At 43.8% G+C, this 133,872-nt stretch overlaps 3 protein-coding genes across 8 annotated transcripts; 1 reads left to right on the top strand and 2 right to left on the bottom strand.

The window, feature by feature from the left end:
* Window positions 1–8,297: 8,297 nt before the first annotated feature.
* On the bottom strand, window positions 8,298–18,822 carry LOC134423472 (uncharacterized). Of its 4 annotated transcripts, none has more exons than XR_010029135.1 (7): window positions 18,619–18,822; window positions 13,098–13,248; window positions 12,541–12,634; window positions 11,440–11,558; window positions 10,746–10,888; window positions 10,029–10,149; window positions 8,298–8,684 (listed from the first exon to the last, which is right to left on the bottom strand). XR_010029135.1 is itself a non-coding variant. In XM_063166442.1 (7 exons), exons 1-7 carry the CDS (start codon window positions 18,642–18,644, stop codon window positions 8,659–8,661), a joined length of 729 nt encoding a protein of 242 aa, XP_063022512.1. In that variant the 5' UTR covers window positions 18,645–18,822; the 3' UTR covers window positions 8,298–8,658. The 4 variants fall into 4 exon arrangements, 2 of the variants coding, with proteins under 2 accessions (XP_063022512.1, XP_063022511.1); XR_010029134.1 differs by having other exon boundaries at window positions 10,001–10,149; XM_063166442.1 differs by having other exon boundaries at window positions 10,029–10,198.
* Window positions 18,823–34,793: 15,971 nt separating this feature from the next.
* Window positions 34,794–79,153, bottom strand: SERPINI1 (serpin family I member 1). The gene is made up of 9 exons (XM_063167367.1): window positions 79,058–79,153; window positions 55,214–55,481; window positions 53,827–54,057; window positions 51,252–51,446; window positions 50,280–50,484; window positions 43,303–43,400; window positions 37,883–37,969; window positions 36,639–36,728; window positions 34,794–35,511 (listed from the first exon to the last, which is right to left on the bottom strand). The coding sequence occupies exons 2-9, from the start codon at window positions 55,461–55,463 to the stop codon at window positions 35,435–35,437; spliced, it is 1,233 nt and encodes a 410-aa protein (XP_063023437.1). The 5' UTR covers window positions 55,464–55,481; window positions 79,058–79,153; the 3' UTR covers window positions 34,794–35,434.
* A 130-nt stretch (window positions 79,154–79,283) lies between these two features.
* PDCD10 (programmed cell death 10) lies at window positions 79,284–91,452 on the top strand. Of its 3 annotated transcripts, none has more exons than XM_063167369.1 (8): window positions 79,284–79,307; window positions 85,637–85,851; window positions 86,431–86,484; window positions 87,811–87,928; window positions 88,568–88,694; window positions 88,997–89,075; window positions 89,388–89,470; window positions 90,967–91,452. In XM_063167369.1, the coding sequence occupies exons 2-8, from the start codon at window positions 85,756–85,758 to the stop codon at window positions 91,046–91,048; spliced, it is 639 nt and encodes a 212-aa protein (XP_063023439.1). In that variant the 5' UTR covers window positions 79,284–79,307; window positions 85,637–85,755; the 3' UTR covers window positions 91,049–91,452. The 3 variants fall into 3 exon arrangements, with proteins under 3 accessions (XP_063023439.1, XP_063023438.1, XP_063023440.1); XM_063167368.1 differs by lacking the exon at window positions 79,284–79,307 and adding an exon at window positions 79,333–79,433; XM_063167370.1 differs by lacking the exon at window positions 79,284–79,307 and adding an exon at window positions 79,340–79,433 and having other exon boundaries at window positions 85,645–85,851.
* The last annotated feature ends 42,420 nt before the right edge of the window (window positions 91,453–133,872 follow it).

Here is a 133,872-nt window from a genome sequence, read left to right on the forward strand (position 1 = left end):
GTGAGGGGGTGAGAGCCTGGCACAGGGTGCCCAGAGCTGCTGTGGCTGCCCCTGGATCTCTGGAAATGTCCATGGCCAGGTTGGACAGGGCTTGGAGCAGCCTGGGATGGTGGAAGGTGTTAGAACTGGATTATTTTTAATGTCTCTTCTAACCCAAACCATTCTGTGATTCTACAGCTTGGGATAAGTGGGTTTGATTCCTCTGTTGCTAAATCCTGCACATGACATTTGCAATAATTTCCCCTTCTGTGCCTGAGTTTTCAGCCTGTGTAAACAGGGGGGACAGTCCTCTGTTATCAAATAAGGACCTGATCAATAAGAATGTATTAAAGATTCATCCACAGGTGTATTAAAGCATCCATGCCATGCTAATGCCTCCCATTTAAATACTATAAAAAGCTCAGTGGGCTCTTGACTGAGCCATTAAGTGAACGATGGGCAAATTGGAAATGTCCAAGAAAAAAAAGGAGCAGAATTACACTGTGCTATGAAACACCAGGCAGCTCCCATAAAAATCAATGGCACTGCATGGCAGTAAATTGCAGGGGAGATGAGCTTTATTTCATGGCTCATAAGTGAGCATGAATCTCTAACAACCTGTCAGCCCTGACAGCTGGGCCTCTGCAAGGAGCTGCATTGTTGGGAGCTGCTGCTGTGGGCAGCATCCTTCCCAAAGAGGGAGCATCACCCAGGAGAAGGGGTGTCCCCACAAGGGTTCAGGGCACGCTGGGGTGGCAGAAAGCTTCTCAAGCATCATCCCCCGGAGATCTGAGCTGTGCAAACACTGCTTTTGGATTGTTGGGCTTGTTTCTGTGTGTTCTGCTCTTTCTCAAATGCTGGGGTTGTTTCTGAGCGCTCTGTTCTACCTCCAGCTTCACGCAGACAAGATATTCCCTAATAATGTTATGGCTGCACCTTAGGGAGGGAAAGAAAAGAAAAGAAAAAGGGAAAAGAAAGAGAAAAGGGGAAAAAAAGGAAAAAAAGGAAAAAAAAAAAAAAAAAGGAAAGAAAGGGAAAGGAAAGGGAAAGGAAAAAAGGAAAGGAAAAAAGGAAAAAAAGGAAAAGGAAAAAAGGAATAGGAAAAAAGGAAAAGGAAAAAAGGAAAAGGAAAAAAGGAAAAGGAAAAAAGGAAAAGGAAAAAAAGGAAAAGGAAAAAAGGAAAAGGAAAAAAGGAAAAGGAAAAAAGGAAAAGGAAAAAAAGGAAAAGGAAAAAAAGGAAAAGGAAAAAAAGGAAAAGGAAAAAAAGGAAAAGGAAAAAAGGAAAAGGAAAAAAAGGAAAAGGAAAAAAGGAAAAGGAAAAAAGGAAAAGGAAAAAAAGGAAAAGGAAAAAAGGAAAAGGAAAAAAGGAAAAGGAAAAAAGGAAAAGGAAAAAAGGAAAGGAAAAAAGGAAAGGAAAAGGAAAAAAGGAAAGGAAAAAAGGAAAGGAAAAAAGGAAAGGAAAAAAGGAAAGGAAAAGGAAAAAAGGAAAGGAAAAGGAAAAAAGGAAAGGAAAAGGAAAAAGGAAAGGAAAAGGAAAAAGGAAAAAAGGAAAAAAAGAAAAGGAAAAAAGGAAAAGGAAAAGGAGAAAAGGAAAAAAGGAAAAGGAGAAAAGGAAAAGGAAAAATGGAAAAGGAAAAAAGGAAAAAAGGAAAAAAGGAAAAAAGGAAAAAAGGAAAAGGAAAAAAAGGAAAAGGAAAAAAGGAAAAGGAAAAAAGGAAAAGGAAAAAAGGAAAAGGAAAAAAGGAAAAGGAAAAAAGGAAAAGAAAGGGAAAGAAGCCAGCCTGAAAAATTGCACAAAAACCTGTGACAAGGCTACAGAAGGGAGCAGGAGAAGGATTCCCACCTGGAAAGGTTGTCCTGCTCCAGAGCAGAAAGCTGCAGGGTTTGCAGGCTGGATTTATGGCAGGGACATTGCCCACACCTGGCAGTCACCAAATCAGCTTGGAGCAGCTGTGGGGCCAAAACCCCTGGGGAGGAGCAGAGCCAGGGCTCAGAGGGGCTTTGGAGAGGTGTGGGTGAGCTGTGCCTGCAGGAGGGGATGGTCTGAGGCACTGCAGGTCACAGTGCAGGACATTGTACTCCCTGGCAGGACCCTGCCCCAGCCTGGAGTGCCACAGACACAGCAAATGCCAATAAATGCTCTCCTTTCTCCTCTGAACTGGCTCTGCACAGCGCCAGCTCCAGAGCAAACAACAGGAGCCAGCAGGGGACCTGCACAAAGCAGCACCTTGTGGCCTTACCTGCAGATAAAGGTCTGTGGGAACAACAGACAAAAATCAAATAAGTGACATGAATCCCTCAGGTTATGGGAAAAAAAAACCCCAGAGTTTTAACCATTGCCCCCTACTTCATCACACACCTTTTATCTAACAGTGAAAAGCAGGAACTGCCAAAATACTGAGGCTGAAAAATTTTATTTTCCCTCAAGGCAGATTCTTCACCTTCTCCTGTCCCCAGACACTGTCCTCGCCTTCAGATCAGGATCTGGATTGGGATCGGGTTCAGGGTTGGGATCAGGATCAGGGCTGGGATCGGGATAAGGATCAGGATCTGGATCAGAATCAAGATTGGGATCAGGATCTGGATCAGAATCAGGGTCGGGATCTGGATCAGGATTTGGATCCGGATCTGGATCAGATCCCCCTTCCAGCTGCCAATCTCCTCACACAACCCAGGCAGGCACTTCCAGCTCACCCTCATCTTTCAGCCATTTCCCTTTTCCACAGTGTTTTAGTCCCCCTGATGATTTCTTATTATCCTCCAAAAGGCCTTTGAATCTGTTTTCCCAACCCGCCCAGCACAATAAATTATCAGGAATTAAATTAGCTATCAAAGGGCTAATAGACTCGTTCCTTCAGGGGCTAAATTAGTTATAGCAAACTTTATCTGGAAAGGGGAAGGTTTAAAAAATGTATTCTTCCAACAGGTTTTAGTCCTTATTATACACTCTGAAGCTTATCTGCAGCAGCCACTCAAGGGACCACAAGAATCAGCTGCTCAGCACAGATGGCCTTGCACTAAAGGTCAAAGAAAAGAGCATGAAAAACGTGGAAATACTTTAAAACCATTCCTGCTGGCTGGAGTTACCTTTGTGGAGAGGTTTCACTGCCTTTGAAAAGCTTCCTCAGGGCTGCTCCTGCAATTTCATTGTGCAAGAATTTTGTTCTCGTTGTTTGGCTTTGCTTTGTGCTTTAAGCAGGATTTCTCTTATCTCTCAAGAAAGCAAAATATATTTGCTTAATTGTGAAAGGATTAGGGGCTGAGACACTGTGTGATGTTAAAGCAGCACAGACTCTCCATCATACAATAAAAACTTAGCAACAAAAGCCCTCAAGAACTGATTATGAGAGCAATTTTCCCCTGTATATAACAGCCTGATCCCCTCTGGCAGCTGAGGAGATGAAAAAGCTGTACAGGACATTGTTCCTGTAAAAATGGGGAAATGCTGGCTAAATGAATACCTGCTGAGTAAGTTCATGAAGTGGTACCTGAGCAAAGCAGAGTCTGCCATTCCTGGGACAGAGCAGCCCAAATGCTGCTCCCAGAGCCCAGCCCTGCACTGCACAGGCATTTCCAGCACACCCATGGGGATGGAGGGGATGTGGAGGCAGATCCTGGTGGAGCTGGCACTGCCCCAATGCCCCAGAACAGAGGCTGGACAGAGCTAAAGAATAAATTAGGGATTTATTCCAAGGATCTCCTCCATGGATCCACCTTGGGCAGCACCAGAGCCCAGCCAGGGCTGCACCCAAGATGAACCAAAATGGCCCCAAAATGCACGAGCGCTGCCGGGGTCTGTCCCTGGGATCAGCTCTGCTCCATTTGCACCTTGCAGTTCATTGTCCCATTGCAGCTTTAGCCCAGGCAGTCCCACCCTGCTTGTTTTTCTCTCTCCAGCCCACGGGGTTTGTGCTCCTGGGCTGAGATTTGGGTCATTTGTCCTTGGTGCCCAGCTGGAGCAGGAATTGTTTTGTCTCCCTGCTCTGTGCACACAGCTCACCATCCCACAAAAAGGAGCTCAGACCCACACACTAAAGCAGCACAGAATGTGAAACATAGCAAAGCCAAAAACTGAGGCACCAACCTTGAGCATTGCTGAGCTGCAGCAATGAAATCATTGCCCCACAATCAGTTTGTGGGGCAATCTGGGCACCTTTGGGTGCAGGATCTCCCCTTACCTGGGTGAGGCTGGTCCCGAAGGATCCATCCCAACCTGACCTGTCCAAGGTGGGCTCCATCCTGTCCATCCATGAAGCAGCACTGAGTTACCCCCACCTGACCACCACAGCAATTTCCAGCAATGAGAAACACCTGGGAGAGGAGCTGAACAACAAGGAGTGATGGCTGTGAGAGCCCAGGCAGCTCCTGGGGCTCCCTGCTAACACCTTCCCAAATCAGGCTCTGCAAATACCCACTGTGCTCCTGCTCAAGGTGAAATTATAGGTGGAAAACTTGAATTTCATAATTTTTATGAGGAAATGGTGAAACAGCTCCCAGAAGAAACAGCCTGGGAGGGATGTGTGGAGCGCTCTGAGTGTGCTCAGCCCCATAGAGAATTTTGGGAGTCTCTCTGCACAGAACCAGCCCATTGTGGCTCTGAAAGGGACCTTTAACATGAACGTCTAGGCAATTTGAAGGAGCTCCATAATGAGGGGATGTAATCCTTTTAGAAATCCTGTGAATTGGAATTCTTTGAGGCCCGCAGGAAGCGCTGGAGAATAATTTGCACAACCCAAAAAATTAGCACAAAGAGGAAAAAAGGCCCTTTAAAGCCAAGACCCAGAGGCAGCTCCCTCAGGTGGGCTCTTTCAGGCATGCTGGGTACAACTTTCAGCAAAAACTCAACAACCAAGAGACCCAGAATGGCTTAAGGAAGAAAGCGTGGCAAACTGCAGCTGGTTATTATTGTCCAAAAGTTCAGTGTTTCTCTGTGAAATCTGTGTTTCTTTTGGCTGTAGCTCATTCCAGTGAATAAAACTTTTTTCTTTTTTTCCTAATTCATTTGAACTTGTGGCAGCTGCACTTGAGCTGATTGGCCAGGGTTTTGTGGCTGCTCTGCTCCCTCCAGTGCTCATTGTTGGATGGTTCAGGTCATGTTATTTCACCCCAGCCAATATTAATGGCAGGGGCAGCTCCCAGGGCTCAGACAGACATCCATCCAACAGATGAGCCCCCAATTCTGTGAATGGCTCCTCTTCCAATCCATGGGGTTTGCTCAAACAGAGAAAAGGAGACTCCAGGGAACAGCTGGAATTGGTTCTGAGGCAGGTTCAGAACGAGCCTTGACCCAGCTGAGTTCCCTTCACCCCTGGGGCAAGAGCTGAAGATGTCTGGGCAGTGATTCCTCCTCTCTGGAATTGCAGCCTGGCCCTCCTGCAAGCAGCCCCGTGCAAATTAGAGGATGCGACTCTGAGTAAATGAGGGAAATAATTTGTTTAAAAGAAAGAGATGAATTACAACTGAATTAAAGCAACATAAGGAGGATGGAGGAGGAGGGCAGAACTCAGGAGGGTGTTTGGCTGATTTGTTTAATCCCACAGAACTTGCTCCACCACCCATTTCCTATTGTCCACACAGCTCCAGAGACCCCAAATGCTCTGGTGGCCCTGGCACGAGCTGGCAACGGGCAAGGAGACAAAAAGCTCAGCTTGGAGGAAATTCTGTCCCAGGATGTTACAGCAAGACTTTGGGAATGCTTTGCTAAATTTTCATGAAATGTCAGGTCCAAAGGAATCTTGTAACTAATTGGAAATTGATTTCATGACACTTTGATACTGAGCTCACCAATGGCAGCTGGTGTTTTACATTTCAGAATGGATGGAAGAAATTCTTCAGGGCTGACCCTGGCACAGAGTTCTCAGAGAAGCTGCCCCTGGATCCCTGGAAGTTCCCAAGGCCAGGCTGGACAGGGTTTGGAGTAACCCATGGCAAGGGGTTGATTGAAATGAGCTTTTCTGTCCCTTCCAACCTAAACCATTCCGTGCTTCTGTGATCTCCTTTTAAACCTCTTCACAGCAAAATGCCTCAAACATCACCAGCACATTCTTGCTCCTGGATGCACTTTAAATAAAATCAGAATTACCTCACATTTCCCTGGGATCCCAGAGCCAGAGCATTAAAATAATGAAATGAAAAATTATGAGAGCAGAACCAACTTCCTGTTTGGAGAGAATAAATCAGCGTGTGTGCCTGACCCAGCGCTCAGGTGCAAACAGCAGAGCCTCTGAGCCTTTCCCAGGAGAGAATCCTGATTACAGCTGCAAGAGGTGGGTGGGAGCTTTGCCAGGAGCTGGGAACTGAACCCTCTGCCCAGGGGAGTGGAGCAATTCCCCATCCCAACCCCACTTTGTGATGCTGAGTTCGGAGAGGAGAGCCTTGAGTGCTGCTGCTTTGAGTGCTCCTCAGGGGCTGGCTGGCACTTGGGGAAAAGCCTGCCTGTCTGTCTGTCTGTCCTGTCGCCAGCCACAGCCCCAGTGAGGTGGTCACTAAGGGTCAAGTGGCCACTTCTTCAGGCTCTGTTTTCCCTCTGCTCCTGGCTTGGCTAAGGAAGCCTCAATGAGGTGGTCAGTAGGGGTAAGGTGGTCACTAAGGGGTCAGATGGTCAGCGAGGTGGTCACTAGGGGTAAGGTGGTCACTAAGGACCAAGTGGTCAGTCAGGCAGGTCCTTCAAGACTCTCTTTTTCCTCTGCTCCAGCTCCCTGCCTCATTTCCAAAATCACCGTGTTTTCTCACACATATCTTCAGCTGAAAATAAACATATTCTATCCTTTGTGTTCAACCTTCCACTCCCAGACACGACAGGGGTTCTTTATAAGGATAATGAGTTATAGGGTTCTGGATTCATTTCTAGACCTGATGTAGACCACCATCCTCAGTCCACAGAAAGCTTTCATGTTGTCATGTTGTTCTTATCCCCTCCCCAGCAAGCATTGCTGCTCTCTGCACCCATTTGCCATGTGCACACACAATGATCTGTTCCCCTGCCCAAAGCCCTGGCTGTGTTGCTGTTTCTGTGCAGATCTCTCTGAACCTGTGAAAGCTCTCTGCTGTGTGTTGTTGACTTTCCCTCCCGATCCTGGGATGTGTTTATGGAGGGGTTTGCCCTGCCTGCTCTGCTCCCAGTGCTGGGGTGAATCCCACCGACTGATCCAGCCCTGTGAGCCCTGCTCTGCTTCCCCACATTTCAAGATTTCCTGAGGGTGACCACCACGCTGTGCTCCACAGCCTTTTCCTGCCCCAGCTGTAGAAAACCCTCTGAGCCAGACCCTGTAATACATTTAAAATCTGATTTCATTCGTACAATATTTTGGTCCCCTGTTTAGGCTGCTGAGCTGTGGGAGAGGCAAGGGCAGCCCTAAGGGACAGCCTGGAAACTCTGCAAGCTGCTGATTTCTCCTGCCTGGGTGCAGCACAGATGCTGCACAGAGCTGCTGTGACCTCTGTGCTCCAAGCCCTGGCACTGCAGAGCCCTGCAGGGCTGAGCTCTCATCCATCCCTGCACTGAACCCACCTGAGCTGCCCCTGCAGCCGCACACAGCACAGGATTTATTGGCTGCCTCTGGAATGAGGCAATTCCCTTAATTGGCTTCATCTCCAGGGCTCTGTGCCTCTCCCCCTGCACTGCTGGTGGCACAGCTATTTCTGTGCTGGGAGGGAAAAAAAACCCCAAAGATTGGACAGCAAATCAATCAAAGGAAGGACAGAGACCTCTCAGAGATAATTGCATCCAGAAACCCAAATCCCTGTCAGGGCTCTCCCTCCTGTGGTTTGCTTTCAGGAGCCTCTATTAAGCAACAGGGCATCCCCAAACAATGCCAGCAGAGACAAAAATCTCCTTTCCTTTTCATGATCTCCCTCCCCAGTGCTCTCTGGCCACAACAAACTCCAAAGAAAGATCTTTTCTAATTATTAGGGTCAAAATGGTTGGGGGGGCTGAGCTTTTCCCATGTACAAAGCTCATTAAAGAGCACTTGGACATTGGTGGGGCTTTTTATTAATTTATTTTCCTTTTCTATGGGTGTCCATCCCTGTGTCATTTCCCACAATGAGCTCGGGGTCTGAGCCTGGATATGTTCTAATTAAATGCAGTGGGAATCAATAATTGTGAGTTGTTGACACAGAGCTCCTAGATGAGAAAATCACACACTATTTTTAATAATAAATTAAAAATTTGCTATTAATAAATAATAATAATTAATTTTAATAATAAATTTAATCAACTCGTGATATCCAGTATAACATTATGTCTTATTTACATACCCATACTTACTTGGCACACACTATTTTTAATAATAAACTTAAAATTTGCTATTAATAAATAATAATCAATAATTTTAATAATAAATTAAATAAACTCCATTAATTAAACTCAAAATTAAATTTAATAAATATCCAGTATAACATTATGTCTTATTTACATATCCATACCCATACTTGGTATCACAAATGCACTCAAAAGTGTTTTATTTCTGTTTCAATATATCTTTGACCAGTAAAAAAAAAAAAAGAAAAATAGAGCTTCCATAAGCAGGATTTACAGTCTCTTTCAAGCAAGGTGGTTGTAGCACAGCTGAGATCCTACAAAAATATTGTTTTAGAGTATAGTACACATTCTGTAAAAAAACCTGACCTCAGGGGGTGAGCAGTCCTCTGGCAGTTTTGGGATGCCATCCAGTATTTTCAGGTTTGGCAAATTGGAGAACACACTTAGAGAGAGACAAAAGAAAAGAACAGAAATTGAGAAAAATAATCTTGGGAAATGTTGAGAACAAAAGAGACACCGATAAAAAAGAAACAGTGGATTCAAACATATCTAAAATGGATTTGGGTTGGAAATCTTGATTTGTCATTTGATGCAGAATTTATCTGATAAAGAGCTAATTCAAACTCCCAGATTTCACTTCATTGCACCACCTTTATATCCTCAGACCCAATAAAGCACTTCAAGAATCTGTCTTCCAACACTGACAATGAACACAATACCAGAGTTACACCAAATTGCACCAATATTTAATTGCCCTAAGAACAGGCAGATTGAGAGCAGAAACAGAATTAGGAATTGTTAAAAGGTGGTTTCTGCTTTTGTTCTCCTGGACTTGTAGATATGCAAATAATAAAAGGTGAAACCCATCATTTAAAATGTACTTTTCCCCCTTCCATGATGATATCTGCCTCCCTCCCTTTATCAGCACCACACTGCCAAAGGGATGCCCACAGGACTGCTGGAAACTCGGAAAGGTTTTCATTAAACATTTATTTTGAACTTCTCCTTCCTTTTTTCCCCCTCTCAGTAAGCAATGGGAGGAGGTATGTCCCATTTCAGACACACTCTGCAAGGTTTATCTTCAAAATATCAACACCTGGCTGTGTTTGTAGTGGGACAAAACATGCAACCATGCAGATTTTATAAGAGAGAAGCTTAGTATAGATTATATTCTCTTTAATTTCTTGGATTGTTATGCCTTGGATTGGAATTTCCATTGCCAGGGTCTGAGGCTGCTCTGTTAAATCTCCAGCCCATCCCAAAGGCTGCTCAAGGGACAGGGGGAATCCAGAAAAATCAAATGAAGGGAACTTGATTTTCTGCTGCTTTTGCTCCCATCTTTCAAGACATCCCCCTGATTCCAGCTCTGACATGTAATGCAATTTAGGCAGAAGCCACCGAGGATGCAAGGAGGCTGAAGAGAGTTTGAGTTATAGGTAGTTTCTATTAATAAAAGGGAATCTGATTTATCTGCCCTGCTCACTGTCTCTGAACTTGATCCATGGGCTTAGTTCAGTTCCAGAACTGCCAGTCATGCCATTAAAAAGCATCACAGGCAGTTTCTGAATATTTGGGGGCTTTTATCACATAATGGCTCACTAAGCCATGTTCCTGGAGCATTTCAGAGCATTAAAACCACAAGAAAAGGAAAACCTTCTTTAAAAAGTTTGTTTGGTTTGAGATCCCGTTCCTTTGAAACTCTGGCAAACATTATTTTGTGTTTATCACTTTTGCTAGCCACGAGAGGGTCAGACTTACAGCTGCCTGTATCTTTCCTGGAACTCACAGGGATTCCTCCTGAGGATGAGGGATTCCAGTGGGGTGTGCCTGAAGTCTGAAATCCCACTCAGGCTCGTGATGTTGTTTTCAGCAAGAGATAAGTGCTGAATCTGAGGGATCTTTGGCAGCTGTTTGAAGGATGTAAAGTGGTTTTTATTTACATTTAGCTCTCTGCATCTGTAAAGTACAAAGTGTATGGCATCACTATCACATCTGGGACAGAGCCCCTGCAACAGGGATGGGCTTTATACACTGGTTTATATTTTATTCCCTTATTTCTTTATATTGTACAACAGATGCATCATTATTTCTGTTCTCCACACTACAACTCTCCATACACCTAAATACACAACAGCAGAGTAGCAACAGATGGATTGTAAAATAAATTTACAGTTGTCACGGCCTCTCTGCTTGGGTTGTGCTCCCCCATCTCTTCACAGAGATTCCTTCTGTGTGCAACAACTTCCCCTTTTGGCACAGATCTCCCTGAAGCTGGCTGGACTCATTAATTATTCCCCAGGAATAAAAGGGTGTGATGTGATCTCCTCATTGGGTATTTTCAGCAATGAATTGATGGATTCTCACTCCAGCACCCCCCAAGAGCAGATTTGGCAGCTCTGAAGAGCCTGCTCCAGCTGTCACTTCAGGAAAATTTTGATTTCTGGGCTATTACATAAAAATAGAAACAGATTACATGAAAATAGAAGCAGGACATTTTGTCTACCTTGGCAACCTTATGGCACTGAGGTCTGTCAGGGAATTGTCCACCAACCAAAGCTTTTCCACCCGGATTAATCTGTGGAGGATTCTTTTGAGGTTTTCAATCTGGTAAAGATCACCCAGGTCCTGGAATGAAAGGTTCAGCTCCTGGGATGGGAAAAATAAGAGAAATCACTTTTTTTCCCCTTGCTTTGCAATATCTATATAATTAAATATAGAATTAGTCAGAGGCAGTGAAAATGAGAACACGTTTTATGCTGCTGCTTTTATAACAATTGGTGGTACCAAGTGCCAAATCCACCTCAGAATCAGAGGGATGGACTCCTAACTCTTTGAAAGGAAGAAAGAAACCATCTCTCAAGCATGAATTTGAGTGTCCATCTCCTCCTTCCTCCATGAGTGGGGTTACCAGTGTGTGGGAGGCAGCAGGACTGAGTGGTTGTGGCTTTTTGCTTTGGCCTCTAAACCCAGCTGGCACCAAAGGTCTGTGCAGCAGCCAGATTTAAATATTCATAGAGTCCTCACAGAATGGACTGAATTGGCAGGGAATTCAAAATTCATCCAATTCTACCCCCTGCCACCACCAGGGACACCTTCCTTATCACAGGTTTAAATTTATTAAATGCAGTGAGCAGCCAGCACGTGATTGTTTGGCTTCTTTACAGCTACAGTCCAAAGTGTTAATGAGGAAGTTTTACAGCACAGTTTTCCCAGTTCTCTTGCAGCCTCTTTTCCCATTTCTCTGTGTCAGTTACTTGTTTTCTTCTTTTCAGAGTATATTCTTCTTTCCTGAAAAACAGCTCTTCTTCTGAGGGCCCTGGTCAGAGAAAAAGATTTACAGTTGAGGATTGATACAGAACTGGCACTTAGTCACTTGCTGGAAGAATATATATTTATATTGCTGGGAAGATTCTGTAATGAAGAAATATATATAATATTATAGGTGTGTGACTTTCCAGGCTTCTGAGATTTAAATTAATGGGAAGATTTTTCTACCATTCCCAGGCCCATAATTCAGCCAGCAATCTGCAGTCTTTGTGCATGGTTGGTAAATGACAGATCTGCTACAGAACAGAATGAAAACCATTTCTGAAAGGTTGTTCTTAAGGACCTGAGCTCTAAAATTCTTCTTATTCCTTGCCATGCTGTGAGTTAGCCTTTGATTGTCCTGAGAAAGGAAAATGTTTCAGCTTCCAGAGCAGTGCCAAAAACCAACAGCTCCATTCCAAACCTCATTTGTATTGAGCCACACACACACTAAGACTTAAAGTCTTAATGAAAAGTTTAGAGCTGTGGGCATCTTCAAAATCCTGATTAAAGCAAGGACTGGCTGGAAATCTTCCACTGTTTACTCCCAAACATGCAAATACTGGATTTTAAAACCCATCTGTTCTTGAGAGTGTCTGTAGATTGTAATTGAGCCAATTTAGTCTTAAAATACAAGAAATGTGCCACTGTTTGCAGGGCTGGGCTTCCCTCTTGTTTGGCTGTTTGGCACATGGCTACTGCACTCTGAACAGTCAAATGTTAATCAGCTTCTGAGAGAAGTAATCAGCAGCACATTAATACTAAAATTTTTCAGTTTGCAGTTCAGGCAGTTGTTTTTCATTTTGGAAATCACAAAGGATAATTTCCTAATGATTAAAAAAATAAAGCGAGCATGGGCACTATGAGCTGAAATCCTGGAGTTTGCCATTCTTTTGAGAAGGGGCAGGATTTCAGCTCATCGTTTTTGAGGATGCACTCTTTGACTCGATGGAGTCAGGGCTGAGATGTCAAAGTGTCTTTTTGATCTTTACCTTCCCTCACTCGGGGGCAGAGGAGCTGATTCCCTCTCACACTGTGTTCCTCTATGTCACACCAGCCAAGATACTTGAAGGAGTCAGAGGGAAGCTTAAAAAAAGGGAAAAATAAAGATATAAAAATCAGTAAAAGCTCTTGAGGTTTTGGCACTGCATTTTCTCATATTTCTGGCCTTATTACAGCAGAAATGCCCCAGTCAGAGCCACATGCAGGAGCTGGTGAATGCTGTGGGAATTCACTGCTCAGTGGAGGTTGCCACAGCTCATCCTGGTTAACTCCAATAAATTGGCTCAAATATTGGAGGGAGCCTCCTCAGGGCTCATTATCCCCCTGCCCAGAGCTGCAGTTTGGTGCTCAAAGACTGAGGCAAATCCCCTGCCACTGCTCACCCCATAAAACAGAACCTTATTTACATTCCACCCCAGTTTTGGAGGATAGAAGGAGTTAAACAGAATCCTCTTCAAAGCTGAGGAGGACATTTCTGCCTTAGCTCCTCTTTTTCAATGTCTCTTTTCCAGAAACCTTCAATCAGACTGGGAAAACCAACACTTACTGGGAAAGGGAGCCTGGGGTCCCAGCTCTGCCCGAGGGTTCCTCTGTTTTGGGGTAAAACCAGTGGAATATTGTGGGCATCCCTCAGGATGGAGCAGTAGGAGGAGTAGAATTTCAAGAACTTCTGGTTGCTTGTAGTCAGACCTGAGGAACTAGAGAGGAGATGTTGAGCCAGCCTAGGTTCTGTCCAGGGAAACACAAATTTTGTTGGGTTTGTTTTATAATTACAGAAAATCATTACAGAAAATAAGCATAGCTCAGGGTAGGACTTGCCAGCAGGCAGCAGCCATATCCTGAGGGCAAACCATGGGCAGCCCCCTCACCTGAGCTGCATCTCCTTACACAGGTGTGTCCAAACACCAGAAAGAGGAATTTCCTGGCATTTTTTTAGAAATACTGAGTTTTGGAGAAAATGGAGTGCTGAAATTGTCCAACAGCACGATGTGGTTGTTCCCTTCTACCCAGGAGAACCCTGCTTTTATGGATCTGGGTTGGATGAAAAGATACCTCGTTTGTTGATTTTATTCCATTGTGCATGTGGTTTAACTCATTGTTTTACTAATATTAGTGTATTTATTTTAGTCTTTTGGATAAATTCTAGGATCTGGAGATCCTAAAACATCAGAGATCTGCAGAAAAGCTGAACTTTTCTCAATAGAGTCTTCAAATCATAGAATCATTATGGGAAAACCCTCCAAGGTTACCAAGTCCAACCTTCAGCTTGAAGCCATGTGTTCATGTACTCTCTTAGTCCCTTGCCTAAGAACACTTAAAAGTCACATTTTTACACCCCAAATGGGGCAATTTCTCCAATTGTTTTTCAGAGGGATTAAAGGATGTGCAGGCTGGCAGCTGCAATTTAGGAGTTTACCACGGAACAGTTGAAAGCAATGACTTAATTTAGTCAGGGTGTGCATCCAGCACACTGTAATTTGATGTTTATTCTACAGGCTTGGAGAGCTCTTGCCAGGGAGCCTCAGCATCATAAAGCCACTGGAGTCAGGAGCAGAAATTAATAAATAAAACAGAATAAACCAGAATAAAAAATGCAGGTTTGGGGAGGGAGGCAAGGAAGGTCTCATCGTGGGAGTAACAGGCTGAGCAGAGCATTTGTTGAAATGCACAATGACAGATTATTGGCAAACCCTGGTGATGAAAGGTGTCCTGGTGAGCTCAGCGCAGGAGCGGCCCTGGCAAACAGCTCTGCTCCCTTCTGCTTTATGTTGGGGTTTAATGGGGTCACAGCAGCCCCTGTGAGCTGTAGGTGACTCCCGGTGTCCCAGGGTGACGTTATGATGTTTGTATCCCCATCTGTGTGTTCTGTTCATGCTGGATATTGTGTTCTGCGCCTTCAAGACTGGCTCTGAAGGGTGAAAGTTTTGTTTGGGTTTTGCGATCAGCCGCTCCCCCACGGCTGGCGGGACACAGAGACAGGGCAGTACATGGCGCTGCTTTTGCTTTTTGCTTGGCTTTTCACTTTGCTCTTTCTCTTGCTTCTTCTCATTAGCTAGTTTAGTCCAAATTTCTTCCTGGATTGTTTCTCTTTTCCTTTTTTTGGACCTACTTGAACCTGCTCCAGACTGGGCCCTGGGAACACAGAGTTTGCATCGTGTGGCCCAGCGGGGCCTACTCTGGGCAGCGCTGCCACAGCGCCAGAGGGACTGAGAACAGAGTGACCACCCCCAAGAGAGACTTTCTGAGTTTCTCATCTTTTTCAGAGTGGTGTCACTCAGTATTGTTCATTTTGTGTGCTGGGGGGTGCAGTGCCTGTTAAATAAACAGGTTCTTTCCACTTCTCTCTGAAAAATCCTTCCCAACCCGGTTGGGCACAGGGGGTTTGCTTTCTGGAAGGGCCCCCTTTGGAGATTCTCTATCAAATTTGCCCTGAACTTGGACACCCTGGAAGCTGTGTGGGCTCAGCATTTCGGAAAATAACAGATATTTACTGAGGGACTTTTTGAGGTCACCTGGAAGCAAGCAGCCCCGTAAGGTGTGTGTGTGTTAGAGAGCAGCAGGAGTTCACTCACAGCAGCCCTGGGAAAAGAGGATTTACCTTGGGTAAATGGTAAAAAAAACCCCCAAAAAATAAAAAAAAAATGTGCTGGGAATTCTTGTTTAGTTCTATCTGTAAAAAAACCCTCTGAAAATAAAAAAAAAGTGCTGAGAATTCTTGTTTAGCTCTATCTTGCTGTTTGTTCTGCTTTTAGATCCTTTTATGTTAAATGAGATCAGAGCAAAGAAATTTGTAGAAATTATTTTGTGTTTAAGAAAAAGATCTATTATTTTGCTCAGTTTGGAAGTGATCTTTTAGGATGTATTCAAATGACTATTTATAACTGCAAGACTTTTCAAAACCTACCTTCCTCTCAGCTAGATACTACCTCCTCTGCTGAGACAGGAATATGCACTCCCAGCCCCTGGAAATGTGGGATAAAACATTTCAGCTGAACCATTTAACATGATATCTATTCTGATCTCCTGGCAGGAAACCCACTCAAAAAAACTCTGTACTGGTGATGGCAAGTAAAACATAAAGTTCCAGAAAAAAATAAAGATGTGATGGATACAACTTCCCCAGTCAGGTGGGTAGTGAGATTTCCATGGGAAGGAGTGACAGAAAGAAACATCTTTCATCTCAAAACTGCCTGGGTTTAATAAGCACCAGCTGGACCCCCAGATTATGTCACAGGAGATTTTTCTGGAGTGCCACACAGCTTTTCCCTCCCTTGCTTTGTTTACCTTCCTGTTTTGCTGCAGAATTGATGCAAAAGGAGTGGCAATGAAGGAGGCAGGATGCAATTCCAAGCAATTACAGATCTCACAATACATGAAAGGAACAAAATTTCCTGCCTTGATTGTGAGGCCCTTTGGCTGGATATGAATCTCCAATGACACCTCTGGGAGCAGCACACTAGATTATGTCAAGCATTAAGGGAAAAAAAATTAGATTCATGATGTCTGTCCAGGCTGAGTCATTTCCTCTCACTTCGCCTGCAGTGAGAAATTGGTGGTTATCATAAATCATGGGCCTAAATTCTTATGAGAGAAGAATTAATTTCACTAATGGAAAACCTCTGTGGCAATTGCATTCCTCCATTCTCCCTCTTTTTGGGGGCTGTGGGGGACTATTTATGATGTCCTTTAAGCAGAGGTGCTTGACTATATTTTAAGAATTCTGTCATAGAGGTTTGGAATGGAAACTTCAAAAGGTAATGGGGGAAAAAAAAATCTTGTGTGTGTGACCAGCTCCTAATTTCTGAGGTTGGCCCTCAGTCCAGTTCCTAACACGGCCATAGCTTTGCTGCTGACACCAAAACATTACAAAATTATTTTCCATCTCAGTAATAAACAAAACCCCACAAAACTGTACCAAACAATTCTTTGCAGGCACCTTGAAGTCTGCAGTGCTCCCTGTGAGCTGACAAGAGGGAGCACAGGCTGGGGGGTAACTGGAGGCACTTGTGGCCAATCCCTTGCATTTTACATTATTCTCCTCAGTGGAAGTCCCAGGGAGGAATTCAGTGCCTGAAGTGATTTGCAAACTGTCAGGAATGAGAACAGAACAGCTCTTGCCTTTTTCAGGAGGAGATATCAGGCTGTACCCTGGAAAATCCTGCACTGCTGAGCTCCCTGATCAAAGCCCAGCTCATCAGGATGTGGGGCTGGGAAATGTTCTGTCTCACTGACACCTTGGCCAGGTCTCCAGAGAACCCAGGGAGATGTTCTGCTCTCAGACACCTTGGCCAGGTCTGCAGAGAGCCCAGGGAAAGGTTCTGCTCTCTCAGACACCTTGGCCAGGTTTGCAGAGAGCCCAGGGTGCTCCAGGTTTCCTGAGTGCAGTGCAAGCCCCTCTGAGTGCAGCTGCCTTTCAGGGCAGGACACATTAAAAGCCACGAAAAGACTTTGAAGCCGAAGCTGAGCTGCTTCTGAAACTGCACCAGTGAAAGATACTGAGTGAGAAACAGAGTGAAAAGTCCCTCCTGTGTATGTTTTAGCTATTTGGCTGCTAAAAAAGGAGTGTCAGTCAAATCCTTTCTCCTCATGGAACAGCAGCCTCAACAAACAAACATCTGAGACTGCAGCTCAGGTTCAGCTCTGCTCCACAGAAAATGGGGAGCTCAGCTAAAGAGGAGTGGGGATATGAGCAAACTCTTGCATTTGGGTTTTGAAAGGCTTTTTGTCCCAGCCTTTTGAGCAGTTTTGGGGTCTGGTCTAGCTTCTCACAGCCTCATACCCAGCTGCTCTTAGGAATCAGCATTCTCCAGCAGGCTTAGCTTTCACTGCTTTCCCCTTAAATCTGAAATCCCTAGATAAAAGGTTTGGCAACCAGTAGTAGGGTTATTTATAACTCTTCACATATCAGGATTCCCGTGGTGCTTGCTACATCCCACCAAATCACAGCCCACATCTGATGGAAGGGGCCCTGCTCCTGTGGTTGAGCTCAGGGAGCTCTGGTCAGGTTCTTATTTAGCAGCAAAGTGCTCTCAGATCATTCAGTCCCGATGCTGTGGGAGTGAAAAATGTGCACCATTCTAAAGGAAGGAACCAAATCAAATGTGTTTCCAGATCATCTTGAAGGAATAGAAAAAAAAAAATTCCAAACTAGAGAAACTAAGAGCAATAAATCCTCCCAAAGCAAAGAGTTTGTACCACTGGGTGAGAGCTGCTGATTTTGTAGGCTCTAAGAGAGGTTCTGGACCTGCCCAAACCACCTGCACACATAAGTGAACACTCACAGGTTCCAAATACTCAAATATTTATGTTGTCCCAGTCAATGGCAAATGCCAAAGCCATAAATGAGCTGCAGGGATAACTTACCAGCACACCTTGTGAAAGTATTTAAGAGATGGCAAACTCAGAATTCAGGCTGTGCTTCATTTCAAATGCACACAATTTACTGCTCCAGAACAGCTCTGCTTGTATGCAAACATTTATTATGAGAACTCTCTGAACTTAGCAGAGTAGAAGATATGGACACAGTGTTTGCATGCTCTATTACCTTTCAATTATTTTTATAGGAGTTTTAGGAGACATCATGCAACATTTTGAAGCAGTTCTTCTGAGCGTAATTTAGTGACAAACACACCTGTAAGTTATGGCTACAAAGCATCCTTGCTGATAGCTGCAGCATCAATTATCTTGCTTTATGCTTCATAAAATTGCCCCCCCCAAGACATAATTAACTTAATTAGGTCCCATCACCATAATGATACACTCTTAGCATATTAACTAACATTTTCCTCTTGGATCCAGCTTGCACCAACACAAAGCCCACATCTCAATCCACACATTTTCACAGCAAACTCAACATTTTTGTTGGGACAGCTTTTTCCTTCCAGCAATCAGGCACTGACACCAAGAAAAACAGCTCTGTTTCAGCTCCTGTTTTCCCTGCACAGCAATCTCCCTCAGCAATACAGGCTGGTACATTTTAAAAAGACACTCAATCCTGTAACTCTATCTTTGTTGTCAAAGCATGTCAAGCAATGACTACAGGTTCGTGTCTCCTTGCACCCTCCTACCTTTCAGACATGTCTGGCTGCTGCATGAAATCCTCACATCTTGCACGGGGCTATTTGTCTACAGGCAGGGCTTATCTTCCCATCTCTGGCCCTGCTCAGGGAGGGAGCTCCAGGCTCTCTGGAGAGGGGGAACCTGCCGGGATCCCGATGGATGGATTCGCTGTCTCCAAGGAAACGCGGTCACCGCGCAGCGCTGCCGCCGCTGTCACCTTAGGAGCTATTGTTACCAACCTCTTAAGCACACCAAACAAATTCCTGGGCTGATCCAGCTGGTATCAGTGAGCTGGCTCTCCAGAAGGTGCCTAAAGATAGGTTGGTGATACCTGTAGCAGGATACGTGATCATCCAGCTGAATCTCTGGTCTGCGCGCGCCGGCCGCTTGACTTTCAATTCCTTTCACGGTTTTGCCCACTTGAAGTTGGTATTTTTGTTGCCTAAAAGATCTCCTGCTTCATTAGTGGCTTGTTAAATGCCTTATTAGTGTATCTGTCTGTTGGATGAAAAGAAAATACTTAAAGAGGCTCAGGTTTTATGTAATGTTCAGGAAGGTTTTTTATGGGCACCTGGTCGCTCTTTTGGGCGTTCTTGCCTCATTTGAATGTACTCAGCCATTTTAGGAACCTCTTCTAGGCTTCCTTCTTCAGGTTTGCAGCTGAGAATGAGAACAAGAGATTCTTCTCTTGGTGGGAACCAAGAGGCCGGGTTTGTGTCTGTTTTTATATTATATTTTTCTTAGAGCATTAAAGCTGTAGGTTCTGAGAATTGGCCCAGTGAATATGAGTTTGATTTTTGTTTGTTCACCCAGACAAGTGCAGCTGCTGGCAGAGCTCCAGGGTGGGATTGCAGCAGCCCAGTGTGGTTGTGGGCACTGGTTAGTCCCTGCTGAAGTTCACGGATGGCTTTTAAACTCCAACAGTGGTGGTGGGACCTGGGTTTTGGGGGAAGGTTACAATGGAGCTGTAAATTGTGCCCTATTGATCTGCAACTCCCGCACCGCAGGCACAGCCCCTTCCCCACTTCAGCTCCTGGGGCTCTGTGCTGAAAAAAGAGGGGGTAAATAGATTAAAATCAATGTGGGAAAAGTCCACAATCCTCTCTGCCCTGGGTTATTCAGTTGGAAATACCTTTTAGTCAAAACCTCTGTGGTTTAGACTTCTACCTCGCAGCTTCTTCACATACAAAACATTCCTTATCCTCCTTTTCCTTCACATTTTTCTCTTTTAGGTCACTACAAAGGCTGATCATTATAAGGTCGTTCTGCACAGAAATGTCTGTACTTTCCCCAATGGTTGCTGAAGGCTCCAAAACCTCTTAGAAATTCTGCTGGCAAATTTCACCGTGCCAGGAAAACAGAGGGGAATAATGGTAATTAGAGAATTTCAGCTCCATGCTCAGGCATTCCGTGGTTCCAAATGTTGAGCTGACAGATCATTATGTGAAATTTAACAAAGTAGTCATTCCACCCAGGTTTCATTAAAACTTTATGTGCTAAGAACTGAGTTTATTACTGGGTGGGCGAGGACAGGGTTTTAAGAGATTCATCAGGTCACTTGAGCGAATCATTTCTCTGTCTGCTAAGAATAAAGAAATTAATATCTAAATCAAACAAGATTGTAATTTGAGGCCTTTCTACTTACCATTTTTTCCTTTGTCTATAAAATGAAAGGTATTGGTCCCCATCACAGCCTAATGGGCTTCAGATCTTTTATGGCAAATGCATTCCTCATAAAGCCCATGAAAAATTATCTCTGTGCTATTCCAGAGGAACGACATATTTTACATGGTGTCAGCCTTTCCATTATAAACACTATTTTTCAGATCTTTACAACCTGCCCATAAAAATGTGCTTCTGACAAGAAATTCAGCAGTGTGTCCCCAGCTCTGCAAGAAAGAAATCTTTTTTCCAACTTTATCTAATTTTGACCAGAAATTTTGTCTTTGAATTGGGTAAACACAGGGTGGGTATGGTGTCTCTCTCAACCCTGTGTCTCTCACATCTTTTTTTTGTCCCACTGGGTTCTTCCCTGCTTGCACATGAAATTTGTAGGAACTGGGCAGAATCCAGCTCATCCTGAGGTCTGATTAATGACAGAAACAATCCCAATTATTCTCACTGCTGTAGGCCACCAGAGGCCCTGTTGTTCTGGGCACCACAGAAAGTCAGGAAAACAGAGTTTGCTCCAGAGGGTTTGTGCTCTAATTGAACAGAGCACACAGACAAAGAGTAGGAAGAAAGGAAATAATATTATCCCTCCTCCTTTTATACAGAAATAACTGAGATGCTCAGACCATGAAATCCTGGCACTGTGGGAGCAGAAATTCTGTTCCTGTGCCCAGGGTCAGCATTCACACAGGATTCCCAGCCACTGACTTTGTTCAGACCAGACTGGATGAACAGTCTGGCTTTAAAGTCTGCAATTACTGGCTGAGTTTCTGAGCTGACATTTCTGATCGTCGTTAAAGGATACTTGAAAGAAATTTCTCTATTATAACATTTTTTCTGGTTCAGGGATAAATCAGTTTAAATAAACCTAATTCAGGGATAAATCAAATTATTGACATAATTTTATGTTCTTTATGTAAAATCCTTTTTTTTTTTTTTTTGGTGTTAACTTGATACAAATTGTTGATATCAAACCATCAGGTCAATATCACCGGCACAATCAGACCTAAACACAAAACAACACTTCAGCACCAGCAGAAAGCCAACTTTTATTGGTTTTACCTGCTTTGAACATATCCAGGAATCCAGGGCGTTTGTGTGGGATGATTCAGTTAGAAAGAGAGAATTTCTTGGGGCATTTCAGAGGTGTGATGTGCATGGCCCTGAAGAGGACGAGGAGCTCACTTTTGGTGCTCAAGTGCTGCTCTGTGCCTCGACAGGCAAGCAGCGCACACTCGCTCCAACCAACAGGTTTGGGTTGTTTTGCTGAGTTACCCAGGCAACACTTTCCTTCCTGGGCTGCCCATTCAGGATTCCAGGAAAACATTTGATTCCCACTTGGAGAGCGTTCCCAGGGAAAAGCCAAGGAAACAGAATAAAGCCTTGGGCAGGAGGAGAGCGGAGTTAGTGCAACACTTCATCGGGGTCACCAGACAAAAAGGAATCAACAACTAGCTGCATAAATAATTGAAGGGAAAGCTGTACATGCCTGCTTTTCTGAGGTGTTACAAACCCATGGGTTCCAAGAGGCTTGGAGGGGCTGTAGCCAAGCAACAGGGACTGAAATTTGGTTCTCTCTCCTGGAAAAACAATGGGCTTGAAAGTGATAATGACAATGCCTGGCACTGAAGAGTGAGCTCTTCCTTGGTTTAACAGCATTTGGATGAAGCTGTAAGAAAAGATTACTGTGGAATGAAGAAAGCATTTTTTTTTTGTTTAGGAGTGGCCTATTCCAGTATCAAATCTGCCTTTTTCTAAACAAAATGAATGTCAACAATTTCTGGGTGAATCTGACATTGAGGAAAGCACAAATAAGTAACATCTCAAGGTTTTCTTTCTCAAAACTTTCTTTTCTAAAGAAATAATGGACATAAAACTCACTGCCTCTTCATTTGCCTTCAAATTTCACCAATTCGTATGAAAGAGAAAACATGATTGTATCCCAAGTGGAGCTGGTGGCACACAACACTCCTGGTTGATTATTCCTCCCATTATTTACCTCACTGAAATGAGATCTTTTTTCCCTTTGACCTTAAAGCATGGCTTTTGCATTGAATGTGAATGTGGAAAAACCCCCAAAGGGACCTGCTGGGAACCTGCCAGACCTCCCCAAAGGGAATGAACCTCACACAGGCCATGGTCTGGGGCTCACTGCCACCATTTTAGTGAGCTCCCTGTCACCTCCACTCCCCCAGCTGCCATTCCTGCCCAATCCTCAACATTTCAAACACCCCAAGCTGCCAGAACAAACAGATCAGGCACCTGGTGGAACCTCCATCCTGGGGTCAGCCCCATCTCCTCCACCCACGTCTTCATCACGGATCTCGTGTCTCATCTTCTCACGAGTTAATTGTTAATGGTTCCCCATGGGGTGCAAGATTCATTAGGTACTTCCTAATTTATCAAACATAAATCTCATCAGGTAATTTTAATCATATGAAAATCATTTTAAATTCATTTTGATAGGCAATTTCCTGCTGCAGCCTCCTTTTCCCCTGTGTGGTTCGGAGCAGCATCTCTGGTTATTCTCCTCTAACTTCCCCCATTGCAGGTGCCATTGCACTTCCATCATTTTCTTGTATTTATTTGAAAATCCTGCCAGCTGCTAAAGAGTTATGTTTCCTCTTTTTTTTTTTTTCTTTTTTTTTTTAATTGATTACCTGAAATATATTGAAAAAATTGGTTTATTTCATCCATCAAACCCCTGCTGCCTTCCTGAAAATCAGATCTTGCAAATGTGGGAATACCTGGGAGTCACCAGAGCATTTCTTTATTAAAGTGGCTTTGCCAGGTTGTCATAAAGAAGATATTTGAGACAAATAGAAAAAATCTCTTTAAGGATGGGATGGGAAAATAATTGCATTGCTGGGCGAAGGTGGACATAAAACTCACTGCCTCTTCATTTGCCTGTATGAAAGAGAAAACATGATTGTTTCCCAAGTGGAGTTGGTGGCACACAACACTCCTGGTTGATGATTTCTCCCATTATTTGCCTCACTGAAATGAGGTCTATTTTCCCTTTCACCTTAAAACAAAAAAGTGAAAAGTACCCAGCTCTGCAGGAGCTTAGAATGGAGGAGAAAGACAGGAAAACACAGAAAAACAATGCACTTGAACGACAAACATAACTCAGTTGTTTAAAATTCAGAGCTCCCTGTCCCCATTCCAATCAAAGAAGGAGCTGAGAACTCTGAACATGTATTTACAGACAGAACTTGCTCCTGACATCTCCCATTTTTTTATCCCTATTATTTCCCTATTGCCAAAAAAAATTAAGTTCAAATGAATGCCTGGCTATTCACTGTCTGCAAGGATAACAAAGATGTTCTCTGGCTGAAAGCAGCAAGCAGGGCCTCCTGTGATGGTGGGGAAGAGAGGAGAGGAGCATGATGAGAAGAATCAAGTGTTTTTATTAAAGGTGTTGTGTTCACGCGGCTTTTGTCGGGAAATCCAAATAATTTACTCCCACTTGCTTTCATTTGGAGCAGAAGGCAGCCTCGTGTTACATGAAAAAGGAATGAGCCTTGCTCCTCTGCAGTGCTTCCTTTCTGGGCAGGAGACAGCCCTGCTGTGGCTGTCCACAGCATTCCCTGTAAGTGCAGTCCCTGCATGTACAGCCAGGAGCTGGCACGGCCTGCCAGAAGGAATCAAATGCACTGGAGATGTGTTCCTGCTCAAAGTCAGGGGCTGTGTTTGCTGTGTCACATCCTTGTGCCCTGAGGGCTGCGTCACCTTTTTCTCGCAGCAGGGCTGGGGGAGCTGAGCCGTTCCTGGCTGGTTTTGCACCACTTCGTCCCACAGCTGTAATTATAGGAGTTATGGTAGGCTATAGATAAAAGTTAAGGTATAGATTGGTTCTACTGTATTAAAATGCTCAGCAAAGAAAAGTGTAAAATGCACTGTAACCAAAACCAAAGGGTCTCCAGGCCTGCAGCTGGAGCTGACAGCTGTGGGCACAGCTCTGTCACCCACAGCCCTGGGCTGCTGTAACACCTTGGGTACAATAAACTGCATTTTGTATACAATAAACTGCATTTTGTATGCAATAAACTGCATTTTGGAGAGCCCCTGGAGTCCCACATCCCTCATTATGGCTCTTACATCACAGAGTCACAGACAAACGAGATTGGAAGAGCCCTCCAAGATCATCAAGCAAGTGCCATGTCCAGTCTTTTTTTAAACACATCCAGAGATGGTGATGCCACCACTCCCTGGGAAGAGCATTCCAGTGCTTTATTATTCTTTCAGTGAAAAACATTTCAGTGGAATGACTTCAGCCAGTGCCTCACTCTGCTTTGGCTCTTTTCCGCCCAAAATCCCCTCTGCAGACAAAGCTCTGTTTGCCAGAGGTCATTCCCCACCTCACATTTTTCTTTAACAGAGATGAGCTGATAGGAGAAGCAGCTTTTCTTTAAGGGAAAATAAAAGGGATTAAACACCATGCACTTCACACCCATCCTGATATTTGGGCTTCAAAGGGGCTCCAAGCCCACTGCTGGCCTGGAGGGGCTGTGGAGGTGCTGTTAAACCACTTTGTGTGGCAATATTGCCCAGCCACAGCCTGCCAGCTCACTGAACCGGTCCCAGCCAGTGACCACACCATCTTCAGCTCCATGCTGAACTCCCAGTAGGGAAATCAGAATTCTCTTTTTGCCTCGCACTGGGGGAAGAAGAGAGCCCTGTCTTCATTTATGAACGACTGAGGGGCCAGGTGTTCTTTTCTTGATTAGGGCAGGTTAATGTTTCTGCTGATACCTGTTCTTCAAAGTCTCCTTTCAGCCCTCATATTTTGTTTTTGCAGTTGAGTTGTGAAGGATCAGCAGCCGAGCTTCAGTCGTGTTCCTCCTCATTTTTCATGCTGCCTTGGCTGTTTTGGAGAGCTGCTGAATAAAGAATGAAGCTGCAGGAGAGTGTTTGCTCCACAGCCAGCAAGGCATGAAGCCCTTTTTTCTCCAGCTGTGGAGCAGAGCCAGAGCATTGCCAACAGAGTCACTGGGGATGTGACTCAAAGGGTGACATTTCCTACTCTGCTCCGTGACACCAGATGATGAATGCTCGCAGCAAAACACGGGGCTGGTTTAAATAAACAAAATTAAATCTATTTCTGTGATTACAGGAATCGTGTTACATCTCTGAGGGAGCATCAGCTGCTGCTCCCAAGTGCTGCAGATTTGTCAGCTTGTTTAGAAATGCTCTGCTTGTTCACTGGGTTTTCCTGCTGCATAAATCCATTGGCATTTTGGCCCGAGCAGGCCGAGGCGGGGGGGATTTGGCCAGTGGGGGATTTGGCCAGCAGGTTCATGTTCTGCACATCAGCCTTAATCTTGTTTTACACTCAGCAATTTGCAGCCTCATATTGTTCCCATTTCCAGCATTAGAGAGACACCATGGGAGTGTATGGGAGCAGGGACCTCAGCCCAGAGCCAGAGCTGAGGAGATTCTCCCATTTCTGGATTCTCTCATTCCTGAATTCTCCCATTCCTGAATTCTCTCATTCCTGGGTTCTCCCATTCCTGGATTCTCCCATTTCTGGGTTCTCCCATTCCTGAATTCTCTCATTCCTGGCTTCTCCCACTCCTGAATTTTCCCATTCTTGGATTCTCCCATTCCCAAATTCTGCAATTTCAGGATTCTCTCATTCCTGGATTCTCCCACTCCTGGATTCTCCCATTCCTGAATTTTCCCATTCCTGAGTTCTCTCACTCTTGGGTTCTCACACTCCTGAATTTTCTCACTACTGGATTCTCCTATTTCTGGGTTCTCCCATTTCTGAATTTTCCCACTCCTGGGTTCTTCCATTCCTGAATTCTTCCATTCCTGGGTTCTCCCACTCCTGAATTTTCCCATTCTTGGATTCTCCCATTCTTGGATTCTTCCACTCCTGGGTTCTCCCATTTCTGGGTTCTTGCACTCCTGAATTCTTCCATTCCTGGGTTCTTCCATTCCTGAATTCTCCCATTCCTGTGTCCTCCACTCCTGCCACAGGGCATCAGTCACCCTCCCCATTCCATGCAGTTTTCTGGGCAATGTGTCCCTTGGGATGCATCCAAGGGGCAGAGAAGAGCCCAGTCCTGAGCCCTGGCCCTGCCCCAGCTGCACCTGGAGCCAATCCCCAATCCCCAAACCCCAAACCCCACATCCCCTTCCCCCTGAGGTCCCTGCCATGGGAAGGAAATGCAGGCAAACCTGGATTGAGCCCAATTCCAGCCAGGGACTGCAGGAGAGCACAAGGGGAACCGTGCTGACAGCCCAGGCTGAGCCAGCCCCTGCCTTGGGCTCCCAGCTGTGAAAAGAGCATTTCCATTCCCCACCGAAGCCGAATTTTAACAGCAAGGGGCTGGTTAAGCTCTGAGATTGAGACCAGCAATAAATTCTGATTTTATCTGCTCTGCCAGCTGTGCTGGGGAGGGATGAGCCCGAGCTGCTGTGTCTGGGCAGGTTCAGATAGTGTTACAGCACTGAATCACCATTGCCATGGCACACAAAGGCTCCAGGCTGTCACAGATACCCCCTGCTTCATCAGATGCTGTCTTCAGATGTCTGTGCTCAATGGGAGCACACTTGCAAAATTAATACTCCCCAAGCTCTAGTGGAAAAAAAAGAGCTTTGTACAGAAACCCTAAAAAATAAGGCAGCACTGAGGGAGACAGAAATGTAAAACAACCTTTCCACTTGAAAACCTTTCTCCATGGAGCCATCAGGACGCATTTCCTGGGAAAGCAGCGAAGGCTGTGCTCAGCCCTGCTCCTGAATGCTGCTCAGATTATCATGCCTGCCATGAGGGGTGGAAAGCAGGCTGCCAGCTGGGTAATGGCCCTTCTGAAAAATACCCTTCCAGCTTGCTTTTTGGGAAGCCACTTCTCATGGAACTATCAAAACATCATCTCTGTGCTCTTGTCACCCAGAGGAGGAAGCGTATTTTAAGCAAGTGTTATCAAGGCTAAGAGAGCCTGAATTAACTTGTGCTCCAGACACTTAGTGCACTGCCAATAAATCCACCAGGAAGTTGTTCTGTCTGGAAAATACAAATAAATTCCGAAGCAATTCCGTCAGGAGAGCCCTGCCAGGGGTTGTGGCTCCTCTTCAGTGGCTGGGGAGCTTTGCCAGTGCCCCAGTGTCAAACCCTGACATCCCTTTATTCCCCCTCTGGCTGCTCCCATTACCCTGCTGCATTCCAGAGGAATTTGCTGCCATCCCTTCCAAGAGGCCAAAATTCCTAATTTAAACTTGGGGCACTGAAGGAGAGGAACCCAGCCAAGGCAGTGACTGAGAAGGGAAGGGGAAAGAATAATTCTGTCTGAAGAGAGTGAATGAAATACGTTAAAACTTGATAAGAATTAAAGATATCAGGAAGATTGCCCTGAGACCTGTGAGGATCATGCTCTGGGCAATGCCAAATCTCTCTGGTCACCAGCAGGGTGGCACAAAATGTCTCTTTATTTGGATAAAATAACTCTTTTTCAAAGTCACGTTTTGAACCAAAACTGGAATCCTTGCAGCTGGTAACTGCTTGATAATTTTGCCTGAACAGAGTGAATGAAATACGTTAAAACTTGATAAGAATTAAAGATATCAGGAAGATTGCCCTGAGCCCTGTGAGGATTATGCTCTGGGCAATGCCAAACCTCACTGCTCACCAGCAGTGTGGCACAAAATTCTGTTTATTTGGGGCTTTTGTCACTGTATTTTGTAAATGCACGTTACCAAAGGCAACAGCCACAAAATCACACAGCTTAACACAGCAATAATCACATTTCTCATTTCTGGAGTTTATCACAGGACAGATAGTGGTCCCCAAATTCTTTGTCTGTGCTGGGGAATGCTGTCCTTGGTCAGGCTGGGATCAGCAGTGGGCAGTGCCAGTCTGTCAGTGCCAGGAGCAGGGCTGTGTGGAGCTCCAAACCAGGGATGTGTCCTTTTTAATAAAACCTTTTTATTCCCTTGCAGGCACCAAGGAAACCCCCCCCAGCCTCTAAAGCAAGAGGCACAGAGTGGCTTCATTATTTTGCATTATCTCATGGTTTCATGCAGTAATAGCTTGGGTTTTGCTTACTTTTAATAGCAAAATAATAACAGGATTTGTGGTTCCCATCATGCATCCACATTTAATGAGTGCACGTGTGCATAGACAAAATGCAATTTTCTAAATTCCACATCTTGCATGCGTACAGTCTTCATCCTGTTTTTTTTCTGTAGAAACCCTGTGATGAGAAGCTCATTTTATATTTTTAGGTAAGTGTCTTAAAGTAATTTTTGCAAATTGGGCAACTTGGGCAAAATTGGGCAAATTGAGAAAAATTTTTCTAGTCGCAAAAAATGCCAAGTGTGTCAATTCCCAGCCAGTTCTCTGAACTCAGTTTTCAGGGCATGGCCTGAGAGAAACCTGCACAGAGCTGCCTGAAGGGATGGCAATATTTCATGATGGGGCACAAAGGGGTTTGGAACAGGTTGCAGATGAAATTGTGGCTTTTTCTGGTGATGCTCTTTGCTCTGACACGACAAGATTGTCTGCCCAGTTGAAGCATTTAAGGTTATGGAGGGAGAAATTCACTAATTCCTGCCCAGAGCTCACTGCATCTCTCCCTCAGGATGTGTGGGATGTGCTCACCAGGGCTGGAGACATCTCTGCCTTTCTGTAAGGCTGACACAAGGCTGCTCTGCTCAGGTCCCAAATTCTCTGTCCCACGTGTGTTCAGATTGAAAAGCTCAGTAATTCAGAGTTCAGATCTTCAGAACAATTTTATCTATGAGTATATGCACATTAAATGTGGAATGACACTGGAAAATAAATGAATTTAATCACTCCAGCCAGCCTGCTCACCTTGCTGCCCATGGAACTGCAGCAGTGAGACTGGATCTGAAATACTGGGATGGTTCAAAAATGATTTCTGATCAAAAAATCTGCAGTGAGTTTATAAACTGGAGCACACTGTCTCTGATTTTCCTTTTGTGCAGACCAAGGAGAAAAATCTGTGAAGGAAAAATCAATGCAGACAGATGAAAACCAGGCAGCAGCAGCAGAACTGGCCTCTTTTACCTCTCTGGGTTTTGCTGGGGGCTTTAACAGAATCACAGACTCTCAGAATGGTTTGGGTTGGAGCAGACCTTGAAGCTGAGCTCGTTCCAGGTGTGCTGCCAAAAGAGCTGAGCTGATGAAGGCACATCCCTGGTTTGGAGCTGCACACAGCCCTGCTCCTGGCACTGACAGACTGGCACTGCCCACTGCTGATCCCAGCCTGACCAAGGACAGCATTCCCCAGCACAGAAAAGAATTTGGGGACCAGTATCTGCCCTGTGATAAACTCCAGAAATGTTATTATTGCTGTGTTAAGCTGTGCTGACCTTTTGGCTGTTGCCTTTGGTAACGTGCATTTACAAAATACAGTGACAAAAGCCCCAGATAAACAGAATTTTGTGCCACACTGCTGGTGAGCAGTGAGATCTGGCATTGTCCAGAGCATGATCCTCACAGGTCTCAGGGCAATCTTCCTGATATCTTTAATTTTTATCAAGTTTTAACATAGTTGACTCACTCTCTTCAGGCAAAATTATCAAGCAGTTACCAGCTGCAAGGATTCCAGTTTTGGTTCAAAACATGACTTTTAACAAAGAGTAAATAGAGTGAAAAACTGTTACTGCCTCCAAACTCTTTTGGTAGCATTGGAATACTTGAAGGAAAGGTTGAAGCTCATCTTTTTCCACAGGCAATTCCAGCCCCTTAATGAGAACATTAAAAACATGATTTAGACACAACCCAGATTTCCTCTGTATCTTTTCCCTCCCTTACTTAAAAGCATTTCTGCACAAACACAGAATATCTTTCTCTGCAGGAATTTCCCCTCAGTTTGTCCAAAAGGATCACTCTTCCCCAGGGAGGCTGTGTGTTTATGAGAGCCAGTAAAACACCTTGTTACCAGCAAAGCCTGGCTCCTATCTGAGCCATCATTCCCATTGTGCTTGTGTGCCTGAAAAGATAAAAACCCAGGCTATGGGCTCAATTCCTGAGCTGCAGGGACAATTCCAATTCTTCCCTCAGCCAGCTCTGGGCAGACACAGACTTTTACAATCAATATCTGTATCTGGGCTCACACATTTATCTTCCCCACCTTTCTCCATGACTCATGAGCATCCTTCTCAGCCCCACTGCTGCTCAGTGCTGCTGTCTGTGAACTGCAACTCCAGCTGTATTTCCACCCCTCACCCCTGCCCAGCTCTTCATGCAGCTCGCCTCATGCCCACAGCAGCTGGCCCATGACTTGGGCTTCTAATTAAAAATAACCCAGGCTATGGGTTCTAATTAAAAAGCCAGGCTATGGGCCCAATTCCTGAGCTGCAGGGACAATTCCAATTCTTCCCTCAGCCAGCTCTGAGCAGACACAGACTTTTACAATCAATATCTGTATCTGGGCTCACACATTTATCTTCCCCACCTTTCTCCATGGCTCAGAGTGACCGACTGAGCATCCTTCTCAGCCCCACTGCTGTTCCGCAATTCCAGCTGCATTTTCATCCCTCACTCCTGCCCAACTCTTCATGCAGCTTGCCTCATGCCCACAGCAACTGGCCCATGACTTGGGCTTCTAATTAGTGCCGGGAAATGGAAAACATTTTCACTGTGGGTGCTGTTGGAAGGCAGGGCTGTGTGAAAGGAATGTCACTCGAGAAGCCCTTGTGGAGGGGGCCACCGACGCAGCGTGTTAATGAGTTCCCAAGTGTCCCCATGTGCATTGAGGATGGTTTCTCATGTGGAACTTTGCTCCACAGCCCTCAGCTGGAAGCGCCAGAAGCTGCTGGATGGAGCAGAGGTCCCAGCGAGCAGCCAGAGCCTCCCCTCTGTCTGGAGCCCTGAACCTGCAGCATCCTGATCCAAACCTGGGAAATCCTGACAGTTTTCCCAGCTAAACCAACCCAGGGGATGCAGGGCAGCTGCCAAGGGAAGGCAGCTCCTTGGTGCAAGGCACAGCTTCCCTCCTGCCTGCCCCTGGGGCTTGGGGCTGCCTCATCCATCTCTAATCCATGAATTCCTGTTTTCCAACAGCAAGCACTGCCCGACAAAAGGGACAGGAACGACTCAAGAATGAGCCTGTAAACACCATTTGTTATTTTAGGGACAGTCTTGCCTCCTCCTCAGGCAGGGAGAAGCCCTGACAGTGGTGGGACCTCACTGTGCCAGGGAATCCGTTCAGGAATTCCACACTCTGTAAGGCAGAGAGGGAAGGGGGAAATTTAGATGACAACAAAAAGAGAACAGCACATTGATGAGTCAATCCCAGCTATTTATCTCTTGCAGAAAAGAAATTCTGGGTCCTGTCACAGCAGTGGCTCTCAGAAATAACCCCAGCACAGCTGTGGGGCTGCCCATGGGTTAAAGAACAGCCCATTCCTGCCATTTCACACCAAGCACAGCAGGCATCACCAGGACAAAAATTCCCCTGGGAGCAATGAACTCCCTGCAGCAACCCCTCACCACGGTCAGAGTGAGGTGTGCAACACAAAGCAGGTGTTTGGAGTTTTGTTCTCCCCATCTGTGATTATTAATCCCAGGAACTGGGGATAATGATGCTCCAAACTCAGCATCTCCCACACACTGACATCCACCTGTGCCTGAGCTCTGTTCAGGACATCCAGCTTTGCAACGCTCCCTCAGGATTCCTGTCAAAAGGAAAGTCCTTCTCAGCTCCTTAGGATAGAGTGACATCTTGTGGTTTCTTCTTTTGTCCACCACTGACAAATAAAAATTAGCCCAAGGAGCCTGAAGTAAGTTTGGGTTTCTCTCTGGTGCAGCACCAAGATCTCATTTCTCTGAGGAGCCTCATGTCCTTGATTCCCACAGTGATGCAATAGCTCACTCTGCCACTTGTGGAAGGAGAATCAAGATTTGTGCTTGGAACAGCAACAAACCCATTCTAATTCACACAAATTGGAAAATTTTGGTTGAATACAGACTCTACAAAACCCTCAGGTGCTCAAGGTCACGCACAAGTGGGATCCTAGCAGCCAAATAAATCCATTTTCAGTAGTAGCACCTCTGCTGAAGGGATTCTTGGGGAAAACCTTTCCAAGGGCAGCTCTGGGAATCATTCCCACCTGGGCTCCAGGATGTGTGCAAGGAAGAGGATCCCATCAGGAACTCAAATTCCAGCTGCACCCACAGGATTCACACCTGGGTCACTCCATCAGCACCATTCCAGAGGTATCAGGGATTTGTTTTCTGACAGAGCCTCCAACACAAAACAGTTTTCGATTGAAGGCTCCACACCTGAACTCATAGATGAGCAACAGCTGACAAATCCCCCCCACCAAAAAATAAAAAAAAATGCCAAGAAAAGACAAAATGATTTTGCTAGTTTTGCAGTGAAAAAGCAGTGGCACCTTTGAGAGGAGCATTATACAAAATCTGAAGTAAAAACCATCATGGAACAGCATCCATATACCTATGAACTAGCAACAATATTTAAGATATTATTACTACTGAAAACTATGGAAATAAATCAATTCATGTTGCTGCAAACCAGGTAATTCTCAATTTTCAAGGTTATTTTGCATCTGTAAGGCTTGGGAGAGCAGCAAGTGAAAACACAAGTGTTTGCATTTCCGTGCTCACTCAGGCAATCCTGGGGATTTGATTTGGAATTTGTGATTCTGCATCATTCCATTGCAGTTTTGCTCAATCCAGCTGCAGGGGCATTCAGTGCATTTGCCTGATATCCTCTGTAAACCCTTCTGCCTGGCAGCTTCCTTCCAAAATCCAAAGCTTTAGCTCCAATCTGTTTTCAGCCCTTCCCTTAGTAAGGAATGCATATGTTGCAAGGAATTGATACAGAGAAAAGGCAAAATTGGTCAGGAAGAATTTTTGATGGACTGAAAATAAACACAACTGAAGATTTCTCCTGTCTCTCTCAGTCAGAGTGAACACCACAAAAAAGAGCCTGAAAAAAATGTTAAAAATGTTCAAAAGCTTGAAAACCAGGTTCCCCTAAGATAACCCACAGGAGATCCTCAGCATATGGTGACTTTTACAGACATGAGGGATGTCCACAGAGTTATTTAAGTGTGAAGAACCAGCCCTTGTGTAACCCACACCAAAGCTCATTTTACCTGCAGTGAGGCAGATTTTGGTAAAATTAGCCCCTGTTCCCTCTGAGCAGCACTCCCCTTTCCCTCCCCAGCATAACACTTGTAGCTACACACAGCTAAAATTATAATTTCCATCTAAATTTGAATACAAAAGCTGCCTCACCCAGTCCAGACTATAATACAGCAACGTGATAAGCACCAGCAACATACTTAGGGAACCCATTTGTGAAAGAATTCAAGGGGCAGGGCTGGAAATGTGTCCAAAATCCCTTTTTAACAAGGGAGCATTCCCAGCCTGCACACACAACATCCCTCATGTCCTGCTCTGACCTGCACCAGCAGCACAAAGAGTGAACAAGGTGTCAGACTTTGCAAGTTCTCCTTGCATGAATAACTTTGGGAGCAGTTTCTCTGCTGTTCTGAGCGCCAGGGAAGCCCCTAACTGCACTTCAGCCAAAATGCATCTGTTCCTACAGAATTCCAAAGAGAAAACTCCTATTGACTGAGAAAAACCCATTTATTATCCTAAGATTTGTATTCATGATCTGTTTCAAAGGAGCTCCTCCCTCCTTTTCTCCTGTTCTCTCTCACCTTTTTAATAACCTCTGTTCTTTCTGTATTTTGCACAATGAGAGTGGAAATAATTATACATCTCTCTGCTGACAGTGGGCACTGCTCCTCCTCTTCCAAGTGGAAACAGCAACTAATTCCCCTGCTAACATTTCCTTGTGTTGGTGTCATTCTCCTCCCTGCCAGTCTGTTCACAAGGAAAAGTAAGGAAATGAAAAGGATGATGTTATTTACAAACCGAACATTTTTAGACACTTAAAATTAAGTCAGGGTGGGTTTGTTTTTTGAGAAAGAACATTCTAGAGCCCTGAAATGAGATACTGAAGAGTAGAACTGCTGTGGGGGGAGAAAAAATATGTCCACACCAATGGCATTACCAGTGAACTCCTTTCCTTCAGTCACACACAGAGCTCTCTACACTGACAGGTCTGGGATACTCATGCCATTGGGTTTTATTGGCATCATTTTATTTACCAACTCTTCCAACTGGAAACAGCAACTAATTCCCCTGCTAATATTTCCTTGTGCTAGGTGTCATTCTCCTTCCTGCCAGTCTGTTCTCCAGGAAAAGTAAGGAAATGAAAAGGATGATGTTATTTACAAACTGAACATTTTTAGACACTTAAAATTAAGTTGGGGTGGGTTTGTTTTTTTTTTTTTTTTGGTTTTTTTTTTTTTTTTGGTTTTTTTTTTTTTGTTTTGTTTTGGTTTTTTTTTTTGAGAAAGAACATTCTAGAGCCGGGAAATGAGCCCAGAACTGCTGTGGGGGAGAAAAAATATGTCCACACCAATGGCATTACTAGTGAACTCCTTTACTTCAGTCACACACAGAGCTCTCTACACTGACACTGACAGGTCTGGGATATTCATGCGATCGGTTTTATTGGCATCATTTTATTTATCAAACACTCAGGGGAGCAGTGGCAGTCACATGCAGGAGCATCCAGAAAGCAGCACTTGAGAATCACATGGGACAGTTCACACAAAGTCTACCACAGGCAAGAGTCAAATCCACTGGCTCAGTTTGATCCATTTTCTGTGCTGAGCAGGGCATCCATCACAGGCTGTGATGGTCCTGCTCTGCCAGGGACAGCAGGAGGTCACAGTGTCCACATGTGCTTCTTCAGCTCTAGAAATGCCCACCAAGCTTTGCCATTTGCATTGTTCAGAGCTGCACACATTCTGCTCCTGGCTCATTGATCAAGTCAGTCTTTGGACTGTAAAAAAATTACAAATAATGGATTTGCAGTTTTCTGCTTTACAACTCACTAGAACAAGAAACAATTGTTGACATGTACACAACTTTATTTTAAGGACACAGCAATCACAATGACAGAAACAGAACCATTACTTTAATACTGTAAGCTCTCCTCTGGGAACTGACTTGCACACAGTTAGATCCAAAAGCGTTTTGAAACAGTGTCTTGGGGGAAAACACAGCAAACCTTAAATATATTAACTTCAAACTTTATGTGCTTATCTCCTCCTTTTGGTGGCTGGTGGCAGTTAAAGCTTTTCGAAGTCGTGGCCGCTGGAATTCATTGCCTCGGGGTGCATCACCCTCCCCATGAATAGCACGGTACCTGTGGAGAACGTGGGGAAGGAGGGAGGGAGGGAAAGGTGTCAGAAGCAGGAGGAGCTGGGGGTTTAAGGTGATGAATACCTTAAATCATGAACAATAAACATCATCTGTGTGATTGTTACAGGAACAAATGTCTCAGAACCTGGGACAGGAGATGGCTCAGGAGCCCTGTTTGAAGAGAGCAACCAAACCTGAGCACCTGGGCTTGTCTGGAGAAAAAGGGCAACCAAAAGGATTTTTTCAAAATTTTCCACTTTTTCCAGCGCCAGATTTCTGGATAAGTAACAAGCTTTGAGACTTTAGCTACAGTTGTTGGCAGCTCCTCTTTCTACATGCAACAAGGGTTCTGCAATTTTAAGAACTGTCCCAAAGTGACCAAGTTCCACTCTGTCCTGATTAGAACTTTTTTTTGGGTGGGGAGATTTTTGGATGTTGAGTAGCAATAAAAATACCCTTCTCCTGATATATTTTCTGCCTAATGTGTCTACAACAATAATAATATTTAATTTCATTATGGTTAAAAAAAACCCCTAAGAATTGTTATCCTGCCTTGCTGGGAATGAAGTTTGTGAGAATGAAGTCCCACAAAGCAGATCCATAAAAACCCTGTGGGTGCACAGCAATGTTTTATCAGCCAGTCACATCCACATCATTACAGCAAATTACAAGTACCAGACTCAGGAATTACTTAATCCTTGCCCCTTTTGCTGGTGAGTGCTGCTCTCATCCCTCAGCTGCCACAGAGCACTTGGAGAGCACTACAGAATGATTCCCAGCTGTAATGTGCCTCCATTATGCAAATCATTTGGTACTGGGAGCACATTTCACTGGGCTGACTGCAGCCAGGCTCCCAGGGAGTGCAGGGTTATGGATACTCAGGGCAGTCACACTCTGTTCTCACTGCAGAAATGGTGAATTTTTCTTTTCTGGGAGCGTTTTTCAGGGTTATGTCAGATGCTGGTGTTTTATCTGGAGAAAGGTCCAGGTGAGTCTTTCAATATTGGGTATTTTAAAACAAACTAAGGAAATGCATAATAAAGCCCAGCCCATTGGTCAAAACATGCAATCTTCTTTGACTGCTTGAGGATGTGCTGTGAAAAACTCAAGAGAAGTCTGCAATATTCTCACCTGTTCTTCTATTTCTGACCAAAAAGAAGAAGGGATGGTCCACTATGACCTGGGGGTAGAGCACTGCCATTCTGCTGATGGCAATCATCCCTAGAGGAAACAGAACACAGCACCTTGTCAACAGCTCTGCCCCTTCTCCTGCTGCTCCCCGAGTCCCACCCTCACCACCAAAACCAGCAGGAAAACATTCCCTGGAAAGGAAAGAGACCTGCAGAGCAATTGCCTGTTCATTGTGGCTTTAGGAATGATTAACAATGCAGAGTGCTGCAATCTCCCAGGCTGAGGGAGCAGCATATCAATTTTAAGATGCAGAACCTTCAGAGGAGCTGTGAGTGCTGCTCACTCTCAGAGGGAAGTGCACTGCATCAACCAGCTCTGCTGCTTTACACAGTGGAGAGGCAAAGGGAACCCTTAATAACCAGGGAACATTCAAAAATTAAATGGGCTGATCCTGCAGCTTTTGGCTGGTGTTTTTAAATACTGCAGAGCTGAAGGTAAAATTAACTGAATCAGGCAGAATTTGGCCCTTTGTTATTTGTCTTTGGAGGTTCATGGATTTCTCCAGGATGTTATTACTAACTTCTAGTGTTTCATTTACTTCTAAATTTTTCCTCCAGTTCATAAAGACTGGAGCATGGCCACAGAGAGAGTTGGGCACAATTCAACCCAGACCTGGCCAGCAATTCTTCCTTTCCCCAAAGACTGGCAAAGAAGAGGCAATTAGAAATCACCTAATGATACACATGGGCAACAAATGCAACTTATTTTCAATCTGTAAAGCAAGCACCAGCCCCCAGCATTGACAGGGGACAACTCTGGTTGTGCTTTCAGCACTTCCCATCTTGTTTTGCTGCTTATTAAAATGCAGCTGCCACAACCACCCTCATCTCCCTCTAACTCTCCTGGATCAAATGCCTCTGACCATCTCAATTAGCAGGTGAAAAATGATGAATGCTCAAGTTCCACGAAGGAAACATAAATTGCAGTCTGTATTCTCTTGACAATCAGAAAATAGAGGAGAGGTTTTTCACAGGATGCTCAAAACTCTTGGTAAAATTAAAACATGTTACAAAAGTGCCAACACCCGTGATTTTCAGAGTTCTCTTCTGCAAGCAGCACACTTGCTATGCTGTGTCTCCATGCTGCTATTTAGCTCTCCTGCCTGTACAGCAAATCAGTTGTAAAAAATTAATTAGCACAGAATACCCAGACATTTGATTTAATTCTGCTTTTCAGTCAGGTACCTGAGGCAGCAGCAGCTTCTGATCCTTCCTCATTAACTTCTAGAAATGCCTTGTGAAGGGCCTTTGCAAGGTAAAGTTCCTTGTTATCTGCAGAGGAAAGGGGAACACATTTCAAGAGGCTCAACAATAAGATTGAAGCATTTAAAGAACCCACCCCAAACACCATTATCCACCTTCTACAGCAGGCAGGGAAGGAGAAAAGATTTCTTGTATTAAAGCACCTTCTGCCAATGCCTTTTAACAGCAGCATTTACCTCACTCACATTTGTAGTGCTCTCCTACACCATGGATGTTAAAATAGCTCAGGACTGCCCAGAGCCCAGTATTGTATATAGAGAGAGGGTAAAAACAGCCCTCGGACACAAGATTTTAAACTCAATTAGTGGGAAAAAAAGGTATTAAAACAGCTCAGGACTCCCCAGCACTGTATAGGGAAAAAACAGCCCTTGGACACAAGATTTTAAACATAATTAGTGGGGAAAAATTATGACATTACAGGCATAAAAAAATTCATTTCTGCACTAGATACAACACAGGCTTCCTCCAGGAAAATGAGGTCTTTTCTTTCTTCTCCTATTATACATTTACAAGAAGCTGAAGAGAAATATTTACTGCAAGAACCACCACAGAGCTGCTTTTTTCAACCTTGCTTCTGTTCCATCCTTCTCTGTCAGTATTTTAATTTCAGTCCCAGGCTGCTCCTGCTGCATGTCTCACAGGTTTTTGGGGGATGCTGAAGGACCAGCTCTGCTGGAAAGCTCAGCAGCTGCACTGCCACAGCCAGCCAAAGGCAGGAGGAGCAGCAGCTGGAGAAGCCTTTCCCCAGCAGAGCTCATTTGCTGCTCTGTACACTCAGCACTGAATTAGAGCTCCCAGTTCAGCTGCTGCACTTCACTCACACCAACAAAAGCCCCAGATCATCCCCTCAGGGACTGTGTGCAGGAAAACAGAGGCTGCTAAAACTGATACCAGGTCTAGACTTCATTCCCAAGCCTTCAGCAAGGACTGAGTTTCCACCCTGTTCCTTTACAACATGGCACGTGCAGCACCCACTTGTCATAAATATTAACCAAAAATCTTAAATCCAAACACACTTTTATGTTCAATAAAAGATAATAAGTGGAGAAACACCCATTTAGCCTAATCATGGATTTTAATCACTTCTTTATCACTGCAGCACTGAAGCCTGATGCTGTGCCCTGTAGTACTCACAGAAATATTCCACATTTTTGCTCCCAGTGCTTTATTTTGCATAGTTTGGTGGTGCTGATGGAACTCCAAGGTGTATTCCTGATGAGAAATACACCCTAGAAGATTGCTCTCCACCTGGTGGGCTCAGAGCCCCTAATTCTGAGAGCACAAACACTGCCTACAGTTGCCATCAGGTATAAAAGGTTGCTATCTGTGAGAGCTTTCAGGATCTGAGTATTAAAACCAACATTTTAGGTTGACAGGAACACAAAAAGTGCCACTGCAGATGAGACCAGTACACCCAGTACAATTCCAGCTATGGAATTGCTGCTTCCCAAGAAGGTACAAAAAGCCCTGAAAATGGAAACTGCAGCACAACCTACAAGAGAAAAATATCCTCTCACCAGCATGTACCTTATACCCTAACCCAAGTTTCCATCCACAGAGTGCCTTTATTCAGTGCACTACAGAGACATCTGATTGCTCTGGAGCAATTTCATTTTTTCAGTCCTGCCAATCTCAAGGAACACCCAGCAAAGATCCCTGTGGTTAAGTTTTCCATGAGAGAAGCACTTTCTATTTGTTTTCCATTTGTTGCCTTTCACTTCATTGGATATCTTTGTCCTTGGATGATGAAAAGAGCAATTCCACATCCCAAATTACCTTCTCTAGATTCTTCTCTTTATATTGCTGCTATCACATCCTTCTCATTCATCTCTCCCTGCAGTGAATGAATCTATTTTCCTGTGAAAGCATAATGTTGTGCCTGAGAGTTCAGGCAGCTTTTCCTTTGCTGCAGGTTGGGACTGTCCCATCCCTGGCTGCAATGCTCCATCTCCTCAGGATTATCCACATTCCCTTGTGGCTTTCACAGGGAACAAGGTGGGGTTTTCCTGAGCATCTCCCATCACTTCATTCCTCTGCAGGAGCTTCTCTGAATGTGGATTTCCATAAGAAAATGTGGATTTCCATAAGAAAATGTGGATTTCCATAAGAAAATGTGGATTTCCTGGCTCGGTTGTGGGAAGCCCCCTGTGGATTTGGTGGCAAATTTGAGCTTTGTGCAGGGATGCTGACCCCTGGGAGTGGGAGGGAGCTGCAGCTGCCCCCTAATGAGCACAACTCTGCTGGCACCACACTTCATTTGTCACTATCTCCATATGTCTGCACACTCCCACTCAGCTGCCAACTGGCTGCTCTGCAAAAATCTCATTTTTTTAAAAAAAATACCATGTGGGTTTATTGGCTCTTCTCGCTTAGGCTGTCCCAGAAAAATTATATGGATGTCAGTCAAGATTTCCAAGAGTTATTTACTGGGCTGATGCTCTTCTAACTCCTTCAGATTGTGAAGGAAGTCACTGAGATCCCTTCATTGCTCACCCAGGTCACCTTGCATTAAAAGCAGCTGCTTTTAAGGCTCTATAAAACAGCCAGAAATATTATAACCATTTGAAGGAGAAGGGGAGTTTTAGCACTGGAATTAGTTCCGTGCTAAGTCTTCAGTGGTGTTAAAACACTCAAGCAGCAAATTTATGTGATGTGATAAAGTCACAATGGTAACATCTCAAACAGCAGAGGTTGTTTCAAGATGATTTTGGACACTTGATGGAATCAGATGCAAGTAAATACTGTCAAAGTCTTTGCTGGAAGTGAGAGTCAGAATAGAGGAGAGCTGACAGCCCAACGGGAATGTCCTCCTACTCACCTGTGTCAAAGAACCCAATTCCTGCCAGGGAGTAACATTTGTGCAAAATGCACCTCATTAACACTTTCCCTTTGGCTGCTCAGACATTCCAGAGGGTACACCTGCTCCTTCTGGGTCCATTTTGCAGATTGAGGGGAAACAGCAAAAAATTCTGAATATTGAAAAATAATCCTGCAGTGTTGGTTTGTATCCACTAAAGCCACAGAGGATTTTGCTGAGCTCAGCACTCTGCCTGCAGCTGATGACAGGATTTGGGTTGCTGCTGAAATTGCAGGAGACTTTTCCTGGCAGCAATGCCAGAGCAACAGGACAGCAGGGGGAGAGGATTTGTAAAGACAACCAAATATCTCAAAAATCTCTTTAGATTAAATTTGATTTATATCTTCCTAAATTAAGTGTCCAATTAAAGATTTTGTTAAAATATCTGCATTTAAGACTTCATGAAGTGCCAGATTTTCCAGAGGGGTGACCCTGGGATGCACATAAACTTCCAACTTCCATTTCCTGATGTCCCATTCAGGTGTCTGTAAAAGTCAGCTTTAAACAATTTGTCTTCGTGACTTATTTCCCCTTCCTCCATCCATATTTTAAATGATGAAAATTAGAAAAAAGGAAAGTATTCTGTATTTTAACTACCTAAAGCTTCATTTAGGCAGCATCAGTGAAATGTCTTTAGTATGGTTTAATGTTTAATATCTTTAGTGAAAATTGTGAGGTTTTCACTAAAGACATTACTTCAAAACCAGTTTTTCATTCTTAATTTACAAATTACCTTTTCATGCCCAGGTAAAATAACCTATTTTCAGTGAAAATCAGGAAAGCTACAGTAAAACTCATGAATTTTCTCTATACACTGCTCTATACTTAAATAACAAGTAAATCTTTAAATGGCAGAGCAGTTAATTCAGCCAGGCAGAACATGGGGTTTATTTTGTACAGCACAATTGTCAAAAATTCAAAACTTTAAATAAATCATTAGTCACATGGATTAAGACTAATGTGGTTCTTTCTGCCAACCCCTTGATAAGTAGATGTCCCTGATATATAAATGAATTTTACATGGAAATAAATAAAAGCCAGGTGCTGCCTTTGTGGTTCCGTGTGCATTTTCCATTATCCTTGGAGCTTTTTCTCAAGTAAATAATTTCCTATAAATAGACCAGAATTTAAAGGGAAGCTGACTTTTCTTTGAGCTGGCAGAGAAAATGAAGGTGTTTTTCTCCAGAAAAATGCCACTTCTTTGAAAAGGGGGTTTTTCATTTATTTCAACTCTTTTCATATTAGCTAAAGCCAGTTTTTCCTCAATTCCACTGGAAAAGTGAAGGTGGCAAACCAGTGGAATAAGCTACATGATAGACCATAAAGAATATTTCAAACTTAGCAAGAATGAAAGGCTGTGAGCATCACAAACACTGTGAATGAGGGAGGGAGGTTTGCTTTATGAGCAGTGCTTGGACCGAGGCACACAGCAGTGACTGTCCCAGGGTCAGACAGTGGGAACAGCATTTCCCACCAGCCAGGGAGCTGCTGAATGGCTGGGGAGCTAAAAACCCCCAAAATCACACAGGTGCCACTTCAATACAGAGCAGCTGTGCCAGGCCCATCCCTGGCAGTGCCCAAGGCCAGGCTGGACAGGGTTGGAGCAGCCTGGGACAGTGGGAGGTGTCCCTGCCATGGCAAGGGGTGGAACGAGATGTTCTTTAATGTCTCTTCCAAACCAAACCATGCTGTGACCCCATGGACAGCTTTAGGAGGTATTAAAAGCATAAATATCTCACTTCCACATGGATTTTTGAAGGTATTGGGTATTTCGACTTCTGCTGAATGCAGGTGGCATTTGTGACTAAACTGCTTTTATCCCCAAACTCTTCCTTCCTGTGCTGCTTCCAGGTATCTGGGGTGTCACAGAAAAATCTCTTCCTTAGGATTTTTCCTCCTGAGAAGCTGAAAAGCCTCAGGAACAAAATGTAAACAATGGTTATCTGCTGCTGTGGAATGCAACAGGTGCATCTGGGATTGGTCTCATGTGGTTGTTTCTAATTAATGGCCAATCACAGTCAGCTGGCTCAGATAGAGAGTCTGAGCCACAAACCTTTGTCATCATTCCTATTCTATTCTTAGCCAGCCTTCTGATGAAATTCTTTATATTATTTTAGTATAGTTTTAATATAACACATATAATAAAATAATAAATCAGCCCTTCTGAAACACGGAGTCAGATCCTTGTCGCTTCCCTCATCCTGAGATCCCATCACACTGGGGAGAGGAATTAATGGTGCAAGAGCTCAGTGCTCCCCATGCTGGGGACAAAGAGCCCTGGAGACCCAGAGTGACCCCCCTGGGGAGTGAATCCCACCCAGGCACTGCAGCCATGCCCTGCTCCAGTCTGCGCCTGCCTCTTGCACAGCATCTCACTTTGTCCCATCTCTAATGAGAGCCGGTTCTGAAACACTCAGAGTGAACTTTCCCAGGTGAAAAATGTATTCCCTCACCTGCCTTGAGAGACAGGACAAGAAGTTCTTACCAGACATGGCAGTGAGGTCAGCACTGCTGCTGAACAGCTCGGTAATTCCCAGACCTCTCCAGACATCCTTCAGATCAATTTCCTGCTCTACTGTGAACCTGCAGAATGGAAGGGAACATTACAAAAAGCCAGATGTAAGCACTGCTTACTGTTATTAGAAGATTAAATTTTCTAGGTGAAAACACCAAGATAAATAATGCAAAGTGGGAGATCCAGTGCTAGTGACACCTTCCAAAAAATGCTTATAAACAAATGAGTTTACTCACAGCTGGATTTTTCCTAATACAGAAGCAATCAAAAATATGCTAATGGTATGTGCAGCCCCCTGCCCATAAAACTGCAGAGCAAAATTATGCAGCAGCTAATGGAAATGCTTACTTTTTACACAAGAGGTTTTCTCTAAAACCTGAATTTAATTGTGCAGATACCAGAACAGAATATCAAATGAGGCAAAGGACAGCAGAACTTCCCAGAGAGCTGCTGGCAAAGCAGGAGTAAGATACATACTCCATTTTCACTTTGATAATACAAGAAAGACCAGCTATGAATATGAATATGAAGCATTGCTGATTCAGCTTCTAATTAGTGTGGTGGCACAATTGTAATTGGGTTTTGATTGTGAGTAAAGAGCAGGGAAAACAAATAGTTGTTAGTGTAAATGCACTGAGTGTAACCTGGAAAAAGCCTGTTCCATGCTGGGTTAGTGTGCTGGAAGGACAAACTGACATCTGTCCTGAGGGCAACACACTGGGCAACCTGGGAGAGTGGAAAACAAGCAGAAGCTTGTTCCATTTACAAGCTGATTTTTGAACATTGTAAAAGCTATGCCTGGTGTCAGGAGAACAAAAAAAAAATCCTTTATACATGGCCAGACTGAGACTGGACAGCTGGAGAAACACAGAGACATGGCAGAACAGTATTAGTGATGGCAGCCCCAAGCAGAAATCCCAGATGTGCACAGCTGCCTCAGGAGAGTGGCTGCAATCCTTGTGAGGGGTGAGCTCTGGAGAGCGAGCAGTGAATTATTTGTGATTTACAACGTGCTGGCTGGAGCTGTCCAACACACAGCACGCTCTGCAGGAGGCTGCTCTGCCTTGTTCTGGTTCCTGCAGCCACTGAGTCAGCCCCAGCCACAGCTCAGCCCTTGGGGATGGGGCACAGAAATGCTGGAAACAAATAAATGTGTTTCTCTGGGATTGAGCTCCCCAGCTCCATGAAGAACAACATGTTCTCTTCTAGTGAAAGTCTGGCCCAGAGCTGTGGGCAGGGCACAGCTGATGGAGAGCTGAGATGTCCAAGCTTGGCATGCACCAGCCTTGGCAGCTTGAAAAGGAATCATCTGGACATCAAACAGAACTGGATGAGAGTCAAGTGATCTTCCTCACTTACACAAACCTGAAAAAAACCCCAGTACATAATCTACTTTCATAATGAACTTAGAAATGCCACTAGAAGCCAAAAATCTGGGGTGGAATGGATATCATCCAGAATTATCATTATCCAGAGAATAATTTTAGGACTTAAAAGAGGATCTGGAGATAGCTCAGCACTGATAAATCACTGGTGGCATCAGCAGTGTTCATGCACTCTGTCCAGACCAATCCCAGGGCATGCATGGAATAAAAACACAGGAACTGATTCTTGTGGTTTTATTGCCTTGAAAGTTCTCAGAAGAATCACAAAAATTGTGAGAATCACTAAAAGAGACCAACAAAACTTCAAGTACTGAAGAAGCTTCCCATGGTGCTCTGGCAGATCCTGCATCAGTTACTGTGGTAACAACTCTACAAGTTGCTCATTCAATCAAATTTCCCTGATCTGTAGGATCCAAAACTAAAACCACTTTTACTCTCACAACACACTTGTAAAACATGTCCACAACTACTTTAGAGACTTTGGTAAAAACCCTAAAAAAAGCTGAATTGAGACTTGATTCCTAATGCTAGAGTTAGTACAGTCCAGAGGTCCTGTCCCTGCACATTAAAGAATTCCACAGAAAATAAACTCAGAAATATTTCCTTCTATATTATATTTACATTGAAACATTTTGAAAACCACTTCCAACTGAACCTACTTTACAAAGAATGCAAATCAATGTTAAAATGCATTTTACAAAAGTTTCAGAGCTGTCTGTTTCCCTTTGTGGTTTTTATTTCACCCCAATATTAAATGCATCAAGCTTTCAACACGATTTAGGTAGGAGCAGCGTCGAATTTGCAAGGAATATTGGGATAAGAAAGCAGCAAGTAAAGTCTGCATGGAATGCAAACTTTGAAAGCAAACCTCATTACTGCCCTTCTGGAGTTTTGTCTGGTGGTAAAACCCCACTCCAAAGAGATCTCCCCTCTTTCCCCACATGCTCTGAAAAGCAGGCAGAGTTACAGATCAATTATTAATGAGGTTGCCAATATTTCAGCTGACATCAGGACCAGCCTCTTCTCAAAAGTAACAGGGCAGCTGCCACACACAGTCTGAAATTCAACTTCAGGCTCTGCAGTTGGACATAAACATTCAGCAGGAGTTACCCCTCAGTCAGATCAGGATTTCTGTGCACTCCTCACAGACAGAGAGGATGATATTCAAAATCAAAGCTGACAACCCAGAGCACAGAACTGACACTCCAGCTCATTTCCCACACTCTGGGAATGCTGAGCTCCACCACACTACCCCTGGCACTTGGTTATCTGCACTGTTTGCTGCATATCATGAACCAGATGGTCATTTTTTATTTCCCCCACCATCTTTTAGGTGCTCCTGATGCTAAAAATACTCTGAAAAACTGATTTAAATACTTCAGTATCAAAAATCATGGAACACGAGCAACTGAGAGCTTTAAAAACCACAAAAGGAAATCTGAGAAACAGACACTGAAGAGAAGATTAGGTAGAGAAACCAGCAAGTCTCTGGAGATTTTAGCAGAGAATCAGGACATTTTAATGAAATTTAAAACTTGCACAAGCATTAGAATAAAATGATGCATTTATGTCACTGACATTCTGTAGTTAAGCATTAACATTCCACATCAGGCCATCTTTCTTCTATTTTACAGCCTTTTAAGAAAGAGAAAAAGATGTGTTCATCTTCTATGGTGCCATACAACCCTTAAAACACTGAATTGTCTGTGATTTTTAGGTGCTCAAGAGCCAAGGAGGATGAAGGCACAGGGTCTACTCATCAGGAGAAGGGAACTGCAGCCTGGAGTGATTCATTCCAAATGCCATCATTTCAAAAATTCCTGAGGGTTCTGAGTGAGCCAAAGCAAGACAATTCCAGGTTTTCAGATTGGTTCTAAGGGATGGAATCCTGCACAAGGACAGGCAGAGCAATGGCTGCAGAGCCTGACACCAACATTCCTGCTGCTGCTGCCTTGTGCAGAGCAGGGGCTGGGCAGAGTCCCAGAATAAAGCAGGGATTTATCCAAAGCATCTCCTCCATGGATCCACCTTGGGCAGCACCAGAGCCCAGCCAGGGCTGCACCCAAGATGAACCAAAATGGCCCCAAAATGCACGAGCGCTGCCGGGGTCTGTCCCTGGGATCAGCTCTGCTCCATTTGCACCTTGCGGTTCATTGTCCCATTGCAGCTTTAGTCCAGGCAGTCCCACCCTGCTTGTTTTTCTCTCTCCAGCCCACGGGGTTTGTGCTCCTGGGCTGAGATTTGGGTCATTTGTCCTTGGTGCCCAGCTGGAGCAGGAATTGTTTTGTCTCCCTGCTCTGTGCACACAGCTCACCATCCCTGAATGTGAAGCTCAGACCCACACACTAAAGCAGCACAGAATGTGAAAAATATAAAAGCTAAACCTGAGGCATCACCTGGAGAAGAGGCCCTGGGGACTGAGGCACTGTTGGCACCCAGGCCCCAGTGCCAGCTGCTATCAGTTCCAGCATCCTGGCTGGAATTTCAGCCAGCTTGTCCCCAGGTGCTAAGAGCAGCCTCCAGGATTTAATACTCTGAAAACAAACAAGTGAGAGAGCAAAAAAACCCCAGTAACAGCAAAACCAGGAGAAAAAACACCCCATTCAGCTGTAGGGGAAGCAAAGCAGGTTGTGGGTTTTTCTCTGGGAAGTTCCTTCCTTCCAGGGCTCCATGTGCAGGAATTGGCTGGGAATGTGTTCCAGGGGATTTTTGTGCGTCTTCTGTGGTTGTGTCTCAAGGACAACCAGCACTGGCCCATTCCTCATCAAAAGGGCACTTGAGACAGCAGGTTAAAAAGTAAAACCAGAAAGCTCAAGGATTCTTTTTGGTCTGGATTTATATTGAGTTTGAGGACTGATTTTAGTGCTTGCTGTTTTTTCTTTTAAAGAAAACAACCTTCAGCTAACACTACTTATCACTGTGGCACCATCTAAAGATTTTAAAGCTATTTTAAATGCACAAAAAGAAGCAAGAAGGTTGTTACAGAGATTTGGGCACGCTGGAACAATCCTGAAGAAGGGATCTGCAAACTGTAGCACCGCTATTAGGTACCAGTTCCTCCCATGCTCTTCAAGTAATTTATGTTGGAGAGACAGCTTTGTAAATTAGATTCATGGTCTGTTTCACTCCTATGCAAAAAGTGGATTAAAATGTTGATCATTTTAGTCTGGGTTAAGCTGGAAACAATGATTTGGAAATGAAAATGAGGAAGTATAATTTAACCATTCTGTACAAATCTCTCCTTTGCCATTAAGAGGAATAATACACAATTTCATTTGCACACAGATAATGCAGACAGAAATTGCAAAGTTGTGATTAACTCTGCTTTGGCAAGTCATTCAGTCCCATTACAAATGTATAAGTTTAAAAAATGTTCACTTTATAATTGGATAGCATCTCTCAAGATATAAAAATTTAATTTTATTCCAGTGCTGCTTTCAATTTCTCAGTGGACAGAGCCTGGAGGCCACATTTCATAACATGCCTTTCTGAGTCACAGCATCAAATATTTATGAAGTGTTTATTTAGAGCATTGACAAAATCCTGTAGATCACCTCTGAATCCCTAATGGAATCCAACACCTTGGGAGCATGCAATTAATTCCTGGAATTTTGTAAGGAGACTGCAGAATTCCTACACAGAATTCCAAGCTCAGGATAGTTATCCTTTGTAACCTGAAAAGGATTATTGAAGGTGATCAGCATGTGTTTCTACCTGGTTTGCCTCTGTACAGCCTGAATTTGCAGGTGTTTATCCCATTCTTTGGGGTTCTTGGGTAAGAACCAAGCAGCCTGAAGGCAGAATAAATAAGGACATTTTATGATCACACAAACCCCAGGCCTCAAATTCCCATGTGAGAACCTGGCTCCAGAGAACCCTGGAGTGTCTGCAAACACAACCCCAAATCACCAATATAAACTGACTCCAAGTCATAAATATAATTAATTATGCTTTCAATGCCATTCATGTGTTTAGATACCCAAAATACTTCAATATGGAAACTAGTTTTTACATATTTTTTCCATAATCAATGGAGGATCTCCATAATCTGCTGTGGATCTCCCACTCCAGAAATTCTAGGAGAGGAGATGCCAAACTTCAGTGCTTGTTGCACAGGCTGCTGTCCCAGGTACAGAAGGAAAGTTAAGGATGGAGGAATCCTCAGATTTCTCTTATTCACACCCCTAGGTTCGCCCAGGCCTGCAGGAAAAGCAGCTAAGGGAAAAATCCCCTCCCATGTGTCTTGGTGGACTTTCTGAGGGCTCTGGGACCTGAATCTCCAAGAGAAAACAAACAAGAAACAAATGCCAGGAATGGAGAGCAGCAGGTTCAGCGTGTATAAAACCTGCAATGCAGCTCCTTGCTGCTCCTCCTGCCTCCCCAAAGGAACTGGGGCTTAAAATCAGAGAGAAACTCTTACTGAGGGGACTGAAAACCAGCCCCAGAATGCTGCTGGACCCTCAGCACTCTGCCCTTAAGCTCTACAGAGGAGTGGATTCCATCTCAATGTGGGATCAGGGCACGCTGACAGCACCAGCCCACCTCACCCTAATTCATCCTGGCTGGCCCTGTTTATTGTGCTCAGCTCCTGGACAGTGCTCTCTGCTTTGGAAAGGGAGCTGATGGACTGCAGGGAGCCTGAACCTGTGACATGGAACAAGCTCACATCTCCAGGGCACCTGAAATCAAAGAACTGTTTTAATCATTCAAGGAGTCACCTGAGTTTATCTTTTCTGCAGCCACGTACCCACTGCACAGTGCCACAGAAACAGAAGAAGTGGAAGTGATTCCTTTCAGAGATGGGCTCTATTGTGACAGAAACACTTCCATGAAATCATCATGAATCACTTGGAGGACAGAGTGAGCCAGCTGTACATTATTAGTGACATTTAGTAGTAAACAACTCTGCTACCAAGCCAGGCAGAACACGGGAATGAGAAATATCTGGAGGTGGAAGAAGCAGGATTCCAGGAAAGATCCAAATGCTGCATGTGGGCAAATGTGCCCTGAGCACACAGCCAGTGCCTGCAAATGGACTGACACACATTTCAGCCCTTCTGGTATTGATGTCTTGTTGTTCTTTGCTGCTGTAAGGAGGAAAAGCAGAACTTCTCACAGCTGGGGAAAAAACTAACCCAAAATTGACTGGAATTACCCCTCAACCATTTGTATCTGCACAGACACCACTAGAACTTCTGAAAATAGCAGCACATAGAAACCTAATTAGCACCTAAATGAAACATTTGGTAGCTCAGACTTCCAATATTTCTGTGGCTCCTGTCTAAATGGAACTTATCCATAATGAGTTCTGCACTACTCTGAGCACCATTCTGGGTGGATGAGGGAACTTTCCTTTCTGCAGAGCTCTCCTCTCTCTGAAAGGGATGCAGGTGCTGAAATAACCTCACCCTGCACTGCATCCCCAGGCCCTGCTGCCAAAGCCCCTCCTGTGGCTGCTGCACCACTCCAGGCCTGAGCAGGACAGCTCAGGTGTTCCCTGCTCTGCTCCTCCATCAGTGGGGATGCAACTGCCCCTTCCAGGACCTGGGAGCACGCTCTCACCTGGGCAGATACACTTCCACTTTCTGCTTCTTCACAGAGTTAGCCCACTCATTGATCAAGGAGGCCTTGACCAGGGGCTCCAGGGTGGCCAGGGGCACCTCCTGCCTGGAGAGGACAATCATCATGCTGATCTCATCCCCCTCATAGGGGATCTCCAGGACCTGGTAGATCCCTCCTGCTTCGTTGGAGCCATCACTGAACTCTCCTAGAGGGGGAAAACAACAAAAACCCTGTTAGAACTAATGTTTTTGTCTGTAGTGTATTTACTAGATACTGGAATTAAAAATCCTCTTTATTCTATATAAAATTTTATATAAAATTGGTGTCTTCATCACAGAATTTCAGGCTTACATTTGATTTGTTAAAGAATACAAGCTCAAGCTATCACACAGTTTGTAGATAATCACAGCTCTGGGACATAACTTTCAGTGGTTAGGCAGAGAAGAGCCTGAAATTTAATGCTGCTGAGACTTTCAGGGAAATGGGCAGAGATCTTATTCAGAAGAGAGGATTTTTCAGTGATGAGATTGAGCAAAATGCTGCCAGACATTTTAGAACCCTCTTGGAGCTCAAGCTCCAACTAAAAATGATCATTAGTTCTGCTGTTCAAAGAACCTCTATTATACCAGTCCAACAGTAAAGAACAAACATTATTCATTTGAATGTTTAGCACAGCACAAGAAAAATATTTTTGTGATAAGCAGGACTAGCTCAAGAATTGCAAAGAACTCCAATCCAATGGATAAATATTCTGAAATCCATCCTAAGGCACCAAGCAAGTCATTATAAATGTTGCTACCAGCTATAATACACACATTAAGGAAAAAAACCAAACTCTGAGTCCCTTCTTTGGGCAAACAGCACATTAAAAATTCCAGGTGGAAAAAGAGACAACAATACAAGTGGATATTACTGCAACAAACCCATTAAGTGAAGATTTAGTAGCTCTAAATTGCTGAAGGTCTAACTCACCATAGTAGAACTCTCCCTGTTGGTACATCATTGGAATTTGCACTTCACTTTCATCATCTTTAGTGAAAGAAAAAGTTCTGGTATTTTCAGGCCTGAACTGTGACTTCCAGTTGCCTTTAAAGTAGATTGCATTGATGAGAGCCAAATGAGTTAGAGCACCAAAGTCTCTTGAAGACACAAAATCTTTGATCATGCCTAAAAAGAAACCCAGCTGTCAGTCTGCATGTCAAAGTGAGCATTAAATCCAAACTTAAGGCAGCTTGAAAAATGCAAGAAAATAAAAAGCAGTGTTAACATGTAATTTCCAATTCAGATGTTTCATTAAATCTCCAATTAAAGTGCCAGTGTTTTGTAAACCTAAATCACAGTGTAGGTGTGGAAACCCTTCCATCGAGGACGTGTTAGGCAACTGTTTCTTGATCACTGCTAAATACACCCTACAAGGAAGCCACGTGGAGAAAGGGTCACATTTGGAATGTTTACCCTGCTGCTATGGAACTGTTCAGCACTTCCACCTTAAGGTCAGAACTTGTACAAACTTTGGTTCCAATCCAGAGCAGCACTTAAATGGGTGCTTGATTCAAAGCTGCACCCACTGCTCCTCCACCAGTTCTGAGGGAGCTTCAGTGATCTCCTGTTGAATTCAAACACCAGAAATCCACATAAATTCCCAGCATTTGTTCCAGTGGCATTGGCTCTTGAAAAGCAAAAGAGGAAAAGCATCCAGCATCTGCTCTATTCATGGGAGGTACAGCAGCTGAGCATGGCAGCTGCTTTGCTCCTACTCCTGAATAAGTCATTTACATCAGAATGCAGTCTGGTACCTGCTGTAGCTCATCTCAGAGCTCTCCATTTCACCAAAATCGTTCCCAGTTTGGTAAACTGGGTGCACTGACCAGCTCTGTCACTGTTCTTCAGGAATTACGGCCTCCTTCAGGTTGCTTTCTTGCTCACTTCTATTTTTAGCTGACATTGCAATGCAAAGTGTTAAAATAAACACATTCCTCCCTCTGATTATTACTCCTTAATCCATGGTTTAAAAAACAAATTAATTCTGCTTTCTGGAGCATATGATCCTGACTAACTGGTGTGAAATTTGTGTATCACAGGGCTGGATTTCTTCCGGGTTGCTGTTTGCACTTCATTTTATCTCGAATGTTCTAAGGAGGGAGGTGTGACCAACACTCACTTGGTGTTGGGGAAAAACAAAAGGGAAACGTTTCCAGATTTCTAGTTGGTACTCATATTTCTTTGTGTTTTTTTCAGCCACATCTTGTTAATACATTAATGAAATGTTAAGAGTTTTCCTGCCCAGAGGAACCTTTGATGGTTCTGTTTCTGCTCTGAACAGGGTGGAACTGAAACCTGCCTGTGCTGTGCTCCTTTCCCCAGGGGGAAATCAGAGAGAAAGGGACCAGCTGAGGGACTGGAACCATCCCAACCTGACACCAAGAGCCCCCAGCTGCCCTGGTGGGCCCCTGATTTTCCTTCTCCCTCAGCCAGACAACCACATCCATGGAAACCCTCTGCAATCTGCTGCATCACTTCCACCCAGCTATTTCTGCAGCCTGAGAGAAAGGGCAGTTTGTTAGGAACAGAATGGCTGCTTGGAACAAACCAGGCAGTTTTCAAAAGGGAATAAAAGCATTGCAGAAGGTGCTTTTCCACTCTGGAGCTGTGCTTTTCCAAAAGGAATTATGGATTCTTAAGTGCTCAGACTTCATGGGGATGTGTTAATTCCTTCCAGGTGATTCCAATCCCTCCAAATTCCCAGTGGTACAACTGTGTCAGAGCCAGACCTGCCTGAATTACTCCCAAAATCTCAACCTTCAGAGTGGGGAACCAGAATGAGAACATGCTTTGATCCCTCCACCAGGAGACTCCCAGATATGGGGGCTCTGCACGGCTCCAGGAAATGCCACCTCTCTGGGAGCTGCCAAGCCAAGCAGCATCCTGCAGCTCTCAACGTGCATATTTACAACAGTAATTTTGTGCTTAACTCCCCTGCTGCAAATTTGTGTTGTGAAGCTGTTGACAGCGTTCCTAAAATCAACTACCCTCTCAACATGCTATCTCGTTTCCTCACACTGCAAAATATTACATTACACACTCTGATTTTGTGGTGCAAAATTAGCTTTTTATTCCCCACTATTCTATTTCTCAGTACCTCGTGAGTATGAGCTCCTCAGAGGAGGAGTGATACTCCACACATGCAAAGCACAAGCCAATAACCCCTCTGCAGACAACTTTTCTGCCATTAGTAATGATCCTTTTGTAAAAAAAAATTTTAAAATACTATTAAAATGCCTGCCATTAAAACAGTCTCATTCAATAAATGCTACAGATGGTAAGACCAGAGAACAAATATTCAAATAGATGCCACATGATTAACAATGACTAATATTACTTATGACAGATCATTCCTACATAGGAAAAAAATAGAAATACTAGAATTCTTCTCTTCAGTCTCAGACAGAAGAGATAAAAGCCAAAGCTCCAACCCAACACCACTGCACAAGTCTGGAAGCAGAAACACTTCCTGCAGGAAGTGCACAAAAGGATCACATGCACTTACTATTTGTGTGATTCTCCACCCATTTATTGATCTGAGTAGCAACAGCTGCACTTTGGCTGAAATCTACATTCTCTACTTCAGCTTTGAAGTATTTCTTCACCAGCTGCAGGAATTTGTCACTGACGTGGAACCCGTTCTGCACGTAGAGGGAGTTGGCGATGTCCAGCACGTAGTGACTTTCCTCAGCAGTTGCCATGTCAGAGAGCTCCTTCAGGAAGGCAAACTCTTCACCTGGGGAAGGAAAAAAAACACCTTCAGTGGCTCAAAAAGGAGATTTTTTTCCATGGCTTTTCTGCTGAAAATCCACCAAAATGTTTTATGCAAAGGAAAGCCATTTTTTTAAACAAACTTGTTTCTAAACCTACTACACACACCTTCAGATCTGAGGGAATAATCTCCATGATCATATTACTTAGAGCTTGTTTTTTCTACTAGCTATAATTAGTCCAATTAATGAGACATTTGAGTCCCACCAGAAGCAAAGCTATCAATGGAAATTCTTTCTACACCAAAAAAGCAATTAAAAAATTCTTCTTGCAGGTTCCATTTCTAAATCTTGCCACCAGAAATTCTTAAGAGAACTTTTGTTCCATCTTAAATGCCAGTTGATTAAGGAAAAATGAACTTCAAATCTTGAAACTAAGGCACTCTTCTATGCCAAAAGTAGGTCTAGAATTTCCCAGGATCTTTAGTGGGACAGTACAGAATTCTTAGTGGGTAATGAGGAATCCTGAACAGGATTAAAGCAGTCCGCTTCAAAATAGGAAGCTGCATCATATGCTTAAAGATGAAATTTTTAATTTAAAACACAACAAAATAAACCTTAAAACTGAGGTTTCAAGCAGAAATCATAGGAGCACATTCCCTGAATATCACATTCATATCCCAGAATAGTGAGCAGCCCAGAAAACAATCTTGCACAAGAGGCAAGATGGAGGACAAGGAGAAGAAGAAGAAGAAAGACAAGACATGCCCAGATTCCCCCACCTTGCCTCTTGAACCCCCATTCTAAAAACCCCAAAATTCTACGTTTTTACCCTGTGACAAGTTAATTATCATTCTACTCAAACTCTTGTGGCTTGTAAATTTTCACACAACGTTGGTAATTTTTTCCATGGGTTAAAACCAAAGGCACAGGTGTTTCTGACTCCATGCCAAGGTCCCTGAGCCCCCTGCCAGGGTCTGGAGCCCTCAGGGCAGCCAGAGCAATGCCCTGGGCTCTGACATGTCAGCCCCTCTCAGCTCATGCAGAACGCACACTTTTGAGCCTGGCCAGAAATCCACCAAGAAACCCAGTGATTTATAACCCACGGACATCAGCAGGCTGCTCCCACCCCTGCTCCCGTTTCTCTAGGACAAAAAGTAATAAATGACGCGAAGGCCTCACCATTTTTCAAGCTGTCAAAGCCCATGGAATGTCGGATTTCCTTCAGGGTGGTGCCGTGGGCTCCCAGCTCCACCATGCCCATGGCTATGGCAATGCTCAGAGGGGAGAACAGGATGTTCTCATCCTCCCTGCTGGCTCTCAGCTGGTTGTAAACGTTCACAGACAGCTCGGCGATGGTTTCATCGGGAAAATTGGTCTTGAAGGCTTCGCTTTGCAAAGCAAGCAGGGACAGCAGCCCAAGGAAATACATGACTTGAGATTTTAAGGTCTGAAAGGTAAATTTGAGGCAAAATAAGGTTGTTGGATAATATAAAGTTCAACTTGAAAGAAGAGTAATCAACTTTTTAATCTTAAATCTGTGGGGGAAGAAAATCCCTAGAGTTCAATGCACAGTGCAGTTCGTTGGAGGAGACACTATTAAAAGAGAAGTGATGATGTATTTTCACACAAAAATAACCTCTTCCCCTGTGTAATGGTATGTTTATGAAATCTTCCAGCCCCAGACCAACAAAACACTCACAGCTTCTACAGAAAAGATGCCAAAGACAGCAACCCCTTCCCTCCTTCCCTTTGGCACTGTGGCTGTTTAGCACTGCTGACCTGGAACTGGCTTGTGTTTCTGCACTTTTCCACAAAAAAACCCAGAAATCTGCTGTTTCTTTCATTTGACCTTCCAGTAAGATGGAACTTATTTATCTAAGTCACTTGAAGCCCCCAACAGGTAAAACAGTTTCAAGCACTGTGAGAGAGCTCCCTGACACCCGTGACAAAGTAACTGTTCCGTGATGTTGCTCCGTTGCAAAACATGTGGCAAGCAGCCAAAAATTCTTTGAAAGAAAAAAAGAAAATCAATCATGCCTTAGTTACCAAATAAACCCCCTTTGTTAGTAAATAGCAGTGAGAAGCTGGGCAGCTCTGCTAGCTGGGAGTCAATCCCCACTCAGAGGATAAAGGCACTGTACAGTGAGAAATAACACCAGAGGGAACAAGGAAGGAAACTAAATTTAAAAAAGGGTGATGCCTCTGAGTAATCCATCCCCCAGGCTCTGCTGAAATGCTCTGGGGTAAGCAGCAGTTCTCACTCTACCCAGTTTAGCTCACACAACTACTGATAGTAGAATCCCAGCTCCTGGAGCAGGGAATGTGTAACTTCATCCTTCCTTTTTTATTTTCCTTTAAACTCTGTGCTACCTTGGCATGAGACCCACTACTGCTGCAAGCCTTGGGTGAGAAGCAGCAAGCAGCAGAGCTCCTGTTCCAGCTCCTTCCCTCTGCCTGCAGGGCACAGCAGAGCAAACCCTCCTGCAGCAGGGCTTGGACAGGACAAGGCTCAGGGCTTCACCCACAAGTGTTTACAGGTTGTTGTGCCAGGCTGCAGGGCTCGGCAGCACAGCCCAGATTTGTGTGCATGCTGCTGCTCCACACCATCAATTTGCAATGCAGGCAGCCCAAGTGCTTCTCCTTATGCTTCCCAGCAATGCTGGGGCTGCAGCACCAGGTTTTATAGACATGGCACAAAGTGAGCTTTATGCAACATTTATATTCTGCATTTCATCTTCAAAGGCCTGTGCAGCATTATCTAATTCACTCACACGGCGCTGAGTGATCCATAATTTAAGTGTTATTACTGGCATTTTATAGCTGGGAAAATACAAAGAACAACAGGGTACACACACGTGCCTTGGCAGCCACTGGTGCCAGCACTAGTTAAGATTCCTCCTGTCCCCCAGCCTCCATCAGCCTTTTGTTCAGTCCTGAACTGAGAAAACTGGAGATGAACCGGTGCAGCAATCCCACATGGTTCAGGGGAAAAGGAGAGCCTTGCCTCTCATCTTTCCACATATATAAGAAATATTCTCCTTCCTAAATTTCCAATAAACTATCTGTGGTGGCATCACTTCACTTCTGTGGATTACTTGATCAAGCTTCCTCTGATTCTTAGTAAGATAGCAAAAATGTCCACTGAAGGCTCTTATTCTATTTAGGAACAGCACAGAAAAGTCATAGAAGCCTAAAGCACCAGCTTTGATCCTGTCTGCATGTTCCAGTGCACTGACAGAACTACCCAGCACTCCACTGCAAAACATCAGTCTGACCATCATTATTTATTCCAGAAACAGAGACACTATTTATAACCCCAAACATTATCAAAACACCACAAACTTCCCCAGCAAAACTGCTTAATAGCAGTACTCTTTTTTTAACCTGCCCATTTATAAATTATTGACTTAAGGATATTAAGGTTTCTGCTACAGAAAATAACTGGATTTCTGTGTGATCATGGGCATTGTAGATTTCTTTATTTAAAAGCCCTGGAGCATGCCTCTGCCAGTGTTACATAAGACTTGAGCCAGCACATCCCCGTGATAGACTGAGCCCAGGTATTATTCTCTTATCCTAAAAGCTGCACAAGGCAAGAAAAGCTTAACAAAGCTCCATCACACAGGTCTATAGTGGCACCAAAAATGGTGCTCAGGAAATAGATAAGCAGGAGCTCATCTTGCTTTTGTTGAGGATGAGCCCAAATTTGGGAGCTCTCCCACACTAATCTACACAAACAAGTTGTGCAGCTCAGTGTGGATGCAATTACACAGAGAGTGAAGCTTTCCACTCCTGCATCAAGAGCAGCTTGAGCTCACTGGGAGACCTGATGTGGTTAAAACAGATGTGAAATAATCTGCACTTTTCAGAAAGGGAAGTTCCCCAGCCTTGCAGTGGCAGAGGCAGCTGCTCAGCACTCCATCACTGATCTCAGTCCTATGTGCCACTGCCAGACAGGCTTAAATAATTGCACAGGGGAAGGAGAGGAGAAATTTATACATCTTAATTAAGTGTTTAACATGCAGGTCAGACTGTCTGAGAGCTAATAAAATATTTGTTATTAGACAATGCTGGAACCCCAACATCATATACAAATCAAAATAATTTTTCTTTGTGACCACTTACCAAAAGCTCCTAATGTGAAATAATTATATTACTTTTCATTATTTAGTTGGACAGAAAATACAGTAACTACATAGATGGAGAGAAATAAAATTTAAACTGAAATGCTCTTAACAAGACAAAGTACCAAAGTTATGTTTTTAACTAGGAGCCAAATCCCACTGATGGCAACACTGTGCAAAATAGATGTTCCCAGTAGGAATGAATTAAACCCAAACAATTTTGATTTCCTCCCCAGCCCTTCCACATCATTTTAGTCTAGAGAGGCTTTCTAATGAAGCTCACAGTGAAGTTCCCCACACAGACACCAAGGGGAAAGGAAGATAGGGAGGCAGGAATGAACACATGGACACAGGCAGAGAATTTATCAGCTCCTTTGCTGGCAATGCTCTCCAACGTGAAAATACATAAATGAATGAGTCCAATGGAAGGGAAGGTGCTTTAAAGCAAACTAAAGATCTGTGGGTGCTGGTCAGTGGGGAAGGGCTGTGAAACACCACAGATCAATCCTTTTCCCAGTGTGAAAATGGTCTCATCTCATCCATCTAATGGGAAATGTCTGTGGTAAATTCCTCAGTTCAATTCCTCTCACACTTCTGCCTCATGCTCACACTGCTCTGCTGACAACTGGGAATCCAGCTCTTAATTATCATTCCAGCCAGAGCAGCTCCTGCTCCTCTGATCCTGCCTCGCTGCAGGCTGGATTATTTGGGGTTTGTGCTTTCAGAAAGGAGGGCTGGGTCCCACCAAGAGCTGGGACTGATTCTGGAGCAGCAACTTCTGAGCATCCCTGTCCAGCCAAACCCTGGACTGCCACTGCAGCAGCACCGAGAGCATCTTTGGATTGCCTGGACCCTACTCACAAACACACTTCAAGTTGAAGGAAATGAAGCTGAACATTATGTAATGCACATCCAGAAACTTAAACAGTCCCTGGGAGTATCATCAAAATTTTACTCAGTCTTTTCTGTCTCCCTCAGACATCCCCAGTACAGTCTGTCACTGCTGATCTGCATCAATGCAATCTGGTTAAATAATCCTGCAGCAGTGGGAAAGGAGTCAGTGTCCCCACTGAACAATGTTTAAAAATCAACAGTCATCAGTTTCACATGTTACTGTGTACGTTTTGCTTTCACTGCTAAATATGAGAATAAAATAAAAAAAAAAAAGCTGTTAAAAATTCTTTCACTCCTCAGCCATACAGTTATTAAGGCCAAAGGTATGAACTGCTCATTTGAGGGTGTGTCAGACAGATTCTGAGTTTTGTTTGATTTCATCAATTGATGCACGAACACCTCTCTCCTACCAGGCAATCAAGGAATCAGTGCAAACAAATTCTCCTTGCCACAGCCTCCTCTTGAACAACAGTTGTGTATCACAAATCCTCACTTGCTACAGAGGGTTGTCAGAGCATATCAGTTCTGTTCTGGCTTGCAACTGTTCTCAGGGGAAAAAAACAGTGATGGAGCACTAAAACAAGATTCCAGATATCCATCCTTCAGCAGGTGTTGGCACTGAGGTCCATCTGGTTCAATTCCCAGGAAACTTTTTAATTCAGCATTTCAGAAAACACCTGGAAAGATATCAGCAGCCCCAAAACTCAGCCCAGCACATTTCCCCAGGTGGCCACAGCCAGCTCAGGGCTGCTGCTCACCTGCCCTGGGGCCAGCCCAGATGTGCTCCTGTGCATGGGCACAAGGGACACCCATCCTTGTGATGGCTGAAGAAAAACATTCATCTGATAAATGCAGGACTGCTTCTCCAGCTCTTGCCTCTCCCCAGCAGAAGGCTGGGATGACTAAGAGGAAGCAGAACAAATTCGCCCCCTCACACCCACAAACTCTGAACTATTCGGTTCCAGCAAAATGCAGAAGGGGCAGGCGCTCTCTGGAAGCTGAGATATTTTGAGATATCCTATCAACAAACTCCAACTGAGTTCACAGACATGAGGTAGCACGGATTTTGAAACAGCGAGACCTGGACTCGGCGTAGGAAGGTGCCAAAAATTCAATTAAGGGTTGAATTCTAGTACCTTGTACTTGTCAGACAGGTTGAAAAAATGGGTTATAATTTCCTTTTCCTTTACACCTTTACAGAGGGTTTTATAAAGAAACTAATTTATGGCTTTAAAAACCTACAAAATAAAGCTGTGATACATTGCCTTGGTTCCTCAGCACACAGAGACTAAACTAAGATTAGTTGCCTTCGAGATTACTCTTGGCTACCTGCAAGCTAAACACCAAAGGTGTGGGAAGCACAAATGAGAAAAACTGCTGATTCCTGATCAGTGAGTTAAAAAAAATCCCTGGGAGGAAAACAAGCGTGGTAACAGCACTGATTACATTGTCTCCTGTAAAGAGCAGCTGCAGGAGCAGACAGAAGTCTGGCAGGACAATCTGATAAAGCAACAGACGGATTTGCTCAGGGAACAAGACCTGCTGGGTCAGGGGAAAAACCCACTGGGGATGCAGGCAGGGACTGGGGGATTCTCCTTGCCCCCAAACCCAATCAGAACAGTGCCATGATTGTGGCAGGTGAATCTTGGAAGGATGTGAGGTTGGTGAAATTTCAGCCACTACTGAAATATGATAATTGTTGCGGGCACCTTTACTCTGAATGATTTCTTGTTGGCAATAAACACCAGAGAGAGGCACCACCTAACTAACAATAGCAGCTCAGAAAACGAACAGAGCTTAGACAAGGAAGCCAAGTCCCCCTCCCAAAGAGCCCCAGCCCAGCCCAGGGGAGGCAGGAGCAGCTGGTGAGAGCCTCAGCTGCTCTCCAGACCAGGCATGGTTGTCATGGCTACCCTGAGGGATGTGCAGAGGAGGCTCCAGACATGTCCACGATCTGCTCCCAGCTAGTTCAGGCTTGCCTCAGGCCCTACAACAACAGGGGAATGTGGCTGCTACCACAGACCTCAAGCTGCTCACAAACCCTCCTGATCCACTGCAGAACAACACAAGAATGGCCTTTCCTCCGCTTTGTCCAGCAATACAACCTCTCAGATTTTTATTTAAAGACTGGGCAAAAATTGCACCTCCAGCCAGCAATACTGGAGCAAAAGCATTCTCACCTCCAGAACATTGTGGTTTTACCACAGCAAACCCCACAGAATTAATGTGATGCTCCCACCAGCTGCTCCCTGAGTTAATCCTTGTTTTCCTCCCCAGCACTCAGCCCCTCTCTCACTCCAGAGCAGAACTGAGAAATAAAGCTCAAACCTGAGCTGGCTCCACCTGAGAAATAAATTTCTTTTCCAGAGCCAGGTGTGCAGGGGACAGCAGTGCCAGGGATCACACATCCTGCTGGGATCCACAGCCAGCAGTGCTCCCCCTGGGAGCTCTGGGATCCTGCTGGGATCACAGCCAGCAGAGCTCCCTGGGATGTGCTCACACCTGGGGCTGCACACAGAGCCTGTCTGCAGGTGACAGCAGCAAATCAAACACCAACATCCTCACATGCACAGTTCAGGAGGTGCTACTGCTCTGAACCAGCAGAATTCAGCCAAGGAAACGGGAAAATAAATAAACAGCCATTAAATGCTTCAAGCTACAAGTGAACAGATAACCAACTGGCTATCAGGGCAGTGCAAGCAGCACAGGAAGGGATCTACAAAGCACTTTGGGTATCAGTAGAAGTGGTGACAAGCCTGGGGAATTCTGCATTCCTTGGACAGCAGGCAGGCACATCACTGCTCACTGTGACACGTGTTCCATTTAGCCAGCAAGGCAGCTCCTTCATGTTATAGGGGATGTACTCACATTTTCTGTGCTGCAAAAAATGTTTATCCCTAAAAAATGTTTGCCCTTAGCCTATGTGAGCATCTGACCTTGTCAAGCAGAGACTCTACAGACACATGTGGAACCTTGTTGGAATCAGCTTGTCTCAGTGCAATGACATCTCTATCTCAAGCCGCACAAACATTTATTAATAAGTTAAGGGATTTTGTCACCATCTGTCAATTATGGTGTCATTGCCTTCTGGAGCAGGAAACCTGGAGGTTAATTTCATGAGAGAGCAGCACAATAATGATATAGGAAATAGAGGAGTGTTTAAAACTCCAGTGTAGAGTGACTAAGACAAGGAACAGTCATTCCATACGAAGTGTTTGGACCACACTAAAACCTTGCTTCCAACACACAGCCAAGTCATGCCCTTCAGGATTCTTTATTCCTGTTTTTTAAATGACCCCATGGCACCAGGAACATTGAGAAAACCTGAAAGACAAATGCTACACTGAAAAATTTCATATTGACAATTTCTTTCCATTGAATCCCAAATGTTTTTAAACTTTCATGGAGCTTGGCACTGACTCACTAACCTGCTGAGGCAATTATGCAAGCCAAAGTTGTCTTAATTGCGCTTCCTCAAGCATATTCCCTCAGCTCTAATTAAAAAATAAAAAGAGATGCTGAGAAGCCATGTCCAAAATACTTAAATCTGAATAGCCTAAAGCAAACATCTAAATACATGTCTAGACAATTAAAAAAGGTGGTCTTGTTTCCAAATCTACTGCTCTAAGGCCTGCAATTGGGAGGCCTCGTGTGCAATTTCTCTGTTTGTTTCTTCTGTCTAGGAGAAACAAATTTTTAGAAATACTTTGGCAGAATGCCTTATTTCTGACAGCTCCAGTGTGCCCCACAAAGTAAGAGCTATAAATGAGAAAACACAAAACCCACAAGCTCTGTGAAGGAGAAAAATTGAAGCACTATGGAACTTGGGGATTCTAAAAGGTTCAGAACTGGGGGTGTGCCTGTGGCTCATCTGACAAAGCCAACACGGTCTGATGGGGAGAGCTTCAAGCTTGAGACTGAAATACTACACAGGATCTGCTTCCAGCAGACCAAAAGGCAGTTTACCTGGTGAGTTGCACAGAATTACCTCAGTTAGGCACAGCCTGTCTGGTTTTGGTGGTTTCAGCAGCCATTTCTGTCCCAGGGAGGGCTGTCAGTCCTGCACAGCTCTCTGAATGAGGTCTCTCTCAGGCGCATTGCTCTGGTGGTGAAGATGCTGACTTGACTGCTGGAAGGAGGGACGATGCCCAGACACAGGAGGGGAAGGTGGCTCTCAGAGGCTCTCCAGAATCAATTCTAACACATTCTACCTCTGCAATGACTTTTCAGTGAAAAGGCCAATGCAGTACTCCACTCAGGGTGCAACCATCCAGGGAAGATCCCCAAATGAGACAGCAGCATTCCTTTTCCTCCCTCAGATTTCCTCAGGGCTATCTGGGAAAGGAAGGGTGAGATCTAATTCTGTAACAGTCTCTTTCCATCAGGAGCAGCAGAGATAGAACACTGCAATCAGTTATTTTAGACACAAGAACAACTTCTTGCCTGCTCTTGCACGTACCACGAATTTCCCTACTTACACTAAGTCCCACTTCTGTTATTTTCCTGTGAAACTCAGCTGATCATCAAGCCCCCACTATAATTTAATTAAAAGGGCAGTAGCTAAGTTTCACCATATGCAACTGCCAGATGCAATCACTGCAGTTGGAGTGTAAAGGCGAGATCCCTGCATGTACTGGAGCCTAGTTGGATAAGTGATGAAAGCTGTCACTTATGTCACAGATATTGCTGTAATGCATGGTGATATTACAGCTTCAGCAGCACCAAAATATATTAATAATACATCCTGTGGAAGCATTCCCAGCAAGTGAGTTTGGAATGCAGTGTTTCAAGCATTTTTCTTGCAACTCCCTATTTATGCATAAAGTCACTTGAGATACATTACATTAGTCTGTGTACTTTGCCTGGCATTATACAAGCTCTCACAGCCAATTTTAAACCTTCCAAAGTAGGAGGACTAAAAGACACAACTAATTAAGGAGAAACAAAAACAGAACAGGAACCCTTCACTACTTAGGGTTGCTGGAATAGGGAACACTGCAGGAGAAGTAACTAGAAATTGTGCATCTCTGGAGGAGATTTTGCTGAATGTCTTTTAAAAGCCCATCAACCAACTCAGGAAAGTTTTCAAATATCCTTAACAAAACAAAATGAACAATGACAATCTTTGTATCATCCCTGAATAAGTAAATAGAAAAAGCACACAGCGTGAAACAGCATTTCAAAAGATCAAAGCAGAAGTTAATTCTTCCTTACCTTGTCCAGCTCCCTTCACAAGGACTTCAGAAGAAAAGAGATCAGGCTATGGTATAGCTATGTCAAGATGATGAAGAAAGTTAATTAAAATGCATCAGGATTTCAGAAGAGGAGTCTGTCAGTGCATGAACTGAAAGCAAGTGTGACATACAAACCAGCTTGTTTTCCTACAAAATAATATTGGCTGCAGCCTTGCAATCAACACCGGGCTCCATTTACATTTGGGTAACGTCCCTCTTGCCAGGAGAGTTATTATTCACTTCTGTTAACACTTCTGAGATCAGAATTACTTTCTTACAGTACAGTAATAAGGCAGAGATTACTTTAGAAAAAAAACCCACAAAAAACCCAAAACAATTAACCCCAGCATTCAGAGTAGATGTTATACCCTGATTAATTATCAGCAGCAATTCCTCGTCACCAGGACTGCTGTTTGTAATGCATGGACACCATTCCTGCAGGGCCTAGGAAAGCCCAGGTTTAAAACCAGATGAAAGAGCTGGGCTGGCATGGCCAGGAGCCAGGCAGGACCTAGAAAAACCCAGGTTTAAAACCAGCTGAAAGAGCTGTCTTGGCAATTGTGCCCAGCCTGACCAGCAAAGCCACAGCTGAGGCACAAAATGAGAAAGGAAAAATGCTCTAAAGCTGGTCTAGCACAAAGTCTCCAGAGACAAAAGGGTGAGAAAGAAGAGCCACTCAGAGGGGGTTCAGCTCTGAACCAGCAAAATGGACTCACTGAGCAAGGAGATTTCAGCAAAATCAGGAACTGAGGGGAAAATTCAGCATTAAGCCTCTCCAAATATTTCTCTAACATAGCAGAATAACATCTGTTACAAAGTACAGATTTTTTTTTCTAAAAACTACAGAATAATCTCGATGCCAAATTCAGCCAGGAGCAGGATTTTTTCACTCTGTATTTTTCACAGTGGAAAAAGCTCAACAAGGCATTCCATAAGAATTTCTTTTTGATCTGAAGGATGTTGATCGCTGATCTTCCCAAAGGAGTGAGAAGCATGGGAATTCCACATGGAGAAGAAAATTAAACTCTTCTTTCCTCCCACCCTAAGGCCAGTTCCAATTCTTGCCTCTCAGGCCTCAGCATCACTGCTATTTACTTTCCTGCTATTTTTCATATATTCTCAAATATTCTCAATTGTCTCCCTTATCTTCATGGTTTCTACAACCCCACAACTCTGGTTTTATATTGCTTGCACTTGAGAGCAGCTCTACAAATATCTAAAAAAAGCAAGCAACCAGGACATCTGCCCATGACAGACAAGACTGCAGACACCAATACAGGCAAGTCAGAACTAGGCAGGAGGAATGAACCACCCAGTAAGGCACAGTGGCCAGAACTGCCACTAAAATCCTCATGCTTTTATCTCCACATCATCATTCATGTTCTTCCTCCCTCCTGTTTCTTCACAAGCATCCATGAATTTACCAAATCAAGGAAAAAAACCCAAAAGCTAACAAATGGGACAGGAGCAGCCTCATGCTGTTCCAACTGGGAGAGCTGGCAGGACATGAAAACAAGATGTAAGCTTGGTGCCCTGCATGTGTTTCTGAATTGTTCAGAGAGAATATCTGGAACAGCAGCAGCTTTAAGGGATAAACTGGAAAGTTAGAAACAGAAAGGCAGGGAGGAAAAACAACTTCCTGCTGTTCAGGCATCTTATCCACAACAGAAGATACAGAAGCACAAAATAGTTTTTTCAAACAGAGTAAAAAACAAGCCTCATTTTACTGACGGGGAATAAAATCCCATTTTTGTTCTGATAGCTTCATTTATCCTGGCCTTGGAGGCTTGTGGCTATTGAAACATCACTCTTGGCCCACCATGGACAAAACAGCTCAGTTCAGAGTCCAGCACTCAAGCTGTGCCTGGAAGGTGGGCTCTGGCCTTGGAGCTCACTTGTGTGCTCACTGTTCAAGCCTCATTGCTTTGTGTTTATGGGAACTGACGCTGTTCCAAGTACCCACTCCACGATGAGCCACTGAAACACCACATGCAGGGAGCTGAATTTGTCTTAATCCTGCTTATTCTCCCACACAGAGGAGTTTGCAGCACGTTAGACCCGACTGTAAGCGCTGCAGCAATTCCCACGAACAAGAGCAATCACAAAGCACTGGGGGAGCAGAGCTCTTGTGCTGTGCTCTGCTGCCTCACATCCACACACCCTCCCTGAGGCTGCAGAACACGCTCCTGCTGGGCTCTTCTGAGGATGGCTGGGGTGGTTTTGGTTGGCTGGTTTTGTTTTCTCTTCGGATTTTTATGATTTGAAAGCTCCGATACCTTAAAGAAAGGAATTGAATCTGAGGATGTCTGGATTTTTTTTTTTTTTTTTGGTTGGGTGGTTTTGTTTTGGTATTGTTTTCTATTCAGATTTTTATAACTTGAAAGCTCCGATACCTTAAAGAAAGGAATTGAATCATTTCCAACACCCAGAATGAAAACTGAAAGTTGAAACCTCATTGTCTCCCACGAACAATTCAGATCTCCCCTCCCCAAACCAAACTGCCTGCTTTCCAGTGAGTCTCAGATGTTTTCTTATGGCAAGTTCATATTAATTCCACCTTGTGCTAGAAAGACTGACGCTGCTCCCAGCTTTTGTGTGATGAGCTATGATTCATGGGCGTCCAGTATTTTCCATTGGTGGGGAACACACACACTTATTTAAAATGAGGTTAATCTTTTTAATTGGCGTGGCTTTCCAAACTAAGTAGGTTAACCTGAATTCTTGTGCCTATACAAAGAGCCCAAATTTCAAGCTTTACATGGGTTATCTGATTTTTATGTCTAAATTAAGTTGTCAAATAGGCAAAATGGACAGCTGCAGCTCAAAGCAAGGAATTCAGACCCAGTTTGTGCCAAGCAGTTCCATCAATATGGTCACAGAAGAAGAAAATATATTTTAATTTTCAGTCAATCTGCCTCAGCACCAAACCCATTAGGCAACAAGCAGGCAGAACGCCTTGCCTCACACAGACCTGCCAGAGCTGGTGCAGCTGGCTGAGCAGCAGTGCCCAGATGACACACATTTCTTTAGTTAGTCACCACAGGACAGTTATTCCACTGCATCCAAACACACCCCCAGGTGTCAATGGGCAGCAGCTCATCCCTCACTGCACCAACTCTGCTAATCCTTGAGGCAGCACACAGGGATCAGCTGGGCACTTGTGGACTGCAGCACAGCCACCTCTGTCTCAAAGTTCATCACTGGGACACATCAGACACTAAAATTACAGCTGCCCCCTTCAGAGCGTGGAATCATCCACCTAAAGTTACTTTTAGCTTGATTTCTTCTTTGTTCAAATTCATCCATGGCAGAATACACAGACTTGTACTACCCTGAAGTGAAGAACAACACTGAGTTTTGCTGTCTGAAGCAGTGAAGTGCCTGTGCAGAGGTGACAGCAGCTCCACTGGATCAGGTGTCCAAAGCTGTGGGACATTCAGTGCCATAAATTTCTGCACTTAGACAGCAACCAGCTGAGACATCAGTGCTTGTTTCCCTAAAAACACAGGGAAGCCAACAGCAGAATACATCCAGCCTTCACCAGGAGCCATCTCTTATCCAGCTCCCAAATCCCACAGTAACCAAGGCTGCTAATAATGGACTAGAAATTCACTACATTTTTCCCCCAATTAAAAAGATTGACTTTGAACAGCCCAGTGTTCACCACACAGAGCTGTAATATTTGCGTGCTTGCTGTGGCTCCCAAATACAACATCAGTGATGTCAGACACGGCCATGCACTTGCCCAGGCAAGACTCAAGTTTATGTCTCTATAGAGCCAGAAATTAATAGCCTAACACTTGTTTTCCCATGATTCAGAAGATTTCAGGAATTGTTACAATGTGCTAGGAGGAGCAATGAAAGGCCAAATAAAATAATGGATTAAGAAAACTCTTAGTACAGCAAGACTTGAAAACACACTTATCACAGCTGTAATTACAAGCCTGAATGGCCACAGCTGATCCCTAACCTCAAACACTTCTGCTCTCCCATTCAGCGAGTTTGCATGAGGGAAAAAATCTTTACTGGGGCCTTATTAAACAAACATTTCCTTGTTCTCATTTTAAAGGTCCTACTCGTTTAACCTGTCTCATGCAGAAAGAGTCAAACCATGCCATGACAAAATTAGAGCTTAACTGCCTCAAAGTCCTCAGGTTGTTCAGATTTCCAGAGGTCTTTTTGCTGAATTGTTTCAGGGAGAGAAATATTTACCTCCTATTTGACACTGGCAACTCCCCACTCGCTCCCTCCAGGAACTGCTGAGATTACTTTATCCAGAAATCCAGACTAGAAATTTTCCTCTGTAATGTCCTGATCAAACTGGGGATTTTGCAGTGTATTTACTTGGTTTATGATACTGTCAAAGAGGTCAAAGTGGTTACTGTGGGGAAAAAAGCTTACATTTGGCAGGCACTCAAGCAGAGCCTTTCAAAAACCTGGAGTATTCCCTGTGCCTAAGGAATTTTCCCCTAGGATTGAGTGCGACACAGCCTGGCTGCAAATTCTTTAGGGCGGGTGTTTATTTTTTAATTGCACTAACAATGATGCCAGCTGAGGTAGCCAAGTATGAAATTAATATGGATTTAAAAGCTCAAACTTGGCCAGTTTGGGGATGTTTTATTTCAGTCTCTCTCTTTGATGTCAATCATGGAGGGAGAAGAAGAATGGCATTAAAATATTGTTCTGATTGTGTATGCACAGTGGATGGGACAAACTGAGTTTCACACTCTATAAACAACACATCAGGCTCAAACAATAGAATTTTGCTGGCAAACACAAGAAAGCTCTGGAAGAGTTTGCTTGGGGGGGTCTCTACCCATAGCCACTACATGCCATGGGTTTGGGGCAATAATTTTGGAATTCTTGGCCAGCATGGTTCAAACCTCTGTTCAGTGTCAGGGGTGGGACCACAGAAATTATCCCAGGCTTAGGAGTTTTATGGCTGGCATAGAAACTCCTCAGGACCCCAGTTCTGTTCACTGTGCAGCTCTGATTTTATTCAAAAAACCTGAAAAATCAGAATTATTTTCCCTTGGCTTAAACTAACACGACAAAAATAATTTGAGCTGCTCAGAAAATGTTGTGTGTTTAGCTGCTTGATCTGTAAGTGGAAAAAAGCTAATTACACAACCCATTTAGGCATTTAATGTCCCAGGGCCAAGTCACTCTGCGGCCACAGAAAACATTAATAAACATGGCTTATCTCACTTTATGAAAGTTGTGATTACCATTTTTCAATAACTGCAGCTATCAGCAGCATTTCACCTCTCCTACCTTATGAAACTGAACCCAAACAGCAAAACCTATTTGAATTCAGCTCAAATGTGAATTTATTGGGAACGGGTTCTCTTTTTTGCTCCTGTGTAAAATGTCAAAATTCAGGGCTGGATTTCTCAAAATGCAGCACATCAGGGCTCAGCTGGGAACAAACAGGAGCAGCCAAGCACATGAGATCAAATAAGCCTCTAGTTTGATGCCTAAATGGGAAATAAATATTCAACAGTAAAAAAAAAAAAAAAAAAAAGAGAGAACACAAAATAAGCCTGCCTGCTCATTTTCAGAATTGTTACATTTTAATTCTATCTGTAGAAATGGTCCACTTTGCATTTCAGCTACAGAACACACAAGAAATATTTAGGAAATTTCCTCAATGGAATAAAAATCATCTTAGTACTATGTAGTTATAGTCCAAATCCCATTAACATCAATGGAAGGGCTTTATAATATTTTGCATATATGACATTATTACATAATATATACGTGCTTTAAGTCATATATGGGTTATTGATATCCCACTTTTGAAATGTCACCAAGCTGTTGGCTCCCATTCAATACCAACCAACTGCCTCTTCCTTGTTCTCAAGGCAGACAAAATAACTAAATTGGTAGAAAACCCTCGTATTTCAATTATGAGTGAAAGGGAAGGGATTCCCAGAAAGAAAACAAAATTAGTAACTTTTCATGCCACAGAGAAATAATGGTTACAGTATAATGTAGCATACAGGTGAGCTTTATGAATGATGTGATAAATTATCTTCAAATGTACATTTTTCAACAATATATATATAAATAATTACTTATACAAATTATCTTCAAATGTACATATTTCAAATACATATATATATATATATATATATATATATATATATATATATATAAAATTATATATACATCACCAGCCTTTTATATGCTTATTTTGATACAAAATCATGCTGGGTAATTCAGGAAGGTCTAAATATCAACTTACCTTGCAATCCCTGTCTGCATTACCAAATTATGACAGGAATTTTTAAAGTATCTTCACCACATTAAAGCCACTGCTAAGATCACCATAGCAGCTCCTTTTCCTAAAAAATTCCAAAACTTAGAGTGGTTCATCCAATGTAGGCACACAAGATAAGTCTTATGATTTTAAAAGTTTTTCAGATCAAAAATATTCAGATTTTTATCAAACTCAAGAAGGAGATCTCATTCCCACAGGAACTTTAATCTCAGGTGAATCCATTTCAGAATCCACACTTCTCAAGCCTAGAAATATTCCAAAGCAAATGAAAAATAAAAAAAAAGGGAACTAACAAGAAAAAAATAAGCAATTTCCCTAAGCATTTCCATAGCTTGCATAAAGACATCAATTACCATAGCTTGTCTTCTAAATTAATGATTCACAGTGATGGATTATTCATGCAAGTCGGCCAGCTGAACATTATACTTTGACTCTGGGGAGAAAGTATAGCATGTCTTAATTAACTGGATTTTGTGTATGCCAAAAGATACCCAGGAAAACTTTATTTCTCTAGTCAAGCAGGTAAAATGCGAGCAAACAGAACTGATGGTAATCAAAATATGCAAAAATCTTCCACAGTCTTAGAATCCACATTTAAAGTGAACTAGGAAGAGCACATTGCCTCGAGTGAGCTCTGTAAAATAGATCCAAATTGCCATTTTGTTGAATGAACTGACTTTAGATCTGCTCCATTTAAGCGTGAAAAAGATGGAAATTTCACATTAATATGCTGCTTCCTGTCTCAGCACAACCTTGCAAGGCTTCAGTGATGGCACAATTTCTTGTTTCTAAATGATATCAAGTATTTTCTTGACTGAAACGCCACCCAACACTGAAATTTTCCACGAGTGAATGATAGGTTATTATTCCAAATATTTTCCAAATGAATGCTGTGTTCTAATGGCCTCCTTGAAAATACATAACATTTATGTGTTGTGCAAGTCCATTGATGCCATTTGTTACTTTGATCAGGATGGTGCACAATACCCTTTACAATTCTTACAATATCTGAGATTTGCACTTATTGGCTTTCAAAGTGTTCTTCAATCACGGTATTGAAAGATTTACAAAATAAAAATGGGAATGCCATGATAAATGGTGCAATTTATCCTTCAAGTAAGTAATAGGAACGATCCAGTGTCTCTAAAAATCTATACCAGGCTGTTCTGAGCCAGCAAAGATCACCCAGCCTGATGAATGAGATGCCCAGTTAGTTGCTTACATGGCTCCTACAGACTGAGGTTGTTAAATCACTGTCAAATATCCCTTTATCTTTAACAAATTAACCCCACATGCTTCACAGCCATTATGAGTAGGAAGAGTCTGTTTTCATTTTATACAGGTTAAGATGAAGTGACTTGTCCACTACCAAAAGATGTAAAAATAAGGAATTTTTTTTCCCTTCTTCCCTTGAAACTACCCTATCCATTGGTGTTACCTTCTCTGAGCTCCTGGGATAATCCTAGAGCCTTTGAAAGGAAAAAAATAATTTTGTCCTTGCTCTCTCAGTGCTTCAGCAATATTCCCAGGGACTCCTCCAAAGCCCTGTACTTCCTAAGGAATCAAGTAATAACTCCAGGATAGGACAGTTACATGGATAAGGATTAGGAAAGGATGGTGCAAATCAATTTAATTGGTGTCTGCCAGTGCTGAGATGACAAACAGTGGGACACATTTCCATACCTCTATCTCCACAGGGCTTTCACTAAAGGTAACAAAGATCCTTATGAGACCCAGCTCCTTGGAACAGTTCCTAGATGCAGATTTGAATTTCTGCTGCTTTTCTCCCCTTCCAAACATGAGATGTCCTCATGTTCTTCTTGGGAAATATGCTTCCATCACTTCAAGAAGTTGTCTGCACTGTGACTGAGTGAAAGCTGGTCCCCTTGCAGCTAAAGGGTATTTTGCTGTCACTTCATATATGGGGACCTGCTATCTGTTATGTCAAATCCACAAGTGCACCGTGTTTTAATATTGCATGCACATTTTCCTCCCTCACATTTCTTCTATATGATAAACTACTAATGGCATTTTTTACTTCATGCATATCATCCCCTCAAAATAGATCTACTTACAGTCAATTTGATTCTTGCTCACTGTCATGGGTATCTTATCTGCCCTGCTGCTCCATATCCCCTATAATTAAATATTTCTGCTTGCTTTTTTTCTGATATTTGTTTTCCTTAGTATCTTCCCCTATATCTAATTTCCTGCTTTCTTTAGTATTTTAAGAGAGGCATGGTAGGAAAAACAGATGGGAACTGTCAGCTAGAGATGATGCCAAGCTTCTGAGCAAGAGGAGACTCCAACAGCTCCAAAATCCCCGTGGGGTTTGGTGACACCAGGACATTCCCCGTGCCTCAGAGATGTGGGGAGGACAAATCCAAGGCAAAGTCCTGCAGGCAGCTCAGAGCAGGCAGAGCTGGTGCCTGCAGTGACCACGCAGGTGACACAAACTGGGGAGCTGCAGCCAGGTGTGCACAGCACGGGACTGCAGGAACAACAGCCATGGACAGATACAGCCACAAAGCACCACAGACACAGCTCTGAGCCCTTGTGGGGGTGGCAGAAAACAGAGCCCTGGGGGACTTGTGAGCACAGCCTGCAGGAGCACTGTGGGCACAGCAGGGCAGGGAAGGGCAGAGCCCTGGGGATGGAGGGAGCAGGATAAAGCAGGCCAGCAGCTCAGATGCAGAGATGACCCAGGAGCAGATCTCTGGGGATGGAAGAGCATCCATGGCCATGGAGGGAGCAGGATAAGATGCACAGAATGACCCAAGGGTAGATCCCTGGGGATAGAGGGAGGAGGATAAAGCAAGCAAGCAGCTCAGATGTAGACCATGACCCAGGGGCAAAGGCAGAGGAGCCCTCCCAGCTTTCACTATCACCAGTGGGGGACAACACATAATCCCAATCTGCCACACTTCAATCAGCACTACTGCAGGATGGAAATGAGATCACAGCAACCACAGAGCAGAGCAGGGCTGAATTAAAGGGTTCAGCTCTGAAGCTCCCAGGTTTCATCTCCAGCTGCTGCATTATTGGAATATGTGTTGCATGGCTGCTCTTCCCAACCCTTGGCTCTCTTCTCTCCAGGTCCTCAGACCCTTCTGTCTCTCCCCTTCTTCCCAGCTCCCCAGCCTGCAGATCCACCAGCAGCTCCCTTGGACAGACACAAGCAGCAGAGCAGATGTGCTGATGGATCCTGTGACTGGACTCATCACAACCAGAGTCCCCTGGCACAGAAAAAAGAAGCTGCTCCATAGCACATGCAGCCGTGAAACAAGATCTTGTTTGTCACTCTAGACCAAGGAGGTGTAGCAGGCACATTAAGCATTAATCTAAAATTCTTCTGTCATCTTCAACTCAAACTCAAGCTTTGTCAAGTGTTATCTGAGCCCTTATTTTAGAAGTGTAGAGTCAGCTTTGGTTTTTTGATTTTTTTTAATCAAAATCCCACTCTCTGCCTGTAATGTTACTGTGAATAAACAATGTTACTTTAGGTTTTTATTTACCATATGCAATTGCACATGTTTTAAAGATAAAATAGAATTACTACAGTTTTTTAAAAGTCCATATCCAGTTTAATAGGAGACTAGTTTATTCCTCTTTAGTACTTGCAAGAGTCATTAGACATCTTTCAACTCCCACTAATTACTTTGTTTTTGGCAGACATTAGTGTTTCCTCCTCCTGCTTTTTTGAATAAATCTGAAATTAACAAGTCAATAAACTGACATATTTACAGTAAAAATAACTCGGCTCCCCTGTCTTCTTCCTCCCACTTCTCATATCTCTTAGCAGATGAAAAGGTCATCATTCACCTACAGGCTTTACACACACTGCTGGGGGCTTGGGCACTTTCCCTTTGCATCAACCTCATCTCAAGTTGAGGACCTGATGTTACAGAAACTGTTCCTGTCATCTTATGTTTTGATTAATTACTTTAAATAGTTTAGAAACTGGAGCAAATGCTTCTTTTGAGAAAAAGATATCTGAGAGAGAAAACATGAGTTGCTTCAGTGAACTCCAATTGCTGTGTGAAGTACACAGTCATTAAATGCTCCAGGAGCTGCTTTAATTTAAACGTGGTAAAAGAAAAAAAAAAAGAACATTGAAAAAGGGCAGTTTTGGTGTACCAATTAAAAAATAATGCCTTAAATCTTTAGACCTTTCTTTCCAACTTACATAACTGAGATGTATGGGGAAAAGTAGGGCAGCAAACATCACCTCAGCCATGGAGGCAGTCCCCAAAGCCTGGCACTTTGCTGCTGTGCCAGGGAAGGAGGCAATCTCCAGTGGCTGAGTGATGCTGAGCAGCTCTGACAGGCTGTCTTTGGCAAAGTACCCACGCTCTTAACACTACCTTGACATGCCAAGGGCACTTAAAAACATCACAGTCAAAAGGAGATGTCCAAGTCCTCCAGCTCACTCCCAAGTTCCACAGGAGAATCAAGGCTGGAATGGAGCTGCTGCTCAAACAGTGCCAGATGCAGAATGCAACTGGTGAGCGGCGTTTGGGCGTTCTGTCTTGCTGCAAAGGGAATTATCTGAGCAGAATTCTCAGAACTGCAAAAGCAAAACAAAGCCTACACTGTGTTATGCAGAAAGGTTAAAAAGGAAATGAGAGTTCTCCTTTCTGAGATGAGGAAATCCCCCCCCAAACCCATTGCACACACAGAAACAGGCATGACAGAATTAGAGGAAAGGAAAAGCACAGGGACTGCAGCTCTTCCACAGTCTGGGGAGATCACTGCTGGCCAACAAGAGCTTGGTTTGTACATCTGACACCCCCTGCACATATGGCACAGCTTCAGCTCTGGTTGGGACAGGATAGATCTTTCTAGAAGCAGCAGATTGTCCATTAGGCCACCAAGGCATCACGGGGCTGGAACTGTCAGACTCACACTGCAGAGCAGGAACAGAGAGCATTATTAAGCAATTATTTCTTTAGTTGTAATGATGAAAGACTTCAGGGCTGAAGAACACAAAGCTCATAAATAAGTGCAAAGACAGCCAGCCTATACATTGGAAGCTAGTTGGTTAAAACTAAATACAATACGTTGTTTTAACTTTCTTCTTCTTCTTGTCATCATTGATTCTTCCTGAAAGAAGAGTCTCAAGGTCTGCAAAAATATTTCTCAAGAATTATCATAATATTTAAACACTGAACTAAACCAAAAATTCTTTACAACACACGAGGTCAAATCTCATTAACCCAAAAGCCATACACACATTTAACTCATTAGCTTGTATGAATAAGAAATTTCCTCTTTTCCCATCTCACAGCTCCAGCTGCTCTGCAATGACTCCAAAAGCCCAAAAAGGACATGGATAACTCACACAGCTTTTATCCCATTAGCCACGGCCTGCAGTTCTCATAATCATTAGCTTTGAAGTGTATTAAACAAACCAGAACACGACCTTAGAGCTGATATTTTAATCACACCACATAAGAACAATTCTTTATCACAGATACTTCATTAAGGCCACCAAACGAGATGCTATTGAGAGCTACCCAAGCCACAAGCAGGCAAGGAACTATTCTCACATTACTTAAGAGCTACAAACCCTCTCCAACACAACCTTTTTAGTGACTGCTCTGAAATTTACACCTGAAATAAACACATTTACACCTGAAATAAACACATTCTTAATGGGATCAATGTATCTGTACATCACTGCTTCAAATGCCAAGTAGAGAGGGAAAATAAGCACCAAAAACTTCACCGTTATTAATGAACTGTGGGATTAATTTTTTTGCCTTGCAGTAGCTACAGCTTTATGTCCAGGACTATTTCACAAAGAAGTTGACAGAAAATGTGTCCTCCTGTCAATTCAATAATTCAAGACTCAGAAAGTATTTCCCTGCCTCCTGCAGGAATACATGGTATGTTATTTCCCCCACCTCTACATTCTGCTAATGTTTAATCATCCAGTGCACAAGACCATGATGGGAAGCCAAATTAAACCCCAAAATTTTAAGGGATTCCCAAATTAAACCACTCTGTTTTTTTCATAGATACAAAGTATGTATGTTCATTTTTCATAGATACAAAGTTTGTATATCTTCATAAAGACACATTCATCACTAATTACAGCTGACTATACAGACATCTTTCCCTACCATCTGCCCATTATATTGTATCAGAGACATGCAAACCACATAGAGAAAACCAAACATTAACTTTGGAAACCATGCTTACACACCAATTTTTAACGTTATTTTGAACACACAGCTTAATTCAGATAAGGACAGCCTGAAGACTCACTATAGGACAGATGTACCCTATATTAATTCAGCCTGTGCTTTACACAGACAGAATAATGTATTGCCCACACAGAACACAAATTGCTAGAAATTATTTTAAAAGGTATTCAGGCATGCCAACAATGTGTCTTCAGTGATGACGAGCAGCCCAAAAAACAAATCTGAAATTTTGAGAAGTAAAACATCAGTTGCAAAAGCCTTTAAAGAGCAAGGAGTAGTCAGATCTTGCTGAGAAGAATTCTACCAGCACTAACCCATTTTCATGGCTACGTGCTGTGATACACAAGGTTATAAACTGAGCCAAGCTACACATAAATACAACATTGACATCAACAGAATAAATTTCAGGAGAGTTGTTACAACAATAGTGCTCCCAGAACTGTTCACCCTGAATATGAAAGGAGATGACTGACACGTTCATGAATAACTTTCATCTGCGTGTGAGCAAATCCCTGACAATGGCAGGTGAAGAGACAAACTCAGAGCAAATTTAAAAATCCCAACTCAAATTGGACTAGAGGATGTGAAAGCACAGGACAGGCAGTCTCATGAGGTCAAATTTTGGAGCTCATGACTGCCTTTAACAGGAAACTTTACACTGCCACAAGCCTGCACATTGCATTACATCTTAGGCTGCTCTGTGTAATTCTGTAGACAACTCACACCTTAAAAAAAAAATAAAAATCACCATTTTCTGCTCCCTCCCTTCCCTTGGCAATTATTCCTCATCACACTCAACCAAGCCAGAGTAATTCTAAAAAATATAATGGATGTAAAATAACAAAGTGTGAATCTGCTTCAACCCCAAGAACTCCAACCAAGACCTGACAGAATCTGCAAAAGTATCACAAAACTGATGGAAGATCTTAAGTTTTAGCAGCTCCATGACTGCAGCTTTGTAGCTTTATTTAGAGCTAATGAAATACTAATTTCACTGAAAGGATAAATAACCATTAAGCAGACATTTAGCTCAATCTATGCTACATCATTTTAATAAACACCTCCCCTCTACACAGAAGGGCGTAATTTTCCGTTAGACTAAATCACCAGATCACAACAAAAATGAGGAGAAAATTGAAGATTTTAGGTGATTAACAGTACCAAACCCATACACACGCGGCAGGTTTTGAGCATCCCTTTAACACCAGGATGCATAGAGTACTTGATATGTGAGAGATCACCCATCGATATGTGAGAGATCTGATTAAAACAAGGCGGTGTGGGAAGGAGAAAATCCACACGTGCGACAACCCAGGTACCTTTTTTCCTATTTTTCACCCCACCCCGAAGGAGGAGATGTGGATGGGTGACACACACGGACACCTGCACATCGTCCCTCTGTCCCCAAAGGCACCCAACTCTTCCCACCCTGCCGGCAGCACCGCAAGAAGTTACAGCCAAAGCCTGGCAAGTTTAATGCTTCATTCCCACGTTCACCCTGGGGAATTCAGTGCCTTAACGTTAGGCAGAAACGAACAGCATTTTTTAAAAGCGAGCGATAACAGGGACACATCAGAAATGCAAATTCGGATCTAGAACTGAATTGATGCTTTAATATTAACATTAAATTTTAATCGCTGAGCTCTTCCTACGATGCAATTCGAAACTCCAAACCTCGAAGCTCACTAGGAGCAGAACCACCCCGACAAATAGCGCCCAAGTTTAGTTCTTTTAATGGCCAGCACCCGGGGCGCACAGACGCTCTGCGGCGCGCCGAGCGAACCGCCGGACGGGGCTGCCACAGGCGGGCGAACCCCTCACGGGCGGGCTCTGGAAGCCCAGGGCGGGCTGGGAAGGGTCTGGGCGGCCGCGGGGAGCCGCGGGACAGCGCGGGCGGGTTCCGGGACACGGCACCGCGACCCCTCCCTCACCCGAGCCCAACTCCGCCGGGGCGCGGGCTGAGCTCCGCGGGGCCGGACGGAGAGCGCGTCCCGCCCCGGCCGCCCGCAGCAGCCGAGCGAGCACCGGAGGGTTCCTGGGCTCGCCTGCCGCTCATCCCACGCCGGAGAAGCAGCTCTGATCCCGAACGCCTCCTCTCCCGCCGCAGCGGGCGCAGCCCGTCCCTGCCTACCTCCCTCCGGCGCCGAGGGAACGGCGGCGACCCCCGCACGGGCAGCGGCTCCTCCGCACCGCCGCTACTCCGGCACGGTGTAAGAAACAAACCGGAGCCGCTCGGTTTATTCGGTCCCACAGCCCCGCGAAGGGACGGGCGCACTCACCGGCACTCCCGCCGCCGCCCCGCCCGCTGCCCGGCGGTGCTGCCGCCGCTCCGCGCTCCGCCGCGGCTCTGCCGAGCAGGGAGGGCTGTGCTCGGCTCCTCTGAGCCCCGCTCCGCCCGGGCGCTGTCCCCGCCCCGGCCCGCCCCGCCGATCGCTCCCGCCCCCGCTCCGCTCGGCATTGTGGGGCTTGTGGTCGCGGAGGGCGGACTACGAGCCCCAGGGCCCCGCGCGCGGTTCCGGACAACGCCTGGTGTGTGGTAACACCGCGGATCTTCCTCCTCCTCCTCCTCCTCCTCCTGCTCCTCGCGGGCGCTTCCGGCGCGGCGGCGGCGGCGAAGCCCCTCGGGAGCAGCGGGGGCTCGGCGGGCCGGGGCAGGTGAGGTGCCGAGCCCAGCCCTGCCCGGCTCTCGCGGGCTGGACGCGGGGCCCGCCGCGCCCTCCGGGGCTGCGAGAGGGGCGGCCGGGCTGAGGAAGCGGCTGAGGGCGGCCTCGGCGTGCGGGGAAGGTGCGCGGGGTGTCCCTTCCCCTCCCGGCCGGGCCGTGACCTCCTTCCTCCGGCCCTGAGGCAGCGCCCGGGGCTTGTCCTTCTGCCCGCCCTTCCCGCGGCCGCGGGGCTGGGGCCTGGCCCCGTCCGGGCTTCCCGGCCTGGTGCTGGTTCGCTCGGGCCGGGCCGGGCCCGGCGGGCGCAGGCCCGGATGTGTTTTATTTTTGTGTGTATTTATTTTTAGCTCGTCCTCTCGGAGCGGAGCGCTGTCAGGTGGCTGCGGCGGGCAGGGAGAAAGGGCGCCTGGGCTCCTTCCCCCTTCCTGCGCCAGGGGAGGTGTAGGGTGAACATTAGGGAGAAATTATTCACAGAAAGGGGTGATTAGCCATCGGAATGGGCTGCCCTGGGAGGCGGTGGAGTCACCGTTCCTGGAGGTGTTTTAAGGAGAGGTTGGACGTGGCGGTGGGTGCCATGGTCTGCTTGACAAGGTGCTGTTTGTTCAAAGGTCGGGCTGGGTGATCTTGGATGTCTTTTCCAGCCCGATTGATTCTGGGGTTCCTCCTCCGCAGGCTCCCCCCGGCTGTGCCCCCCTTGGGGGCTGAGCACTCGGGGCTGGGGTGTTCCATTAAGTTGCTCACTGAACTGGTGAGTTGGGTTGGTGTTTTTCCTGTAGCTCGCACATACTGGGTGGCTGAAACCTTGTGCTGTTCCTGTTATCAGAGGAACTAATTCACCTCTGGTATGTGTTCACACGCTGGAATGTGTTTTTGTATCTTTGGAGCTGTGTCCTACCTGTTTGTGTTTTGGTAAAGTAATGGCTTCACTTTCACATTCCCAAAGAGGCGAAAGAGAAACGGGGATATGTTGTGGTTATGTATTCCAACATTCATGACCTGTTTCACTTGTGCTGTATAACAGTTCTGGTGGTGCTGCCTGCTGGAACTGGAGCACAGGCTGTGGGGTCTCTTGTGAGACACACACCGGGTGTTTTAGGACAGATTCAATCACTTCCATTTTGAAGTCCAGCAAAAGAACATGGACTAATTATAAGCCTGACTTCAGGCTAGGCTTGGTTTTTGTTTTTTGAGTTGATATGGTTCTAAAAATAGACATCTTGGATTTATCACAGGTCTGTGTCATTTCTGAATTAGTCATAGAACTGCTCTTACAGTAATCAAATGCACAAGCAGTTCTGCTTTGCCAGAGTGAATTTCACTGCAGGTGACTGTTACACGTGTGTGGAGATGTTTGGAAACTGCATTTCTGTTCTGGTGAGAGGAATTAGAAGACACTTTTAAACTTCAATACTGGTGACATGCCTTTTATTGACTCTGCAGTGAAACTATTTGGTGTAAGAATCAGCAGGATGTGGAATCAGTTCAGTAGGATGCCTTTTAAGTCTCTTTTTATCATTGCTGATTTTAAAATACAGATTGTTATCCTAATACTTGATCTGTATGCTAATCCCAGTGAATCCACCCATACTCAGCTTTAAAAAGAAGGAAAGTAATTCTGTATCTGAAACACAAAGCTTTGAAGCTTTGCATCAAATAATCTAAGTTGTACAATGGGAAATAATTGCAATTGATAATTAAAATACAGTGGCAGGTAAGGTAACATCTGACCAAAAAAAAGAAGATGTGTGGGTTAAGGTCTTTTTTTTTTAATTCAAGTGACCATTAATGATAGAAAGAGTTACCAAGACAGGTTGTGTGGGTGTGTATATAGTTAAAAGAGCAAATTCTACAATTTTTTTTTACTTCCATAAACTTTACAACAGCAGTAGTAAATCATCTACACTCTCTCCTCCCATGCACATTGCTCTTACATTTTGATTCAAGCTCTGCCTCTGGATTCAGATGGAATTTATGCTGTTATTTCCCTTCCCCCACTCTCTCTTCCAGGGCTTGAATGAATTTTCTGGTAACTCAGGGATCTCAGATCAGGTTAAAGGTAAAACCTCTTCTTGAATCCTTCCTGCAAAAAGTGGAGCAGAACCTCCTGGCAGTAAGGTCTTTTCTAGCAGGAATGGAGCTCTGATTTTTGCTAGAAGCCAACCACTGAAATAATAATATTTGTAATCACTGCCTTGGGCCTTGTTCCTCTGTAGTACTTTTCTAAAAAAGAATATTAATGTCTAAGCACTTCCCTGATCCGGGGTAGATGGAGCCTGGAGAAGGGAACAGAGACAACATCAGATCTGCTGATGACAGAGCTGAAACCCTGCCAGTTGATACCAAATATTTCTGTTGGTTTAAAACTTGAAAAGTTGAAATCATGAGAGTCTGCTCTCTTTGCTTTAAGCACTGCTTCAGAAGGTTGTGCTACACAAACACCTTTCTTTGATCAAACCTCTCCAGCCTGGCCTAGGAGCAGGTGTGGATTTGGGGAGGATCCTGGGGATGTTGTGTTCTTGTTAAGCAGCTCTGCTTGATTTGACTGCATGACCCAAAGTCTGTCAGTAAATGACACACATAGAGAAAGCAGATTGTCACCTCAGACACTGACAATGGTGGTTGTCCATCTGGGATTTGTGGTGGTCTGTGCTCTTCACCCTTCTTGGCAGGACTTGGGTTTTTGGGGTTTTTTTTTCTGCTAAAGTTCAGTTGAATGATTTAAAATGTCATTGGGTGGCTGTGGGGGAATAGGCCTGTCAAAGAACCTTTCCACATCTATTCCTCATCTAAAATATACCAGCTCTGTCCATGTTTGCTGACTGGCTGGGATCATATTTTAGTGCTGAGACTTAAAGGTTAGAATGTAAGATTTATCCTGACAGTGCAAGCACGTATTCCGTGTTAGTGCATCTCTTGGAATGCAGCCTGCTGTGTTTGATGGGCCAGGACTGAGCAGTCAGGGCTGTATTCACTGGATTATTTTGGCACAGTTGGCAAATCCAGGTTCTGTTTCAATTCCTGTCTCGTTCTGTCTGTTCCCTCATGGCACACCCAGAGATTTGGGGTCCCTGGAACACAGAGGGGCATCAGGCTGACACTGAGCTCAGTGTTTGGCTCTGTCCTGCTGCCTTCTCCTCACCTGCCCCCTCACACCAATTAACAACTTTGCCAGCACAGTAACACCTTTTCTGCATCCTGCAGTTTTCCAGGATTTTCTCAGCTCTACCGCTCCACTGTGCTGTCCTAATAAATCACCTTCTCATGGAATCTTATTTCACCTTTTGTGAGAATGTCAAATAAAGCAGATGACAGATGAAACTAGGGTAAACTCCTCTCAAAGAAAAGGCTCTTTTGGGATTGGAGGCACTGAAGTTAAGCTGTTGCAAGACACTGTCAGAGAGTCTGGCAGCTGTGCAGAGCTGCTTTTGATCACATCCCAAAAGAAATGCTGAAAGCTCCTCCTTGCTGCTGATAATGTGCATTAAACTGGCTTGAGTCAGGCCATTTGGAAGGTTAGTGGGCTTGCTGATAATTGATCTAATTACAGAAACTTCAGTTTTCAGGAGGATTTGGTCCCTCATCAGGATTGAGACCACCTTCAAGGGCATTTGGATGTGGTTTATGATGACAAACTGACTTCCAGTAACACAATGAACACAGAGTTTTTGTGAAGATAATTATTCTTTCTATTTAACACTAGCAAAGACTGAAGTGAATAAGTTGCATCCAAAAGATGTGAGGTTGATTCCTAACTGTAAAGATAAACAGTTTGAGAATTTTAGCAGTCAGGTCCTGTGATACTTCCTAGTGTACCTTCTGGAAAAGAGGAAGATTTCTGAAATAATGAACGAGCAGTGTGATAAATTGAATATATTTCTTTTCATATCTTGGCACCACAAAGCATTTGGTGTTCTTAAATATTTCTTATGTGCACATATATATAAACCCACCTCTTCAGTTGCAAAATTGGTATCCTTTGTGTTAATATAAATCCAAGTGTTGTAATTTATTTTTTTTAGGAGTGTCAGTGTCTGGAAAAGGGGTAATAGATAATGTATAATTGTTTTTATATGAGGGTTTTAACTGTACCATGGATTAGTAACAATAGCTTATGGTTCTTCAGGAGAAAATGAGTTCTTCATGGTAGCTCGCAGTGTAATAGGTTTTCATCATCATAAAAATCCATCATTTCACTTAGTATTTCCTTTTGTGTGTGTGTGGATACTGCTAACCCATAAAAACAAAGTAATTATATCTAATGGCAGTTTTGTCCTTTTTTGCCCTTCTTCCTGTGATAAAAATCTTTTGGGTAGAACAATGTTCAGTGACCTGATTTAACTATTTAAAAAACTTACTCTGAGACTACAGATGAAAATGTGCTACAAATTCATCTGTGAATGCAGGTGTGTGAGGGGACACTCACTGAACCTCCAGAAAGGAGGAATTCAACAGCAAAAAACCAAATCTCCATCCAGCAGGGAATACACATGGATAATAAATGGGACAGCTTGTACCTGCAGTAGGGAGTGCAGACTTGTTCAGACAAGTTCCCTCCCCCCATGTGAGCAGACCTGGCATGAATTTCTGTAACTGAAACAAGTTCTTGGGAAAACACTCCACTTTTTGAGGAATGATGAATATTCACTTGTGTTCCTCCATGTTCTTGACAGCTGTAAAATACCAGGGGTGGGTGATAAAGTGTGAGACCCCTGATTATTGCAGAATATGCATTTCATCCATCCAGACCTTTTCTAAAGCCTCAGGAATCCTTTTCTGGGGCTGGAGGCATTCATCAGCTCATCTGTGGCTCTTTGAGCTGGAACAGCAAGAGGAACAAAGTGAGGTTTTGCAGTGAGCAGTCCATGTTAGAAGATTGTATAAAGTTTTTACTGTAGTCATGTTGAATTTTTTCTTCAGCTTTTACTGTTCCCAAAAGAGAAATGCACAAGATTTGTAGTCATCCCGTTTCTTCTCTGTGCTGACTGTAATCAGTAACAAATTTCACTTGTGTAATTATGGCTAAGCAATTATAGATCTGCTCTGGACAGAAAATACCTGTTCTTCTGTTTGAACAGCCTGAAGATCTTCAGCCAGTGCAGAGCATAATGAGGGATATGGCTTGAAGAAATGTCCTGGCATGTTCTTAACCTGTTCATGCTCTCAGGAAGTGATATTGATTGCTGGAGCAGTTTCTGCTGTTTCTTACCATTTCACTCTTTTCACTTCTTACTAAAATGTCAGTGAATTACACAGACATGCAAATGCCAGGTGTCTGGAGCTTGCTAGGAGAAAAAAAAATCCCTCCTCTAGTGCATTAAATTCTCCAAGCAAATCTAAAAATTAAAACCCTTAATATCTTTCTTTTTATCTTTATTTCTGACTTGGACTTCAGGTCTTTAAACTCAATTATGTCATATAAAATATTTTTTAAAGAATCTGATTAAGATAAAACACAGCAGGTTGGAACAAGGGCTTTTTATCAACTGTAAGGTGACCTTTTTTCTTTTCCACATAATTTCTGGGTCTGAGCAGCGATGGATATGATGAGCTGGGCTGGGTGGAGAACTTCTGAAACAGAGGTTCAGTTACTGGAACAATAATTTTCCATTGAGTTAACATAGCTGGTGGCACACCCTGAGTGGAAACATGACTTCAGCTTATATTAAACCAAAGATGCAGTGTTCACGTTCAGAGGGTGGAAAGCAGGCACTGATCTCCAGCAGAATCACAGCTTGATGCATGTGCAAGATGGAATATTTGTAAATATACCTATTTATAGGTAGTTTTAATAGTCACAGTGCATCTGGATGGGGCTTGGGCTGCAGCATGGAGTGCTCTCCAAGTTTTTCCTGGATGGGAGTTGTCAGGAACCTTATGCTGCTGCCTGTGAGTGGTGGCAAGATTTTGGTAAATAGCACATAAAATCCCTGCTTTAAGGAGAATTGATTCCATAAGAACTTGAAGGGGAAAACACTTGGAGCAGCACCTTTTCTTTAAAATATTCATTTAATAGATTTCAGTTAGAGTTTTGAAGTTACACCAAGTGGTCATTCCATGTTTACTTGACTCATGTAATAGGAAATCCCTGGTTTCTACACAGTAGAACTCACATTGATGTGAGCCTTGTCATTTTCAGATCCTGTCCCTCTCAAGATTTGTAATTGTGTGTTTGTTTTCTCTTTTCTCACACACCCTAAGGACAATAGATTTCCCAAGTTCTTCAAGTATTCTTGCACAACGAGGAAAAAGAGGAGACATTTCAGTGAATGAGGAGTTTTTTGCTTCTATAGTGTTTTCCTTGAGAAGTGGCTCTTTGAATGAGGATGACAATGGAAGAGATGAAGAATGAAGCAGAGACCACTTCTATGGTTTCCATGCCTCTCTATGCTGTTATGTACCCTGTCTTTAATGAGGTGAGCTCCAGTTTACCTTGGAATGCAGTAATCCCCTTTATTTTGGGAAATGAGGCCACAGGAACATGCTGCTCATCTTGGGAAAGCTTTGTCTAACACATCTTCTCTCTCTGCATTGGTTCACCCTTCTTGCCATCAAAGCTTGCTGGTTGTCTTGGTCCTGAGCTTTTCTCTTGCCTTTAACAAAGGATTTTGATAAAAATGCCAGTTCTGGTGTTCTCTGGCAGGAAATGACACACAGTCAAACCTGTGAACAGCTTGATGCATTTTAATTTTACTGTTAATGGTTTTAATTTAATATTTGTTTTTCTTTGAATATCAGAGATTGCCAAGATGTTCTCACAATCTTCTGTCGGACTTTTGCTGCAAAATGCATCCAGTGATTTTTGTTTTCATTTGTGGGGGGAACTCTTTCCTTTGGGATTAACTTTATAGTATCTCTGAAGTGACACCAGCAATTTGAAAGCTTCTGTCAATCCCCCTTCCCATTCTGCTTTATGGGGCAAGGTGTGATTACTGAATTTGTTTTGTTCTGATAACAACAGAATGCTAATCATTAATTCTAAACTTTTATTGCAGCTAGAAAGAGTAAATCTGTCTGCAGCTCAGACACTGAGAGCAGCTTTTATTAAGGTGAGAAGTAACTTGCATTGAAAAATGGTTGTTTCAAAAGTAAGCTGTGTAAGATGAAGCTAAAAGGTCAGCTCTCTTGTTTCCTTGTCTTTTTATCTGAGACTTCATCCTTGATCCAGTAGTCTAAAAATAAAATGGACAATTGCATGAACTGGAAGTTTGAGATGTCTGCAGATGTCATGAGTAGAAATCTGAATGAGCAATTTTAAACAGACTCTTCTCTTGTCCATATAGAACAAAAGCTTAAATGAGGGAGCAGTCAGTGAATAAATAATCAACTTAATCTAAAATCCACAAGATTTGTAGAATAGGCTCTCATGAGCAATAGGCACGTAGCAGACTTTGAAATTGGTTTACAAAGTGAGTGGTAATGGGATTTTTTTGTGGATGAACTTCAGTGCTTGTGTAGAAATCCAGCAGTAAATGGAAAAAAAAGATTCTTCTGACTTTTCCATTGTATTCCTAAGGAGTGAAAATACAGATATTCCTTTACATTGCGTTATTGAAGTGGTGATCTTTTCAAAAATTGAAACAAAGTAATGGCAGGCATGAGATATCTGAGCTGTGCAAATCTGGGATAGTTCCCTGTTCCTGCACTGAAATCTGAATGTACCTTGATGGGCTGAAGTCTCAAAGTGAGCTCCTACAAGTGTGGGTTGGTTTTGTGTGTTTTCACAATTGGTGGGAAGGAGCTAAGCTGGATGCAAATAATGTAAAACTGAGATGATGGTAAAAATGGTAGTGCCAGCTAAAAACCCACAGAGGCTCATTTATCTTCCACACAGAGCAGTTTCTGGTAGCAGCACAGGTGATGTGAACAGCTCCAGTGTTAATCCAGCTCTCTACTTAGATATGTCATCAATCAAAAGCTGGGTTTCTTCTGAAAGAACAATTCCCAGATGATGTGTGAGCATATGATGTGATTCATGAGGGGCACATTTACAAATGTCAGGGGAAGGTGGGGGAGTAGCACCTGTGTTGGAGTGAATTAAGTTCCAGGGGATACCATATCTTTGTCTTAAAGCTTGGTGTTTATGAAAATATAACAGGATTGAGGCATTTATTAAAACCTTTCTTACTCAAATTAAAATGAGTGCAAGGGCTTATTGGAAAAGTTGCTTATACAAAAATCAATGATGTAGTCCAAGAAAAATGAATTTTGTAGTGGACAAATGTTTTTAATATAATCTACTTGTCTAAAGCCCTTAGACATTCAAAGTTCCTAGCAAACTCCTGCAGGATCTGAAACAATTTACATGAAAATCTTAGTGTTTGAAATGTCCAGGTCTGGCTTATTTAAAAATATAAAATTTCTCTGCTTTACAGGCTGAAAAAGAAAATCCAGGTCTAACACAGGACATCATCATGAAAATTCTGGAGAAGAAAAGTGTGGATGTGAATTTCACAGAGTCTCTGCTGCGTATGGCAGCTGATGATGTAGAAGGTAACAAAGCCTGTGTTGGATAACTGTATTTTTAATTACACTGCTAACTAGGAACATGCAATTCTCTATATCTTCTTTTTTCAGAAGAGATTCTTTGTTTCTTAGTAGAATTTTGTCAGCATAGTAGAAGAAAATTTGTATTTTTGAATACTGCTATTGGAGAAGTTAAATCTGCCTGAACACCACACTTGACTAATAAGAGAAGGAAAGAAATAAAATGAATGTTCACAACTATGTTTTTATGGGTGCATAGTTCACCTTTTGCAACACTAACAGCAAAGGAAAGGAAAAGGCAAATATGGATTATAACACCCTCTTTTTTTTTCCCTACTTCAAATTAAAAGCAGCAGTTACACTGTCACAGAAGGAGAATATACTGCAAGCTTTAAGTTATTTTAATACTGAATTTGATGACTTTAATGTCTCAAATAAAGTAAGATGGGCTCTTTTTCCACCATGCAGTAATGAAGGTGATTGTTGCACTGTCCTGATTCACACAGGGGTTATTCACTGCAGTTCTGTGCTGTTCACCTTCAAATTCACCCTGGCAATCCTGCTGTATTTTGTGTCGTGTTTTTAGCTGTCACTACTGACTTCAGGACAAACTAATGGTGGTTTTGAATATGTTCTTTTTGCCAGAGTATATGATTGAAAGACCTGAACCTGAATTCCAAGATCTTAATGAAAAGGCACGAGCACTTAAACAGATTCTTAGTAAGATTCCAGATGAGATCAATGACAGAGTGAGGTTTCTTCAGACAATCAAGTAAGTACAATATGGTGGATTTTGCTGCAGGTGGAGAGGTCAAACTTGCTGTATTTAGGTCTGAATATTGAAATTCTGTAGATGTAGCAGCATTGTTCCCATTGCCAGAGAGCCTGATCCTACTTAGAAATGATGAGGATGTTACTTGACCAAACTTGCTGAGTTTGGCCTCCTCCATCATGTCTGACATTTCCTCTGTAGGGACTGCCCTGAGAAATACTTGACTGCTGGAAAGGGATTCAATTCCAGCATTTCATGGCATCTCCTGAGGATATTGAAATTCTCTTTTTCTTGCCCAACAGGGACATTGCAAGTGCAATAAAGGAGCTCCTTGACACAGTAAATAATGTCTTCAAGAAATACCAGTACCAGAACCGGCGGGTACGTGCACCAGCTCTCCATCCAATATTTCTGATAGCAGCACAAGAGGCATCCTTTGATCCAAGGATGAACAGCAGAGCCTAGCTGGTCAATGAAACCATGCTTTAACAGCAGAATGGTTGTGTGATAGGTCTCAGGAGTTCTAGAGAAAATAATTATTCCTCTTTGTTTCTTCTAAAGAAAAAAAAAAACCAAAATTTTTATTCCTGATGTAACATTAATTAATTTTCTGATCAGTTAAACCTTAAGGTTCTCACTGTACACAGAAATATGTGAACTAAGACTCTGCTCCTGGTGTTTTTGTTTTTGTAGGCACTTGAGCACCAAAAGAAAGAGTTTGTAAAATACTCCAAAAGTTTCAGTGATACTCTGAAAACCTATTTTAAAGATGGAAAGTAAGTATGCTTTTGTCCTGTTGTTTCAACAATTTGCATAATGACTAACAGGAAAATAGGACAGGCATAAGCTGCCTTTTTTAGGAGTTGCCTAATTATTTCCTTACCTGTGTCCTCTCATTACCATGGCTGCCTTAAAATGCTGCTTTTTTGCCTTTGAGGAAAGGGAAAATTGTTCAATTCACCACCATGTAACACCCATGTGTGGTGTTAGTTTTGAATTTGAATGAGAAGTTCAATTTCCTGGCCCTGTGTGGGTTTTCTCAGTGCAGATACAAGGACAAAGAAATTATGGGGATTTTTTTGTTGAGAAAAGTAATTTACCTATTTGAAGTATCGTTTGCAAATACAAAACATCTGTGCAGGGTTCTCTTTGATTTACATTTTTATTGACCTTTCTTTATAGACCCTCACAGTATCTGGAATGATTCAGCTGAATCTTTTTCTAGCTGAGCATTTTAGCCCTCAAACTGAGGCTTTTTCCAGGTCTTCACCTTGGGTTTTACAGTCACTATTCCTGTATAATTCACTGTAGTGATTCTTTTGGAGGATGAATGGATCCCCCTCAGATTCTGACAGTGCCAGAATGTTCTGTTTTAAAGATGGAACCAACTTTGATGTCAGCTCTTGTTGAGCTTGGCAAAGGCTGAGAGCACCCAGGAGATGGTGCATTATAAAGGAGAGAAAAGTCTTGAGACCAGCTGGGAGTACAGTCCTGCTCCCATCAAAGCATTCTTGTTTTTCTCTCCTTTTCCTGAAATTGGGACTAAATTTGATACCAAAATGAGAAGTTTAGGCTTTAGTAGCTTTGATTCCTGGACAGAAGTAACTGTGTGGGCTTAATTTAAAGTGTGTTAATAATTTGCAGTAGTGTGAGAAATTCCATCCTGTATTTGCCATCCTTGGGAAATCAGGAGGAATTTCTGTCTGAGCTGCACATGGGGTGAGATCCCTGCTGCCCCCAGCACTGCTCAGACGTCATTTCTGAGCTGAAAACTTCGGTGACCCCACACCTTTCTGTGCAGAAAGGTAACTAAAATAGCATTGCTGTCACATGTGGGCACGTTTAGTATTCCCTGAGGGAAGAGTTGCCAATTCTGGAATTCCTAAAGGGTGAAGAGCTCAGCTTTGGGAAGGTGTTTAACAGTCACAGAGTCAGAAAATGGCTGTGACCTTAAAGATCATCTGGCTCCAAACCCCAGTCATCTGCTCCATGGTTTTCCCTTGGTTATCTGAGTCCCAGAAGGAAAGGATTGAGATGTCAGTGATGATAGAGAGCCAAATTCTTTTTAAATTCCTGCCAAATCAGCACAGCCTTCCTGGGATTAGCCATGCAAATGAGGCTGGCTGGCTGCCAGCAGGGAGCTTCAGGTAGGTCAGCACAGGGTGGAACATCCCTGTGCTTCCAATTCTCCAGTTCTAGATGCCAGTGATGCTGGCTCTCTCCCCTGCCATGTTTCTGGAGTGTCTGAAGCAATATTCTTCTCTTTCCACAGGGCAATAAATGTGTTCATAAGTGCCAACCGACTAATTCATCAAACCAACTTGATACTCCAGACCTTCAAAACTGTGGCCTGAAAACTGTATATGTTGAGAGTTGTACTTTTCAATGGTGGATAGGGTACCTTTATATGTAAATTTTAAAAGTTTTGACTGTATAAATTATCAGCCCCTCTCGAGGGGCCTAATGCAGGATTTTGAATGGGATTATTGCCATCTTACACCATATTTTTGTAAAACATTGTAGCTTAATCATAATCTCACAAGAAAGATTTTGCATCACTTTTTGCTATTATCATTCTTTTCAGAATTATAAGCCAAAAGAATTTACGCCTTAATGTGTCATTATGTAACATTCCTTACAAGAATTGTAAATATTTGGTGTTCTGTTTCTGACATTTTAACTTGAAAGCGGAAAACTGCAAGATTATGTATTTAACAATATTGGTGGCAAATATTCAATAAATAGTTTACATCTGTTAGACTGTCTTTTTGTATGTGAACAAAAGTGCATAACTCATCTTTCTAGAACTGCAGAACATTCATTCAGTAGAAAAAGAAATTAAAATTATTTGGGTGCTTAAAGCTACTGGGAGTTCAAATCAGTGTACAATGAGGGGTTTTCCTTAAAACTGAGATTTTGGCTGTTATCTAGACCAGAATATCAGAATAATTATATTAAAATGTCTTTGAGAAAGTAATAAATAAACCCAGAAGTGAGATGTGCTTTTGTTTTTGATAGAAACTAGATCTCACTTCTTTCTTAGTCTTCTGTTAGTGGCAAGTTAACAGGTTTTTTTACTCCTAGGCTATTCCAAGGTTTGGAGCACAGGTTTATTTGAAATATATGCAGCAAAGATTGAATTTAAAACTCTTCAGATAAGTGGGTTTGAATTTGTCCCCTTTGGGAGGGAGGAGGATTGGAGCCAGAACTCTTCCAGGTAGCACTAGTGATATCTATACTATGCATGCCATAAGGCAACTTTGTTTTTTCAGGGAATTGAAATCATGTGAGACCTCGACTGACAAACCTTGGCTGTGTAGGTGGTTTAGAGCTGCTGCTGGACAGGTGGAAATTTTCCCTTTGTGATTTCCTGGTGATGTTTCACAAGTTCTGACGAATCCCTTGGAAGTGCACCTCGAGCTGATTTGGAAATAGAATAAACCCCTGGAAGTTTGCAAAATCCGTGGCCATTACTAGGAAGTTTAGGGGAGAATGTGAAGCAGCTTCTGAAAGCTGTTGCAGGAGGAGCACTCCAGGCTGAAAGAGCACAATTGCTCCAGAACTATTCCTTGTTTGGCTGTAAGTGGTGAAGAAAAGGTCCCTGCAGATTGTCTGGCACACTGGCCTGGTGCTGTACTGCTCATCTGGGGCAAGTGCCTTATCCCAGGTACAACAGCTGGGTCCTTGCATCTGCTGATCTGAAAGGATCAAAAAGGGAGGAAATACAAAGTGCAGCCTCCCAAATAGCACTGGATGTTCTGCTGTCTGTTTGTGCATGGAATTGTTTCCTGATGAGAGCACTGACTGTAGTCAAATAGAACAATGTGGAGGAGAGTATTGTGTAAAAATGAGTTCTTTGGGAATGTATGTTGTGCAATTTTTGGTTACACATAGAGCTATAAGCAGGACGTGGTCCTTAAAGCTTGCTGGTCAGCCTGTTCTCTGTTCTGACAGTGGTGTCTTGTGTCCTTAGCAAAGTGAGCTTAGTCAAGGGATGCAGAACCAATTTATAGTTCAAACTTTCTGCTATTTCTTAAAGCTTGGCCTGCTGGACTGTCATTTTTGGCAAGTGGTAGAACAGCAATGTTGGAGCTGACGAAATTAGAGTGATGTTTAATTTGCATCTTTGCATTCTGTAACTAAAAGGGTTGAGTAGTCTCCTTGTGGGTGATTCTCAGTTAAGTCATAGCTCCAGAGGGCTTCATGAAGATCCATGAGTCAGGGAGAAGGAAGGAAAAGGCCCTTGGAGTTTGTGATACTTCATCTGTCCTGGAAAGAGTGTTTGCTACTGGAGAGGCTGCAGCAGTGGCTGTGGAGAGAGAGAAACACAAAAGAATGGGTTGTGGTTTATGAATTGAACCCGATTCCCATAATATTCTGAGTTTTCTCTGTTTTCTTGGATTGAGCAGGACAGTAATTAGTGCTGGCAATCATAAGCTGAATGAGACCATGTCTGTGGGTGGTAAAAAATACATATAAAAAATCCACCTCTGACCTGTGTCCCACACAAGCTGCTGTGTTGTGTCCTGCCAGCTGGTTCCTTGTGAAATCAGAGGCTGTTTCATCAAGAAATGAACTGTTCCTGTTCATCAGTTCTTCCCAAAACCTTTATTGGGTAAAAGGTACCAAATACAGGGCTAAGCTTCAGGTTGTCTGGCCAATGTGTTCTGTTTTATTTATGACCTCATTGTGATTTCTCTATGTTACCCTTAAAACTAATGGAAAGTTATTCATTGTAATCCATGTCTGGTAATGGGAAAACTTGAAAACTGGTGTCTTCAGGTCACACTCTTCTGTTGTGTGCAGTGAATCCATATCTAGTGGTCTTATAAACCTTTCTTTTCCACTGAATATGAGCTGGGACATATGTCTGTCAAATTTTATTGTGGTTTTGCACTTTATTATTCAAGTTACCTGAGTAGCTAAAAGATAAGTTTCTCTTAAGGATTTCTGATACAGCAGTTAGTGTTGCAAAATGCTCTTAGAAAATTTCTGCTGTGAATGTGGGTTATAACTGCTATGATAATGTTAACATACAGAAAACCAATCTAATAAACAAAATAAAACTTTGTATATTTGTTAATGAAGCAAAGAACCGTCTTAATCACTTGTTTTGATTTTCCTCAGCCTATAAAGAAGTGAAGGAAAGCTTAGGCTGGCTTGGTTTTGGCTGGAAGCTTTAATCCTGATCCCCAGATTTGTGTCCAGGTGTGTGAGAGGTGCCCAGCTCAGAGCAAGGTTCATCTTGAGCTGAGGGGAAGTGGTGAGTATGAAACCTCTCAGTGTCCTGGTGTCAGACCTTCCCTGGCTCCAGCCAGCACCTGTCACAAACACATTTTCTGAAAAATCCTTTCCTTAGGGTTTTTTCTCCTAAGAAGCTGAGAAGCCTCAAAAGCAAAATGTAAACAATGGTTATCTGCTGCTGTAGAATGCAACAGGTGCATCTTTGATTAGTCTCATGTGGTTGTTTCTAATCAATGGCCAATCACAGTCAGCTGGCTCAGACTGACACACAAACTTTTGTTATCACTCCATTCTTTTTCTATTCTTAGCCTTCTGATGAAATCCTTTCTTCTATTCCTTTAGTATAATTTTAATATATATAATAAAACAATAAATCAGCCTTCTGAAACATGGAGTCAGATCCTCATCTCTTCCCTCATCCTGGGACCCCTGTGAACACCATCACAAGCACCAGCAGATAATGCCAGTCTGGATTAAACATTATTTTATCTAGATCTCCACCAAAGTGCTCCTTTTAATAATGTGCTGTTCAGATCTCACACTGTGTGTCCAGGGCAGTTTATTTGTTCTGCAGGTGTTGCCTCCTCATTTTACAGAGGCTCTGCCTCTCTCACTTGGGTGGGGAAGGAAAGGAAGGTTCTCCAGACAAACTTGCCACAGATCTAAGCTTTAGATTGCTACATTTATTTGATTTCCCCTTCAGACTGGAGTAATGCAATGGTAATAAGTGGATTGGGCAGAGCAGTGATTATCCCTTGCCCTTGGAGGAGGCCCTGGCAGTTGTGCCTGAGTTTCTTGCTTTGCCCTGCTCAGCCTGGCTCATCCTCCCCCAGGACTGCCCTTGTGGGGAAGCACTGCAGGCACAGAGTGCTGGGAGCTCCCTGAGCTCATCCTGGCCGTGGGCACTGTTCACTCTTCTGCTTTTCCTCATGCACATCTGGCCTGATGTTGCTTTTGAAAGAGAGCTGTAGGGAACAGGGTTCCCTAGCAGCAGCCTTGGTGCATGAAAACAGGACTGAAAAGATGCTCCTGGGTCATTTGGCTTCTCTTACAGAATTCTTACATGGGAGAATGTTGGTCCTAAATCTGCCCAGTTCTCTTTTAAATCCATCTTCTTTGTCCTCATTCCTTTTGTTAGATGTCATTTTAGAACAGTGTGCAAGGATAAAAACACCCTTCAAAGATTGAAGTTTAATATGCTGCATAAATTTAATTTATGATGAAGAATTCACTAACCTTGGCCATAACCAACTGCTCTTTTCCTCTCTTCTTCACTTAGTCCTGGAGTGAATTTTGTACCACCACGGGCTTCATTTCTTACAGATGCACAATCCCAAGGGTTTGGACCTCTAAACTGAACAAGGTCTTGGGCAATGCTAAATTTGCTCCTTTGAGGCTGAGACAAAACAATTTTTTCCTCATGCTGTAACACAAACTTGAATTTTGCTACAAAACCCCTCAGTGCTTCTGTCTCCAAGGCAGAGGAGAAGGTTTGTCTCACCTGGAGATGTCTGGGGAAGGGCTGTCCCTGGGCTTCTCTGTGCCTCTCCTGGCTGTGACACAGACAATGCAGGATGCTTCCCCCTAGGTTTGCTTGCTGGATTTCCTGACCATTTTCTCCCTGACTCCTGATTTTGCACCTTGTCCCCCTTGTTCCATCCAGCTCGGGGAGCAGCAGGGGCTGGGGCAGCACAATGTCACAGCAAGCACTCCTGCAGTGAGGGGACAGCACAGCCCTGACTCCTTGCTGGTCACTGGCATCTCTCCCCCAGTCTATCTTGGCATCCTCACAATGATTTTTGCCAGATTTGGGCAAGTTCATCCCTTTAATGTTCATTGAAGGGTCAGGAGTGGAGCTCAGCAGCACCTGAGGTGCAAGGCTGTGGATTTGGGCAGCGCTGCCACACCTGGGCACTATCCGAGTCTGTGATTAATTGATAAAAGGTGAGTCTGTGATTATTTGATAAAGGGTTTTATCTCTTCCCTCCCTCTCCCACCTGGCAGCGCAGCTTATCACCATGTGAAGATCACAAAGGCTTGTCCTGGCAGCACAGAGCCACAATTTGCAGTTCAGGAGTTGAGCATCCCAGGGAACCTTGTTGGGTAAAGATCACTGTGCTCAGACAGCTTCGGTGAAAAGTTTGGTTACACTCTGCTGCTTCTGTTCCTTTGGAATTTGTTCCTTCCTGTTAAAGGTTTATAAATCATGAGGATTCATTTGCTGATTCCAGAGGTGGCCATGGGGGCAGGTGGAGTTGTTTTGGGGGGGACTGTCAGTGACACATCAAGCACTGAGAGGAAAAGACATTAAATTCCTCCAAGAACCAAGAGGAAGGGAAATTGAGTTCTGCTCTCTCTGGAGACAGAACTGTTCTACTTAGTGTATCCAGAAGTAAAAATGTTTTTTTTAGTGCTGTAATCCCATTATTGGTGACAAGGTAAGCAAAATAGATTTTCAATTGCTGATTTCTAACGCACGCTCAGATCTGCTGTGTGAACACTTGTGAATTTGCATTTGGTATCACAGTCAAAGGAGTGATTCCAGCTGATGGATGGAGAAATTGCAGAGAATATTTTGTACTGTTTCACTAAGCTGAGTATAAAACCCTATATCTAAATTAGACGTGTCTTTGACATTTTATTATTTCATAATTGTAACTCCTAGATTTTCCATAGCAGGTAATTGCTTTTTTCCCTGAAGCTGCCTTGGTCTCCAAGGATAAATGATGGGTGAAATGGATGCCTGAGTTCCTGAAGTTTTAAAGTAAAGAGAATAAAGTATGAGGTAAAAGGATAATTCACTTAGTTTCCCTTCTTGCTGCTGGGTATCTAATCTCCAATAGAGCCACAGTGAAAAAAATTAAAAGACTGAGCTACAACCTTTAACAAAAGGCATGGTGAGTGAATTTCTTAACTAAAATGTTAATTGGAAAGATTTTACCTTGCTTGTTGAGGAAAATGTGGTAACCAATTTTTCCCTGCTGTTTGCACAGCCCTGTGGTGTTAATAATTTTGTGTGGTTCTCTACAGCTGCTTAATGAGTGACAAACAGAATTTTCTTAAGTGGTTTGGAATGGGAGAGCAGAGATTCCTTTCAAGGCTGTAATGCAGTAAGGATAATAAATATTGCCTGAGAAGGTTAAGAAGAAAACCTCTCAGAATCACAGAGGTGATGAGGTTGGAAAAGAGCTCCAAGGTTGGACTCAGTCTTTGAGTGATCCCCACCAGCCCAGGGCACTGAGTGCCACCTCCAGGGATGGGCAATCCCCTCAATCCTCTGGATCTGCACAATCTCTGCAATAGCCAGATCTAAATCAAATCCCCCTGTGATCCTCCAGCCCAGCCCCAGTATTTAGGGAGTCTGGGTAGAGTCTTATCAGACACAAATTTAATGCACCCTGAAGCCCCACAAAGAGCTGTGGTTGCTGCAGGTAATGGGAGAAAAAAAAATTCCCACCTTATTTCTATTCAGTAAGAATTACAAAGCATAAGGGGCAAAGAAAATGTAATTCAGCTGAGTTTTCCTGCCTTTTTTACATGACTTTAAATATAAACCCAAAGCAAACGTTTAACAGTAAGGCCTTGTGCGAGTCAGTATTTTTTATTTGAATGAGAACTGAGCTGCTCTTTTCAAAACCAAATGTCTGCATTACCAAGACATTAAAGCAAAGTATGCTTTTTTTTTTTTCCTTCCAGCATAAGGAGAGACTTTTTTGTCATGAAACACGAGCAGTGCCAACTGCTGACAGTGCCAAAGTAAGTGAAGCTCAACCTGTTGACCTCTTGCTATCTGGAGCTTTTTCTCATGAACATGCAATAATGGTTCTGTAATTCCCTGCCAATAGAAGGCAGCGAGTTGCATTAGCAGAGTAATGCATGAGGAGAGCAGAGCTGAGGTGTGAAAGCTCCTGTTGTGCTCTGTCTGGCAGACAGGAGTTAACAGCAAGGCTGGCACCCGCAGCAATTAAGGCTCAAAGCCGCTCCCTGGCCAATTCTCATTTCCTGAGGTGTCAGGTGTGATGTGTAACCTTGTCCCAGGGTGTGCTCCACAAGGATGAGGAGCCCAGGGGACATTCCTGGTGTCCCAGGGAGGGAGGAAAGCAAAAACTCCCAGTGTGAGCTGGGGCTGCTTTGTTTACCCCGAACAAGGAGCATCCACATCCTCCTCCTGCAACTTGAAGTGGTAGAGAAGGATCAGACGCAAAACTCCCTCCTGACTCAGCTGAATTACATTTTCTTTGCCCCTTATGCTTTGTAATTCTTACTGAATAGAAATAAGGTGGGAATTTTTTTTTCTCCCATACCTGCAGCAACCACAGCTCTTTGTGGGGCTTCAGGGTGCATCAAATTTGTTTCTGACAAGACTCTACCCAGACTCCCTAAATACTGGGGCTGGGCTAAAGGATCACAGGTGGATTCTATTTAGATCTGGCTATTGCAGAGATTGTGCAGATCCAGAGGATTGAGGGGATTGGCCATCCCTGGAGGTGGCACTCAGTGCCCTGGGCTGGTGGGGATCACTCAAAGACTGAGTGCAACCTTGGAGCTCTTTTCCAACCTCATCACCTCTGTGATTCTGAGAGGTTTTCTTCTAAACCTTCTCAGGCAATATTTGTTATCCTTACTGCATTACAGCCTTGAAAGGAATCTCTGCTCTCCCATTCCAAACCACTTAAGAAAATTCTGTTTGTCACTGATGAAGCAGCTGTAGAGAACCACACAAAATTATTAACACCACAGGGCTGTGCAAACAGCGGGGAAACACCTGGAGGGTGCCCTGTGTCCCTGCCCTGCCCTCAGCCTCAGCTCAGGGCACAATTCCAGCCCAGACTTTGTGTTTATTTCCAAAGCCTTTGAGGCTGCAGAGGATGGATGGGGCTGCTTTGCACAGGAACACCTCCACACACATTTATTTCCACTGGGCTGTGTTCTGTGCTCAGCTCCCATTCCAGCTCCTCCCCAAGCCATCAGTCACTGTCCTGCCAGCCCAACTTCAGCAGCAAGTGGAAAAGTTCATCATCAAAAATGCCTCAAGTAAATGGATTTTGCTGGGGACGGTTCAGCTGCAAACTGCTGTTGCTTCTGCTCATCTCTGGATTGTCTGTCTCTCCAAATTGAGGAGCCAGAACTAAATTTTACCAGCTGGCAGCTTTGTGGGTTTTCTGACTCCTTAAAAGCCAATTCAAAACCTGCACCTCCTGCTGCTTGTCTGCCTTGCAGGCAAGACTTGTTACTTCTCCCTTTCCAAAATCCATTTGGAGGAGAATTATGTGGTAGAAATTAATTAAAAGCATGGACTTAACATTTATTTTCTTGACCTCTGAAAACTATCCCAAGTGGTGAGCATTAGTCTTGTGGGTTTGTTTTTGGGTTTGTTGCTGGGGGAGAAGGGGATGATGGTTACAAATTAGTTAAACATTTAAATAATGTCTCAAGATGTTTCCATATTAATTAATAAATGTGGGGTCACTCACCACAGTGGGCGATGGGTAAGAATTTTGGGTTTATTTATATTACATATGGTTCCTGTTGTTGGGGTGAGATTGCTGTCCCTGCTTTGCTGAATTCTCCCCCTCCATGGAGCAAAGGAGTTGTAAAAGCTGTTGCATCCCTCAGATTTTTGTATTTTATATATATTTTATATATATATATATATATTGTATTCAGCTGAATTAGCAGCAGCAAGCAGGGAGATCATTCTCTACGAATTTTATCCCTGAGCTATTAGAGCTGGAAAAGCCAACCCTCAATCTGCATCTCTCACACATAACACACCTACAATTCTCTTTCAGCCTCCATGGTAAAAATCTGCTTTTAGGCTGATTTATCTCAGTGAAATAACTTCAAACTGGACACAGGGACTCCCACTATGGGCAGTGGAGCATGGAAACCAGAAAGGCAGTGCTGGAAATTGTGTAATTAAGTACTAAAATGAGGTTTGACGTTTTCCTTAGACCAGGTGTGGCAGTGGAACATCATTCATGAGAGCTGCTGCTGTTGGGATGGAAAGATTGAGGGGTTTTCAGGGTTAGGAGGAGAGTGTTGGAGTGTGGGGAAATCTGCTCTGGTCACAAGTTTTCATTATTATCTTGTTAAGACTTCTGTAAGTACCCATTCTCTATTCTTTGATATAATATAGCATCATAAAATAATAAATTAGCCTTCTGAGAACATGGAGTCAGATTCATCATTCCTTCCTGTCACAGGGCACCCTGCAAATACAACAGGGGATGTTTGGAACAGGGGATGTGTGGAACAGTGGATCTGTGGCTCTCCCCTTGCTCCACAGGATCGTCGTGACTGCAGTGGGAGCCAGAGAAGTGCTGCTAACGAGATCAAGGACCCTGATTAATCTTTTTGTGACGAGAGATTAAGCCCTTGGCTCGTTCAGAAGCTATTCAAGCTCAGAAGAGAGATTGTGGATCCCCCCTCCAACATTTGGGGTGGATAAAAGGGGAGCTGCTGGGGCCAGGAGCTGATGGGATTGTGGGGTCGAGCTGCCATGCCCACAGCTCCTGGCACAGGGAAATCCTCCTTTTCCTGCAAGAATTCTGCGTTCTGCTGGGAAAAGGAGCCCAAATGGCTCAAAGCTGGGATGGGAGTCCTTGGGAACCCTTGTGTGACTCAGGACAGGAGATGAGATCAGGTCTATAAATACCTGGGGCTTATCTCCACCCGAGGCAGGAGGTTTAAAGGCTGCTGAGCCACTGGAAATATTTATTCTGTGCCCATCACACGCCTCAGCTGGCCACTGCTGGGGCCACCCATCTGCTTCTGCCCTCCTCGACTGCTGCAATTTATTTTTCATTTATTTTTTATTTATTTTAGGGCTCTGTGTGTGTGGCAGGGGGGCTGTCTGGGCTTTTCTCACTTTTTCTGAGTGACAGGTTTGGCTGCAGGAGTCAGGGCTGGGGGACAAAGTGCAGCAAATGCTGAAGCACCTGGGTAAAATAAACTCGTTCTGTGTGTGTGCATTACAGCAGCAATTCCCTTCCTCCCCCTACAGGCATCCTGGAAATTGTGGATTGCTTGGAAGGGGCTGGGACCTGGGGGAGTGCTGGTATAATGTAGGGATCAATTGAAGCTTCACTCTTGGTGAGCTTCTTCAGCACAAAATTCTTTTGGAATAAAAAATGTGACTCTGGACAGATTGCATCTAGCTCTAAAAATGGATCAAAGCTTGTAGTTAACTAGAGAAACAGAAGTGTGTGTATGGGGAGAAGATTAATAAAAAATCAAGATTACTTAGCTCAACATTTGCAGAAGAAGGTTTTATCCCTTTTTTAAAAACAATTAAATTTTAGACATTGGTTTTTATTTCTTTAAATCTGAATTAAAACATCTCTAGCAGAGGAAAACTCCTGATTCAGCTTGGAGATTTAAAAAAAAAATATATAATAAATATAATATAATATAATATAATATAATATAATATAATATAATATAATATAATATAATATAATATAATATAATATAATATAATATAATATAATATAATATAATATACATAATCTATAATATTAGATATTATAATATATAGCATAATGTATATACTATAATATATAATATTATATATTTTAATATATACATATATTAAAATATAAATGTAAATTATTTTCCTGCCCTTTTTTCTTGTATTATTTTTAAACATAAAGATTTTTTTGGTAAGTCTTTCCTAGGCTGAGGGAGGTTGTGATGGCATTAATTTATATTTTTGGGTAATAAAGGGTATGAGGAAAATGTAACCAGGTAAAAGTCCAGGAGACTGGTACAGTAAAATATATAATATAAATTGGCCCTGAATAATTTAGGTGGGCAATTCTTATTAGAGCAGCTTGTCAGTGCTCCAGCTGTCCAGTGGGAACTGTAAGAAGAAAACTGAAATTACCAAACAGCAAGGAAATATCCAGTTGACGCTGGAGCCGAGTGAGAGATGATTAACTTTTGGGGAGGACTCTGTATTTTGCTGCTCCCAGCATCAGAGGCTGTGGAGGTTTGTTCTGGTGCTGTGTCTGTGCATGACCTGCATGAAATGCAGAGGTGGAAGGGAATTTATCACTGAATCATGAGGTGATGGGAATCACAGGAGGAAAAGGAACTCTCTGCTGTCATTTATCCTTTCCCTTGGCGCATGGGCATGAATTCAGTGACACTGTTTGAGCTGTTTCAAATATTCAGGGTGAATTCTCATCCTTGCTGCATGCGTTCCTCACATTCAGAACCATTGTGACACACCAAACAGGGTTTTTCTGTTTGTGTTGGCTGCCTGCAGTGACTGCCAGGCTCTGTCCCACCCCAGCTGGGCACACTGAGCTCCTGCAGCCCCCTCTGCCTCCTCAGGGAAACCAACCCACAGCAGTGACATTAAAACATTAAAAAGCAGATTTCAATCTGCGGGGTGAGGATTGCTGTGAGATGGGATCTCTGTGCTGCAGTTGTAACTGCAGTTTGATAAATGCCCTGGTTGGAAACGCCAAGGCTGACAAGTCAAGGTTTTCCTCTTCAAGCCCAAATCAGCGTGGGCAGGTGAGGGAGATTGGGAATTCCTGGCTGGGATGGGATTCCCAGAGCAGCTGTGGCCGCCCCTGATCCCTGGCAGTGCCCAGGCCAGGCTGGACAGGGCTGGGAGCACCTGGGACAGTGGGAGGTGTCCCTGCCATGGCAAGGCTGGCACTGTGTGATCTTTAAGGACCCTCCCAACCCAAACCATCCCAAATCAGCTCTTGCTGTCTGGTCTGAGCTGTGCTCACTGCTGGGGTTCCCTTTTGGGAGAGCAATGGATGAAATGCTCCTTCCCCCTGAGTATCCCATCACTCAGAGGCAGTTCTGGTTGCTGGAGCCCTGGCAGGTTCAATCCTCTCCTGACCTGAGAGATTTGCTTTTTGCCTTGTTTGAGGTGAGCAATCTCTGGGGGCAGATCCCCCTGGGGAATTTCCCAATCAGGGGCTGAGCTGCTGTCCCTGCCAGGAGCCCGGAGAGCTTTGCAGGGTGTCTGGATGCTGTGAGAAATGGTTCAGGGATGAAGGCACTCACTGCCAAACAGCTGAAAACCCAAGGCTGTGCTTGTTCCCAAGCAGCTTCAGCACCTGCAGGTTTCCCAGAATTTTCTGAGCATTCTCAGCACTTCCATGAAGGAATTTGTTCCATCTCAGCTCCTGCTCCTTTCCCCCACTTTTCTCCTCTATGAAGTTTATAATTTGTCTCATAGTTTGATGTTATGGAAATTACTTTAACATCACCTTTTAGTCAGATGTTCCCTGAGGAGCCTGACTTACAATACAATTTAGTCAGAAACGAATTTGTCTTTGTAACAAACTGCAAATTACCAAGCTCATGAACCACTTCTCATAAATGCCTCTTAGAGCCTTGCAGATTTGAGTCCTGGAGCAACAATCAGGCTCCAACCCTTCCCTATTTGTCTTTCTGTACAGACTGCAGAGCAAAAATTACAAAGGCACTTGGCTTTTGAGTGGAAAGTTGTGCATTTTTAACCTGTTGTGATCATCCATAGAACAGCTGTGCCTTTGTGGGAGAATAAGAAATGTTTGTTGTAAGAGCCAAAATTAGGGAACAGAGGAGCTCCCACACCTTGGAGTGCCACTGGGCTCCCCCCAGTTCTGAGCACCCACTACCCAGAGCATTGTCAAATTCATGTCCTTGCACCCAAATCCTGCAAAAATCCCTGGCAGCTCTCCGAGAACAGATTTCACCACCTGAGCTGTTTGGCATTGGAGCAGGAGCACTGGGGAGCTCCCAGGATCCAACACCTCCAGGTGTAATTCCCACTAAATGCCCTTCACCATGGGCAGATTCCTCCATGGCCTTGCTGCCAGCCTGCAGTGAGGTTTAATAGCTGTTAAAGTTATGTGCCTGCTTCTGTAAGGATCAAATTTCTTGAACTGCTTTATGGTTGCATGTAGTTCTTCCTTAAATGCCTCCATTTCAAGTGCAGCCAGGGATATTAATGCACTCCTGCTGGTGTGCAGAGAGCCTTCTTTACAAAAATTGGTTTTCAGGATTGCCCAGGGAATTACACAGAATCACAGAATGGTTTGGGTTGGAAATTACTTAAATATGCCCTACTTTCACCCTGCCATGGACAGGGACACCTTCCACCAGACCATCCAACCATCCAGAGCTTCATCCAACCTGGCCCTGAGCTCTTCCTTTCCACTCTCCTCTATCTCATCTTAATTGTTATGCTAAAAGCTTGAAAATGAGTTCTCCCTCCTAATTTACCATGATTTATTAAGATGACTTTGTGGTGTTGTGCCAATATTTTTTCACCTGTGTCTGTGTCAGCCATCAGAGTGAATTATTGCCTCAGTTAGAGGGTGGCTGTGATTTCATCTGATAAATCAGCTTGAAAGAAAAGAGAAGATGGAGCCTGGAAAACAAAGCTGGGTGAAATTACACATAAATGAAGGTAGAATTAAAAGAAATAAAATTACATATTATTACCACTGTAAAAAGTGGTTGCATTTATATAATAGATGAAAGGTGTCGTCCACTCATTTAATGAGAAATGGGGTAAGGTAAAATCTCTGTCTCTCCGGACAGCAGAATGTGATACAGGAAAGGTGAGTGGCAAACCCTGTTTGATTTCTGTGATGGCAGGTTTATTCCTTGTCTAATCCCAGTTATTGATCCCTGCCAGCCTGGGGAATGCTGCAGGAATGTTCCAGGAATGTTCCAGGAGTGCTGCAGGAATATTCCAGGAGTGCTGCACAGATCCCAGCCCACCCCTGCAGGATTCCCTCGGCTCCAGCAGCTCCCTGAGAGCTCCTCACAGCACACCCAGCAAACACCAGTCTGAGCCTGCCTGTCCCTGTCTGTGCACATGAAATTCCCACCTGAAACTCCCACCCCTGGGTGATCCCACTGGGGATTTTTCCTGGATCTCCTCCTTCAGGGGCTGCACAGCTCCAGCTCTTTGGAGACCCTTCCAAAATTCAGGTCTGTGCCAGTGCTGATGCTCCAGCTCCTTGCTGATAATTCTGATTTCCTTCTGAGTCTATGAGCCACAGACACAATAGAGGCTCTACTGCCTCTGATTCACCTGATTATTAAAAAAAAAAAAAAAAATAGGTTTTAATGCAGACACATCACGTGAGAAAGGCACAGACTGTGGGCAAGGAAACGAGTGTGATTGATGAGCTGAGATGCACAAGTGTTGCAAGGCACAAACATCCCTGCAGCTCTTTTCTTCTTTTGTAAAGGAATCTGAAAGCCAGAGAATAAAATGTGCTGGAGTACGAGCAGGGTACTGCTGGAATAAATGTGTGTTTATGCAATGAATAATGGTACAGCAGGACCCTGACTGTTGACACAAAACAAATAACAACTCTTTATAGAGCCAACCAAAATGTGTTTAGTTGCAAATGAGGAAAATAATAAGCAAGGCAGACCTTCTGCTGTGTGAGCTATTTGCTCCTGAATCCCATTCTGAGGCAAGACCTGGAGATAATTGGTGATTTCTTTGTTATGTCCACAGGTGTTGAGGACTGCGGGCACTCAGAATCAGCTGTGCACCCAGAAGATTGCTGGTTTCTTCCCAGAGATCTGAAATCCCATTCTTCTCTCTGTGCTAATGAAGCTCAGAGGTGCCCCTTCATCTCCCCTAATAATGAGCTGATGCTGCTGCAAATGGAGCAGGGAACTTGCAGCAGGGTCAGAGGCAAAGCCCTGCTTGGATCCTGGCTAACTCCATTCTGAAGCAGCTAAGGGGAAAAGGCAAATTGATCTTCTTCTGAATTCCCCTGGAAAACAAAAAAAAAAAAAATAGAGATTGAAAGTGTGTCACTGGAAAGGATTTCAGAGATGTCAGAGGGGTGAAAAGAAGCAAGCCCTAACTTTAACAGGAAATTATCTCATGATCATAAATCATAGAATGGATTGGGTTCAAAGGGACCTTAAAGCTCACCCAGTGCCACCCCTGCCATGGCAGGGACACCTTCCACTGTCCCAGGTGCTCCAAGCCCTGTCCAGCCTGGCTGAGAACATCCCTGGTGTCACGGACACGTTTTATGAAAAATCCTTTCCTTGGGATTTTTCCCCCTGAGAAGCTGAAAAGCCTCAGGAACAAAATGCAAACAATGGTTATCTGCTGCTGTGGAATGCAACAGGTGCATCTGTGATTGGTCTCATGTGGTTGTTTCTAATTAATGGCCAATCACAGTCAGCTGGCTTGGGCAGAAAGCCGAGCCACAAACCTTTGTTATCATTCTTTGCTATTCTATCCTTAACCAGCCTTGTGGTGAAATCCTTTCTTCTATTCTTTCAGTATACTTTAATGTAATATATATGATAAAATAATAAATCAAACCTTCTGAAACATGGAGTCAACATTCTCATCTCTTCCCTCATCCTGAGACCCCTGTGAACACGGTCACAGAATTGTTCTCTGTAAGGGTGGGCAGGGCTGGGATGGAACTCCCAGAGCAGCTGTGGCTGCCCCTGGATCCCTGACAGTGCCCAAGGCCAGGCTGGACATTGGGGCTGGAGCACCTGGGACAGTGGAAGGTGTCCCTGCCATGTCCAGAGGTAGAATGAGATGTTCCTTAAGGTCCTTTCCAACCCAAACCATCCCATGACCCCACAGCTCAGAGAGGAACCAGGCAAGGTGTTGCTTCGCGGTGGTTTGGGAATGCCACCATTAAATATCACCATCAAACACCACAGCTAATCCTGGCTGGAATGAGCATCCCGGCTTTGACATGAAATGTTGGACTTTCAGTTCATTTTTCTGAAATGAAATATTGCTCCAAGAAAGCTGGTAATCAAGTAATACGCACGTGAAGGAGAACAGAGTCATCTCAGCAGAGCTGTAAATACAAGCCTGGTAGTTTATTTAGATGAATCAGCTCCTTCTATAGAGCAAATCTGTCTCCCATCTATAAATGGATGTGATTTAGATTACAGATTTATTTCCCTCAGAGGTTTATAGTTCTTAGTATCGAGATTTAAACCTATTTTCTTGCCCTGTGGCCTGTGTTTTTTATTACTAAAGCTATTTTTGCTTTTTAGTATCTGGAACTATGGTTGTGAAGATGATAAACACATCTAGGGCAGGTACCTGTGAAACTTGTGCTTTCTGGGCTGCAAATGGGCATTTTTCACCCTCACTGCTCTATTGGGTTTTGATATTCCCTGTCCTGTGTTTTATTTTCCCCTCTGCTGTTTAACATTCCAATTTGAGACGCTGGTTTTCCTGAACTGAGCAGTGCCTGTTGAGTTGGGCATGTCCAACAGCACCCTTTGGTGGACTCAGAGCTGGATTTTGCCAGAGCTCATTTCTGCCCAGAGCCCAGATTCCCCAGTGCTGCTCTGCCTGTGGCTGTGCAGGAGCTCTGTCCTTGCTCAGGGTGTCCTGCTCACCTCCTCTGCTGGCAGCCCACTAACATCATTATGTTATTCCTGATTGCTTTTATTTTTTCCCTGGATGGAAATAATGCTGTCATGTTGTTCTGTCCTCCCTTTGCTGGCAGGCAGGGAGAACAATTGCCTTTTTCAATTTCCTGCTCCTGGGCTGTTTTCCATGGTGCCTCAAAGAGCTGTTGGGGTTTGAGGTTCAGTGCTCAGGCTCTGCAAACATCTGTCTGCTCCCATTATGGTCCAGGCACAGCCCTCACCCTCCTGTCCTTGCTGGTAACTCCCTGCTTGACATCTTTAATAGGACTAATTAAATAATGGATTGAACATTCTGGCCTTGGCGCTGCTGAAATCTTTCTCCAAAGAACCAACATTTCCCCTTGGTTTCCCTCTTGTCTTTGCTCTTGCTTTACTTTGACTTAGAATATTTTTTTAATTATTTTTGTATATATATTAAAAATATGTGTGTATGTACGTGTATATATATATATATAATTACATTTATATGATATAAATATATAATATATGTTATATATTATATAATATATAACATATAATATATAATATATAATATAATATATATTATAATATACATTATATGTAATATATAATATAATATAATATATAATATATAATATATAATATATAATATATAATACAATATATAATATATAATATATAATATATAATATATAATATATAATATATAATATATAATATATAATATATTATATTACATGTTATACTATATATTATACTATATATATTTGTATTATATATTGATATATTTTATATTTTTATTATGAGATAATTTATTTTATAGTATATATTTATATTGTATATAAATATATTATATATAAACATATTATATAAATATATATTATATTTTATATTATATATGATATATTTTTATATATTATATATTATACTTTTACATAGATTATATATATAGAATCTATAATATATAAATATATATAATATATTATTGTTTATATGGTTTATATTATATATTATTTGTTATTCATGTTTGTGCAATTCTCCTTTTCAATGCTCTTGATTCTGCTAGTTGCTCATAAAAATTTATATCTATATAGATATATGTATTAGACCTTCTGAAATTAGGGATAATATCATAGCTCTCATTATTTTTTTTAATAACTTTTTTTCCCCATAATTTTCCCAGCATATTTTTGCAAAAGGGCATGATTCCTTAGTAGATCAAATAATATTTTCTCTTCTTTTTCATCTTCTTTTTGCTTTTGAGCACCCTGTACCCTCTCAGTATCCTTCAATAATCAGCAGAGAGCTCAGAATGCATAAGAAAATACCAACATTCATGTAAAAAGGAAATTTAATTATAATCAGAGCTTAGTTTTGGCTCTGCTTGAGATTTTTTTAAGGGCAGGAGCAGACTTTGTAATTGGGGAAGTATGAAGTGTATTGCTTCTCAAATGGGCTTCAGTAATTAAATAAGAATTTCTAAAGGGCAGCATCATGCTGCCTCACTTGAATGAATTTTTCCAAGGATACAAGAAGAGATTTCTGATGGCTTTGACCAGATCTTGCTGGAATAGATCAGTGTCATATTTACAGCTTTAAATGATAAGAGCAGTGTTGGTTTGTGCTGTGAGGCTTCAGCAGTTTTGTTTTATGTCCTGGCTGCAAACCTCGGGATAAATTCTCAAGTTTCACTGGCACTGGGAGGAAACACAACATTTAAATTTGGTTTTTAAAGCCCAAAGAAACAGTGAGAAGCTTTTGGGAAGAGAATTTGGCAGGTAATGACAGAACCACGGGAGGTTTGGGTTGGGAGGGACCTTGGAGCTCATCCAGTGCCATCCATCCTTGGGCAGGGACATTTCCACTGTCCCAGGCTGCTCCAAGCCCCATCCTGCTGGTTCTGGGCATTTCCAGGGATGCTCTTGAGCCTCCAGAGCCTGTCAGTTCTCATTTATAAACCCAGGATCACGGCTGTGATGGTGCAGTCAGAAATGCCACGTCCTGCTGGTGGTTCCTGGGCTTTGGACTGAATGCCAGCAGCAAACCCAGCCCTCTGATGGGAGCTTGCTGCAAACAACAGGAGTTTATTGTCCTGGGGCCAAAACATGGGGAAAAAACCCAGTGAAGGTGGATTTTTAATTAAACTTCTCCTGATTTTTAACTGTGATCTTATCAGTGAATTCTCAATTCAGCTGCTGTCTCCTCACCCTCCTTAAATTCCATTTTCCAGGGGCTGCACCTGTGGTACAAAGCAATAACCCAGCTGCCCCCTTGGAAGCTCCACCGCTGTGGGATCAGAAATCTTCCCAAAGAATTGAAAAGGTGGGGGAGAAAAATAAAAAATCAATGCTGAGCGCTCCGTGATGTGCATTTCAGCTCTCAGCCTTTCCCAGGTTAGAGCACAAATGTATGAGATGATTTTAATGAAGATGTATCAAGGCAGAGTCTCTCTGGGGAAGCCCATCCTTCTCCTTGAGCCCTGCAAGGCATTTTCCTGTCTCACAGTTTCACCCACACTGGTACAAAATGGTCCGACCACAGGGAATTGTTTCACCCTGCCTTGCTCAGGAAAGTGCTGAGGTTGTGATGCTGGTGGGGAAATGGAGTTTGGTTTTATCACCCGCCTAAACCCCAAGTCACTCACAAAAACCACGATCTGTAATCCTTGATTCAAGGACTGGGCAACGTATGGTAGAAATCCTGCTGGTTTTAACTCAATTATTTCCAGCTAAACAAGAGAGGCTGTGTCAGAAACCTGACAAAAGCTTTTCTGCCCTTTTTGGCAGTGCCCACCAAACCCTACATTGTTTGAGACTCTTGGAAATCCCAGCAGGAGATTTAGGGGAGAATCCTCAGTTGGAGACCTGGAATCAGGCATTTATCCCTGCCTGAGGAAGGTTTTGCAGTGGGATCTGTGGTGGTGCTTCCCTTGCCTGTGTGCAGCCAGGTGCTGCTGGGTTAAAAAATAAATAACAATTAACAGGTTTGTAATGCATTTCTGCTTCTGGATGTGCCTCTCAGGCAGGAACTTCTCTCCCTAATGAAAATTCTTTTTAAATGTTCTGTTCTCTTGCTTTGCTGTACAAAGATCCAGCCTGAGCCCTTCTGCCTTCCCCCACTATCCAGGAGGCTGCAGCTGAGGTTAATGTGAATTAAGCTCTTGGCTTTGTCTAATTAGAAGTGCTCTCACAGGAAGGTTATTTCAGAGAAGCGCTAATAAATGGTAATAATAATATGCATTTCCTGGAAAAGAGGCTTCTCTTAGTGCTCCATTAGGGCTTGTCTAAATACAAAAGTTCTGCCTTAGAACATTAGGTCTCATCAGGTCTTCTGAGTACTGTACCTGCTTTCCATTTCCACTTTGAAAAAGCTCATTACAAAACCATAGCCCTGCTTTAAATAATAATGAAAAAGCAGGTGCAATGATGAGGCTCTTCAAAGAATAATCTGGAAGTTCAAATCTTGAGAACAGTCAGAATTTTACATTTCTGGCCAGAAAGCTGAGGCTGAGTGAATCCAGCAGGGAAGGAGCAGCAAGGGAATTCCTTATCTCAGTTTTCCTGTCCTGTAAATAAAACTTGAAGATGGAGCCTCCCTGAACCTCACAGACATAAAACAAACACATGCAACACCTTTGAAATCGATTCATGTCATGAAATATGCATATGCTGGAATTCCAGCAGGTGAAATGCATTCCAGCTTATAATGGCAAACACCTCCTATCTCCAAGTGCTGTCAATTTAAATTATCACTGCATGAATTAGACTGCATTTAAATGAGATGTGCTACCAGTGTTTCCCCCAGACTGCATCTTCTCAAAAGCTGTTTTAATCTGAGGGAGCCAGACTGTAAATTAACCAAAAAACAGCCTAGGAAAAGCAAATATTGGTGTAGAGCAAGGTACAGGCTTTATTTTTATTGGGTTTCAGCTTGATGTTGGACCAGCGCTGGGAAAACTGTTATACAGATAAAAAATCCATAGTGAGAGCGGTGTGATGTGGCCACAGCAGCTACTGATTTATCACCTGATTTTTCTTTGCTTTTATATATATATATATATATATATATATATGCTTTATTTTTTGCTATATTGACTCTGAATACAACAGAGCATTTTTCTGCTCTGCCTATGCTACTTTCTTCTTTTTTGGTTTCTTAATTAGCAGTTTGATTTCATAAAGTTGGTGTTGGAAAGAGCAGATCCACTGGCACTAAAGAGGATGAAAAGCGTGACGTGCTGGTACAGGTACATGTTATAAGAAAAAGCAGGCAAAGATAAATTGCTGAAATATATTGTTTGATTCAGGGTTTTTGTTTTTTTTTTTTTTTTTTTTTTTTTGAGATATAAAAATCTATCAAAGCCTGATTTTCCTCCAAGCTGAGTAACTCCCTTGGCTGGTTGGGAACCTGGTGCAGGAAGGAGATTGGGGTCTGGTTGCACATCACTAAATTGCTCTAAAAGCTGCAGCACACTGAGGAAATGCCTTCCCACATCTCTTGCAAATTAAGGCAGCAGCTGTCCTCGATAAATCCCCTTTCAATCCATGGCTCTGTCCACGTCCAGGTGTTTACTGCGCTGAATTGACCAATATTGACTTGCAGAGGCTTTGCTCTCTCTGCTTTGCAGTAGAAAAGAAAGGGCATTTTAAAATGGCTCAGGATCATCACAGCACTGAAATGACAAAGGGCACTTCTCTGCTAGGTTTTTATGCCATTATTATGAAAAACATTGAGGCATAATTTCCAAACATTATATTTGTAAACTTTGAATTTACAGGAATGCAGATGCTGCTCTGGCTAAGGAGAAGACTTGCACTGCAGTTGTGAGAGGAGGAGTAAAAAATAATGAATTGCTTTTGTGCTCCTGTCTATTTTCAAACTCTCCAAACAAATATCTTTGCCTTTTAGGACTGAAATTCAGGAAGGGAAACGCCATTGGGAGGGAAAAGCCTTTAGCGCCAGAGGCGTGTGCTGCCTCTCTCTGTGCTTTGCAGTGTGTGTTTAGAGTGTTTACTGGGTTTATGGAATAACTCCCAGGGACGGGAACAAACTGCTGCTGTCCACACGAGCCTGCACAGGAATTACGGCTCCTGAGCAGCCAAAACTCCCTCTGAACTCCTGGATCAGGGATGTTTGCAGTGAACCAAGAATAATGCTCACCATTATGTTGTTTTCAGCAGAGAGCTGGGTCTAAACTTCACCTCATTCAAACTGCATCCTCCAAATGCTTGTTCTGATATATTTTTTCTTTATTTTTGGACGCTTACAGCAAAGCTTTATTTGGCATGGGGAGTAGAAAATCAGTGATAATCTACAGACACCAAAACACTCTTGCACTCTGTAAAATATTGTTGTAGACAAACTAAGTTCTGTTGTATTCTGCACATGAAGCAGGACTAAAGGTCTCTATTTTGGTGAAGATCAATGTATTTTCCTTCCTACCAAGCCATTGAACACTGCCACTTTTCAGCTGGCATCACTTCACTGACTCACCCTTTTTTCTCCCTAAAAGCAAACGGGGAAATTAGAGATAAGAGTTTTGTTAGTGATTATTTCTGCTTCCTATTTCTATCAGGCAAATTCTCATTTAAATTCCCATTGGTGACAAAGGCAGCCATCTGTTTTCCCTGATTGGAGCTGGGCCATGCCCACCTGTATCTGACACAATCCTGCCACTGGGACTCCTTGGGGAGACACAAATTCTGCTGCCTGGTTCAGTTTGTCTCTCTCCAATCAATGGATAAACAGCAGTGGGAAGAATTTCAGCCCTGAAAGGCTCCACTGGACATTCCTTGGCTTTCACAGAGCTCTGTGTGAGTGCTGACATCCTGCTGGGCATGGAAAGCATCCACACCTCTTTGGGGGAGAGATTTCTGTCCTAGAGATGAAGATCTGACTCTCCTTGAGATCAGGATGTCATTGTGCTTGGCTGGTAACAGCTATCATGAGATATTTATATGATTTCTGTACCTGTTGGAGTCCCTGCAGCCACGATCTGATAAGAACATGCTGGGAGCCTGTTCAGTGCTGCCTTTGCAGCAGTTCCTGCTTTACCTTTGATTTGTCAGCAGGCAGCACTTTTATGGCAGCTCTGCTCAAAACCCAGCTCGACCTATTGGAAACAATAATTGTGCTTAAGCCAGTGCAGATAAAACACTCCCGTGAAGTAGTAAGGTGTGACTGGATTAATTTCTTTGAGACTGGTTTATTTGTGCATCTTTTATGAGGGTAATTGCAGCAAAGGGGAGCAATTGTCTGTTCAGGCTGGAGGAGGGAAAGGGGGTCGGGATCAGTGTCCTGCCTTAAAATTTGTGATGCATTTTTGCTCCATTTTGCTGCATTTTTGCTCTGTGAAAGCAAGTCACAGAGAGCAGGATGGGTCCATTGTCCCATGGATCAGTGGGAATCTGTTCCTTTTTTTTTACACATCCATCCCAAGGTTCTGGGACTGGCCAGGTGTGACCAAATCCCAAATCCTTAAAGCCCATCCCATTCCATACCCTGCTGTGGGCAGGAACACTTCCACTATCCCAGGTTTCTCCAAGTTCCATCCAAACTGGCCTTGACCCCTTCCAGGGATGGAGCATCCACAGCTTCTCTTTTTTCTTCTCTTTCTCAGTGGCCAGCATCAAACCCATGTGGACCTGCAAGTTCTGTTTGCCTTAAAAAGGGGAACTTTCACAGAACACATGTATACGATAAAAATTTATATCTTTCTTTATTTATTTCTGTAATTTCAGCTCAAGACTGGCTGATTCATTGAAACCTCATGCTGTTCCTAGGAGCTATGGTGGGAAAGCTGGAACCTGGAAAGTGCCAACTGAAGCTGTGCTTCAATGCCCCAAAGCCTCTGCAGCCCAAACCAGGTGAGAAAGCAACTCATGCCAGAGATTTTGGTGAGAACCCGAGGTGAGAGCTGTGTTTTCCTGTGCATCCTGGGAGCCCCTAAATTACTGATAATTGAGTGCAGAGCGTGGGGGGGTTATTTACAACTCTGTCCTGTCAGAGTGACAAAAAGCAGCCTTGAGGTGCTGCTCGCTCTGCTCAGCTCCACACTTTCAATATTTCCTCAAGGCTATTGCTGCTGTCTGCTGTCACAGACCCACATCAGCATTTCCATGCCATTACCTTCAGCGAGGAGCATTCCCTTAATTCCTGCCTTGTTTAGTCCTGGACTATAAATAAAACTAACGGCTCAGGAAAGCAAGCCTTGCAGAGCCCTGCCTCGGAGGCTACTCAAAACCTGAAAATTTCATTGGTTTGACAGTCTTTACAGACGAGCATCTAATCTATAATAACCATAATGCCAGTTGGAAATCCATAATTAGGGCCCACTCTGAGCTGTGGCACAGCAGATGAGGAATAATGTCGAGCGCTCCGCTGGAGGAAGTGCACTCAGGCCATTTTCTCTGTATGATTCTTATTCTGGCTCTCTTTCTCTCTCTCTCCCCAACTCCCCAGCCAGTATGATGAGAAAATAAATACAGATATTTATGCCCATTTCTGGGAATGCAGTTGTCTCAGCACATACAGCACCCAGGAGGGCTGTAAGAAATAAATTAGTGCTCGGCGGTGCGGATGTGCCAGGCAGGATGCATGTCTGTTTGACTGCTGCTAAGGAGCTGAATATTTCACATGAGGGAGGTTTATGGTGCTGTGAATGTCACTGATATGTCAGAGGAACAATAAGCTTGTGGAGCTTTTAGGGGTTTATTCTTCACCCTGCTGCTGGGAGCAGTTGGGCTGCCAGTGCCGCGGGTTCTGCAGGCCCAACATTGAGGTGACAGAAATTTGTCGGATTCTAAAATGTCAAAATTCAAACCAGCGTGGGCAGCAGGTGAGGGAGGGAATCCTGCCCCTGTGCCCAGGAGATCCCAGCACAGGAGGGACCTGGGGCTGCTGGAGAGAGCCCAGAGGAGGCCCCAGGGTGAACGGAGGGATGGAAGGGAGGAAAGGCTGGGGGAGCTAGGGTTGTTCACCTGGACAGCAGAAGGCTCCAGGGTGACCCAATTGTGGCCTTCCAGTGCCTGAAGGAGCCAACAACAAAGATGGAAAAGGACTTTTTACAAGGGTCTGGAGTGAGAGGACAAGGGAGAATGGCTTCACACTGACAAAACAGGTTTAGGTTGGATATTGGGAAGGTGTGAGGGTGGTGAGGCCCTGGCACAGAGAAGCTGTGGCTGCCCCTGGATCCCTGGAAGTGCCCAAGGCCAGGCTGGACAGGGCTGGGAGCAGCCTGGGACAGTGGAAGGTGTCCCTGCCCATGGCCGGGGATGGAACTGAATGATCTTTAAATTCCCTTCCAAACCCTTCCATGTCTCTATGAATATCCTGGATTGGACCTACAGGGATCACAGGGTTCCCAAGCATCCCTTCATGTGCCTGGGAGTGTTTTCCAAACTGTCCTTGAATTCTCCACCTCTGGGGCTCCAGAAGGAGCCAGGCCAGGAGCTGAGGTCTGTTGGGATCTCCAGTTGGTCAGAGTGACCCTGAGAAAAGCTCTAAAGTCTCTTTTCCCAGCCTGGTGGTCGAAGGAGGAGTCAGGGCTCTTCATTTCTCAGTCTCAAGGTTGTTTATTGTATCTCATCCATAAAATTCTTTCTCCTGTCCTGCCGAGGTCAGCTCAGTAAGACAGTCCAAGCACTCTGCCCGCCCCCAGGGTGGTGTCATGACTTTATACCAAAAACTACATAGACAATGCTCACAATTCCTTCCCAATACCTATCACCTGTGTTAGACAGTGAGCTTCTACTCTAAACCAATCCCAAAGTGCCACCATCACAGCAGAAGATGGAGGCCAAGAAGAAGGAGAAAGGCTGGACACACCCAGTTCCCTCCATCTTGCCTCCTGAACCCCCACACCAAAAACCCCAAAATCTACTTTTTCCACCCCGTGATAACTTCACTAATGTTCTACCTAAATTGTCGTGGCTTGCTGATGTTCATACAAGGCTGGTAATTTGCTCCACGGGCCACAACCAAACCCACAGGTGTTTTGGGCTCCTTGCAGGGTCTCTGAGCCCCCTGGCAGGGGTCTGGGCCATCCTGGACAGCCAGAGGGATGTGCTGGGTCCTGACAGAGATCCTGCAAGGATCAGGCACCACTCCCAGCTGGCGTGGACACAGCTCCCAGTGTGGGATGTGCAAAGGAGGCAGAGCCAGTGTTGTGCTCCTCGGGGAAGGGCCTGGAAGCCTCCCTGGCCCCCATCTGCTGCCGTGTTGGTGCAGTTTGATCATCCCCCAGTGAATGGCTCCTCTGAAGCTCCCTGATTAATCCCCGGGATCCGAATCCCTCCAGCAGCCCGAGGGATGGCAGGATTTAGCTCGTTAAAATAAAACCCCGTGAATGTGCAAATTCTCCTCAAAAGAGACCGGGATTCGTGAAGCAGCTCAGCACAAAAGTGGGGAAATGAGCTGTGGCTTTTTGTGCTGCCTATTTACAAACACAAGCCCGTTGATAAAAGCTGGGAATATCTCTCGGAGATGAGCGGTGACTAAAGCAGCCCCGTGATGGTGCTCAGAGGGCTTGGGGAAGGCACACAATGTCTGAAGATGATTTTAATGAGTGACAACAATTTCAGGGAGCTGTTAGGAGGCTTTTCTCTCTGGATGGTGGAAGGAATGTTTCACTGACAGGTGTTTTAAAGTATTTCCTGTACAATGAGTCGGCTCAATTTGTCCATAATGAATAAAATGAAATTTAGGGATCATTTAGGGGTTATTAATGGCTGTGATGTATTAATTATGCAGCAAACTTTAATTGTCTCCTCCTAAAAAAACCAGTTCAATTAGAGTCCTTGGAGTTTTTAATAGCGTGTTGAAATGGTTTTTCAAACAACAAAGCATTAAGTCTCGTTACGGATCCATTTCTCTTTTTATGGGAAATGATTTGACCATAACTGATCCTGACAGGGAATTTAAATAGCCTAAACCCAGCCTGGCAACAAACATAGAATCCTAATGTGTGCAGCCTCCAGCCCATGGAATGGTCCTAAAGTCACTGAGGTTGCACAGGATCTTTGTGATAGCACAGTCTGGGTTTGTGTGGGATCTTCAGCTGGTTTCTGTCAGGAGAAAGTGAAATAAATTCTCTGTTGTTTCTCCTGGCCATTCTTTGAACCTGCACCATGTGTCTTTTCCAATTGTAAAACAATTTGAAAACATGCAGATTTATTTATTATGCTCAAAGAAATCTGTCCATTGGGCTGTTGATTTATAGTTTTTCCCCCTCCCCATCTACATTCAGTTCCACCAGGTACTTTCAGTCCTATAAAGAAAACTGTTTACAAAGTGAGATTTACTTTGGAGCACTGTATTCATGAATAGGAAATAAAGGCACAGTTCTGAAGGAAGCTTATTTTCTGCTGTAACTCTTTCTCATTCTGCACTGTGCAGGGAAATGAATCCTTCCAGCAGCCACCTGCAGGATGTATTTCCTGTGGAGGGAATTGATTTGCAGGTTTGTCCCAGCCAGTGTTTAAGGGATGACTGGAACAATGAGGCTGTGCACAGCGGAGGCTGCTTCAGTGCAGAATTGCTCTGATGCCTTGAGAATCTGCCCTGGGGCAGAGGCTGGGCAGAATAAAGCAGGGATTTATCCAAAGCATCTCCTCCATGGATCCACCTTGGGCAGCACCAGAGCCCAGCCAGGGCTGCACCCAAGATGAACCAAAATGGCCCCAAAATGCACGAGCGCTGCCGGGGTCTGTCCCTGGGATCAGCTCTGCTCCATTTGCACCTTGCAGTTCATTGTCCCATCCCAGCTTTAGCCCAGGCAGTCCCACCCTGCTTGTTTTTCTCTCTCCAGCCCAGGGGGTTTGTGCTCCTGGGCTGAGATTTGGGTCATTTGTCCTTGGTGCCCAGCTGGAGCAGGAATTGTTTTGTCTCCCTGCTCTGTGCACACAGCTCAGCATCCACACACTAAAGCAGCACAGAATCTGAAAAATATAAAAGCCAAACCTGAGGCATCAGCTCAGCCCCTTTGGTGTTGGAGGAGAAATCTGGAGCAGCAAACTGTGCTCCATGGAAGCTGTGCAGTCCTGGGAGGAGGCTGAGGGCAGGGTGGGATGCTCAGGCTGGAGCTGGGTTCAGGATGGCCACTGCTCAAGGCATTCAGGATCTCCTGATAGATCAGGCAAGGGAAATTATGGAAAACACAGCCAGAGTGCAAGGAAATCAGCTCACTGATTTTTGTTCCCTATAGGCCAAGGGCAAATCAATCAAGTTTCACTTGTGGCTTTCATTTTTGATATTGTTTTGTTTGGTTTTAGCAAAGGGAAAAATGGAGCAAAGCTTCAAACTCCAGGTCTGAGCTGTTGAGGGAAGTCCAGGGATCCATTTCAACCCAACGAGTGCCCAGCAGACAGCTCAACAAAAAACTATTTGATAAAAAAGATGAAGAGGAGGAGGAGAGCTTGCCTTATCAATCCTTCAGGCCCAGGATTACAAACAGCAAGTGATGGGCCTTGGGAAGCTTCCAAACTTTTTGGAAGTTCTTATTTTACCCAAGATATTCTCCTTTGAATCATATAAACAGATGAGCTGTATTGATCTCACTGACAACAGCCTGAACCTTTTTCTTATATAATGCCTTTTTTTCCCCCCAAGAATATTTGAATGTAGGGAATATTTAATACTTCTGGGTGTTTCTTTCCTTATTTTTTTTTTTTTCAATGCTGGGTCCAGCCCCACTCTCTGTCCAACTCTTGTGGAAGGCTGGAGTACCTCAGGAACAGCTTCTCCCTCTTTAGCAGCAGTTGGGTGGAAAGATGAACTATAAATATAAAGCAGCTGTGGTCTGGGAGTTATCCTGACTTCTAAAAACAACACTTTTAAGAACCTCTTTGGTAGAAATAAATACTATGGCTCTGCAGATGTCCCAGGGGAGGGATGTGCCTTCTCCCTCTCTTTTCTCTTCCAGGAAAAGAATGACAACTGATATATTTATCTGTAGGAGAGCCTGCCGATTTTATTTGAACACTACAAGAAATTATTCAAGCTTCAAGCAAAAATTTCATCCTTTTTTATTTTTTTTTTTGGAAGAAAAATCAGCAAATTGAAAATCTTGCTTGTCTTTCACAGGAAGGATGTTGCAAAAACAAGCACAAGAGCAAAGGCTGATGAGGATGAAGACAAGAAGAAAAGCAACTCTTTTTTGAAGAAGAATCTTCAAATTTTGGAGGTAAACAGTTATTTTACTTGTATGTAACATATACAAGGAGGGTATGCTTTGACATATCAAAATTTGGTAAAAAGCCCCAAAAAACAGCATGTTTCGAATATTTTTTTAACAATGATGGAAGACAAGATTTGATGTTAAAAGAAAACACTAAAACTGCCTTCAATTTGAACCATTTGCCTGTTAACATGACAGAAAATACATTTTAAGTAAATTCTTGCTTTCTCAAGTTTGCTTTCAATTAGGAACTGAACCATCATGTGATGGGCAAAGAGGAAATGGGATTTACCAGAAATGGGAATTCCCAGCTCCATCCTCTGAATCATCAAAATGAATTAGAATTGAAGGGGATTTTGTTATATGTGGGGTTAGTTCTGTACGGGATATTGAAGACTGAGCAGAAGTAAAAGGAACATGGAGTGAAAAGCACTTTTCGTACACTTTCAATCTAGAATCCAGTTCCTGAGCCTTCTCCCTTGACTTCATCCTATAAAGCTGTCAGAAATCACACCTGAATTGTAGGTTTTATTATTCTATTTACTCTATTCATTTTATTATTTTATTTATTATATAAAAACAGAAAATGGCCCAAAAGGTGCATTTTCCCAAGGAATTGCCATTTTTTGCCCGTTCCCAGCCAGGCCAGCCAGGAGCAGAGGTGTGATCCCCTTCTCCCACCTCCCAGTGGGGACCCTGGGTTCCTTCTCTGAGTTTTCAGTGCCTGGAAGAGAATCAGATGAACTTGCTCCAATTTTTGGTACATTTTTACCAAAAGCACAAGAAGATGAAACTGGCTTCTGGGTGTTCTTGTAAATATTTTACTAGGAAGTGGCTTCACGAGGGATTCTCTCTTTTGTTGGAGCCAGATTCCTCAGAAATAGTGCTTTTAGTAAAAATTGCTTTGGGATGCCATCAACGTGTCCTACTTTCCAGCTCTGCAGCAATGCGAGGTATTTCATACACTATGTGCTTTTTTTGGAGACATTAATGGTAATGCAGAAACCTCTAGACTGGTTACTAATTTTTCCATAATTAAAATTTAATTTTAAAAAGATGATTAGAAGCTTTATTATGTAAGTTGGATTCCTGGCTGACTTGCTAAACATCTTGTATTTGTATGAGTAGGCTGTGATTTGCAGATCGCTCCTTACCTGGCCTGAAACCCTCCAAAATGGTGAAGAAACTTTCTCTTGGATTTAAAAGCTTCTTGGTGTTACCTTAAAACGCTGCAATAGGATTTGCTGCTTGTGTTTGATGCTGTCCTGGGTTGTAAAATATTATTTCAGTTCTACAGCTGGTTTCACAGCATTTCTGCTTCTGGTACTGAATCCCAGCTGGGTCTCGGCGTCTTTCTTTCAAGTGGCATCGAAATATCTCAGCAACAAATGATGTGCTGCACCTGAGTTTCTCTCAGGACCGAATTGTTTGCACAAAACAAAGCAGTAATTAGCACTGTTAATTATCTTCAAGAGGCTGGCCCAGTTTCCCAGCACTTACTGCACTTACCTGTGTTCATCTTAGTTGGGAAGAATCTCACCAGAGCAGGCATTTTTAACTGAAGGGGAAGCTGCTTTTAGGAAAAACCTGGAACATTTCATTTCCCCTAACAGGTAATCAGGAGGAAAACACTCAAATGAAACATGTCTTTACTCTGTTTAGACTTCCTGAACGCTTTTTGCCTGTGCCTGGTAGAGCAGTGTTGCAAAGACGAGATGGGAAAAGTCAGCTCAGAGAAGCACAATTCCATCTGGGGCTCCAGCAAACCTGGATCTGAAGGGTGTGTTTGGGTCACTGAGTGCTGGAGCCCTCAAGGAGACTGATGGCATGAACCAGTCTGACTCTGTTCCTCTCCCTGAGAAATACTGTGGGGAAAGGACAGCAGAGCAGTGCTGGGAAAACCTGTGTCCTCCCAGGCTGCTGGAAAATAAAGAGACCTTCATTATATTCTCATTACTCCAGCTCTCAGCGCAGAAAGACAAAAAAATGTAAAGGTCACTAGCTTTTACCATCTGTGCTAAAATGAGATGAAGGTAATAGAGAACTCCCAAGATTTATTGCTTAGCAGCTGATTTGAGGCTCCAAGTAAGTGGTGAGACTCTTAATCCTATCTCAACACTTCCTTATTTTGTAAAGGGATGTTCCAGAACCTCCTGAATTTGATGGGAACATCAGAACTTCCTTCAAATCAGGCACTGGATCACACTTCACATGTTAATTGAAAACACCAGTCTGGAATACTGGCTTCTGAATGGGTTTGATCGAAGAAAAAGGATTTTAATTTGTGAAATACATGGGAGTGTGAGAGGAAATTACATCTGGGGATTGCACCAGGTGATTTCTGTTTAATAAGATGAGAGACTTCCCTCGGTCCATTTGGAAACCACTTGACAGGGTCTGTGCAGCTGCTTAATTGGATGCATTAAAGCATCTGACTGGTGCATCCATCAGCGTCCTTGCAGCTTCCAGGAGGCTTTCTGATGGCTTTGGAATCTTGCTTGGCACTTCCTATTCCTTAGAAAAGCTCCTCTCCAAAGCTGACAGCTCCCAGCCTGCCCATGGTGGCAAGGATGAAGGATTTGGGCACATCCAACCCTGCAGGCTGGAGGTGATCCCAGGGCTGGAGATCCCAGGATCAGGAGTTTGGAGGTGAAAATTTGGATTTTTGCTGTGAGACATGTTCACTGTGGCTGTAGATCCCAGGATCAGGAGTTTGGAGGTGAAAATCTGGACTTTTGCTGTGGGACACGTTCACTGTGGCTGAGATGGATTCCAGAGGTCGATAGCTCAGCCCCCAGAAAGAAATGAGGTGAAAGAACCTGATTGTGTTGGACACCCTGCAGCTGACTCAGCAAGGCCAAGCGTGCAACCTCCAAATTAAATAGTTTGAAGCTGATTTAATTGTCACATGAGCTGTGAGTTTTTTAATCAGGTGCCTGTTTCTGTCTGACATGGGGATGCTATTTCTGTGTAGGGATGATGGCAGCAATGCTGTCTCTGCTTTTCTGTGCAAGGCCAGGTGTAAGCATTGTGTCATTTTTATTCACACAATTCCAGCATTTCAGAGCTTCCTCGCTGATTTAGTTTTAATTGTCCAGACCTTGCCCTCATCAAGCAAAAGAAAAATGGGTCTGGCATTTCCTCGTTACCACGAGCTGCTCAAAATGGGAGATAAATGAGGGACAAAGCCATCAAAATGACGTGGGCAGTGCAATTTTAACAGCCAAACTCGAGTGGAGCGTGCCGGTTGTGTGTGAATGTCCCCATTACCAAAGTAAATAAGCCCAGCTGTTGGCAAATCTGAATTTCAGCTCTAAATGGCCTTGGCTTCCCAGTGACCTCAGCAGAGAGGGGAACAGCTGGATTGCTCACACAAATCCTGCCACGTCGGGCCAGTTTTTGTGGGAGGGAATATTGAGGTTTTTCCTGCTCTGGCTGTGCTGCAGATGTGGGCACTGGGAGCTGATTTGGTGTTTGAGGCTCTGAAGCATCACTCATTAAAGCCACTCTGCTGCCTTTAGCATCAGGCTGGCAGTAAACCTGTATCACATTCTTCTCTGCTGCTAACTTTAACAATTCCCAGGCAGAAGCTTTCTCATTTGAGGGTGTGTTTAAATGGCTATCCTGTATCTGAAATTAGGTCCTGGTAATGTATTAATTAGCCTTTTTATTTGGAGTTTAGTGTACCTTTTAATTAACTGAAGCCAGAAACACAGTTTACACATTTAAAATCCCAATCCTTTAAATCATTGCAAGTTTTGTCCTAAACTCACAGAAATCAATAGATAAAGTCCTGTAGCTTTCCCAAGGGCTAAATGCCTGTAATTACAGCTGGCAGGTGAGACCCCAGAGCGGGGACAGAAAGTTTCCTGGGATGCTTTGCTGTTTGTCCCCCCAGCACTCAGGGCACTCCTGCCTGGCCAGCACCGAGCAGGGCTCCAGGAGCGTTGTGTACTTCTGCTTTGATTTGATTTAATGCTCTCTGCAGCGATAACAATCACTCAGGCACCACGTCCAGCCTCTGCCTGCTGCTCTCCTGCCTTGTTAAATGCAAGTGCACTCTCAGCTGAAGTGGCTGCAGCAATCTGAGAGATCCGTGCTCATCGCCTCGTTAACAATATCCAAAATTCCCATCCAGGCAATTCCTCAGGCTCATTTTCCCAGGAAAAGCAGCACATCCCTGCCTCCCACCCTGCTCCTGAGATGCTATCAGGTGTCATAGTAACAGCTCAGTGAACATCATTGAATTCTTATCCATGAATTAGTCTGGCTTCAGTGTGGATTGGTGCACGTGAGGAGAAGGAATCTTGTCCGGGACTGGAGGAATCCTTGGAGATCATCCCTCTGTATCCATGTAAATAAATGGCTGCAGGCTAAACCTGCTCAGTCATGCAGGCCTCCAGGGAACAGTTTTAATGCTCTTGTTTCAGTAGAGGATAATTTGATTATTTTTTTCAGTCCTTAATGGCAGGATGGGAGTTTTAATAAATTAAAGGAATGGAGACTTGGAGGAGGAAGGGGGAAAAAAAAAGCCAGTCCAGACTCCCTGAGTTAAATAGGGGATTAATTTGCCCCTTTTTGTGTAAAAGTCAAAAGCAAAGTTCTGTTTGATAGAGAGAAGGTTTTGGTGGCACATGAAAGTGGGACCCTCTCCCTTTGGATGTTTCAGGATTTTGCAGCTGATTTTCAGTCCAGAGGGGAAGGAATAAAATGGAATGAGCGGTTACAAAAGCTCTGCTGAAGGCACATTGCCAGGAGTTTCTCCTTTGAGATGGACTGGTTTGATTTTGGTGCCCAAAGAGACGCTGGCTGTGGATGAAGATTGCCCAGGAAGGGCTGATCCTCATCCATCCAGTCTCTGCATTCCTGTTCTCTTAGAATTCTGCTCCCTGAGATCTTCACCTTCCCTGTCTAATAGTAAACAGGGTGGTGGTTCTTTATTGACCACCATGACCTCAAAGATGTTTTCCAACCATAAAAATTCCATTATTCCATCCCATCAGATGAGCTAGACCTGTCCAATGAACTCAAAGTGTGTGAGGCAGAGATGGATGCACCATGGCACTCAGGGCTGAACAAGTCTCAGTTCCCTAACTTGGGAGAAAAATCCCCAAAAATCTAAATTCGTCAGCAGAAGTGGAAGCAGAAAATCCAGTGTTTCCCTTGGAGCACGGCAGTGCTTGAGCTCTGCCCCTCTCATTTTTTAAAGTTCTTCCTGCAGCCTGATTTTCACAGTGCACCTCACCAAATGTTCCCCTGGTTTTGATGTGGAATTCACTCCTCTTTTGTACCCTTGAAAGCAATATTTGATGAGAAGAGCCTGTTCCCAAAAGAAATTCATGATCCTGAACAAAACAAGCGAAGCAACTCTGTCAGCGAGTGCGGAGGAAAAAATAAAAAGAAATAAGCAACAAGCAAAGCTGGCAGAAAAATAAACCTCCTCTTCCAAAGGAAGGTGTGTACACAGAATGCAGATCCAGGGAAATTGTCTTTGCTCTGTGCCATTAGTTTATTTTTTCCCTTTTTTCTTAGGAGCAATATTTCCAGCCGTTACTTGGAATCTCATCCTTACCCAGCCCTTAGGATCCCCTCCCTCCAGCTCATGCTGGGTTTTTCATCAAAGAAACCAAAATCAGGGAGGTCACTTTTGTGCTTTATTTCTTGTGGTTTGAGTAATTTCCCTGATTGAAACCCAGCTGAAGTTTCCAGGCATTTGGATGCTCTTGAAATGTTTTAAAACCATGAGGGATCAAATCCTCATCTGATTTAAACCAAGTAGTTGAGTGCAGTGAAGTTACTTTTCAGTTATTCACTTCCAAATTTATGGTTTCCCCTGATTTCCCTGCTGTAACCCTAAAAAAACAAATGCCTGTGTGAGCAAAAAACAAAACAGTGTGAGCCCAGAGAAGAACCTGGTGCTTGCAGGGATTTTCTTCCCCAGATTGTTCCCAAGGTTTGATATCATTAATTCAGAGTAAGGAAGAGCAGACCCCCAGCCTGAACTCCCCCTTGTACCAACCCTTCCCTGTGTGCCACATGAAAATGGAATTAGCAGCTGAGCTGAATGCTTGATTGGATTAGGTGGTGGCAAAGAATTAATCATGGCAATCGTGGATCTTTTCAACTAAAAAAAAAAAAAAAAAAAGGAAACAAAATTTGTGTGTCTTTGAATACAAAATAAACCCCCACTATTCTGGCACTGTTTTACTCTAATTTCCTCTTTGATTCTGAAGGGCAAGAAATCTCTGTAGACAACCTCATTTCCTCCATTTTCCAGCTTAATACCTGTTCTGGATAAGTTTGGGGAAAGTAATTGAGGATTCAGTGCCTGCCTAAAGTGACAGCAATGTTTTAAGAGGTACTTTCTCTAAAAACTCCAGCTTTAATTCTTTCTCTGCCGGGAACTTTGCTGTTCATTAAGGAGCAAGGTCAGACTGCAGGAAGAAAACAATGAGCTGCTTTCCCACCTCAGAGGCAGCTTTTGCTCAGGAGATGCTGCTGTCTGCAGTACCTGCTTGAGTGTTTGTCATCTCATTTCTCCTGGAAAATATTTTGTTACTAGAAAATGGGCTTTATTCAAAGCAATTTACATATCTTACTGCAATAGTTACTATATTGGCTCATCCTCAAGTTTAAGTCAATCTGCAAAATATCCTCTTGTAGAATAATTTGCATGTGTAATTTGCCAGACCAAATCCTGCAGAGATTTGAGTCACGCTGAATTCAGGAGGACTATTCAGGTTTACATATGCTTTTGAAAAAACAAACCCTAAGTGCAGAGTTGTTTACAAGGTCAAAGCCTGTTTTTCTCCCAGTATCACATAAACTTCAAAGCAAATAAAATCTCCTCCTGCAAGGACACATTTGCAGAGTAAGGTGATAATGGGTGATGTCAAATATGTGTTCATTAATTCTAATTTTAGCATCAGTGCTGTGGATATGAGAGCCATGGAAGGGTTTGGATGGGAAGGGATCCTCAAGTCCATCTCATTCCAGGGACACCTTCCACTGTCCCAGGCTGCTCCAAGCCCTGTCCAACCTGGCCTTGGACACTCCCAGGCATGGGGAGTTTCTGTGAAGCAAAGCAAGCTGAGGAGAGTTAATCAATTAAGCCAAAGGCTCGAAGAATGGAACTTTAAAGCACTTTTGTTCCTTTTCCCAGAGCTGCATCTTATCTCTCCCGTCTGCATTTTCTCTGATAATTTTTTACAGCTCTCCTGTGTCATTGCCTTAACGACTTTAGGACCTCAATTACACGCAGAGTAGATGCTTGATGCTTTCTAAGTGGTGAAAAATTATCCTTGCTCTGAGCAACTCCAACTCTGAGCCAGATAATTAAAACAATCCGAGGGCAGGGGGAAATGAAAGGAGCAGCTCCTGCCCCCAGGTGTGTGCCTGGGGTGGCAGGGTGGGGGCTCAGGGGGTTTGGTGAGCTCTGTGGGGTCACAGGGCATGGGGAGGCAGTGATGGATGCTCTGGAGGTGACAGAAACCTGTGTCTGCCACTGCTGCAGGAGCACAGGCACCTTCCCTTCTGGCTGCCTGATGCTTGCACTGAGCCTTCTCTTCTTCATATCAGTTAAAGTTCATTTCAGACCTGAGGAGTTTCAGGCAGAGGCCAGTTTTTACAAATGGATCTGCTGCAGCCATGGCCTGTGACAGTGGTCACAGGAGTTCTTGGATGAGGGAAGAGAAGAGAATGTTGACTCCATGTTCAGAAGGCTTGATTTATTATTTTATGATGTATATTTTACATTATAAATATACTAAAAAGAATAGAAGGAAAGGTTTCCTCAGAAGGCTAGCTAAGAATAGAAAGGAATGAATAACAAAGATCTGTGGCTTGGGCAGAGAGAGAGGGCGAGCTCCGCAGTGAGTAGTCACTAAATCCAAACATCCACACGAGACCAATCACAGATCCACCTGTTGCATTCCACAGCAGCAGATAACCATTGTTTACATTTTGTCTCTGAAGCCTTTTAGCTTCTCAGAAAGAAAAATCCTAAAGAAAAAGGTTTTCACAAAAGATGTCTGCGACAATGGCCTTTCATGCCTGGTGGGAATGGAAAGCCAGCGTTGCACACCTGCCCCAGACCTGCTGTGCAGGGCTGAGGTGAAAATGGGACACAGCTTTGCTAGGCCTGATTATTTCTGTCCTCAGGGCTCGAAATGAAACCTTTATACTCCTAGAGAATTCAAATTCCCACCCTCCCACAACTTGTAGTCCGAGGAGACGGCAATATATTGGACTTTAAACCAGTGCCACCTTTATGCACAGAAAAGCCTTTTTGCTCAATTTCAGAAGTTTCCAAGCCATTATTTATGGCATTCTCTTCCCTTTAAAGCTTGAGCAGGCTCAGATTTAAAACAGGCAGAGTGACAATGAATGTTTGTAAGGACGCCACAAATAATGTTTGTGTACAGGCCCTGCGCTCGCAGGCCGGGCCATCCATCACTGAGTCACACCCAGCTTGTCGTGCCTCTTGCAAGTGACAACAGCCTTATCTCCAGCCCATCCAGATTAAAAGCTTTCGAGATGTTCTATCATCTGTTTCCAGTGCTTTTAATGTCACAGTATTTCTCTGGTTTAGATTAGATTGCTTTTAGCCTAAAGCTGTTTTGTTCACGTTCAGCCGGTGATGGAGTGAGGGATGGATTTGCATTTGCAAAGGGTAAAGGCTGCGCTGAGCCACAGCCTTGTGCTGACTAAGGGGGATTTCTCAGGCTGCTTCTGACTCCTTTTTCTGTGGGAAGGAAGTGGCGGAAGGAAGGAAGTGGCGGAAGGAAGTGGCGGAAGGAAGGAAGGAAGTGGCGGAAGGAAGGAAGTGGCGGAAGTGGCGGAAGGAAGGAAGTGGCGGAAGGAAGGAAGGAAGTGGCGGAAGGAAGGAAGTGGCGGAAGTGGCGGAAGGAAGGAAGTGGCGGAAGGAAGGAAGGAAGTGGCGGAAGGAAGGAAGTGGCGGAAGGAAGTGGCGGAAGGAAGGAAGGAAGTGGCGTAAGGAAGGAAGGAAGGAAGGAAGTGGCGGAAGGAAGGAAGGAAGTGGCGGAAGGAAGGAAGGAAGGAAGGAAGGAAGTGGCGGAAGGAAGGAAGTGGCGGAAGGAAGGAAGTGGCGGAAGGAAGTGGCGGAAGGAAGTGGCGGAAGTGGCGGAAGTGGCGGAAGTGGCGGAAGTGGCGGAAGGAAGGAAGGAAGGAAGGAAGGAAGGAAGGAAGGAAGGAAGGAAGGAAGGAAGGAAGGAAGGAAGGAAGGAAGGAAGGAAGGAAGGAAGGAAGGAAGGAAGGAGGCATGGGACAGAGCAATTCCTTGTGGGAGCCACGCAGGACAGGACAAGATTATCACGAGCCCTCTGTAATGTATTAGTTACAAATGCAGAGCTCTGAACTCTGTTACAGAAGAGATTGCAAAGTAAACGAAAATGTCAGGTAAATTGAGACAGAAATGAGCATTTCTTAAGGTCTCCTAATCCCATTAAACTGAAACCTTGTTCCCTCTATTAATTTCTTCCAAAGGCAGCCCTGACAGCCCGGCGTTCGCTGCCCGCCTGTGGTGGCCCGTGGTGCATTAATCAAATTGTTTTTCATGTTAGGCTTATCTGTGTCCTTGTTTTGGGCTTTATTTTTCAAGGCAAAGCTGCTTGAACACCGGCCAGTGGAGAGGTGTGGCAGTGTTTTCCAGGTAGCTGTGCATGTCAATCCTTCCCAAGGCTTTTGGGGACAGTGAATGTGGCAGTGATGGGATTCACAGGGGACAGCCATTAACAGAGGAAAGTTAAATCTTTTAAGTGGTGTTTGGTATTCCCAATGCCTAAATCTGGGTTAATTTTGCTTAAGCTTTAGGAGAAGGCAGAGCCATGTGTGGGCTTCTGCTCTTTCCCACAGGACCACAGAGTTCCTGATTGATCTCAACAGAAACTTCAGAAAACTTGATTGAATTAAAAATATATTTATCTCTAAAACTTAATGTGCTTGGGCACTGCTCCAAAGTCCATTAAAGCAAATGGGAAGAGTCCCTCTGGTTTTATTCCTTTTCAGCTGATGCCTTCAGGACAGTGCAGGTGATAAACAGCAGGATGGATTTGGGGCAGGATTCTCCCAAGAGCTGCTGAGTTGCTTTTAAAATCCCCTTCTCAGCTCCCTGATGTGATTGACGTTTATACTCTGGGTTAAGGCATTACAGAGATCCTATTTCTTTGTATCCTGCTTGTCCAGCAATAAATAAGATCCCCATGAAAGAAAATAAATATGTTGTGGCAGTTCTTTGAATGGAGGAAAAGGGGGTGTGGGTGTTGGTGATCCTTTTGAAGTGGAATTCTAAGTCAATATCTGAATGCCTTTCTAAAGGAAAGTTTGACTTGGCTTCCCAAGGATCAGCAAAAAAAATGCCCATTTCTTATTCTTTAAATTTTTGCCAGGATTTTAAGTCTTGACTTAAAAATTCTGAAGGGAAGCACTACAAAATTTAAAGTCCAGGTTTGTATTTGCCATGAGAGCTCACTCTCTCTGCTACAGAGTGTTTCTCAATGGTATTTCTCAATAATTGAAATAATATGTGGGCTTGGTTTGTCTGCAAGACTGATACAACATTTGTGGATAAAACATTTGCTGCTCAGATCAGGGAAATGAGACAATCACTGAAATTGTTCCACAGGAGGAAAGGAACTCTCTTATTGTGTCTGTGAGTGGGGCATTTAAAAGAATGTGTTCCTTATCCAAATAATACTGATAAGAAAGCCCTAAATAGGAATTTTAACTCTCCTTGGCATGGATTTTTGTGGGATTAGATCTGGCACCCATTCAGATACAGGAGTTTTCATTGGAAGGCTGATTTACACCCAGGCCTGCTCCAGGTCACAAATAACTCTCCCAAAAGATGTGGGCAACTTCCTTCCATGAGTAAAGACAGGGAGCAATGAAACTTCAGAAAATTCAGTAGTTTTATCTAATTTTCTCAGGCAAGAGCAGTACTTTGAAGATAAATCACTTCCCTAGTTCCAATAATTTAATTGGTTTCAATCATCTGGCAGGGGAAAAGTGCAATAAACAGTGTGATAATGCCCAGTGTGTGACAGCAGAGCTCTGCTTCTGTGGGGATGTCCCTGCTGGGACCCTGCCCCTGTGCCTGAACTCTCCATGGGACTCTTCACCCCTTGGTGCTGCTCCAGTGCCTGAAATGGGGCAGTGAGACAAGGGACAAGCTCTGAAAAAAAGCTTTGAGATGATGGTGAGTGTCTCCTGCCCCACTGCTGGCAGCTCTCTGGCAGGGATTTCCTGCTGCTGCCATAAATTGCAGCAGATTATTATTTTAAAATGTGTTTTTATATGGTAACAACTACAAATCTATGCAGTAAATAATTCTAAAACAGGAGGGTGGCTCTTCTCACCAGTGATGGGACAAGAGGAAAGGACCTTGAGCAGCAGGGCAGGGTCAGGATGGAGAGCAGGAGGAATTTCTTCATGGGAAGGGTGTTTGTCACAGACATCTTTTATGAAAAACACTTTCCTTAGGATTTTTCCTCCTGAGAAGCTGAAAAGCCTCAGGAACAAAATGCAAACAATGGTTATCTGCTGCTGTGGAATGCAACAGGTGCATCTGGGATTGGTCTCATGTGGTTGTTTGTAATTAATGGCCAAGCACAGTCAGCTGGCTCAGACTCTGTCAGAGACACAAGCCTTTGTTATCATTCTTTCTTTTGCTATTCTTAGCCAACCTTCTGACGAATTCATTTCTTCTATTCTTTTAGTATAGTTTTAATGTAATAAATATCATAAAATAATAAATCAGCCTTCTGAAACATGGAGTCAGATCCTCATCTCTTCCCTCATCCTGGGACCCCTGTGAACACCACCACAGATGGTCAAGCATTGGAGTTCAATTCCCGCTTGCACACGGAATGTGGAGCTGCCCTGAGCATCCCAAACCAGCCTGGGACAACCAAGGGTCTGTTCTGTGGCCAGGCTGGAGCAGGCAGGGCAGGATAAGAGCCCAGGGCTGTGTGTGTACAAACTGCACCCATGAGCTCCTCACTCAAATTCCTGGGGGATTTGCTCCTACCACAAGAGATTTCTGGTGTCACATTCTGGTCCCATATCAGAAATTTGCTCCATTTTCTTCTCAGCTTTCCTTAAGAAGTGTTCTCTACTGACTTGCATCAGCCAAGTAAGGCAGGCAGTGAAAGATTAAAAAATTACTTCAAAAGGCAATCCCACAGTTTTTGATAATACTTTTTCAATGTCTGCAACCTTTATGGCATAGATGAATTCATGTTTTAAAAGCAGGACTATTTCCATCCCAAAAGGGGACCTTAGAAAGGCAATAAATCTGTTTTAATTTGTTTTATCATTCTAATACAATCTCAACAGGTACAGCCACAGATTTGCACTCGGAATAAAAAGTATTCACCACATTGAATGCTGCTTTGAGCTGCTTCCTTCCACAGACCTTTCTAAACTCTCCAAAAAAATTAACTTACCAAGGGACCACTTGGCTTTCCTCAAGTATTGATTGTGCAGAGGTTTGTGATGCAAGGCTGGCCACTCTGGCAGGTGATTTGCAGCTGATGGGATTTGTTTCAGAGATGTTTGAGCAGGCAGGCTGCAGGGAGCAGCAGGGCTGTGAGTGCTGCCAGGTGTCCCTGGCACAGGGATTTGTTTCAGAGATGTTTGAGCAGGCAGGCTGCAGGGAGCAGCAGGGCTGTGAGTGCTGCCAGGTGTCCCTGGCACAGGGGGCACTGCCTGGTGGTACAAGATGCTCTGAGCACACTCTCCCTGCAGGGAGCAAAAACACTGAATGGATCCACGCTGAAAAGGTTGTAGAAAGGAGTCTCGGAAGAATGGAGTGAGATGAGCAGGCAGCTGAAGAGAGGGGAAAATAAGCTGTAATAAAGTGAACTGGTGGGGTGTCAGAAAGCAGCTTAGCTGTAATGCTGGTGACATCAGTGGGAGTGCTCTGGAACTGCAGCTGGCTCAGGCTCCACAGATAAAAAAACACAATAAAAGAGTTGAAGATTTCAAAACAGGAGTGTTCTCAATAAAACCAGCCAATTGTGGAAGTGATTTACACCCCACCTGTGTCCCCCTGCTCCTGCCCCTGTGCTCAGGTGAGACCCCACCTGCAGAGCTGCCTCCAGCACAGGGAAGAGGCACCAGGATGATCACAGGGGTGAATGAGCAGCTCTGCTCTCAGGCTGGGAGAACTGGGATTGTTCAGCCTGGAGAGGAGGAATCTTTGAGGTGAGTTTGTTACACAGTACCTGAAAGGAGCTGAGAGAAGAGACGGAAAAGAACAATTTACAAGGGCCTGGAGTGGTAGGAGCAGGGGGGATGGCTTCCCACTGACAGAGAGCAGGTTTAGACTGGATATTAGGGGAAAATTCTTCTCTGTGAGGGTGGGCAGGCCCTGGCACAGATTCCCAGAGCAGCTGGGGCTGCCCCTGGATCCCTGGCAGTGCCCAAGGCCAGGTTGGACTTTGGGGTTTGGAGCACCTGGACAGTGGAAGGTGTCCCTGCCATGGAGGGGTGGAGCTGCATTATCCCAAATGTCCCAACCCAAACCATTCTGGGATTCTGTGAACATTTCAGCTCCTGACATCAATTTATTAGAGAACCACAAGATCTCACTGGCACACCATCTTTAAATTGCTTTTTTCCCATGTGTTGCTTTTGAAATGACTTTCACTGGGTATTACCCTTTGAAGGAACTCATGAGGTTAACAGACAGATTTGCCATGCTTATGCTGAGCTGCCTTTTAATTTTTTTGAGTGGTCCCTGAGCTTGTTTGTGATGGTGAGTGCATCATAGGGGAGGAGGAACTCGGTCATAAATCACTGCACAAGTCTGAGCTGCAGGAGGATGGATTAGGGCTTAATTCTGAAGGGGTGGCTCCGTTTTATTTCCCACTCTACCCCTGCAGGGTCGATAGCATCCTCAGCAGCCAGGTTGTGTTTATGGGAGGGCTCTGAGTGGGGGGAGCGTTTGAACATCACCAGGTCTGTCATTGTGGCTGGCTGCTCATCTTGAGGGTCACACCTGGGGGAATTTCACTTGGGGGTGGCTGGGATTGCAGGCAGAGAGAAAAATCAAGTGGGAGGGAGGGGAAAAGGGGATGAAAAGAGAGGTTTTCTCTCCTGTTCTTTTCACACTCTTGTCTTTCACTCTGTTCTCTATCCCCCTGCTGAGGTTTGCCACGGAATGACAAGGCAGCCTCCGTGGTGTGAACCTGCCAGGAACGGTGCCAGCTCTCACAGACATCCAATTTCCTTCCCCATCACCTTCCCAGAGCTTGCTCTAAGGGGCTGTTAGGGAGGGGAGAGCGCTATTGATCCCTCTCAACTTTGTGTTTCATTAACACAGAGCTCTGGGCACGGAGCCAGCCCTCAGTTCTGCACAGCAGCCGT

Source organism: Melospiza melodia, chromosome 12 (genome assembly GCF_035770615.1).
Source record: "Melospiza melodia melodia isolate bMelMel2 chromosome 12, bMelMel2.pri, whole genome shotgun sequence".
Lineage (NCBI taxonomy): Eukaryota > Metazoa > Chordata > Aves > Passeriformes > Passerellidae > Melospiza > Melospiza melodia.

Coding starts and splice junctions, on each gene's coding strand:
- LOC134423472 (XM_063166441.1), bottom strand. CDS start 18,644: ATGCAGCAGCCAGACATGTCTGAAAG. Junction 10,889..11,439: donor AGAACTGGGAAAACTGTGCT/GTAAAACTTCCT, acceptor TTCCCATCCCAG/GAGCTGAACCTTTCATTCCA. Junction 10,199..10,745: donor AGTGCCATAAGGTTGCCAAG/GTAGACAAAATG, acceptor TGTACTTTACAG/ATGCAGAGAGCTAAATGTAA.
- SERPINI1 (XM_063167367.1), bottom strand. CDS start 55,463: ATGTATTTCCTTGGGCTGCTGTCCCTGCTTGCTTTGCAAAGCGAAGCC. Junction 50,485..51,251: donor ACAGGGAGAGTTCTACTATG/GTGAGTTAGACC, acceptor TTCCCCCTCTAG/GAGAGTTCAGTGATGGCTCC. Junction 35,512..36,638: donor GGTCAGAAATAGAAGAACAG/GTGAGAATATTG, acceptor CGTTCTCCACAG/GTACCGTGCTATTCATGGGG.
- PDCD10 (XM_063167369.1), top strand. CDS start 85,756: ATGAGGATGACAATGGAAGAGATGAAGAATGAAGCAGAGACCACTTCT. Junction 86,485..87,810: donor TGAGAGCAGCTTTTATTAAG/GTGAGAAGTAAC, acceptor TCTGCTTTACAG/GCTGAAAAAGAAAATCCAGG. Junction 88,695..88,996: donor AGGTTTCTTCAGACAATCAA/GTAAGTACAATA, acceptor CTTGCCCAACAG/GGACATTGCAAGTGCAATAA.